Consider the following 144179-nt stretch of genomic DNA (forward strand, 5'->3'; position numbering starts at 1 on the left):
TTGAAGTAAAATGTATTTCATTCCGAAAAAAATACTATTATTATCACATTTTATTTTCAATTACTTTTATTGATTTATATTCATTAATGGGAATGTATAAATAACTGATAGGTTATTAAATAGAGTACAGTATGAATACAGTATAGCTCATCTGCAAACAGAGTTATAATGTATCCTGATCTACATTTCAACTAAAATACTCCAAACCTATCTGAAAATGAATATTGTCCAGTTGCTGAAGAGCGTCGGGTTTGGATTTATTTCTCCGATAAACAATAATAATAATCTATTAATATCAGAATGATTCCAGGATTCAAGAAGATTCCAGTATGAAAATAATTTCATTTTCCTACAGGTACCTTGGAAAGTGACCATTTCTGCACTGATTATAGTTCGCAAATAATCACTTTTCCGCTCTAGTGCGCAAAGTAAGTACTTTGCGTACTCCAGATTTGCAGCATGACAACGAAAAATGGTTAGAGAGAAAAAAATCAAATCACGAATTAAAATTTTCAATATTTCAATTTGAAAATTCAAAAATGTGAAGATTCAAAAATTTTATTTGGTTGGATTATTATTGATAAATAATAAATACTTAATTTAAAATATTATTCATAAAAATATTCAATTATACATTATAAATATTATTCATTTTTTTAAAATAGTATCTTTTCAATCAATCAATTGATGAATTATTTATAAATTGAAAATGATTTAAAATTCATTAAATTTTCAAATCGATTGAATTTATTCAATTATTAGTTAATTCTTTATTAATTACATCAAACAGACAAACATTTGATGGATTTCAGGACATTCTACCCATAATTACTCACTTTTCATATTTAATAGTAACTGTAGGAAAAATTTAATGTGAAATACGTGTGCAAAGTTCCTTTGTTGAACTCAAGAAACCATTCCGCACTCGCCTACGGCTCATGCGTAAACGTTTCTTTTGGTGCAGCAAAGTGTCACTTTGCGCACTAGTTGCACAAATATCTATTTCTATGGTCTCATCGGTTCAGTTTCCAAAATCTGTGATTTTAAATTTTGAATGAAAACTACCAAAATTATTCATCAAATTCTGCAAAATTATGTTTCTAAGGGAATACAACTCCTCGATGAGAACACTCCTATTAGATCCGGTATCCTCATAGACTAAACCAGGGGTCTCCAACCTTTTTTGTCCAAGGGCCACATTGTTAATTCTTGGGAGGCTTAGAGGGCCAGTAGCAAGGATGTACGTGGAATTTGAATTGTGGGGACACACACGACGGGGGATTTGTTTGGGTGTAAAATTATTATATCTCTATTAAAATAATATGAGGAGTTCCAAGTAGGAAGAAACAAACCAACGCATTCCATTTTAATACCAAGTCCAATTTATTGAGTATATAAATGGTATATAAAGGTCATAAGGAAACTTGGAAATGCATGAATTCAGCAAGTTAAACAAAATAATAATAATTTTTTAATAGTAATAAGACAATTTGACAATACATGAATTCACAAAAAGTTACCACGCTGAAAGAGAAGAATACTTATTTTCAGTGAGAAGATCGCATATTTTGTTTTCTACTTAGAATGTCCGCCCATTTAGGATCAAACTTTGTGGCTCCGATCATTAAAATTGATTTCAAATGTTCATTTGACAAGGAAGTATTTGGATTTAACAAACTTCATTTTTGAAAATGTCTGCTCGCACTTGTAGGTAGATCCAAAAAGAGAAAACATAGCTCGAGCATAGTTTTTTATGTTTTTAAAGTCTTTTTCTGGGAGAGAACAGTAAAATGGAAGTAGGTTACCTTTTTTGTAGCGTTGAAACAGGGACATGTATAGTCCGTGCAGACCATATGCTAATATCTCGCAATGGTTGATCGCTGCTTGTTTACAGCTAATTTTACACTTATTAAGAAATGGAGTGACTAGTAAGAGAAGAGCACTGAACTCACAGTTGTTGTCGGAAATGTGTATAAATATATATTTTGAAAAAAATGTTGCAATAACTCTCGGCGGGCCGGACAAAATCCATCCGCGGGCCGGATGTGGCCCGCGGGCCATAGGTTGGAGAGCCCTGGACTAAACTCTACATCGAATAAACTCAACATATTTCTAACAACCTGCCACTCAATTGGAATTCAATTCCGGAAACTTCTGTGAAATTCATTCACAAATGCAATTCCCCAATGAGCTCTATCCATCTAACATCCCCAAGAGACACGTAAACCTTCCCTAACCCTCAATCAATCATCCCAACTTGACCCGGATTTCAGCCTGTTAAAATAGTATACAATAATACCTAACGAAGTGTTTGTTTGCAAACTGGCTGAGATGGCTGTTACAAGTATATAGTATATATATATATATACTATATATTTTCTATATACTATTCTTGAGGCTGTTAGCCTGGGGATGAGATTGCATTTTCCCCCCCAAGTCAAATTTACTGTCAGCAATCCTTGAAAATTCAATCACTGCTTACAATTCAAACAATGCTGACAATTAAAAGTGATTTCCCTTGTAAGAAATTCACTAGATACTGTCAGTTATTCTCTAAGATTATATCAATACTTTTCATTTAACCAACGCTGACAGTGTAATGTGATCTCCCTTTTAAATGATTCACTTTTACCTGTCAGCATCCCTCATGGACAACATCAATAGCTCCCCATTTAACCAATGCTGACAGTTTAATGTGATCTCCCTTTTAAACGATTCACTTTGAACTGTCAGCATACCTCATGAACAACATCAATAACTCCCCATTTAACCAATGCTGACAGTTGAATATGATCTCCCTTTTAAACGAATCACTATGAACTGTCAGCATACCTTATGAACTACATCAATAACTCCTCATTTAACCAATGCTGACAGTTTAATATGATCTCCCTTTTAAACGATTCACTTTATACTGTCAGTATTTACTGGTAATAAAATCAAATACTTGCAATTTAACCAATGCTGACAATCTAAAGTAATTTCCCTAGTAAGATTGAATGAAAAAGACTAAGAAATTGTCAAAAAACCACTGATTTATTGATAATTAGAAAGACCGGTTTCGGTTATTACACCATTGTCAATCTCTGATAAACTATAAACTCAAATACAAAATCTCAACTACACAAAAAGTGTCCCTAGAAAGAGTTTGACTTGGAACTGTCAGATATATTCAAGATTAAAATCAGTTCTTCCCATTTGAAAAATGCTGAAAGTTTGGAGTGAATTCGTCTATAAGAAACAATAGTCAATGTGTGTGGGGAGGTAGTGGCTGAGGGAAGGACTCTTCAGATTTTTCTCCCACTTGTGGAGGATAGGAGAAATAGCTCCTGAGGTGCAAGCAGGGTAAACAAAGAGGTGGTCGACTACGTGTGGGGACTGAGCTTACTATATCCTAACGTTCCCAACTACATCCTGGAGCTTACTACAACCTAACGTTCCCACTACATACTAGAGTTTACTATATCCCAAGTTCTTGAATTTGTGTTGAGGAAGGATCCTGATTCTGCTGACCTCAAATTTGTGCTCGGAAAGGATGGATGCTGATTGGGCTCCACCCCATCTACCCTTCTCAATTCTTCTTCTCCAACCTTTTTTCTTGAAATCTGTCAAGTAGGATGGACCTGTTATCCCACTGTCACATCAAGATAAACTTGAACGTTTTTACCCTCCTTCAATAGTCTCTGAGAAATACTGAAAAAGGGTCATTGTGTCTGAAAAGGCTGTCATACGACACGATGAATGTAGATTCCAGATGAGATGTTATCGAGATAGTAGACATCTGAGATATTAGAAACGTTCTGAGAAAGATTTGGTTTGAAATTCTAATTCGTATTAAATGAAAAATTGTCAATTGTCAATCAGAATAGAAGAATAAAGAATAATGAATTTATTGCCAAATACAAGAAATATTTTTACAAACAAAATAATCATTAAATTACAATAGTTTTTGGCGTGACTGGAAAAAGAAGCCTTGAGCTTCTTAAAATAAGAAATACATTTTCTAATCTAATAACAGCAGTACAAATGATATAATTCTGTTGATATATGGTGAATAATCTATGGATGTTGAATTTTATCAATAGTCAAGTACTTGATAAACAAAATATAGATACACAGAAAAATGTTTTTCATTTAATATGAATAATTACCACGATATCAACTTCTCAACTACACAAAAAGTGAAAATGATTAACAATTACTATCAAACAAAAATTCAAATTCAATGCTGTAAATCACCCCGAAGACTTCTGCTACTGCAAATATTGACAACAGGGTAAACAGCTCGATGGTATTTCGACGAGCACTACTATTCAGAAGTGATATGTTAGCCCGGGAACTGACAATCACTTTTCAACAGTAGCACTCAACGAATTTCCATCTAGCTGTTCACCCTGTTGTCAATACGAGTTTTACTATTCTTATTCTTTTTCATTTAATCCTCAATGAAATAAAATGAAATGAAAATAAAAAATGAAAATTCTCAATGAAATTTAAATACTTGTATTTTAATCTTAAGAACATTTGAACTCAATTTGAACCATTTTTCAGATTCAGAGATTCAAAGGACATAAGTGTCAGGAAACAGTTGTCGCTGAGTAACTAGTAAACGGATATTCTCCATAACTGTTGAGCGTATCATTTGAAATGACGATTCTGGGAGATCCGACAATCATAGTTATGAAAACGATGGAAAACGTCAGTTTCATGATGAATGCGGTCAGCTTATTTTCATTCCGAGTATAATTTGCGATTGTCTCAGATTTACTCCGACAGCATTGAATGGATGAGAAGCATCCATGTCGTTTATGGTGATTACTGACTGTTTGAAGTGAATTTGACTTGCACCGTTACCTGTAATCGGCAGGCAAAGTCTGTGTCGGATCGGTGTCTGATTGCATCGTTCCCATTCAGAAAAAATTGCAGGCCCACACGATGAGCTTCCTAATATCGAAGTATCGGGTGTCCATTCTTTTTCCTATTATTCCACCGATACACGTCCGTTTTACGGTTATTTTGTTATTGTTTTCGAGCACTCCTCGAATAATGGATTCGAACCAATCCTCCTGGGATTACTTGAGTATTTTGCGCCAATTTCAGGATCGAATACTGAAGAGTTCTACCGCAAAATGGATGATCTCTTCAATCTTGGCTCCCAAAAATATTGAACGGAATTATTTTATCGATGATCAATTTTCGAACTCTACCACGGGATAATTGATTTCTCATCTTGATCCTCAATAAATGTAGGACAAATCTTCATTGAGAATATTTCTGGTTGCAGTATATTACGATGTACTGTGTCTATGGTATCCTTGAATTGGTTATTGTGAATTGAATAACTGTTTCTTGAAAAATAATCAATTGCGAGTTTACTTATAACTATAACTGGAACTCTAATGAGTTCTCTCGTAGATCTAACCTTACAATCTAGAGTAAGTGTATGATCTAACTGTTTACTTAGTCTATGCTATCAAGTTTTCAATAACAAAAATCTTGTTATTGATACTAGGAATATGTCTCATGAGATAACAGTCTCTCCCATTTTCAAAAATGATTTTATTTATTTATTTTTAAGGGCAACTCTTCACGAGTATTTTAACCTCAGGTGATAATGAAGAGAGGATGAATGACAATCCCACACAATTTGTGATCTCTCATCCCAACTTGAAGGAGTTTTTGAAGTCATTTAAACTCTGTGCCTGTTATTTTCCGGGACAGTGATGGAAAATAAAGACCTTGTTCACTTTTTCTCCCAAGAAAATAATGTCTGATTTTGGAATTGATCGTGTATCAAAATGCACACTGATAGTCTGTGATTGTCAAGTTGAACTAAGAATTCCAATTATTCCTCCAGTCCAATTATGTAGTTTGAATATATTTTTTCCATTACGAAGTTCAATATTTTTGATAGTTTATACTCCATTCAATTACATCCGGTTGCACAAACGTCTGTTAACTTCCAATCCCGATTGAAAGCCAAGAGAACCAGAAAATCTAAATCTCCAGAAATACCTTCTCTGATTGAGTCTCTTGGAAATTAATCACAATTTGACAGTCTACAGTTACAATTAGATTGTCTTCAATTAGACAATTTACAGTCTTTTGTAAGACTTGTCTGTAAAGGTTAGAGTGTAGAAGTCAGCCTATTGCAAAGAATTAGTGTTTGATTTTTTCTTCAATATTATATTATATCATTATAAGGCTAGTTTCACATTCATTCGGTTCGTTTCTTTTTCGATTCGTTTTCGGCAAATTCCGATAAGTGTGAAACGGTAATTCGGTTTGAATTCGGTACCGAATAGCAACCGCATAGCACCGAACGCCCCCTCGACACGAATAGGTTTCATCATATTCGAATTCGTTGCTAGGGAAACGGGAAAAAAACAAAGTCTTTTACACAGGCTTGCCTTTTTTGTTTTTATTTTAAACTGATATCGTGATTATCTATTTCAAAATTTTCCAAGTCAAAATTATATGGTCAATTCATTTCTGTTAGTTCACAGGAACATTTCTTTCTCAATGAATAGTTTGCTAAAAAAATATGAAAGATATAAATTAAAACTCAGGGAGAATTTTTATTCTTTTATTATTTTTTTTTATTTTTCCACGAATATTACATGATTTCATCAATGGAGAGAAGAGATGAAGTTTATAAGGTTGAAGGATGAAGTTTGAATGTGTCAAAACAAGAACAAATTTTCAATTCAAAAAAATCATCTCTCTGAACATCAAAAATTAACAAAATTAAAAAGAAACTATTAAAATAATTCACAATTTTTAATTAATTTTAGAATTTTGTTGTTCAAGAATTAACATATCACAATTTAACACAAGCTGTTATATTTAAATATACAAGCATGAACTGTGAAAAATCTAGACACAGCTGTGTTTGAGAAGAAAATACCTAATTGGAACCGTACGAATTAAAACCTGTCATGTATGAAAGCCTCATTCGTTTTCGGTAACGAACCGAACCGAAAACGAACCGAACCGAATGAAACCGAAAGCGTGTGAAGCTAGCCTAACTCATGATTTGGTGACTCAAGATTGCTGAAATTCATGGAATAATGTTGCTCAAAATCTATTTAATGATACTGAGATGTTAACTCTAATGATATTGACAATCCATCCTCAGTATTTAAACAATCTTTACTACGTTGTCAATACCACTACATTCATCATCAATGTCTCTCTTTTTCAATTATGATGAAATACCACAAAATCTCTTCTCATGCAAACAAAATAAATATAATATCTTTGGCAAGTTCTTCAGCGTTGTGTGAGTATGAACGTACTATCTGAGAAGATCATCATAACGGATACAATTCTCACGAGCAATCACAAATAATTGTATCCTGTGGAGTTCAAGTCCTAATCTAAACGCAGATTGCAAACCTCCTCAATTCTCTCTTAACAGGCTAGAAGTAATAACCCAAACGTTCAGTACTTGAGAAACAGGCACGACTATATTGAAATTATAAATTTCAAGCTCAATTACTAGCAGTTAGAGTTGAACACAAAAGGATTCCACTGTTGAGATTGAATCTGTCGATTAGAATGATAAACATTTTGAGTGCCATCAGAAGAGAACATCTGGGAGCGTCTTTACGATTCGTGAGCTTCTTGAAGGGCTTAATGATCTTCGTTGGACTTCACTTTCCATCAATTTATAATAACAGAGAGCTTCTCTTGTTAATTCTCTGCAGCCGAGTAAACTGGAGGAGCGTTTATTGTAATAAAGCTCGGTGTCTCCTCTCCAGACTGCAGACGCTCTGTTTTGACTGACAGTGAAATCTTCTTTATGGGCGCGCTTTTCAGAATCCTATCTCATTTTGATGCTATGTGAAGAAACGTCCGGAAAAGATTAACAACTAAGCTAATGGGATGTTTCATCCGATTCTGAAACAAGTCAACGTTAGCGTCTCACACTATCACTCTCACTCACTCACACTCTTTCTCTCTTCAAGCATCAAAGTATCAACGGCGTCTTCAGTCTTCTAAATTATGAATGAAAGCAAATACCTTCTCTCAAATACTAACAAAGGGGTTTGTTTCAAAGCAGTATCGTTGAGCCTACAAATATGGTTATACAGGGTGTTTCAGAAGTAGTGTCGAGAATTTTAGGGTATTGTACCTGGATGCTAGGAGACTACAAATGTCATATTTGAAGTGTCCAAAACTCAGCGGTTATCCTTATAGGTGCCATTTTGTTTTTTTCACTTAAAAATTTTTATCTCAAGAACGAAATGTTGTATTGATCTGAAATTTGGCATGAATATTTATGCTATAAAGACTCAACTATAAAAAATAAAAAAAAAAATTTTTCGTTGAAATTTTTCAAAAATGGCGGCCATTTTAAATTTTTGATGGCGAATATCTCGAAAACCGTCCATTTTAAAGAAAATTTACAAGAGACAAAAAAGTTAGCAAATTTTTTCACGATTCCAATGATAAAGTGGTAATGCATGCAGTACGAAAAAAATTTCTCTGTTATTCTTCGACCAATCTTAATAAATTAGGTATCATTGGAATTGTGAAAAAATTTGCTAACTGTTTTGTCTCTTGTAAATTTTCTGTAAAATGGACGGTTTTCGAGATATTCGCCATCAAAAATTTAAAATGGCCGCCATTTTGAAAAATTTCAACGAAAAATTTTTTTTTTATTTTTTATAGTTGAGTCTTTATAGCATAAATATTCATGCCAAATTTCAGATCAATACAACATTTCGTTCTTGAGATAAAAATTTTTAAGTGAAAAAAACAAAATGGCAGCTATAAGGATAACCGCTGAGTTTTGGACACTTCAAATATGACATTTGTAGTCTCCTAGCATCCAGGTACAATACCCTAAAATTCTCGACACTACTTCTGAAACACCCTGTATAAGATTATTCAGTTCAAGTTTTGTTGGTAAGAGTTCGGGTCACGCATTGATTTTGAAATCAACACTACCGCTCCATCCAATCAGTAGTTATTGATGAATTATTTTAGTCACAGTATTTGCACTAGCCTACTTGTTATTTGCGTGAATAGTATTCTCATTCGGCTAATTGAGTTTTAACAAAATTAACACTTTGCACAGAGATGATGTGGAATTTCTCCATATTAAGGTAAAATAAAAAGATGTTGTCAATTCCACAAACTTTGTGGAATTGACAACATCTTTTTATTTCACCTCAATTGAGTTTTACAAGATATGGAGTAGGATCATGATTTTATCATTGATATACAGTAATCGAATGATCTGACAAAGTCTTTCCATTTTGTTCTTATATTTCTTGGTGAATTTATTCTTTTACGTGGTAAATTACAGTCATATAGAGACAGACTGAGATCTAAAAATAATAGTATTATAGAGACCGAATATCAGTTGTAATTCATCAAGGAAATTTATAAGTACACAGGATCTCGGAAGAATCTAAAGCCGTGTCCACACTGAACAAATGTTCGACATACATGTTCGGCAAACATGTTTGTTGAGGAGCTCAGGAACAAACATTTTGAGAAGTTTGTCAAACAAAAAAATACTGATTTTCCAAACATTTTTATTGTTGACAGATGTAAAACATAAAACCTGTTCTTCCCACTTACAAATATTTTGTTTGGTGACGCGTCCACACTGGCCACGGGCAAACATTGTTTGTCAAACATATTAGAATTTGCACAAACTGTTTCAACAAACATGTTTGTCGAACATTTGTTCAGTGTGGACACGCTCAATTGGTTTCTTAAACGATTATAATTTCACTCTCCAAGTAGTTATGAAGGAGTTACTGTGGTAGAAATCCTTACTGAATAGACAGACTTTATAGAATTACCATATCTCTTCAAAACTGTATGAATTCACTGTTAGTTTTCATGGCTTAAGAGCTTTCAAACTGACTTTATTCAAATTTTTACCAGTAGTTCTGTGAACAGTAGACCTCACGCAATTTTCTCATCTACAAGTATCTGATGTCACCTGTTCTAGTTGATTCAGTTGAATCACAATTCACAGTTGAATACTAATTTACTCTTAAAAACTGTTATTTGTTTTCTCCAAGATCAAAAACTCACATATGTTAATAAACTCAGTTCACGTTTGAATTAGTATTCCATAAATGATAATTTATCCAGTTCCGTGATAATCCATCTGATAAAAATATTTCTCAACAATTTTAAAATTATTTTTTTTCAATCAAGAATATTATAAATTCTTCATCATTATTTAGTTCATTCAATCATTTTTTATCACATTTTCAATCACCTATTGAATTATTTTGTTTTTCGAATGTATGAATATTGACACTGATGGGCACGCAGCATAAAAATATTGAAACCTACCTTATAGAAATAGACACGGCCAGACATCTGTCTAATGCATATAAATGAATAATCCACTTGTCAGCTGATTGATTATGAATAATTTTATAGTCTGATTGATCCTATCTTCAAAGTAGATGATATATATAGTGATTTCGGAGTATGGAAGAATTCCTTTCCTTTCCATATTATCCTTAAAATGCAAAATTTCAAAAAAACCTTGTGTATACATCGACGCGCAGTTGAAAAAGAAATATTCCTGCCAAATCTCATCTAATTCTATCAAAGCATTTGGCCGTAATCGCGTTACATACAGACAGACAAAAGAAAATCCGAGTTTAAACCTTCAGAAATTATAATTTCTTCAGCATTATTTAGTTAATTTAATCATTTTTTATTCAAATTTTAATCACCTATTTGGTTATTTTGTTTTTCAAATGTATGAATATTGACACTGATGGGGCACGCTAATTAATTTATATTAATTATTATGATTAGATGGTCGAACAAAAAAGCTCACTACGTTCGGTCAATTGAACTTTCTTCAGAGAAAGCATTTTTGATCGTTTGATTTAACATGTACTACAATGAAAGATCTACTTGAATTCTAAATTTTATTAGAATAATAATCATTGTCTAGGCGTTCGTTCGAACAGGGAGTTCTCAGAAACTCAAGTTCAAGCACCCCCAAAATTTCACCTCACTAAAAATCGAACATCATTTGATGATTTGTCAGTAATGTGGCTTCACCTCTATTCTGCACAACGTTTATCAAAGCCCCCATCCAAGAAGGAAGCTCGAAACGGTGCACGGTAGCGACAGACCGCTCACTGCTGTGGGAGGGTAATAGCCTACTTATATTGTTTGCAGCTGCTTGCCTGGTTCCTTCATGGGAAACCCTGTTGAAACAGTCGTGTTCCCAGCATTTTCCAGCCTTTCTTCATGAAGCATAATCAAATTTTCAGGCATTCTCTCGTCTTCTTTTCCTCCCTGACACCGGGTTTCCTCCGACTTTTCCTCTTACTTGGAAACTGTCTAAACCATTTTCCCTTTCATCTCTCAAAACGCCCGTTTCCCTTGTTGCTCTATGCGGCAACTTCTTCACGCTCTAATTATTTCCCCTTCATAAAGTTATTTTGCAGCTTCAGACGATAATTTCCATTACAGCCGAAAAATACAACCGACAACTGCTTAGAGAAGATTCTCCAGGTTTTGGACTAGTGCTAGATAAAAACAGGAGGTTTAGGGAAGAAAATCTGGAAAATTGGGATTTTTCGCTCCTTCTAGTCATTAGCTACTATCTAGAATCTAGTCAGTGAATCCTGAACTTACTAGATTCTATTAGTATTCAACATATTAAGTGTAAAATTATTTCTTTTCAACTTTGGCCTATGAATGCATATGCATATATATATATATATATATATATATATAAACTAGTGACTATCAAACCATAAATTACCATCCATCATTCACTATAAATTACCAAGGAATCTCTTAAGGAAATAAACTGGAAGTTGTATTTGTTAAAATGCCAATTAATTAATTCCCCGGGCTGACAAATAATTTTTGTGTTGTAGCGCTCATCGAATTTCCATCTAGCTGTTTCCCCTGTTGTCAATATTTACAGTAGCAGAATCTTCGGGGTGATTTACAGCATTGTTTGGGATTTCATTATTTATTTACAATACACGAATCAAATACATGTTTGATAATAATTATGAAATGTAGTTACTATGTTGGTGATTATGGTGATATATGATGGAACTCATGGTTGAAAATCACCGTCTCAATCCAAATTCTGAAAATCTCCAAACGTCCACTATAGAAATAACTGAATGTTTGAGTATATTTGCTGATGAAAAGATTTTTGATAGAGTTGTTATGGAATAGAATATTGGATAGTCAGAAATACATTAAGGGCCGTGTTCCGAGCTCGGGATTCAGCTAAGTCCTAGACTTTAAACAGCTGGAGTCAGAAAGTTGGCTTTCCAAAACGGGGCGTAGTCGCAGTCATTGTCATAGTCACGTTTGAATTAAATTTCGAAAAACTAGAAAATTAAACACAAAATAGAAATTGAAATTGAAATTATAGAAATGAGAAAATAAAAACTACGACAACTGTTATAAAAGCTGCGACTACGCCCCGTTTTGGAAAGCCAATTTTCTGACTCCAGCTGTTTAAAGTCTAGGACTTAGCTAATCTCGAGCTCGGAAACCGGCTCTATGTATTATCAATAACGTAAATCTTTCACATGAATTAGATATCATAGATTCTCTAGTCATATCTATCCATAATGAAAATTCTTTTATTAGAAATATCACTAACTTATTGCATGATTAATACACTGAAGATGACACCATTGGTGTTGAAACATGTAATTTTGCAATAGATTAGTAATATTTCTGACAAAATCCAAGTGCTTACATTTGAATTTGGATTTAGATATACTCCTGACAAAGTTCATCCTTTATTTATTTATTAGGTTAGCACAAACAATACAAAGATTGGAAAAGAAAAAAACAGGCTATTGCCACAACTTCTTCAATTTCCTAATTTAGTTTCAAATTATCCAATTATTATACCTAGGTTATGTCCATTTCAATTTCTACACCAAATCACAATCTGAAAATATAAATTAGAATAAAACAAACAATTTTTAATTTGGATGGATTGATTTAGCAAGCAGTATTGTATTCATTGACTGTACACTACCCATTTTTGTTGAATTAAATATTTGATTATTGTTTTTCTGTAATGTACTAGTCATTGAATATAGTTATTTGTGCAACTAGTGCGCAAAGTGACAGTTTGCTGCACCGAAAGAAACGTTTACGCCCGAGCCGTTGGCGAGGGCGGAATGATTTCTTGAGTGCAGCAGAGGAACTTTGCGCACGTATTTCACATTAAGTTTTTCCTACAGTTACCATTGAATATGAAAAGTGGGTAATTATGGGTAAAATTGCCTGAAATGCATCAAATGTTTTTCTGTGTAATTTTATTATTGATAAAAACCTTAATTTATTGTCAAATTGAATAAAAATGTTGTCCTTGGTTATAATAATATAGGCTATACTTAATAATTTGCTCGTTGTGCTTGGTTGCACCTCTGCTCACTATAGCAGCCCAGTCACTGTTACCAACTTCATTTTGATTTTGCTGCACTGTTGCTCCTAAATAACCTACTAAGTATTTTGCATTGCCATGTTGCAAATCTGGAGTGCAGAAAAATTTTTCCCGCACTAGAGCGGAAAAGTGATTCTTTGCGTTCTGTAATCAGTGCAGCAATGGCCACTGTTCAACGTAACTGTAGGAAAAAGATTTATTTATTCAATTTGTTGCAGTGAATTCATAAATTTTTCCTCCAAGTACCTGGTATTGATCATGTTACTTCTTCCTTCAAAGAATTTGTATGACATAAACTTATACACGTAGCATAGTCTGGAATTGAGAGCAACTTGACGAAGTCAATAGAGGGATAGATATAAGAGATCGAGTGAGAGAGGTTGAGATAATCTAGAGGAGAAAGTGAGACAGTAGTGGTGTCAGAGGGATGAATCAAGTAATGGCAGACGAAGAGGGTAAAGGGGTTGAGCCTTTCAATCGGAAACGTGCTTAATCGAGTGATGCTCAAGTACTCCTTATTCTTCTTTTTCTTGCCATTTGCCTCTTGGCTGAGTCTTCTTCTATTTCTGTCTCGCTCCAACCAATTGAGAAGGCACGGGTTCATCTTCTTCTGTCTCGCTCCAACCAATGGAGAAGGCACTGACTGATGAATTGCATTCGGTCCACGTTCAACTTTTAGAGGAAGAATGAAGCAAGGATCAAGAGTCACTCATTTATTCCCCGCAACAGAAAATTACTTTCCTCAACTGGAGTGCGATAGTGTGAGAGAAATTGCATGCCATATGCGAGCGACAAGGATGGAGAGATATGGCATGCCCTGAGAGCGACAAGGATGGAGAGAACTCTCGTATGAGGAGCAGAATTGCAGAAGTCACGGAGCATCCTCGAATATTTGAGTCGCCTTGTGGGGATGCTTTAATAAGTAACATGACTACTGCACAACTGGATCAAAACCATCTGCACTCCTGTGAATTTATGATGGGGGAATCGATGAATGCATGGAGACATGGAATAATGAATTGGAAGATGAAATGATGAATGAAAATGCAAGGAAAGATAGGAGAATGAATTGGTGAATGAAAATGGGAGGAGGAATTAAAAAATGGATTGATGAATGAAAATGGAAGAAAAATGAATTGATGAATGGAAGAAGAGTTGAAAGAGTTGGTGATTGGAAGGAGAAACGAAATGAATTATTGATGAATGAAAATGGAAGGAAAGATAGAAAAATGAATTGATGAATGGAAGATAAGATAGGATGATGAATTTGTGATTGGAAGGAAAAATGGAATGAATTGATGAATGAAAATTAAATGAACGATGAAAGATTGAAAAAATGAATTGATGAATGGAAATGGAAGGAATGATAGAAAAATAAATTTATGAATGAAAGAGGAGATAGAATAATTGATGATTGAAAGGAGAGATGGAATGAAATGATAAATGGAAGAGAAGATAGAATAATGAATTGGTGATTTGGAGGAGAGATGGAATAGAATGATGAATAAAAATGGGAGGGAAGACAGAAAAATGAATAGATCAATGGAAGGGAAGATAGAAAAATGAATTGGTGAATTAAAGGAGAGATGGAATGAATTGATGAATGAAAATGGGAGGAATGGTAGAAAAATGAATTGATGAATGAAAGAGAAGATAGAATAATTAATTGGTATAGTAAGGAAAGATGGAATGAATATTGATGGATGAAAGTGGAAGGAAATGTAGAAAAATGAATTGATGAATGGAAGAGAAGATAGAATAATGAATTGGTGATTAGAAGGAGAGATGGAATAGAATGATGAATGAAAATGGAAGGAAAGATAGAAAAATGAATTCATGAATGAAAGAGAAGATATAATAATGAATTAGTGAATGTAAGGAGATATGGAATAATGAACAATTGAATGGATAAATAGAAGAAAAAAATGAATCATTGAAAAAATTAATGGTGGAATATGGAATTTTTGTATGATAGAAAATATGGAATAATATAATATGAAAATAAGGAAAATGGATTGATTATAGGACACTCATATAATTTATGGCTTGGTAAAAAATTGAACATTTGCAAGTTTCAACATTCCTTAGATTATTCAATGGATTTTCAAGATGTAGAAAATAATATTGATATCAGATCGATGATTTATTGTAGAATGATGTCTAGTATTTATACTCAATTTTTTTCCAATTAATTGTATGATCGAATAACCATTCAAATTCGATTTATTGAGCCAGAACACTTTACTATTAGAGGCAACAAAGTAACAAGACAAGTGATCAAACACAAAATAACAATTGAAGTTGCTTTCCATGACGAAACACTATATAATAACTTTGTTGAAGTTCTGACACTGTGTTACTAGTAAATATTTGAAAAAAAACACTTACTTTTTTGGAGTGTAGAGGAATGCATTTCACTCCTGAAGAGGAGCTTCATCAGCCTGACACCAGGGGCGCTTGCTCTTATGCAAGCGAGGTGTTAAACACCTCCACTATGACAAATCCAACTTATTAAATGATCAACCTAACTTCAAATGAAATGTAATATTTTCCCACATTTTGGCCACACAGTCCAACCCATAAGAGCAAGCGCCACTGGTGTCAGGCTGATGAAGCTCCTCTTCAGGAGTGAAATGCATTCCTCAACATTCCAAAAAAAGTAAGTGTTTTTTTTCAAATATTTACTAGTAACACAGTGTCAGAACTTTAACAAAGTTACAAAATAACAGAAGCTTACAAGAAATATTATAGATATCGCCAATCACAATGGACCGTATGCATAAAAAAGGATATGCTTAATTGCTTATGCTTGTGAACTCTGAAGGAAATCCTTCTAGATTTATTCATAATATATATCCTATATTATTCATAGGATATCCTTCACTTTTATGAATACGTCCCAATATTGTAATGCTTTTTTTGAGCATTGTATGTATGATAATTTTCAAAGAAGACTAACTTCTTCTAATAATAATAATTCTTATTCTTATTCTTCTAAATCACCTGAGATCAGTCTATTTTACATCAATTTCAATGTTCTCAGAATAACCGAAGGAGTAGACGTTAAACATTATTAAGAACTCTTTACTCTATCATTATATCATTATATCTCCCCAACTTACTACCTTATTCAACATTAGATCCAATAGTCATAGAAAATTGAATTATTGATGATGCAGATCACCTTCATCGTATTGAAATAATGACAAATGGATACTATAACGTATTTGAGATAAAAACCGCAACTGAAAAAGAACTAGTTTATAGCTTCTTAGCTTGTTTATTGGAATCACAAATTTTTTCGATGTATTCAAATGATCAAAGTATTCTGATTTTTCCTGCTCTTTCTTCTCCCTTCTCATGCCCCTATCACCATAAAACATACCAAAAGTTGAAGGACCCCATCATTCAATGATAATATAATCTAGTGAAACACAAGCCTCAACTTTAAATCAGCATTTGGTTTCGTATGTCATGCGACATTATTTTCGACTTTCGGGAAGATGAACGTCCAACATCGAATATAAAGCACGATAAGGTCGATAGCCTGTTCCAGTCTCCAAAATCTATCATTTCTAACAAATCTGAGGAATTTAGTCGTAGTTTAGTAGAAGATCTACTACTAAACTTGTATAGAATGCCGGTTGACATCTTCAAAGTTCCTCGCCGACTAAAAGTTACAGATGTTGTGAAAAGTCCATCGAGCAGAATTCTTCGGATACCAGACAATATTCGACAAAATTATCATCATTGAATGATGGAGAACTGCTATTGGACACGGTATTTGAATTTCAGGTCGTTTCGTCTTGTAAAAGAATTATTTTGAACTGTTTTTCACTACATTCCCGTGTTTTTCTGAAACTCTCAGCATAAATTTTGTGAGTTTCATTTGGAATGTATCTTTCCAACTCTCAACTCTCTCGTAATTAGGAACCAGGGATATGTTTTTTGATTGCAAGTGAAAAAAAAACTCTCTTGTTTACTATTCAACAGTTAATATCGGGGACGAAGCTTCGCTCTGGAGTACTTACTTACTTACTCCTCAGCTCTACAGGTCTTTGCAACCCTTGGCCTCCCTCACATAGCCTCTCCATCTGTCACGATCCTCGGCCTGCCCCCTCCAGTTACGAACTCCAAGCGTTCTCAGATCTCGTTCCACATCATCCGTCCATCTATTTCTCGGTCGACCTTTTCTTCTTCTTTTATATATCCTGTCCTTCCATATACATTTCACTACTCTTTCATCTCCCATTCTCACCATATGTCCCATCCATCTTATTCTGCCAGCTTTAATAAACCGCACAATGTCTTCATTGTTTAAGAACTGCTCTATTTCCAAATTTTTTCTTCCTCTCCAAAGACCATTCTCAAAAACAGGACCCATGATTCTTCTCACTACCTTCCTTTCAAAAACTCTCAATCTTTGCACATCTCCAGCTGTAAGCACCCATGTTTCCGAACCGTAACTCACCACAGGCCTCACCAATGCTTTGTATAATTGTAATTTCGTAGCTCCAGATATCAATCGAGATTTGAACAACTTGATATTGTTAATCTCTGCTGAGACTTTCCCACTACTTGTCACAAGTGTTCCCAGATAGACAAATTCTTCTACCTGTTGAAATGTGTAGGGTCCAATTTTCATGTCTCTAGCAACTCTCCTACCTAGACCTACTGCTGGTGACACTCGCAGATACTTCGCTCTGGAGTACAAAGGCATAAAAAATTATTACGAAAGAAGAAATCATAATAACATTCATACAGAAATGTTATATCTAATCACAATAAAATTGAGAATAATTTCCAGAGGAATGCATAAATTCCCTCACAAAGGCCAAGTTGCATAGAAGCTGGTTAAATATTAATACTGATTAACTTCACGTGAACCAAATCAGAGACCATTTCAAAAAGATGGATCTACTGGAATTAATCAGGATTGAGAATAACCCGGCTTTTTTGCAACCGGCACTAGGTACCTGATTGAATGATTACAAAAGTTCAGCAGCTAAGTCATAATTTTGACACAGTCCCACACACGTGAAATCGCTCACTCACTTCCATCACCAACAGACGACGAAATAAGAGAGTAACTTGCTCAGCTGTGCTAATGGTGAAGTTGTGTTTCTTTTTTGGCTCAAAATTTGGTAAAATTACTCAAAAATTTCCAATTTGAAGAGATTTGAGAGAAATATTTCTGTTGTTGATTAGTTTTAAAATATTAAAATTAAAAATTTTTAGTTTAGTCATTAGTTTTGGAGTGTAAATTGGACTTTTTGAAGTGAAAAGTGAAATCTAACCTCATTCTTTTTTGAAACTTTTATTTGTAAAAATTTGGGAGAAGACAGTTTTTGGCTATGCCTGTTGACTTCTACCAATCATATTTTAATTTATGATTTGTGATTGTGAATAAAATAAATAAATAAATATTATCATCTGTTTTCCCAAGGATGAATAATAATTATCCTTTTTATGTCCTTCAGCGAGTTTTCCCAGGGATGTGACCTAGTGCAATCGAATCTTTATATTATAAACCTACCATGTTCTGAATTTCGTGAGAATCGTTAGAGCCGTTTTCGAGATCCGGTGAAATACAAACATATACACATCTAAACATATAAACAGAAGTTGCTCGTTTAATAGTATAGGATTCCAGTGAATACCTTAATGTAGAACCTACCTTCTTGTTTGAATATATCTTCTTCCATTCGCTGTTTAACATAACTGATAATTATTATGGTTTTTGATCCATCCCACACTGCGATGACTGTATTAATGTCGGTGTTTGAAACAACAATAAAATAGTGTGCTAACTGATGATGTTGGTTCATATTGAAGAAACCTATAATAGTGTTTGTTTATTCATTCTTCAAAATTGGTAGAGTTTAAACAATTGGATATTCTATTTTACGCATTATCACTGAAATTAATTATTAATCTGAAATTAATTATTAAGACGCTCTTCGTTTTATGATCAATTCAAATGTTCATTATAATCCATATTAGAACAAGATTAATTCATTGTCTTAGACACTATGACCTGATTGCACAAGAAAGTGTTGAATTTCAACCGTAATTAAACTACTACTACTTCAGAAAGTATCATAGTGGAGGAAAGATTTGACTCCTATGATGATTGATATTGATTCAGTTTTATCTTTAAAGAGGGATAATGTCCTATAAATGAGCAAACAAACTAATACTACCCCGGATACTAATACTATCTGGATTGAAATATACCTATATCAATGGTCAGGATTATACCTGCTGCTTCGAGGATTGTTCCATTTTGATAATAGTTTGATACCGGAAAATACTTTAATAATCTCCTTTGAAATTCACCAAAAATTTAGTTTCTTTAATCTCGGGTGAAATAGTTATTTGTGCAACTAGTGCGCAAAGTGACAGTTTGCTGCACCGAAAGAAACGTTTACGCACGAGCCGTAGGCGAGGGCGGAATGGTTTCTTGAGTGCAGCAGAGGAACTTTGCGCACGTATTTCACATTAAGTTTTTCCTACAGTTACCATTGAATATGAAAAGTGGGTAATTATGGGTAAAATTGCCTGAAATCCATCAAATGTTTTTCTGTGTAATTTTATTATTGATAAAAACCTTAATTTATTGTCAAATTGAATAAAAATGTTGTCCTTGGTTATAATATATAATGAATAATAATTTGCGCGTTGTGCTTGGTTGCACCTCTGCTCACTATAGCAGCCACAGCAGTCACTGTTACCAACTTCATTTTGATTTTGCTGCACTGTTGCTCCATATAACCTACTAAGTATTTTGCGTTGCCATGTTGCAAATCTGGAGTGTAGAAAAATTTTTCCCGCACTAGAGCGGAAAAGTGATTCTTTGCGTTCTGCAATCAGTGCAGCAATGGCCACTTTTCAACGTAACTGTAGGAAAAAATTATTGATAAACCCATCACTAGCACACGACTTCATCACATCTAGCAAACGACAATACATCCACAAGAACTCAGAAAAACTCTCATTTTCCACGGCTAGAAATTAAGTTGCAAGTTCTGTGACAAAACAATTTTCGACGTCCATTTTTGCCGCGAATTTCCGTAACACGATTCGTAATTCGAGCATACGTGATACCAGCAGCTGGTCGGGAGGTAAATTGCAACAACACCACTGCCGCAAGCTGCCATTCCAATTGATTATCGAAATACAACGAGCTCTGGTGAAATCCACTTCAAACTGTCACCATTTCTCACAAATAACACCTATGCCTCCCATTCAAACAATACTGACAATAGGTGGGATCCAGTATGTACTGTCAGTATCTCTTATAAATAGCTTCAACACTTTTAATTCAATCGACTCTGACAGATTGAAGAGAATTTAACGGTAGTGACTATGGAAGAATTCCAATTACGGGTTTCAATTATAGGGAAATTTCGGAACAATACGTGCAATTATCCCATCTGCATCGACTCGTGAGTGAATATTGTCGACAATGCTGAACGCAAAAATTGATATTTTCCACGATTTTTGAAGTAATAGAGATTTCGGTCGAGTTTTGAATTTTTTTTGAGCTATGTCGCAGGTATTGTTCCAGCTCAATAGGAAGTAATAGCAGACAAAATGAAAATTTTCTGTTTGAATTTGTGTGGTCGATAAATGAATCTCGATCACGATATCGATATGATCTCGATATCTGGAACTGGGACAGATATGACTCGTGATGTGTTCCGCGCTAATCCCCGGTGAGAATTTAATTAAATAGTCATGATTATACAGCAGCTCCTACCCTATAATCTGCGACACGTTGTCATACTCGGTTATTTTCTACGATGCTTAATCCCCTATAATATCCGTGGCTCAAGTTCAAACATATGAGAAGCACGTACAGTTAATCTAGGCTGAGTGTTCTGTGGTAGAAAAACTAGGCGCGTGTATTATTGGTACAAGTTTCATTTGAATTTGAGCGCTTTTGAACTGTTTATTTTTCATTTTTTCTGGTCTAGATCTGTCTTTTGTAATGAAATTCATCTCTTTAATTTGTGTGCTTTTGATGTTATCTAGCTTTTGATGATTGATGATATCGAAACAACTACAATTAACTAGTTCATCGATTTTTCTCTTCTGACTCTTTCAATGTTAAAGATCAAATCAATAGCACATGAATATTATATCTGGTTTGCAATTTCCAAGGAGTAATATGTGCCGATTTGAAGGAAAATATGTAGTTGAATAAGGATTCAGAATCACATTCAATTGCTTAGGTTAGATAAGTGTCTCGTCCTAGGCACACTTGTTTAAATTAACTATTGAATCCAGCTCCATACCCAGTCAGTTCTGAGCTCTAAAATCACTTTCTCAGGGTTCGGATCCCTCCTAAAATCATGAAGAAAGCTTGACAACTCAGAGAAACAAGAGAAAGAGACAACAACTGCTATAACTTAACAAGCGTAAGCTCAGACAATGTATGCAAATCCTTCAAAAATCATTGGATCCTCAAATGTATAATAAACCTACTTTATTATGTATGTATGTATAAACTGTATGTATAAACCTACTTATACCTCAATGAATATTCTCTAATGTATCATTCAATGCATGTTTCCCAGTGTATCCTGGTCTTACAAATATTTCCCTTGTTACTACATCTTATAACTCATCATTTCTCACTTTTCTCTCGTCATCAAGATACCATGAGCTCATGATTAAACTTACAAAAAATTTTTATCTTTATCTTAACTATTAACTTAGTAGGAATTTCACCATAAATACATTAAACTCCTACTAGAGACCTTTCAGTATCAATTGCAATGGATTACCTATTTGAATTTCTTTAATGACATATAAATGCTTGTGTATATGCCAGTGCATTTTCTTTAATGCATACTGCTACTAAAATTGTTCGTGCTACTACATTCATATAAATCATCATCTCCCACTCTTCTCTCATCATCAAGAGTCATAACCTCCTGATGAGAGCATATACCTCAGTGAAAAAAAACTGGTTTACGAGAACATAGTTCATTCTTCAAGAGAACAACCCCATATTTATGGACAGGGAGTTATGAAAAGGGGCCTCTCGTGTAATAGAACATTATCGACACACGTGTGCATGTGTGTACACTATTTCCCGGGTGAAAATATGGAAAAGCCTATTTTCCGGACGTACGTCTGAGCGTGACCAAGGGTGACGCCGTATCTGGAAACGCCTCAAGGGCCAAAGACACGGGGTAAGTGGAAAAGCGACTTTGATATCACCTGTCATCCTTTCTATCCTATCAGAAACGGGATGAATATGGCTTTTTTATAGGTAATAGACTGCGGTCGACGCAGATATTACACCCGGTATCAAGGAGAGCGGCTCAAAATACATACAGGATTCACCCTCTCTCGACATCTTTGAATCGACGCTATCTGCCCTCTCGCTCTAAACTCGTTGCGGGCCTTTGTGATGCCTCCAAACCTGTCTGAGCGCGATTGAAAACCTAGGAAATACGTGATTTCCATCCTCGCATATAAAGGCAAGAGTTACGCGCTTGAGAGGGAAAAGCATTATTCATGTTATCTTCTTGCCGTAGCGGGACTCGGCGCTGCAAAGAGACCCAGCTGCCTCTCAGGCCTAACTACGGCCCGTTTGCAAAATTTATAAAGAGAATCTAAACGTGGGAATCAACACCCACCACTCCAGATATAATATAGTCGGCGCTTTGAATGTTCAAGAGCAGATGTGTGGCAGAAAATAGGTAGCTGTAAGAGAAGGAAAGTGGGTGGGCATATTAGAGGGATAGAGAGGGAATAAATCAGGAGGAAAGTGTGATGAGACAGGAGAGGCGAGAAGGAGAGTGGGTGGGCTTATTAGAGGGATAGAGAGGGAATAAATTAGGAGGAAAGTGTGATGAGACAGGAGAGGTAGTCTGTAACAGAAGGAAAGTAGGTGAAGGAATAAAGAGAGAAGTATTGAGAGGGAAAGTTGTGTGGATTCAGGAGAGGTAGATAGACATAGAGGTAGCATTTAAGAGGAGAGAGAATAGGTATCCGAGGTATTGAGAGAGAAAATTGAAGAAGAGGAAGTTTTGAAAAGACAGGGAGGAGAACTATTGAAGATGGAGGGATAAACAGAGAAGTATTGAAAGGGAAAGCTGTGTGGATTCAGGAGAGGTAGATAGACAGAGAGGTAGCCTTTTTAAGAGAAGAGAGAATAGGTATCCGAGGTATTGAGAGAGGAAATTGAAGAAGAGGAAAGTTTTGAGAAGACAGGAAGGAGAACTATTAAAAAATGAAAAAATGGTTGGTAAAAGCAGAAGTGGACAGGAAAATATTTACTAGAGGATTGGAATACATGTAAAAATAAGCTAACTTGTTCATGTAGTACCTCCCTCAATTTCAGATTTTGAAATGAATTTTTATCAATGGTCTTTCTTTTAATATAAGAAAATATAGAAAAATACTTCAATATTGGACTTTTTAAAGGGGGAAAATTTTGTTCCCACACTGAGCGAAAAACAACATTTTTGTTGAAAACAAGAATTTCCACAAGTTTACGACAAAATGTTGAGAAATTGAGAGAGATTACCACAGTTTGTGGAAAACTCAGTTGACAAAACTGGTGAAAACGCGACTTTAGAAATCAAATATGAGGATAAATAAGGTATTTGAAGCAACACATCATAAGTTTCTTTAGTTCTGGTCATCTTTTAAAGCAACATCAATTTCGTTTCAATTAAATCTTGAATTCCTTTCAATATGTATGTTGATTTCGTTGTTTACAAAGAACAACGAAAAATGTACTATTACTTGTGTAAAACAATTTTTCCCTTTTCCTTATTATTTCATTCCTTTCCAATAAATGTTCATTTTTCCCTTTTTCTTATCAATTCTGTATTAAAAGCTGATGTATATTTCTTATTTTATTTTTGCATTAGGCTATGTATTAGATTTCTTTCATTTTTCACTTAAAATCTTTGAAGTATATTATTTATTTTGTCTAGTTTATTTATCTTTTGTAACTCATTTTTTTCCTGTAACTGGGCACCCGCCGAAAAACCTTTGGGTTTGGCAGGACCCTCAACTGTTTGTATTGTGAATAAAAAACATTTGAATTTGAATTTGAATTTGAATAATTATTGATAAAGCATGTCACACTAGCGATAAAATAGATCCTGAAAACCAAACACCTAAACTTCAACAACATAACACAACAAAACAACCCTGAAACATGACTTCCATCACAATTCCAGCTAGACTACAACTACAACAATTTTCACTCATTCATCATCCTAATTCATCAAGAGAAGTTTATGAATTAAAATTCAGCATGGCAAGCTAACTCAGTATTCTTGCACTAATAAACGCCACCATTCATTTTCATGCCTATTGTGATGTGAGGCAGCTATGGCATGTTGAAGATTATTGTGAAGTGTCAGTGTTGCTTGAATGGGGAGCATTGCTGTTATATATGGAGATTGCTGACAGTGAATCTCACTAGAGCTCTACACAATAAAGTCTAGGTAGACTCAGACACTTGTTCATCATTTTATCCTCTCTTTCTATCCCTCACTCACAAATATATCTCTCTCTTCCATCCTCTAATATCTCTCTCTTCCTCCCTTACTCACTCTCTTTATATCTCTATCACTATATCTATCACTCTCTCTCTCTCACATTCTTTGTCTTTGTCTCTCTGTCACACACTTGCTCATCATTCTATCCTCTCACTCCTTCTTCTTCTTCTTCTCTATGTCTCACTAGTTTTACAATATTTTTACTAGTTTTACAATATTTCCATTAATCCTTAGTTAAAATTAATAATGAAATAAACGTTTTGGTAGAGAGTTAGTGGGGAGGATATTTTTAATATTCTTTCCGAAGAATGGACATTGATATGTCCAAAGCTCCGCCAATTTATGTAGATGCGTAACTATATAATTATCTATAGTTATTATATTATAAATTACTTTTTCATATCATATACAGTTCAATAATTATTTTCTTAGTCTATATTATGTAAATTCATCTTTAATTATGATGTATTGTGAGCTATTGTATATAAGTGTATAAGCCAGTATATATTGTAATCTACATAAATAAAGTACTCAATCAATCAATCAATCTCTTTCTATCTGTATTTCTTTCTCTCTCTTTCAATGTTTGTCTCTGTCACTCTAACGCTCTCCATCACTGATTCTCTTCTATCTCTCTTTCGCCCTCACTTACACTCCATCAATCTCTCTCTATCTCTCTCTCTTTCTGTGCAGTCATTGACAATGGAGCACACTTATGCACATTTCAGTCGAGTCACTGTCCAACTATTCAGCTAAGTATAAGCTGGCACCAAACATTCTCCAGTGAGTGTCATTCAGCTCTACTATCAATTATGCTCTTTCCCACTCTAGACACTCTATATCTTTGTATTTAGAGCTAGAGCACACTCTGTAGATACTCTATATCTATGTATTTTGAGCACACTTAGTTAGAGCACACTCTATAGAAACTCTATATCTATGTATTTATGGCTAGAGCACACTCTATAGACACTCCATATCTATGTATGTAGAGCTAGAGCACTCTCTATTGACACTCTATATCTATGTGTTAAAAGTTGAGCACACTCTATAGAAACTCTAGATCTACGCATATAGAGCTAGGGCATGTATAGAGCTCTCGTTGCATTTGTAACTACTGTGCACAATTTCTGCAGTATATTCCACAGTTGTTGTTTATTTATGTTACTTGTTGCCTTCAGTTTTGAAAATGCCTCTGAAATCGCACTGAAGAAGTATTTATTGGTCGATACTGATTGGATGTAAAAGGTGCAAAGTAATTTGGATTAATTTGGTAGACTTAAGGCTAAAAATAAACTTTCTACTCGTGATATCTTCCAAAATTTTTCGATTTGTATATCATCAAGCTATCAAAATGAAAAAGTTTTCTCGGGAAAATTTTTTTTCTGATCATTACTTTTTGAGATATGGGCGCCTAAAGATTAAATTTTTGTGACAGGACATTTAAAATTCGGTAAGAGATAAATCCATGAGATTTAGAGTATGGATTCTTCATTGTATTGTTGATCTATTAAAACAAAAATTTTCTAAAAATATCAATTTTTGAGATAGTTATTCAATTAAATAAAAATAACCAAAAATTATTTTTGAGTTTTTTTTGGTAAATTGAATAACTTTTTCAAAAATTGATATTTTCAGAATATTTTTGTTTCCAACAATCGTATGAATCCATCCTCTGAATGTCATGGATTTATATCTTACCAAATTTGAAATGTTCTGTTCAAAAAATTCAAACTTCAGGCGCTCATATCTCAAAAAGTAATGATCGAAAAAAAGGTTTATGTGGGAAAACTTTTTCATTTTGATAGCTTGATGATATACAAATCGAAAAACTTTGAAAAATATCACGAGTAGTGAGTTTATTCTTAGCGTTTGCACAGCCTCAAGATTGCTTTTCGGTGATTCTTCAGAATTTTATTCTCAATATGTGAATACTTCCTATTTTAGTTATAATAAACTAAAATATTTCTTCTATGTTTAGTTTTGAAGCATCTTAATTCCAAAATCTACTTTGTAAGATACTTGAGGACTGAAAAGTTTGTGAATTGAAGAACTACAAAACTTAACCTATTCCGGACTATGTGTTATCTATGTGTAATTTGGGAGAGGAATTATAGCACAAGGTTACCTTATTTCTCCTCTCTCTATTATTTCGATAATGTACTTATTGTATAAATGGATGAATGAATAAAGAATTCAGTAGAAATTGTTGAATACACAAATCATTACCTCATTCTTTTTTTGAAACTTTTATTTATCAAAATTTGGGAGAAAGAAAGTTTTGGGCTATGCCTGTTGTCTTCTAGGTTGGTTCTCCGATACAATCAGCCGTATTGGCTGAGAATTTTTCTCAATTTTTTGTCTTTTGCGGCTTTAATATAATAAGATTGTAATGGAGATTTGTGATTGTCAATAGAATGAATAAATGAATACTGGATGAAATTAGGAATTTGTTATGCTGGGGATTCTTGTATTATCATGCCTCAGTATTTGTAATCGACCAAGAAAGCATTTCCTGACAGTAAATAGAGAAGAGGACAGAACTATAGAAGAGTTCAGAGTTCTTGGAAATTCAGCTATTTCCTCTTTGAATTTTTTAGGAATTCTCCGCTACAAAATTCTCCTCTGAGTTTGGAAATTTGCACTTTTGCTGGAACGAAGCTCCATTCCAGGTATACGTTTCATAATTCTGTGTATTTTTTACCAGTATAGTAGAATAATATTTATATATTTCAATCAATATATAAATAGCTAGCAGTCGGGCTCGCTTCGCTCGCGATATACGTTTAGCCACGTTTGGACCCCCGACTGGATCGTCCAAAAATGAGATCAGCGGGCTAGCTTCACTCGCCTGCATTTTTCATTCGAGCATGCTTCATCCTATCAGAAAGTCAAAGTACTGAGAAAACGCAGAAAAGCTGAGAAAAACACTGATTTTGGGAGTATCATTGATGAAATATTAAAGACACCTCATCACAAAATCTTTAGACCCTAGCTCAACCTCTATACCAAATTTGAACATTTTCTGTCTATTACTTGATGAAAGAACTGAGAAAACGTAAAAAACCGCTAATTTTGGGCGTATCTTTGGCGTTATTCAAAATTCCTTCTAACACAACATTATTACACCCCAGCTGAGCTTCTGTACTGAATTTGAACATTTTCTGTTCATTTGTTCTCGATAAAGCTGAGAAAACGCTAAAAAACGCTGGAAAAACGCAGATTCTAGGCGTATCTTTGGAGTTACTTCAAATTCCTTCTAACACAACATTATTACACCCCAGCTGAGCCTCTGTAGTGAATTTGAACATTTTCTGTTCATTTGTTCTCGATAAAGCTGAGAAAACGCAAAAAACGCTGGAAAACACAGATTTTAGGCGTATCTTTGGAGTTACTTCAAATTCCTTCTAACACAACATTATTACACCCCAGCTGAGCTTCGGTACTGAATTTGAACATTTTCTGTTCATTTGTTCTCGATAAAGCTGAGAAAACGCAGATTTTGGGCGTATCTTCGGAAATTTTTACAAATCCGTGCGCCTCTAAAGGGCCAACTGAACATACCTACCAAACTTGAACGTTTTTGGTCCGGTAGATTTTTAGCCATTCGGTGATCCGGTGAGCGAGTGCCATTTCGCTTTTAAATATTGTCACGTTATTTTTTATATTTAAATAACGATTAGCCTCCTGCTTGGCATCAGTCGGTAGAGCATGAAATATTTCAATAATTATAAAAATTAGGTCGTGGTTTTTTTATAGGATACAGTCTCACAAAAATCTTTATAGGCCAGATATGAGCTTCCACAATAATTCTGATAATTCATTAAAAATAATAAATATATATATATTATATATATATATATATATATATATATATATGGTACTTATCCTATAGTATTGAGGAATTAAAATAAATTGCACACCATAAAGAATTTGATACATATATTAACAAATATTGCAAAAAATAGATCAGGGCAAAAAATATAAAGAGCGATAAATATATATTATAAAATATATAATATAAAAATAGAACAATAATCGAAATCAATAAAATATCACAGGCTAAATACCATTCTCTAAATTTATAGCACGAAACGTTACCATGTGCTTTTATTTTATAATCATATGCATCCTTTTGCATGTAGCTGCGATATTAGCTTGCTAATACTTGTCGACTTGGACAATTCCATTAAAAATAGATTCCTTAAAATCAGCTTGATAAATTGACAACCAATAATCCAAATATATATATTAAATTCTATAGTGTCTAATAGATTTCTTTGTAAAGAATATATATTTTATATCAGGGTGCAAGATTCGGCACCTGACGGAATAAATAGAGCAATTTATCTAGTGAATCAGAGCTACAACAAACTATCGCAAATTATATTGCAGAAATTGAAGATCATATGAATATGTATTACTAGCCTAGATTTTTTACTTCTTTGATTTATAGAACTTCTGATATGTATTGATTCTTCTAATAAAATACCTTTAATACTATATTTACTTGCGCAAGTATTTTTTACTAAATTCTTAATTTATTAGAAAACCCTTTCGACGAGCTAGCTTTGATTCTCATGTAATTTCGAAGCACTGAGGGCGCACTATCACTCTTTCAATATTTCTCACTCACGTGTCAAAATTTTCTTATGAGCTGCTGATGTCGATCCAACTCCTGGTGGTCCTGGACTATGGTAGCCGGAGTCGTCTCTTCCAAGGGGTTACAAAATTATTTAAAAAAATGAAAATGACTTTTGCTTTATAAGAGCATCACAAAGTCTTATAAGAAATTTAGTGATTCAATCTAACTTTAAATTTTTATAAGTTATAGCAAGGTATTACGCTCTATAATATTTAGGGACCTCTCATGGTGGCATTTGGCAGGCGAGTGTTGGTTCTCCTTTCTCAATTTTACAATTCTTATTTCCTATTTCTAAATTCACATAAAATTTGAATATCCTAGTCCTCCGCCATTCAAGGTTCAAATAGACCGTACTAAAATATCAAATTATTACTTATGTTGTATGTTTAATAATTTCTTTGCCTTCGGGCCATATCCAAAATATAGACTATACAACAATTTTATACAAATTCTATTTATTTGTAGAAATATATACAAATATTTTTGAATCGGCATACTATTGCCGCCTATCAATTGCCATTATGTGATTGGTGCATGCAAATTATTTTAGTATTCATGCGCCTGGTAACCTCCTATTTCCTGGATACATTTAATTATTTTTATTAGGTTTTTTTAAATATGCTCTCTACATGCTAGTTAATTTTTTATATGTTATTATTTGTTTCATGCATCATAATAATTAGCCACGTGAGGCCTTTTCTTCCTCAAATTGCATACCGTTTTGCCACAATAAACTTCTGCCAAGGTGTTTGGTCAGATTCTACGTTGCATGGCTCGGTCGATCGTTATGTCGCCGATCACTAAATGTTTATGCCTAACCTCAACCTTCAATATTTTATAATATATTATATATTAGCAAAAAAAATTATTTCAATTCCTCTTAGGCTGCTGTACAGTTTAGCCAGGACAATCTGATATTATCTAATCTTTATGTTATCACTAAATGTTTATGCCTAACCTCAACCTTCAATATTTTATAATATATTATATATTAGCAAAAAAAATTATTTCAATTCCTCTTAGGCTGTTGTACAGTTTAGCCAAAACAATCTGATATTATCTAATCTTTATGTTATCACTAAATGTTTATGCCTAACCTCAACCTTCACTATTTTATAATATATTATATATTAGCAAAAAAAATTATTTCAATTCCTCTTAGGCTGTTGTACAGTTTAGCCAGGACAATCTGATATTATCTAATCTTTATGTTATCTCTTTGGCGATATTAGCCAGTTACTTTACTTAGACCTATTAATATTTCAGCTAGGGATTTTTATTTATCTATACAAATTTCAATATGTTACAATATATAGATAGATTATATATTATAATATATTTTTATAATTATATAAATGAAACATATTATGTTCTATAGTGCTACTGTATAATTCTGGATCAGACTTTCAACTTGAGCTTGGAGCAAATCCTAGTTATCACTGTTGAAACCGAGATAGCATTCGCTCATCAATGCCAGTCAAGCATTTACCGTATTGAAGAGCTGCGCATCATTTCCGACTGAATGGTTCAAAGCTAATGTCGTTTATACTTTAATCAGTGCCGCACCATTTTCTTTTCAGTGCCTTCTTTATCATTCGACGGTCAGTGATGGTCCAGCATCAGCTTCGTCATTTGTCATTAATCTTCTCACATCTCTCTCCCTATTTCTCTTTATCTATCCATCTCTATCCTTCCACACATCTCATTCCCTCTCCTTATTTCTCTTCATCAATCCATCTCTCTTTTTCTCTATCCTTCCGCACATCTCTTTCCTCCTCCGTCATCCGGTGGTAATTATTTACGCTCAAAGAGATGAATTCTCGTCTTCTAGTTACCAATACAAAGAGACTCAAAGATAATGATTGATGCTACTGGTAACGCTGGGCATGAGAGATGTAATTATTTCAGAGTCTGCTCGGACTGTGAGCAAGCTTTAATAAGTTAAATGCTTTGAAGTTATCATTATAAGTGCCCGAGTTGGAGGATGCTGGAACATTTGATGACGTTCTCCTCATGTAACTGAAAAACAAAAATATGAAAACAATAAATATAGTGAAAAATGAGGGAGATTGATAGTTCTCATCCATGAGAGGAACAAATGAAACTGAAAAATAGAAATATTAAAACAATAAATACAGAGAAGAATGAGGGAGATTGATAGCTCTTATTCATGTGAAGAACAAATGAAACTGAAAAAGAGAACTACTGATAGTAGTTCTCATCGAATTTCCATCTAGCTGTTAACCCTGTTGTCAATGTCTGCAGTAGCAGAAGTCTTCGGGGAGATTTGCAGCATTTATTTACGATTTTCGTTAAATAATAATTATATATTAATTAGCATTCGAATGAATGAATTCTCTATTTAATCCCATCTGTAACTGGTTGGCCGCTATGGCTTCGTATAAAAGGAGCGGTGCTATCCAGAGATTGTCAGTTTGGTGTAAGGGTAAGCATTCCTGACTAGCAATCAATCAATAAAGAATAAATAATTGGGAGGTACCGGGTTCGATTCCCGGGCTGGCAACTAATTATTGGATAGTAGTTCTCATCGAATTTCCATCTAGCTGTTAACCCTGTTGTCAATGTCTGCAGTAGCAGGAGTCTTCGGGGTGATTTGCAGCATTTATTTAGGATTTTCGTTAAATAATAATTAGCATTTGAATAAATGCATTCTCCATTTAATTCCATCTGAAACTGAAAAACAAAAATTTGAAAACAATAATACAGAGAGGAATGAAAGAGATTGATAGTTCTCATTCCTGTGAAGAACAAATGAAACTGAAAAATAGAAATATGAAAACAATAAATACAGTGAAGAATGAAGGAGATTAATAGTTCTCATTCCTGTGAATGACAAAATAAAACTGGGAAACAAAAAAATTAAAATAGTTAAATACAGTGAGGATAGATGGAGATTTATAGTACTCACTCATTCAAGGGGAAAAATTGGATGAGAATTGAACAGAGGCTTTTGAATAGTGTATTTGAAAACAATAATTAGATGTAATGGAAGTGAATGTACAAGAGTAATTAAACAGAAGGTATATTGAATGGTATTTCTTGAAACAATATTTATTAGTAGTAATAAAAGTGGAAGGAAGTGGAAGGCACTCCCACATTAAGAAGAAAAGAAGAAGAAGAGAAGAAGAAGAAGAAGAAGAAGAGAAGAAGAAGAAGAAGAAGAAGAAGAAGAAGAAGAAGAAGAAGAAGAAGAAGAAGAAGAAGAAGAAGAAGAAGAAGAAGAAGAAGGAGGAGGAGGAGAAGAAGGAGAAGAAGAAGAAGAAGAAGAAGAAGAAGAAGAAGAAGAAGATTCATACCAACATTATTCCATGTAACAAATAATATAAAAACAAAGTCATAGAAGAAATCTTCTTTCTATAGTGCTAGAATATGATAATTGAAAGTAAGGTATAGATTTTATTGGTAAGCTGGAATATTTCTCTACTTCCTCTGTAAGTGATAGAGAATGTATTTATGATGATCATCGTGTAAAATGGGGACCTTCAAGTCCGTATGCATCCTCTCAGTTCAAACGAAGATAGACCAGATGATAGTTTTTTTAAATTCGGTATGTAACAAATTTTCAAAAATTTGACATAATGTCACATAATGTATCTGATCAACCCAGTTACAAAATTCTTAGTATAATTTAAATTTTTGTGATATTTATAAAAGTGTTATCATAACCTTGTTGGGTCTATTTTAATCAAAATTAGGGAGAGAAAAAGTTTTGGGTTTATCCAGTTGATTCTCTCCCAATCATTAACTTAATATTGTGCTGATAGTCCTAGATTTTCGTGAAGTTATGTGACGCTGGTAGTCTCTTGTACTGTGCCGTTTTTACACTCTCACCCCAACAAAACTGTAATAATAAACAGTAGTCAACAGAAATTGGCTTGAGTGAACAGGAAATCGGCTTTTAGTCTCTGTTAGTTTCTTTCAATCGCTGTTAGTCTCTCGTACTGTGCTTTTTTTTCACTCTCACCCCAACAAAACTGTAATAATAAACAGTAGTCAACAGTAATTGGCTTGAGAGGAAATGGAATCGGCTTTTAGTCTCTGTTAGTCTCTTCTAATCGCTGTTGATCTCTCGTACTGTGCCGTTCTTACACTCTCACCCCAACAAAACTGTAATAATAAACAGTAGTCAACAGTAATTGGCTTGAGAGAACAGAAAATCGGCTTTTAGTCTCTGTTAGTCTCTTCTAATCGCTGTTGATCTCTCGTACTGTGCCGTTCTTACACTCTCATCCCAGCAAAACTGTAATAATAAACAGTAGTCAACAGTAATTGGCTTGAGTTAACAAGAAATCGGTTTGGAATTTGGAACATAAACGCCCTATACCATGGGTTATCTTCTTATACTATCTTTTCTTTGTGATAAAACAAAACAAATAAATATATAAATCTCAGTATCCTTTTAAATTATTTTGTTGCAACATTTATCGGACATTAATGTCATTTTCAAGTCATTAAAAATTATTTGAAAATGTCATTAATGTCCGAAAGAATTATACTAATTATTAATGTCCAAAAAGGTACTGAGATTCATATTTCTACTAGCCGTCAGGCTCGCTTCGCTCGCCATATCCGTCTTGCCAGGGGGCTCCGCCTCCTGGACCCCCGACTGGATCGTCCACAAATGAGATCAGCGGGCTCGCTCGCAAAAAACGCTGGTAAAAACACCTGTTACTATATCGGCTTATCTTTGGCGAACAAAATTCTTCACCTCAGCTAAACCTGTGTACTCAACGTTTTTAAATATATTTCCATTAATTATTGAAAAAGGTGAGAAAACGCAGAAAATATGAGAAAAACGCTGATTTTGGGCGTATCTTTGGCGTTATTTCAAATTCTTCTGACACAACATTATTACACCCTAGCTTAGCTTCTGTACTAAATTTGAACATTTTCTGTTCATTTGTTCTCGATAAAGCTGAGAAAACGCTGGAAAAACGCAGATTTTGGGCGTATCTTTGACGTTATTGCAAATTCCTCCTAAAACAACATTATTACACCCTAGCTGAGCTTCTGTACTAAATTTGAACAATTTCTGTTCATTTTTTCTCCATAAATCTGAGAAAGAGCAAAAAAGCGCTAATTTTGGGCGTATCTTTGACGTTATTGCAAATTTCTCCTAAAACAACATTATTACACTCTAGATGAGCTCTGTACTAAATTTGAACATTTTCTGTTCATTATTTGTTCTCGATAAAGCTGAGAAAACGCTGGAAATATGCAGATTTTGAACGTATCTTTGGAAATTTTTCCAAATTCGTTCTTAGTGCGCCTCTAAAGGGCCAACTGAACATACCTACCAAATTTGAACGTTTTTGGTCCGGTAGATTTTTAGTTCTGCGAGTGAGTGAGTCAGTCAGTGAGTGAGTGACATTTCGCTTTTATATAGATTTATATTAAAAGTAGCCCTGGAAAAAAAAGACAACATAAAACATCTTTGAACATCTCCATATAACTGACTTGAAAACCTTCAAAGACATCTAATATAAACTAAACTAAGCCTTAATTTCTCAATAACAACATCAAATCATCCACGATTATTATCCGTTCCGCTACATTTGGCCTACTCCATTTAGGCAGAACATCTGCGCAATTACAGGCATTGTTCAACCGTCCAGAAAAATGGTATTAAGCAAAAACAAATGGATGATGAATTCACTTACATCACTTGACATTTCACAGTTCAACTACTTTCACTTTCGAGCATGAAACGCCGCAAATCGTGATTGTTATTAAAAAGGCTCATTGTGCGGCTTATTGCTTGCTCCAGTCATGCCTCGCAGATTGTTAAATATCAACGGGCAAAACAACTCTTTACTCTCAAGATTCACTCTTCACTGTACTGTAAGCTCTTTACTGTTAACACTCTTATTTTTAACTCTTTTAACGGCGCTTGCTTGGTGTGAAGTCATACTCCTTCTCATTTTATAGTAGAGTATTTCACTTTCATCTGTCAGTATTCCTCCTAATTACTCTTTATTCATATCTTAGTCTCCACTGATAACTCTTTAAGCAGCGTTTGGTGTGAAGTCATACTCTTCTCATTCTATAGTGGAATATCGTATTATATCAAGCGAACAATTTCTGTATTTATATATCTGGCTATTTTTATATCTGGTTATTTATGTTTAACGGATCTCGAAATCGCTCCAACGATTTTCAAGAAATTTGGAACATAGAAGGTTTATGATATAAAGATTCGATTGCACTAGATCTCATCCCTGGGAAAACTCGCTGAAGGACATTGAAAGGATGATTCATCCTTGGGTGAAACAGCTGTGGATGGTAAAAAAGTGAGCGAGTGAGTATGTGAAAAATCAAAATATCGCATCCTCGAAATTCATAAGATGACATAATATAAACACGATCATTTTAGAGAATTGTGTTCTGTTAAATAACTCTTTAAGCAGCGTTTGGTGTGAAGTCATACTCTTCTCATTTTATAGTGGATATCGTATTATATTGAGCGAATAATTTCTGTATTTATATATCTGGCTATTTTTATATCTGGTTATTTATGTTTTACGGATCTCAAAAACAGCTCTAACGATTTTCACGAAATTTGGAACATTGTAGGTTTATCATATAAAAATTCGATTGCACTAGGTCTCATCCTTGGGAAAACTCGCTGAAGGACATTGAAAGGATGATTCATCCTTGGCTGAAACAGCTGTGGATAGTAAAAAAGTGAGTGAGCGAGTAAGTATGTGAAAAATCAAAATATCGCATCCTCGAAATCCATAAGATGACATAATATAAACACGATCATTTTAGAGAATTGTGTTCTGTTAAATGAATAAAAATAACGAGGGAAGCTCGGTGCCCAGATATTTATTATAGTGTCTCTACAAATATTCATTCATCAGTCACAAATCTAATATAAATTATGATCGAAAGTTGATAATAATGAACTCTAATCAGAATGAAGACTTCCAACCCATCATGCAAAAATAATCACAATTCTAATGTACAATATGATCGAAAATCTATAATAACGGAATCTAATTGGATGGAATTAAGACTTCCAATGAGGATTAAATCAATACCAAGGGCGAGACCATATTAGGCGTTTTTATGCGTTTCTAGATGAGTCGGCAGGGCGGAAAGCTCACAGAATGGCTGATTGGGTTGACGATCGGGAATCAGCTGATATTCAGCCAATCGGAGAATCCCGCCCTGCTCACTCGTCTGAAAATTCCTAAAGGTGCGTACAGATATACGCGCCGCGAACATGAGCATTTCACTTTTAATCAGCTGATTATATCTGTATTTTTACAGAAACGGTAAGATACAGATATAAGAAGCTTGGAATCAGCTGATTAAAAGTGAATTGCTCATGATCATGTTCAGCTGATTATGTGAATTGATTAACTTATATCTGTATTTTTACAGAAACGGTAAGATACAGATATTGAAAGCTTGGCATCAGCTGATTAAAAGTGAATTGCTCATGTTCGCGGCGCGTAAATCTGTACGCACCTTTAGAAAGGCATAATGTGGTCCGCTCCAAGGAGATATAATAGATTTACAGCTGCTCTTATGTACTCAATTGTGATATCATTCCTATCATTTCCACTCTAACTTCCCCTCCGCTACTAATAATATCCTTGATAGAAATTGTTAGGTAGATATAACACATAGATAGATAGATTGAACCTACTCTAGAACATGATACGCCATAGGTCAATTTCCACACAAAAAATCTGGTGTGGTACACTCACACAACTTTCCTTGCTCATTGATCTATAAGCCTCATCCTTAGAAGAGGATAATTTCGGGGAATAACATTATGCCGATTGGCGGCTAAATAATTAAAACTATGATTATACTATTGTTATTGTTTTCAGAGTACATTTTCCTTTGTTTGAATCATGAAATTTGAGGATTTTTTAAAATTTGTCAAAACAGCTGATCTACAAATAAAATATCGACATGTGTTTTTTTTAATAAACTGCTCTACCTACCTACCTCACGCACGAGAAGGAGGTTACAACGTAAATTGCTCAGGGATGGCGTGGACCCCCTGTTAGTTTCCCAGAGAGAGACTCTTGCCAGTTAATAGAGCTGATAAATTCTTACGGGGTATGAATTTGAAAAAAATCGATCAAGTCATTCTTGAGAAAATCGTGATGGGAATTTAACAAAATTCATTCTTCTCAGGAATATTACGGAGCTCCTGTAATTTTCCCAGAAATGACACTCATGTCAGTTGATAGGGCTTATAAATAGCTATCCATGGTATAAATTTGAAGAAAATTGTTAGAGCCGTTTTCGAGAAAACCGTGAAAAATATGGTTTTTTAGCCATTATCCGCCATTTTGAATTGAATTTTATTAAATTTCTTATTGTTGGATCCTCATGGTTGGACTCAGGGGACCTTGAAACGTATAGAAAACATGAAATTGGGGTACCTTCAATTTTTTTGGAAAGCAATACTTTCCTTACCTATGGTAATAGGGCAAGGAAAGTAATGAAACGTATAGAAAACATGAAATTAGGGTACCTTAAATTTTTTTGGAAAGCAATACTTTCCTTACCTATGGTAATAGGGCAAGGAAAGTAAAAAACTAAACATGTAGAGGACACATTAAATAAGAAATTTTTTGTAACTAACTATTGTAAGTAATTGTAATTTATCTGATTGTTTCCTGTAATTGATGTAGTAGTTTTTAGTTTTTAGTGTAGTACTCTTTTTCTGGTTCATTTACATAGAGGATATACTTTTACTTCAACCACAACTTCACAATATGAGGACAATACGATGACTTCCACTTATAAAAGTGAATTACTTATTGGTAAGAATAAAATCATGGTATACGTTTACTTTCACTTAGTAAGAACAAATCCATGGAATAATTATTTCTTCACTGAATTATTCAAGAGAAACAAAAGATACTAAACATGTAATTCTTTCAAGAATATGATAAATCAGAGCAGTCATTGTGAGTGGGTGGGACTCCCGCATTGTTATTCACAGTTTTCAAATAATCCATGAAATGATAATTTCTTCACTGTTTCTAGTGATGATTATTCCAGAAAAACAAAAGCTACTCAACTTCTCATCCTTTCAAGAATATATTAATTATATTTCAAGAATATAATGAGCACATATTGTCAGTGAGTGGTATTCTCACATATTTTTAAATAATAGTAAATTGTTTTAAATTGAAGTACTGAAAGTGAGAGCTCTGCACACTCTCACACCAGTGAACAATATGTATTGTCTTTTCTTCATCTTTGTCTTTTTCTATACATTGTCTTTTCTCGTGTGTAAAGCTTGTTGCTAACAGGAGATTATAGCAAAGAATTGCATGCTAACATTTGTCGGCTCTTACTTTCTGTTGGGTACCATATTTTATTCATATTTATATTTATTTACAATGCAAATAACACTAATGTAATAACATTGGCAGATAAAATAATAAGGTAGTCCTTGTGCTATTTTTCTTCCAAAATTTATAGGTGACAAAGTCCAAGATAAGGTTAGAATTTCACGTGTACAATTTTTATAAAATTTTGGTCCAAAATAAACATTGAAACTATAAATGTTGGGAGATGAAGAGAGAGGATTGGGAGTTTCTGTTGTAAGATGGAGAGAGAGAATTAGAAGTTTCTAGTGAGAGATAAAGAATAGAATAGAATATAATAACTTTCTTTATTTTCCACCTAGGAGGGCAGAGTTAAGGCACAGTCGGCCTTCTCTTGCACTTAACCCAAATGAAAAGGGACAATTGAAAGTTTCTGTTGAAAGATAAAGAGGAATTATTGGGAGATTCTGTTAAAATATGAAGAGAAGGATTGAGGAGTTGCTGTTGAAAGATAGAGGGGGAAAATTGAAAGTTTCTATTGCAATATAAAGAGAGAGAATCTGTAGTTTCTAGAGATAGATAAAGATAGGCGATTGGGAGTTTATGTTGAAGATAAAGAGGAGGAATAAGGAGTAAATGTTGAATGATAAAGAGGGAGAATTAGAAGTTTCTATTGGAAATAGAGAGGGAAAATCAGAATTTTCTGTTGAAAGATGAAAAGAGAGAATTATGAGTTTCTAGTAATAGATAAAGAAAGTCTATTGAGAGTCTATGATGAGAGATGAAGAGGAGGAATTAGGAGTATATGTTGAATGTTAAAGAGGGAGAATTGGAAGTTTCTATTGTGAGATAGAGAGGAGGAAAGAGGAGTTTCTGTTGAAAGATTAAGAGAGAGAATTAGGAGTTTCTAGTGATAGATGAAGAGGAGTAATCAGGAGTCTCTGTTGAAAGATAAAGAAATAGAATTATAAGTTTCTGTTGAAGGATGAAGAGGAAGAATCGGTAATTAATGTTGATAGATAAAGAAGAGGAATTGAGGATATCATCGTGTGAAAGTGAAATTCATTGGAGGGAGTCCACTTAAATCCTGGGCAGTATTTGTATCGTTAACAAATTTATTTCCGTTGGATTGCTATCATGAGTTCTGAAAGCAAGAGTTGAACAGTTGGCTACAAGTGTGGTCAAACGCAATTGAAATAAGTGTGCTTTACACGCAAGTGGGTATTTTAAACGATAGTAGAAGGAGTGAAGGATAGTAAATGATAATGAGGATAGAGAAGGAATTAGAGGATAATAAGTTTAGTAGCGGAAGTGGAGAATAGTGAGGATAAGATAGGCTAAAGGATGGAGGATAGTGCGGTCCTATCAACAGAAAGAGAAAGAGGAAGAGAGAAATATTGAGAGAGATGTATTTGTTTGAATGGGAGACAAGAATAGAGGAACTAGATGAGGGAGAGAGTGAGAAAGTGGAGGGAGCTTGAATGAAGATTGGACAAGATCAATCGACATAACACATGAATGGCGAAGAAAAGAGCGTAATCAGACTGAGAAAGTGAACATAAAAATGAAGCAATGGAATATAGAAATTGGGGAAGATTGATTGATTGATTGTGTACTCTTATGTAGATTACAATATATACTGGCTTATACACTTATATACAATAGCTTACAATACAGCAAAATTATAGATGAATTTACATAATATAGACTAAGAAAATAATTATTGAACTGTATATGATATGAAAAAGCAATTTGTAATATAATAATAACTATAGATAATAATATTGTTATGCATCTACATAAATTGGCTACATAAAGAGAGAGAGAGAAGAGAAGGAGAAGAGAAGTAGAAAATGAGACAGAGGATTCATTGAATTACTTAATTTATGCAGTTAACAAAAGAAGGAGAAGAAATAGTGAGAAAAAGAAAAAGTATTAAACAGCAGAAAAAAAGAAGGAAAAGATTTATAAAATGTGAGAAGTGATAGAAAAAAGAGAGAAAAGTAGAGGAAAAAGAGTGATAAAGTTGGAAGGAAGGTCAAAATACTGATGATAGAAGACGAGAAACAAGTGAGAAGATAGAACGGAGAACAAAATAATCTCCAAAATGATAAACAATAGCAAACGTGGCCGAAAGTAGAACAAAACAAAACGGGAAACATAAACCGAAAAACAAATGAAATGAATAAGAAAATCGAATGAAAACGAAAACGAATGAAACAGAAAACCGATTCGGAAGTAGGTGAAAGTGAGAGAGAAGTCGGCAGAAGTCGGCGGAGGTGTGGGTGTTGAGTCTGAATTAAAACAGCCGTAGGATTTAATTATTTTTAATTAGGTTCAAAAAGGAAGGAAGATGGGCCAACGGAGGTGGACTCACGTCAGCCATATATAAATATATAAAATAAAATATATAATATATACAGTCTACAACCTTGATACCTTAGCACCACAAGGGGTTCGGCTACACGCACGCACGCACGCTTTCCCAAACAAGATTAAACGATATTTATGCCCGGAGCGACTATCGGATCAAATAGTAGATCCTCCCTCTCTTTCCCACCGGAGTTGCACTGCGCCACTATAATGTGAAGATCACGCGAGCTGCCTACTGCACATATCGTCTGCAGACAATCTGCGGTATTCCCTGAAATCTATACACTATTATTGTATTGTACGTTACGGTACTGTTACGTTTCGTCTGCAGACTGTCTGCGATATCCACTGAAGTGTTAGCTATTGTATCGTATGTTACAGTACTGTTACGTATCGTCTGCAGACTGCCTGCAGTATAAATTGAAGCCTTCACACTTTTGTATGGTATGTTTCGGTACTGGTGCGTATCGTCTGCAGACTGTCTGCGGTATCCACTGAAGTAGGCTACATCATTTTTCTTATGTACTTATTGTATGAAAGTCAACACTACACGTATTGAGTGGTTACAATACTGTTACGTAGTATAAGTTCATTTTGTAACCACTTGATAGCTTGCAATATGAATACCGAAAAGGTGAAATAATCGAAAAACTATTGTCGACTTTCTAAAACCATACATGAAGGATATAAGAAGATATCTCATGGTATATGTTCCAAATTTCAATGTTAACTCAAGCCGAATACTGTCGATTACTGTCTACCATTATTACTGTTTTGGCCAGGTAAGAGTGAAAGAACGACACAGTATCAGAGACTACCAGCATCACATAGCTTCACGAAAAATAACTACTGGGACTCTGAGCTTGAGAAATTTGGAACATAAACACCCTATACCAAGAATATTTTCTGAAGGTGCGTACAGATTTACGCGCCGCGAACATGAGCATTCCACTTTTAATCAGCTGATGCGAAGCTTTTTATATCTGTATCTTACCGTTTCTGTAAAAATAGTCAGATGATTAAAAGTGAATTGCTCATGTGCGCGGCGCGTATATCCGTACGCACCTTTATGTGCCATCTTTATCTATAGTAAAACGTGGTCTGCAGCCTCTCTTAATAACCTGCAATATCATGCAAATTGTTCAGCCGATTATCTCAGATGAAAGTAAAGCGTGATGTTGTACTGAACTTGTGGTGTACGGTTTGTACGTGCTTTTGTCTCAGGGTGCACACTGATTAGACGTATCTGAAATATCTTCTGTAAAATTTAACAAGTGATAGTAGCTTCTATCTCAAGTGTTGGGATTTCGTGAGCTTAATATTGTGCAGAATCCCTGTTGGATAACTTTTTTGTGTTATTTCTTATCAACAGGTAACAGAGGAAAGTGTGTACTGCTTCAATCCACGGAAGAATATAAAAGTGCGTACAGATTTACGCGCCGCGAACATGAGCAATTCACTTTTAATCAGCTGACTAAATCTGTATTTTTACAGAAACGGTAAGATACAGATATAAAAAGCTTGGCATCAGTTGACAATATCTGTATTTTTACAGAAACGGTAAGATAAAGATATAAAAAGCTTGGCATCAGCTGATGAATGTGAATTGCTCATGTTCGCGGCGCGTAAATCTGTACGCACCTTTAGAGATGAGGATATTCAGAATTAGAGATTATGTTTTCTTGATCCAATTCATGAAAATTGAGATGAAGTAAATAATGTGAAATAGCTCGCATGTCGATATAGAAGTGAAAATATCGTGTTATTTAGTATATTGTATTCGAGCTATAAACAAAGAACATTTTGTTAACTTCAAAAAATTCTTTGTTGTACTTTATATGCTTATAAACTAGTAGTTCTGCGAACAGTAGACCTCGCTCATGAATAGCCTACAACTTTCAAACTAATAATTAAAAAAGTACAATATATGTGAAGATTTATCCATGTCATCTATTATTCTCTCCATTGAAATTGTCAGAGACAGAGAGAAGAGAAGGAGAAGAGAAGTAGAAAATGAGACAGAGGATTCATTGAATTACTTAATTTATGCAGTTAACAAAAGAAGGAGAAGAAATAGTGAGAAAAAGAAAAAGTATTAAACAGCAGAAAAAAAGAAGGAAAAGATTTATAAAATGTGAGAAGTGATAGAAAAAAGAGAGAAAGTAGAGGAAAAAGAGTGATAAAGTTGGAAGGAAGGTCAAAATACTGATGATAGAAGACGAGAAACAAGTGAGAAGATAGAACGGAGAACAAAATAATCTCCAAAATGATAAACAATAGCAAACGTGGCCGAAAGTAGAACAAAACAAAACGGGAAACATAAACCGAAAAACAAATGAAATGAATAAGAAAATCGAATGAAAACGAAAACGAATGAAACAGAAAACCGATTCGGAAGTAGGTGAAAGTGAGAGAGAAGTCGGCAGAAGTCGGCGGAGGTGTGGGTGTTGAGTCTGAATTAAAACAGCCGTAGGATTTAATTATTTTTAATTAGGTTCAAAAAGGAAGGAAGATGGGCCAACGGAGGTGGACTCACGTCAGCCATATATAAATATATAAAATAAAATATATAAATATATACAGTCTACAACCTTGATACCTTAGCACCACAAGGGGTTCGGCTACACGCACGCACGCACGCTTTCCCAAACAAGATTAAACGATATTTATGCCCGGAGCGACTATCGGATCAAATAGTAGATCCTCCCTCTCTTTCCCACCGGAGTTGCACTGCGCCACTATAATGTGAAGATCACGCGAGCTGCCTACTGCACATATCGTCTGCAGACAATCTGCGGTATTCCCTGAAATCTATACACTATTATTGTATTGTACGTTACGGTACTGTTACGTTTCGTCTGCAGACTGTCTGCGATATCCACTGAAGTGTTAGCTATTGTATCGTATGTTACAGTACTGTTACGTATCGTCTGCAGACTGCCTGCAGTATAAATTGAAGCCTTCACACTTTTGTATGGTATGTTTCGGTACTGGTGCGTATCGTCTGCAGACTGTCTGCGGTATCCACTGAAGTAGGCTACATCATTTTTCTTATGTACTTATTGTATGAAAGTCAACACTACACGTATTGAGTGGTTACAATACTGTTACGTAGTATAAGTTCATTTTGTAACCACTTGATAGCTTGCAATATGAATACCGAAAAGGTGAAATAATCGAAAAACTATTGTCGACTTTCTAAAACCATACATGAAGGATATAAGAAGATATCTCATGGTATATGTTCCAAATTTCAATGTTAACTCAAGCCGAATACTGTCGATTACTGTCTACCATTATTACTGTTTTGGCCAGGTAAGAGTGAAAGAACGACACAGTATCAGAGACTACCAGCATCACATAGCTTCACGAAAAATAACTACTGGACTCTGAGCTTGAGAAATTTGGAACATAAACACCCTATACCAAGAATATTTTCTGAAGGTGCGTACAGATTTACGCGCCGCGAACATGAGCATTCCACTTTTAATCAGCTGATGCGAAGCTTTTTATATCTGTATCTTACCGTTTCTGTAAAAATAGTCAGATGATTAAAAGTGAATTGCTCATGTGCGCGGCGCGTATATCCGTACGCACCTTTATGTGCCATCTTTATCTATAGTAAAACGTGGTCTGCAGCCTCTCTTAATAACCTGCAATATCATGCAAATTGTTCAGCCGATTATCTCAGATGAAAGTAAAGCGTGATGTTGTACTGAACTTGTGGTGTACGGTTTGTACGTGCTTTTGTCTCAGGGTGCACACTGATTAGACGTATCTGAAATATCTTCTGTAAAATTTAACAAGTGATAGTAGCTTCTATCTCAAGTGTTGGGATTTCGTGAGCTTAATATTGTGCAGAATCCCTGTTGGATAACTTTTTTGTGTTATTTCTTATCAACAGGTAACAGAGGAAAGTGTGTACTGCTTCAATCCACGGAAGAATATAAAAGTGCGTACAGATTTACGCGCCGCGAACATGAGCAATTCACTTTTAATCAGCTGACTAAATCTGTATTTTTACAGAAACGGTAAGATACAGATATAAAAAGCTTGGCATCAGTTGACAATATCTGTATTTTTACAGAAACGGTAAGATAAAGATATAAAAAGCTTGGCATCAGCTGATGAATGTGAATTGCTCATGTTCGCGGCGCGTAAATCTGTACGCACCTTTAGAGATGAGGATATTCAGAATTAGAGATTATGTTTTCTTGATCCAATTCATGAAAATTGAGATGAAGTAAATAATGTGAAATAGCTCGCATGTCGATATAGAAGTGAAAATATCGTGTTATTTAGTATATTGTATTCGAGCTATAAACAAAGAACATTTTGTTAACTTCAAAAAATTCTTTGTTGTACTTTATATGCTTATAAACTAGTAGTTCTGCGAACAGTAGACCTCGCTCATGAATAGCCTACAACTTTCAAACTAATAATTAAAAAAGTACAATATATTGTGAAGATTTATCCATGTCATCTATTATTCTCTCCATTGAAATTGTCAGAGACATTGTTTCCAGGGACACCGGACTTACAAAATAATGTCTCTCATCTGCAAAAAAAATCTGGTCGGAAGGAGAATTGAACCACAGAGTGAGATACAACGCTCCAGCTCTCTCGGTCACTATGGGGTAGTTACACTGGAGGCCAAAAAGTAGGAACATGAATTAATGTATCATAATTATTTTCAGGTTGGAGGTTGAATGCGGTTTTTTTAATTACAAAAAAAATCTTTACACATACGTTTCTGCGCCTTGTTTCAAAGAACTTGCATAACAAATTTCATCCAAATCGGACAATAACTGCAGCTGTAACAGCGGTACAAAGAAACAAACAAACAAAAGCCCATCGAGTCGATACTAGGACCTCAGCTTCGCTTCGGTCAATTATATATTAGGTATTCTTTCTCAACTACATCACTGGCGGTTCAAATTCGAAAACTCTAATATTGGAATTAATCTTCATTACGATTAATTGTGAAGAAATAATTCAAAATTATCGAATTACGGGAAAATTGTGAGATTTGAAAAATTTCGTTAATTATTAACCTCGTGAGGCCAATTGAAGACTGGAATATATCCGACAAGATGGAAATTCCCTGTGCACTTACATTCAACAAATCACAGAAACGGAAAAGTACTCAACAGTTCCAAGTGGTTCTATGAGAACAGGTCATACCAATAGTTTATTATATTGAAATAATTCTCGACATTTCAACTTCAAATATTACAAATAGGCTACAGAAATAAACAGAATTTCAAATTCAAATTCAAAATTCAAATTAAATTCTTTATTCTGCCTGACATTTTTTACAATGTATAAGCTCATCAAAAAAAATACAGTGTACATAATAAAATACATAACAAAATATCAAGAATAACAATAGCTCAGAATATGTATATACAAGTAGGCTAACAGTGAGATTGACAAGAATAGTAACTGCATTCACATGATGATACACCTTACAGTACACAACTTAGTCCAAAATGAGGTGCAGCCCTTTTATTGAACATTCAAAGTATTCAGTCAATGAATAATATGCTCTCTCCATCAATTTATTCTTCACAAATTTCTTGAATTTCATTTTTGGCAGCTTTTTAACAGCTGAGGAAAGACTGTTGTAAATTTTTATCTGCTGAAATAGGTGGCTGTCCCTTGTTTTAGAAAGCCTCAAGTGTGGGATTGGAATATAATTTCTATGCCGAGTTGTGTATTCATGTTTGTTTCCCTGACATAAGTAAGATTCTAAATTAGTTTTGACATGCAGCAAGCTACTCATTATGAAAATTGAAGGGAATGTCAATATCTTCAATCTTCGAAAGCTTTCTCTGCATGACTCTCTGTTTCTCAAGTTGTCTAACACTCTCATTGCCTTTTTTTGCCATATGAAAACTTTTGAAGCATGGCAAGAATTACCCCATAGGCGAATACCATAGGATATGAGGGAATGAAAAAGTCCATAGTAAGCAAGTACCAAAGAATCAGAGTTCAATGATAACTTAAGTCTTCTAAGTAGAAAGACAACACAAGAGTCTCTTACACAATTCTATGATGTGAGGCTCCCCACCTCATTTAAATTGAGCTTGTCACCAAACTTATAATTTCTCTGTGTTGAAATTTGAAAGTTACTTGTGATACTGGGTTGTTATTGGTCTGAATTGGTTCCTCTCACGTAATGACGTCAGTGTGATATAGTCAGCCAATAGAATGGCGTGAGGAGTAGGAAGGTATATTCTGAGTGGGAGGGATTCATTGCTGGCTTGTGATTGGTTCAATTTGAGTAACGGAATACTGACATCCACCAATAGATGTTAAGATGGGCGTTCTTTCACGAGCCTGGTCTATAGCTTTGATTGTGTACATTTGAATTTATGATATGAAACCCCACAATGAGACTCTGTGTGAGGATATTATTTGATTGGTTGGTTCCAGTATGAGAAATTTATTTCGTAGTAAAAAAAGATTTTTCAAAAAAGGTCAAATCTTTGAGAACAGATCCAGGTACTGGAATGAGAAGTAATAGCCCTGGACAGAGTCATCAAAATACTTGAACTACTTTCAACTCCCGCGATATTTGAATTCACCTCCAGTTTTGGATGTGTTCTTTTTCCTGCTGTTGTTTTCGCGGTTTATCCTGTTTATTATTAAGTCGATAGCGATAATTTTTGTCCGGTAGACAACAAAAAGAAGACATAAACAACGCGTCGTGTGGTGAACAGTGAATACGAAAAAAGAGGGAACAATTTCTTCGAAATTTCTTTCCGACTGGAACAGCTTGGAACCGTTTAGCGTTTTAAGAGACATAAATTCGGACCTTTTAACAGTGCGGAATAACGGTTCGGTAATCGTTATTGTAGATAACGTTCGGTTATTATTCTTTTTGCAGTCCAACGCAATGGATGTTTCACGTTCTCGCATGTTTTAATTCGAATCACAACATGGCGGTCTCTCAGAAAGCAATTTAGCGCCTAATATATTTTTGCCATTTTTATTGTCAACGGTCATTTTCTAAATTGTTCTTTAACTCATCGTACCCCTCTTGACAGGCCTGTTGTTCAAGATTTTTTCGGTGAGTCATCAATTAGTCAGTAGATTAGTGTTACTGTATAATGAAAAATATTACTTGAAGATTCTAATAGCTCTTGCATTCACCAATGAAAAGGTTTGAATCGACGTTAGTAAATCCTGGAAGGTCTTAATTCATTCAATATAGTTTCTGAGAACAGGATTCATTTTGGAGGAGAATAATGTAGTATAGCTACAAATAGTTATAAATTGAAACACAATTTTTTTCGTCAACAACTAAAACTATTGCAAGGAATCTAGTTAATTGGGAAATTTGTAACCATTAACCAGTTCCTATAGATAAGAAGCAGAATTCTTCCCATGACGTTTTAAATTTCTCTATTTCAAATTTCAAATTTCAAATTATTTATTCCGCACTCATAAATACATATACGTACATGAATCAAACAAAGCTCAACATGACAATACAATACAACCAAAGTGTAATAATAGCTACTGTATAACGTCATTCTGTATGTGTCATTTCTTCATTTACTCAATGATACACAAAACACAAATCATTAAAATTATCGAAAAAGGACCAGTAGACACAGCCTAAAACTATCCCTTCCCCGTTTTATTGACCGAGCGGAGTGAGGTCTGAGATTCAAGTCGACGGTTTGGCATTTCTCTTAATGTTTAAATGTTTGAATGCTTATATATATGTTTGTATGTTGCGCATTTACGGCGAAACGCGGTAATAGATTTCCATGAAATTTGACATGTATGTTCCTTTTTTAATTGCGCGTCGACGTATATGCAAGGTTTTTTGAAAATTTTGCATTTCAAGGATGATATAAAAGGAAAGAGGAACCTCCTCTATACGTCAATATTAGAGTAAAAATCAGACTATAGAATTATTCATCATAAATCAGCTGACAAGTGATTACACAGATGTGTGGAGAAGCCAGTCTATTGCTTTATTCTCATGAGGTCTATAGTTTCAATCAGGGGCCTGTTTCATAAAAACTTAGAAGTCCTGTAATACAGGAACAGCTGACTTTATCGGCTATATTGAGCATGTAATTGGAATGGTGATTCTCCTGTATTACAGGACTTGTAACTTTCATGAAACAGGCTCCAGGTACTTCTTGATGAGAATACTGCGTGAGGTCTACTGTTCACAGAACTACTATTTCATAGAAGTCAAAAAGTAGGCTATGTTTTATACACTTTCGAATCATAGCATGTATTAAAGCTATCTTATTCTGATTGAATTGATAAGAATTGTTGGTGAAGGTATGATTCTTCAATGTGAGATGCAGATTTATTCATAGAAAAAGCTACTAAAATGATCTAAAGAGATTATTCAAGAAACCCTTGAATGTTCCTCCGCAAGAATATTATGTACCAAGTTGGCTCCTCTAAGAAAATGTTCTTTCATTTGAAATATTGTATCAAAATAAACATTGATCATAATTAGGTGAGAAACTCCTCAGAACTTGAGTCTCCTATAAAAAAGGAAACAGTGGAAATTCCGCAAAGGTTCAGCCTTTTGTAAGTATCCTTACAAAATAACGTTCTTTTTATATTCTGCAGGCATGTCCCGGTAATATAATATGAACCAGAAGTACTCTAGTACTTAATCCAACTAGTTATTTATCACTCAGGGATAGTACTCTATCGATTGAGTCAAGATCTAGATAAATCATAATCATACATTTGAAGAGGTACATACAAGTAAGAAAGGACCAAGAATGATTCACGTATCACTATATCAAACTAGGCTACTCTAACAATGAGAATAATTTTGGATTTTCAGACCTTTTTAAGCTAAATTATCCAAGATTCCTGATGATATAAAAGCACTTTTTCAGTAGTTTCCCATAGTATGTAGGCCACTCAAGTCACAAGAGCTCTCATACTCCCATTTCCAGTATCTTTGCCATGCTATCTCAAAACCAATTTTCTCCCATTTCATCCATTAATTAGACAACCAAAAACTATTCAAAGCATATCGAGATCCTATTAGTTGCACAAAATATATGAGACGTCAAGAATGGAATCACAAACAGAAAAAGTGGAGTGAAAAAATCGAAGATCTTTTAATGTCTTCTTCTTGTAGCCTTCAGTCGCGTCAAAGTAGAGAGAGATGGAGGGATGACTTGATATAGAGTAAATGAGAAAGATGGAAGAGAAGTTCTTTCAGTGTGCTTAGCTGGCTGAGAGAATGTTGAATAAGGCGCAGTAGAAAAAAACCATTAAAGGTCAAATTAATCAAGTCTGAGCTAAAGGAAGAGGCGATGCTTATTTAATAGCGACCGTCTAGCTTAAGCCAGCAATGCCACTGTTCGCCTTTGAATTGGACAAGTTTGAGAGTGACCGAGAGGATGAGGAGAAGGAGAAAGAGGAGGTGAAGGAGTAGGATGAGGATGAGGAGGAGGTTTAGGGGGAAGAGTGATGATTAGACCTGGTAGAGGGTGATCGGTTACATTTAGCCAGCTGATAACTTGACCAGAAGAGTTGATATGGCTGTCGCTCAAGATTACTGGACCAGCAAAGATAAGCTGTCAGCCGATGGACTGGATGAAATGTGGGAGAAAAAGTTTGTAATGGAAAAGTTTGTTTCTATTGCCATATTAGTCAATTGAGAAAAATCTGTTTGGGATAGTTTCAGGTGATGTGGGTATTTTACAATAATTTTACTGGCTGCAGTAAGCAGGGTCCTGAATATTTGTGATTACTGCTGTAAAAAATATTGATATTGAATAACATATACCATTTTATATTCTCAACCCATGCTAGTAACAAGAAGCTATTTCCTCATACCTCATTTTTACTTTCCTTGCCCTATTACCATAGGTAAGGAAAGTATTGCTTTCCAAAAAAAATTAAGGTACCATAATTTCAAGTTTTCTATACGTTTCAAGGTCCCCTGAGTCCAAAAACATGATTTTTGGGTGTTGTTCTGTGTGTGTGTATGTGTGTGTGTGTGTATGTCTGTGAACACGATAACTCCATTCCTGATTAACCAATCGACTTGAAATTTTAAACTTAAGGTCCTTATACCATAAGGATCCGACAGTAAGAAATTCAATAAAATTCAATTCAAGATGGCGGAAAAAATGGCGGATAATTACTAAAAAAACATGTTTTTCACGTTTTTCTCGAAAACGGCTTCAACGATTTTCTTCAAATTTATACCATGGATAGCTATTCATAAGCCCTATCAACTGACATGAGTCTCATTTCTGGGAAAATTGCAGGAGCTTCGTAATATTCTTGAGAAAAATGGCGGATAGTGACTAAAAAGCTATGTTATTCTTGGTTTTCTCGAAAACGGCTCTAACGATTTTCTTCAAATTCATACCATGGATAGCTATTTATAAGCCCTATCAAATGACACGAGTCTCATTTCTGGGAAAATTGCAGGAGCTCCGTAATATTCTTGAGAAAAATGGCGGATAGTTACTAAAAACCATGTTTTTCACGATTTTCTCAAAAATAACTTGACCAATTTTTTTTCAAATTCATACCCTGTATAGTTATTTATCAGCTCTATCAACTGGCATGTGTCTCCTTCCTGGGAAACTTATGGGGGTTCACCCCATCCTCGAGAAATGGACTTTGTAACCTCCTTCTCGTGCATGAGGTAGGTAGGTAGAGCAGTTTATAAAAAGAACACAGTCATAGTCGAGATATTTCATCTGTAGAACAGCTGTTTTGACGATTTTTGAAAAAATCATCGAATTTCACAATTTACACAAAGGAAAAAGTACTCTGAAAACAATTATATATAAACATATAAAGTAGTCTGATCGTAGTTGCAAATATTTTGCCGCCAATCGTCATTATATTATTCCCCTAAATTATTCTCATCTAAGAATGAGGCTTACAGTTCAATGAGCAAGGAAAGTTGTGTGCGTGTACCACACCAGATTTTTGATACGATGCAAGTGAATGGTTGTATAAATGGTAGTAGCACGAAGTTATAATATTCTAGATTCCAGTGTTACTCCAGTTGTTCAATTCTGTATTCTATCATTGATTGATGTATTATGTATTATACGTGATTGGTTTGATTCGATTTATTTTATCAAGATCCTGTTTCTCTATGTTGAATAAAGTTGAATAAAGTTGAATAAAGTTGAATAAAGATGGAGTGTGACTAAAGTTAGTTGACAGTCTATCTACTAAGGTTGAAGTTTGACAGTTACAGTTTTAACTGATGAAGGAACTTTTAAGTGTTCATGGTAGGATCGGATTAACATGTTTAACGTGAAATCTCGTATTCATATTAAGTTGGAGTGATAAAAGTTGATTTCAAGTGTTCTAAAACTTGATAATCCACGAATAAGTCCCTGATAAAAGTAATGCGAATGTTCAATTGTAAATATGATTTGTGAAGAGGACTTCAAATCACGAGATGTAATAGGTCAAAACTATATTTTTTTCCCAAGAGACTTTTGTTTAATATAATTCATTGGATACAAATAATATTTTTCTGGACTATATTGCTCTGATTAATTGTATCATTGTTCATTCAGTGAAACCTCGATATAGTACATCTCAAGGGACTGCAAAAAAATGGTTCCATAAAAGAGTACTATATCGAGACTCAACTGTATAATTTAAACTTATAGATCAAAATCCAGCTTGAATATCAAATAGTGAGTACGTTTTTGATTTTGTATTGAAATTTTTTAAATAAGTGCAATATTTCTAAAGTTTTTAATTTATTGTGATACATTTTGTGATTCATTTAGAGTATAAAATCAACCTTCAAAATTCAAAAATTTAAATCATCATTCCTGGACCAAAAATCAAGTAAAGGAGCAGTGTGTGATTACGTAATCTTATCTTTTGGACAACATTTACATTTTATCAAAATTTTTGGAGAGAAATAGTACAGGCTCAGCCTAGTTTTTCCTCCAATGTAATAATTGTATTTTGATTATAGTATTTATTTATTTATCTATTAGAACAGTCACAAACACGATATTTGGAAAGAGAAACAGGCAATTGCCCAAAACTTCTTCAATTCCTTGATTTTGGCCCATAAATAGTCCAAAGTGAGGTTAAGTTTATACAATTTATAAAATTGGAAAATCAAATGAAAATTAAATATTTCACCAATAATCATGGAACATTATTTCTATTCATCGACTTGGATGAATTCTTCGACCTCTTTAAAAGGCTACAAGTTGTATCTCTAAAACCTATGACGTCGGCACCGTTGAGAACAATAGTTTGAAAGTAACTGACCTTCCATTGAATGGTACTCTAATATTGTACAGTACTTAAAAAGTTATTACGGTACTAAAACTGAGGAGTACTGAACTCATCTTGAGTCCATAAATAGTGTACAATCGTTCGATCGTTGGCCTACATTCATTCCAATCAATACTCACCTACGTTAATCACACTTTTAACCGTTCTCGAATCAGCAGCTAATGAGCTGCACAAATTTATAGCCAGCAACAATTTTCCCAGAGCGTCGGAATTTGTAACGCGAGCTGATAGCAATTTACCGAGTGCCGCCGTTTTTACATCGGACTAAATGATCTCGAAAGGTCAGAAGAGTATGTGATCCGTTATATTTGTCACTGCAATGCGAGCGACTCCCCGGGATGTCAGCAGATCTTGCAGGTCTTCCAGGAGGATCTCCTTTTTTCTGTGATCTGCGACTGCTTTTTCTACCCGGGGACGACATCCGAGGAAGCAGCGTTCAGTCACACAGACCAGCTGACAGCTGAGATGAACGTACGCGGTTACATCAAACCTGTTTAGCGGTCGACAATCCGATAGATTCTGAGATTCACTTTAAATTGCCAGCATTTATCCAATGGGGAGCATTGATATCGTTTAAAAGGAGCTTTGACAGTTAATCTTACTACCCACCATAGTCAGCATTGGTAGAATGAGAGACATTGATGCTACTTGAAAGAAATGATGACAGTTTTAAAGTGAATCAATGCAGCTACAGTCAGCATTGAGATTGTAAGATTGATTTTAAATTGCCAGCATTTATCCAATGGGAGTAGTTACATTCTGGGACTTTAAGGAAGCTTTTTGCTCGAAATCCCCCTCCCTTCTTCCCCCTTCGACCATCCCACCACCCCCTCTCCACCCTCTCCCCCTCCCATCCCCCCCCCCGCACTCCTCCACCAGCACAGGGTGGGGTGTGTTCTAAAAATAGATTTTTCCCCTCCCACTCTTCTCTCACTCACTCTCTCTCTCTCTCTCTCTCTCTCTCTCTCTCTCTCTCTAATCTAATCTAATCTAATCTAATCTAATCTAATCTCCCTCTCTCTCTCCCCCTCTCCTAGTGAGGTCGAGGAAGATGAGGAAGGAGAGAGAGAATTCTCTCTCTCAAATAGATTTTCCCTTCCCTTCCCCAGTATAGATGAGGGGGTGGATATCGAGTGAGGGAAAAAATAATTTCCCTTTGAGAGAAAAATTATCTCTCTCTCTCTCTCTACATCTAATGCTATACTGTCAGATTATTTTTTCCTCACTCGATATCCACCCCCTCATCTATACTGTGGAAGGGGAAGGGAAAATCTATTTGAGAGAGAGATATCTCTCTCTCCTTCTCCATCTCCCTCGTCCTCACTGGGAGAGGGGGAGAGAGAGAGGGAGATTAGATTAGATTAGATTAGATTAGATTAGAGAGGGAGAGAGAGAGAGAGAGAGAGAGAGAGAGAGAGAGAGAGAGAGAGAGAGAGAGAGAGAGAGAGAGAGAGAGAGAGAGAGAGAGAGAGAGAGAGAGAGAGAGAGAGAGAGAGAGAGCGAGAGAGAGAGAGAGAGAGAGAGTGAGAGAGGAGTGGGAGGGGGAAAATCTATTTTTAGAACACCCCCCCACCATGTGGTGGGTGTGCGGGCCGGGGGAGGTGTGATGGGAGAGGGTAAGAGGGGGGAGGTTGTATAGGTGAGGGGTGGTGAGGGGGGAGGGGGATTTCGAGCAAAAAAGCTTCCTTAAAGTCCCAGAATGTAACTACTAATGGGGAGCATTGGTATCGTTTAAAAGGAATTCTGTCAGTTAATCTATTTACTCACTATAGTCAGCTTTGGTTGAATGGGCAGTATTGACATTATTTGAAAGAATCCTGACACTTTAAAGTGAACCAATGCAGCTACAGTCAGCATTGGTTGGATTAGAAGTATTGACGTTATCCCAAAGAATCCTGACACTTTAAAGTGAACCTCACTTTGGTCAACATCAGTTGAATGGGTAGTAGTAATGCTTTTTCAAAGGAATGCTGATGGTTTAAACTGAATCTCACTGTGGAAGCACTTAACTCACAGCTCTCTCACTCTTCAACTGTCAGTAAGTGAGTATTGAAGGTGGGTAACCTTCTCTGCTCACCGAGAGCTGTCTTCAATGTCTTTCTTCAGTTTTATTGACCCTTTCTTTGTTCTATTCTTCAAGTGCTATTGGGGATTGGAGTTTGATTGAAAAAACGTGATAAGTTTTTCATTTTATCTAGATGGTTCAATGCTCGTGATAATATGCCAGTATGAGGGTATTGAAAAATAATGAGAATAATATGAAGCTTTCAACAAATTGAAATTCCAATTGAGACACAAACATTTCTAGATATTGTTGAATATTCAATTTTTTACTTTCCTTGCCCTATACCATAGGTAAGGAGAGTATTGCTTTTCGAAACAAATTGAGGTACCCAAATTTCTAAATTTCTATACATTTCAAGGTCTCCTGAGTCCAAAATAGCTATTCATGTATTAAGAGCGTAATGCGCGACCTTATCGCTCGCGCAAAACAGTTATCACGCGACGCGAAGCGGAGCGTGATAATTTTGCAAGAGCGATAAAGAAGCATTACGCGCGAATTACATACAAAATTTTTTCCACAACTGCCCAAACCTGTTAAATTACTTATATCGGCGGAGTTACAATTACCGACTTTTTAGGTTAAGATCTGACTTTTTGGCGAGCTGCTTACAATCAGCTGATTAGGGAGTGTAAAGAAACTCTTCTGCGCATGCGCGAATGATTTGAGAGCGTAAAGTAAATCAACTGCGCATGCGCGGATGGTTAGCGAGCGAAAAAGTAGATTCTCCTCAGAAATAAGCTGTTTTACGAGGAGAATTGAGTGTGTAAATTCTTTCTTTACGCGTAGTTTGTAGAAAAAAGTGTTTTTTTTTTGTTGTGAATAGCAATATTGAGAACATTGGTAGAATTGAATGAATCAATAATAAATATGTAGCTGTATAGTAGTGGAAGCAGATCTACTCATTCATTTTTGGGATGATGCAAAAATAGAGAAAAATGCAGTTCAGGGATTCATCGTACTTTTGAAATAGTTCTCCAAGGCGCCAATACTGGTGTCAAACTGAAACTACCGGTTGTCAAAAAATTCTGGGTGCTCTCAAATTGTTCACGTAGACCCTGAATCGATGCACAATTTGACAAAAAATGTGTACTTTTTTCTCTACATGAATGAAATAATCAATTTGTACAATCAGGGAGGAAAAGCTCCTGTATTAAAGGTAAAATTTAGAAGTTTGTGTTTCACAAGCAATTTTCCCTGTAAAACAATTTACAAGACATTTGCTTGTATTACAAGTAGATGATACAGGACTTTATCATAGTTGTGTTTCATAAAAGAAAATTCCTGCATTACTAGACCTGTAAGATTTTGAATATTTTATCATTGTTTTAGACCATCCTAAAACTTTCACAAGTGTAGGTAGAATCTTGAAAAGCGACATTTTGTTGAGAAGGCAACGTGTTAAAATGGATGAAGGTAGTAGTTCTAGTTCTGGTAAAAATGACTATTATTCTTAGGCAAAGAATTTTCAAGGGCAGATTCTCTTACAATATGATGCAGGAAACATATCAATATTATGAACGGTTCAGATTAAGTTTTTCTCAATAAAGCGTTATTGGAAATATTCAGAAAATGTACGTCCATAAAGTTTTACGTTTTTTATCAAGCAAATTTAATGTCGTTAATTTAATTATTAACATTTGATAATTAACTTTTTCTGAAACATTACTACTCACATAACTGTCATAAAAAGTTATATATGAATGTAATCTGTCCATCGTCAGAAATTTGATAATGTGGATTTTCCACCAAGTTTTTGTTCAAATATTATATTAGGCTCGCTGGCCAATGAAAACATTAATTCAAAATAAAGGAACTGTAATACAGGCGAATATTACAGGTGATTCTACAAGTTTAGAATTATTTTTATGAAACATAATTTTACAGGATTGTAAATTTTAATTTATAAGTCCTGTAATACAGGCCCTGTATTACAAGGGTTCTATGAAACAGGCCCCAGGCTACTATTACATCGATGTATTATTAAAGGAATAATGTCAATTTTCGTCTTCATGGATGGAATACTGAAATCAAGTGAGTTATGGATGGAAATTACTGAGATATTGCAATTATTCAAATGCTAATGAATTAATTACTTCTCTTCTCTTGAAAACTTCTCTTGAGAAGTCTTCGGGGTGAATTACAGCATTCAATTTGGATTTTCGTTTAATAATAATCAAGTGAGTTAGTTGCACGATTATTATGGTAGATGTTCACATTTCCATGAAAGTTATGTAGAGTGAAGTATTATCTAACCCTCGAAGAATGAAGTATTATCAATAATATGAAACAATAGAAATTCCATCTTATTATTAAGCTCCACACATCCAGACATCAGTTCCAGCTTGTAAAAAACTCCCCCAAACGAGAATTCTACAGAGACAAAGTGCAGCCATGATCACATTCTCGTTCATCAAATAATTTAACAGCTGTCATCCTCCATATTCACCGAGCTCAACTTGGGTAAGGCGAAAAATTATGGCAATGTGATTACAACCGACAAGGCAAGCTGTTAGTTTCGCGACTGATAATGGGGAAAGAGAAAGATATAGTGAGGGAATGAGAGATAGAGAGAGAGAGAAAGTTTGAGAGAAGAGAGAGCGAGTGAGAGGGAATGAGTAAGAGTGACTGAGAGACTCTAGGAGAGTGCAAAGAGGTGAATATTTCAGTGTAGCGTTGCAGACATGAAAGAGTACTCTTTAATATTTTCGAAGCTGTAATGAGTGTAGTGTTACTCGAAGGCTGATGGAGGTCTACAACTTGGAAGGGTGTCTGTTACAAGAGAGTACCGAGGGAAATATAAAAAGACCGGGGAAGCATCTGGGTGGTGGAAGATAGAGAAGTTTCCCTTCTCCCAAAAGCAGCCGCCTGCCCAATGCTTACTGCTGTAGCACCCTTTGCTGCCTTGCACTCTCGTACTCTTTCCCTCTTTGACTCACACTCTCGCAGTTTTCAGAGTGTCTCTAGTGAAACAAAAGCTATATTTTATGCTGGATCCCCTATCTTTTCGTTGCTTACCCCATCGACAGCTCAGAATTTACACCCTCTGCGAGCAGAGATCCACCCTCTGGCCATCCAACCCTCACCTCATTACATCGAATAAGTCAACAAACAGTCGAAATCGGTCTCGGGAAATTCGGGTTGCTAGTGATGTTTCAATCAATCCTGATTAGAAGATGATTGCCATTATATTGCCATCTAAGATACGTTTGTGTCGACATCTGTTTTATATTGCTTCAAATTTGTAGAGTTATGAGGAATTTGTGATAAGGTGCGTACAGACTTTTGCGTCACGAACACGCTTAATTCACTCCTCATTACCTATGCTCGAAATATCTGTATCTTACAAATGTTACTGTTTCTGTACAAATACGGTTATGATGAGCATATAGAATCAGCTGATAAGAAAATAAATGCGCCTGTTCATTGAGCAGAAGTTTGTACGCTCCTTTAGACGAAGAGCTCTTTTAACGTACTAGTAGTTCTGTGAACAGTAGACCTCACACAGTATTCTCATCCATGTACCTGATTGAAACTATATACCTTATGGAAATACAGCGATAGACTGGCTTCTCCACACATCTGTGTAATCACTTGTCAGCTGATTTATTATGAATAATAATTCTATAGTCTGATTTTCACTCTAATATTGGCGTATGAGGAGGCTCATTTTTCCTTTTATATTATCCTTGAAATGCAAAATTTCCAAAAACCTTGTATATACGTCGAGGCACAATCAAAAAAGGAACATACGTGTCAAATATCATGAGAATCTATTACCGCGTTTCGCCGTAAATGCGCAACATATAAACATTCAAATATTTAAACATTAAGAGAAATGCCAATCCGTCGACTTGAATCTTAGACCTCACTTCGCTCGGTCAATTACCACTCTAATATATTAATATTCTTCCATCTAAAAACAATCCATTGCTAAGAAAAACATGGAAGGATAATTCATTTCCAGAAAGAGCTATTCTTTTATCTGTCTATTCATTTATTGAAGTAAGTAGTAGCATAGAAAAAAGATAGCACAGGGAGATAGATATATTTTATATATTTGCTCTATAGTAGTAGATTCTGAATTTCGGAATCTACTTCGTGGAAGTAATTAGGAACTCAAAGTTTTGTGAAATGAACAACTACAAGACTTAACCTATTCCGGACTATGTGTGGCCTTATCTAAATTTTGGAGAGGAATAGCACAAGGTTACCTTATTTTTTCTCCCCCTATCACTTTGATTATATACTCATTGTAAGAAAAAGTCAATAAAAATATTATACTATCTATTAAATTGGATCTGTATATATATATAATAATTATAAGCTTATGCTTTTTAGGCCAGCATGTGGAAGCGTCAGAAGTGTTATGTCATAATTTATAAAAAAAAAAACAAAAATTACATCTGTAAAAATTGGATTTGTAATGTCGGTGTAGAGAGGACTTAGAAGTTGATGATTGACTAACACTTGGTTATAAGTAGTTGAAACTTGTTGTGGTGAATCAGTACATCATTTCAAAAGGGTGCTTGGGAATTTTCATTCCATTCTAACAATATTGTAGCATCCCTTTAAGAAAATCTGAATATCCATTATTCACTTATGTTACCAAGGATCAACTCACATTTACGCGACTCAGGTCGAGAAGAGACTCGACTCTAGTCGAGAGCATGTGCTTCCAAATGGTGAAACTCAGACCAGTCGATTCTAATCTCCGTGACGTCACCATTTGAAAACACATGCTCTCGTCGAGTCGCGTAAGTATGAGTTGAGCCTTACAATTATGTACTTTTCATTCCATTCTCGATTCAAAGTTTCAATTGAGTGATTTATTCATTGGTGCTTCTATCAATAACAACATAATGAGAATCGTGTTAAATTAAGTGGAATGATAAGAACAAGATACTGTATCAACAAATCAAATGCCAAGTTTTCAAGTTGACATGAGATATGACCGCACCCAGATAGTTGCAATTATTATGGCCTTGTTATCAGATAGTTTGATCTATCATATATCACGATAAATGATAGTGACAAATGATATAACAGTATTTCACAGTACTAATAGTATGCAGGAATAGTATTCTCAAAGTATGCAGGAATACTATATCAGTGTTGAGAGAGCATTATTCCGGTGTCCCAGTAAAGATGATGTGGTGGATATCCATATTGAATGAAACAATAATAGGAATAGTATTGACACACTACTTATTTCTACCGTATCATGGAGGTATACTCCTCCAAGATGAATAAAGAAGACGACACTGATATTCAAAGAAGTTGGGCGAAGTTGGGCAAGTCACGAAAATTCAATGGAAATATACTGTACCTCCAAATCCACAGAAAATGATCAAACAAAGAATCTTATTAAATACTAGCCGTCAGGCTCGCTTCGCTCGCCGTATCCGTCTAGCCAGGGGGCTCCGCCCCCTGGACCCCCGACTGGATCGTCCAAGAAAGAGATCAGCAGGCTCGCTTCGCTCGCCTGCATTTTTCCTTTGAGCATTTTTATCATATGTTAGGACGAACCAGTCGGTGGTCCAGACTAAACGTCTGGCTAAACGGATATGGCGAGCGAAGCGAGCCTGACGGCTAGTAATATAATATTCCCAGGAATAGCTCTGATTGAAGTAGCAGTGCCCAATCAATTTTTCCGCGATAAATGCATTTCAATCTACAACTTGGTGCAAACCTAACAAAGTCAACTCAACTTAATGCCAACCTGACAAAATTATTAATTTAGTTACCAGTTAACAACTGTTTCGAAGGGATACTCTCTCTAGATTATAGTTCTATATTCACATATGGTATGGACATTTTTCAATTATGATTAAGAGAATAAGAAGAAGAATATACATGCTAAAAGACGAACGTTAAACCCTTAAAAACCACCCTAAGAGTTAAAATATCACCAAAAGATTCCTTAGTGCGCCTCTAAAGGGCCCACTGAACATACCTACCAAATTTGAACGTTTTTGGTCCGGTAGATTTTTAGTTCTGCGAGTGAATGAGTAAGTGAATCAGTCAGTCAGTGAGTGAGTGCCATTTCGCTTTTATATTTATAGATCAACATGAATTCTGGGAAAACTTTTTTTCAGCATTTTTTTTCAAGATGAATAGTGACGACAAAATTGTTCAATATTCCAAGAACACTGGATGAAAACCATGAATATTACAGTGGATACACTTCCACATTGATGGAAAATGGATTATCATAAATTATGAAATTATTTTCATAAATTACTCATTATGACTTACACTGAAAATGGATCATTATTGAGTATGAAATCTTATGAATATTATTATCATCAAACTGTGACCATTCTAGACAAAACTTGTATGCAACCAGACTTGAGTTCAGCAAGTTTATGTTGAAATTCAAATACGGGTGCCCATTAATTTACAGCCCTGATCAACCAAAGAATCTTATGAAATAACAACATGAATTCTGGGAAAACATTTTTTCAGCATTTTTTTCAAGATGAATAGTGACGACAAAATTGTTCAATATTCCAAGAACACTGGATGAAAACCATGAATATTACAGTGGATACACTTCCACATTGATAGAAAATGGATTATCATAAATTATGAAATTATTTTCATCAATTACATTACATTCCTTAATCACAACATCAAATTAATGATTGGGAGAGAATCAACAGGATAAACCCAAAACTGTTCTTCTCCCTAATTTTGATAAAAATAGTCCAAATCATAAATTACTCATTATGACTTATACTGGAAATGGATCATTATTGAGTATGAAATCTTATGAATATTATTATCATCATCAAACTGTGACCATTCTAGACAAAACTTGTATACAACCAGACTTGAGTTCAGCAAGTTCATGTTGAAATTCAAATACGGGTGCCCATTAATTTACAACCCTGATTGGCCTAGGCAGATATGCATCTTTTCTCCAGTAGGTCGATTCAGACCACCCAATGCCCATACAGCGGATTGTCCACGTAAATTACATCGAGATTTATTTAATTAGTAAGTTCTGTCAATGCGACTGTAGATCACTATCTGGATAGTAAAAAATCAGGTTCCACGTTGAGTTGCTTGTTGGTTTATTGACGTGATACTGATTTTACTACAGAATAGTAGCTGCAGTACGGCTGTTTATATGGAGACCAGCCTTCAAGAGTTTTATGTTTTCAATTAGATACTCGTAAATCCTGAGCGTTCGACACTGTCTCTGATACCAGCAATACAAGATCACGATTATTCGTCAAGTAATGTTGAATGATGTATGTTGAATGTTGAATGTTGAATGTTGAATGTCGAATGTTGAATGTTGAATGTTGAATGTTGAATGTTGAATGTTGAATGTTGAATGTTGAATGTTGAATGTTGAATGATGTATGTTGAATGTTGCATGTTGAATGTTTACCAATGTCAGTGCAATGCTTGATTGATCAACCTGTAACTTGTTCTTCTACCACATTCATGACTTTGACTTTTTCAATTTCTTGGTCCTCTTTCTGCTTCCCTGGAAGAAGCTGCAAATTTATTTATCATTCCTGGATCTCTGATGGAGAGTTCACAGTTATAAATTATGTAATCCTTGGTTGTTGAGACAGTAGTCCTCTACAACCCTGAGATATTCCAGAATTTGAATAACAATCTGAAAGTAACTGTAAACTGTAAATAATATAAATTCACAGATGGAATTGAATAGAGAATGCATTCATTCAAATGCTTATTGATTTATAATTATTAATCAACGAAAATTCTAAATAATTGCTGATGCTGTGAATCACCCCGAAGACTTCTGCTACTGCAGCCATTGACAACAGGGTTAACATTTAGATGGAAATTCGATGAGAACTATTATCCAAAAATTAGTTGCCAGCCCGGGAATCGAACCCGGTACCTCCCGATTGCCAGTCAGGAATGCTTACCCTTACACCTAACTGACAATCTCCGGATAGCAGCGCTCATTTTAAGCCATAGCGGCCAACCAGTTTACAGATGGAATTGAATAGAGAATGTATTTATTCAAATGCTAATTAATTTATAATATTAATTAACGAAAATCCTAAATATATTTGATTGATAATTAATTCATTAGTTGTCAGTTTGGTGTAAGGGTAAGCATTCCTGACTGGCAATTGGGAGGTACCGGGTTCGATTCCCGGGCTGGCAACTAATTTTTAGATAGTAGTTCTCATCGAATTTCCATCTAGCTGTTAACCCTGTTGTCAATGTCTGCAGTAGCAGAAGTCTTCGGGGTGATTCACAGCATTTATTTAGGATTTTCGTTAATTAATAATTATAATATAAATTCCACACACACACATTAATTCATAACAATAAGTATATTATTACAATCACTTGTGGAATGCATCAGCAGACTCAAAATTGTTCCTATAAAGACGGCGAAAAATCATACATCCCAGAACGATGTGTGAAAGCCAGTTACACACATCGATTATTGTTTGTACGATTTTTGCCGTAACTTACTTATGAGTTTGATTAGATAGACCGGAACTTGACAAGAATTATCTGCTTGACATCGTCTGCTTGACATCGTCTGTTTGACATCTGTTCAATCCACTGTTCAATCTAAAGGTGCGTACAGATATACACGCCGCGAACATGAGCAATTCACTTTTAATCATCTGACTATATCTGTAATTTTACAGAAATGGTATAGGATATAGATATAAAAAGTTTGACATCAGCTGATTAAAAGTGAATTGCTCATGTTCGCGGCGCGTAAATCTGTACGCACCTTAATAGAATTTATAAGGATGGCAAAAATTCGTACGAAGAAAAATCGATGTGTGTGTAAATGGCTTAAAACTGGACACACAGTCCGAATATAAAGTTCATGAAGGTCATATTCTTTAAAAGTATCATATAAGATAACAATAGGATACGAGTAATACATAATTATATTAACTATAACAATAATCATAAGAAACTAATTCAGGAGTGAAGTAGTAGGAGAAGAAAAGAATAGGAAAATAGGAGACAAAGAGGGAAGAGGGATTGATTGATTGATTGAGTACTTTATTTATGTAGATTACAATATATACTGGCTTATACACTTATATACAATAGCTTACAATACAGCAAAATTATAGATGAATTTACATAATGTAGACTAAGAAAATGATTTTTGAACTGCATATGATATGAAAAAAGCAATTGGTATTAGCTATAGTTAATATTGTTATGCATCTACATAAATTGGCGGAGCTTTGGACATATCAATGTCCATTCTTCGGAAAGAATATTCAAAATATCCTTCCTACTAACTCTCTTTTCATATAATATATAGTTCAATAATTATTTTCTTAGTCTATATTATGTAAATTCATCTGACATTTTGCTGTATTGTAAGCTATTGTATATAAGTGTATAAGCAAGTATATATTGTAATCTACATAAATAAAGTACTCAATCAATCTACCAAAAGGTAGAGAGGGAGAAGAGAAGAGGAGAGAATGAAAGTGGTTGGACGAGGAGAACGGAGGAAAATGGGAGAAATGGATTAGAGGAGAGAGGAGCAGAAAAGAAGAAGAATAGAGGAGAAGAGAAAACTAAGAACAAGTAGGAGAAGAGGAAAAGAGATAAGAGATAAATGGAGGATAGGTTGTAAAGAGGATAAGAGATGGAAGGAGTTGGGGAAAGAAAGGAGTGGGAGAGAAGAAGGAGAAGAAGGAGAAGAAGAGAGAATTAGGTGTAGTGTTGAAGAAGAGGGGTAGGATCAAAAGATTGAGCAGACGGTCGACGTCTGTTGGTTAGTGGGTTAGTGTGACGTCATAACTTATTCGAGCCGACATTCGGATCACAGCTAGAAGTTTACTACTTGGTCTTTGTGCAGTTTGCTCCAACCACCATCCCGGTCCGATCCTAGTTGTTCTCTTGTTCGGGCGAAAATTAATGGAACTTTAATGGGGAAATTGCACAGTCACAAACGACTGGTGTGGCGAGGGGAAGAGATGTCACTTTCGCTAGGACTCTGATGATGATGATGATGATGATGATGATGATGATGATGATGATGATGATGATGATGATGAGCATAAGTCTGATGATGATGATAATGATGAGAGATGAAGTATTTTGATGTAGGGCAAGAACTTGGTTGAGGTCCTTTCCGAGTCCCGGCTACGTATGTTGATGATGCAAACACCATTCTTGGCAAGTCAAAATGACAAGGGTGTTTGTTGTATGAACCCTGTTCCCACACATGCTGTGGATTTATGGCTTCGATTCTGGCAAGTATACTTGTATACGTGCTCCAAGTATACATGCATGACAATGGATAAAGTACAGATATTTAGCTTAACTGTCGAAACAGTTCAACATATATATGCTCTACTTATAGCATTATTTGATACTTCTTAAGAATTTCCAAGAACGTTTTTAGCTTAACACGTTTTGATTCTTGAGAAACTTTGATAAAAGGGGAGAAAGATCATGATTATAGTGTCAACTAAAGAACACATGTCTGAAAAAATTCTTGAAGATCATTATTATAGATGTAATCCTGGAGGTACAACCTGAATTGGATCCAGTGAGGAAAGATTGGTTATTGTCCTACAGTAAAATTGTATTGTGAATATTATTGTAAGCTATAATCAGCCTTTTTTATCAATACCATAATCTTCCAATTCAATTGCAAACAGCATCTATATATATAAAATCGAAATGGCACTCACTCACTGACTGACTCACTCACTCACTCGCAGAACTAAAAATCTACCGGACCAAAAACGTTCAAATTTGGTAGGTATGTTCAGTCGGCCCTTTAGAGGCGCACTAAGAAATCTTTTGGCGATATTTAAAACTCTAAGGGTGGTTTTTGAGGGTTTAAATTTCTTTCAGCATGTATATTCTTCTTATTCCAATATCTTAAAATGATAATTGATATGCCCATACCATATGTTAATAAAAAACTATAATCTAGAGCGAGTACCACTTCGAAACCGTTGTTCTGGTAACCAGAGGGCGGAGTCCTCTGGCGAGACGGATATGGCGAGCAAAGCGAGCCTGACGGCTAGAAAGCCAATAAAGTGTAGTTTTCTCACAGTTATTTTCGTAACAAAGATAGTGAGTATATTCACGAAAACGTTTTCAATCTAATTTGTAATTCTTTACAGAGGCTGAAGTCCTTTGAGCATGAGTAATTGGAAGATGATGATGATGACAGATTTTAGTTCTATCTTGTTTTCCGATTTGTCTTTCACCAAAGTAGTTGACATATCAAAACATCGTCAATTCTCAAATGAACCTACATCTTTAGGTAGACTCCGATCTAGGAGGGGATTATTTAAAGCTCACAACAGTGATGATGACCATGATGATGATAAATTGGAGTTCAATTTTCTTCATCACCACAGTTGATACATCGGCGCATCGTCAAATCTTCAACAGCTTTAGGTGGACTTCAAACAATGAGGAGGCGATTTAGAGCACACAACTATAGCTGGCCTGAGCAACCCCAACTAACCACCCTTACCGAGCACAGTTATCGGATTGATCAAGAGTATTCCACTGCAAATAGGATGGATGAATACTCCCCCATATTGTCAACACTCAAGGAAAACCATCCACCCTCACTTTTCTCCAGAAGAAACCAAACGGAAAATCGATGACGGGCGGAAAATGCTTCAAAAAAATGGTTTCATGGCTGACTTATCTAAGAACTGGTGGGAGGCTGCCTGAACTGGGTGTCATCTTTCATATACGCACATCAATCCATTGCAGTGCCTGCCTGATATCACGTCACTGCCACATCAATCATTGCAACGCCGCCGTAAACAAGCAAACCACAATATTGGCCTCATAAAGGGCATAGTAGTGAGTGATAAAGGGCAACGCCGCCATTTTGCCGCGGGAATGACTGATAGACCTCCAGCCGAGGGCTGATTCATTTGCAGCAGTTATCACTTTCAATCTATCAACAGGCAATTAGTCACCAATTATCGATGCGTAACCTGTGTGGAAAGCTTGTGGAAAATAGGGGAATTGTGATTGAACAAGGGGCAAGTATGATTGAAAGGGGGACTTCATTGTCTAGGATCGGGAAACTGACAAACTCTTAAATCTTCCTAATAACTAATAATTGTTAATAATTTTAACATGTTTAGAATTTTAACATGAGTATAATTTGTGGATTTTAGTGAAATTTCTAATTTCGGAAAACTGACAAACTTTTAAATCTTCCTAATAACTAATAATTGTTAATAATTTTAACATGTTTAGAATTTTAACATGAGTATAATTTGTCGATTTTAGTGAAATTTTTAATTTCGGAAAACTGACAAACTTTTAAATCCTCCTGATAACTAATAATTGTTAATAATTTTAACATGAGTATAATTTGTGGATTTAAGTGAAATTTTTAATTTCGGAAAACTGACAAACTTTTAAATGCTCTCAATAACTAATAATTGTTAATAATTTATTTTAACATGTTAAGAATTCTATCATGAGTATAATTTGTGGATTTAAGTGAGATTTTTAATATTTTTTGTGATTGTGAAGGAAGATTTTGGTTTGGATTTGTTTTTTGAAATTAATTAATCTGATAAATCCAAAATTATTGGTGATGGTTTCTTGATTCATTCTGAGCTGCTTTGTTTTAACACACTTTTTTATGTATTTGAACATGACATGCAGTCAATTATGTTCAAATACATAAAAAAGTGTGCCAAAATTATTTCAGTACAGACATTTTTTGGACTCAAAATAGTGTGTGAATTGAGTTATTATTTACATAACCTCTAGACAGTGTATTCCAAATTAAGGTTTAAAGCAGTTTTGGACGAATGCCTGTTGTTTTTACCTGCATTGTATCCATTGTCTATGAATAAATGAAATGAAATGAAATAACCTGCATGGCACATGTTCGAGAGAGATATATGTAAGTTTTAATCCCATATTTGAGAAAGTTGAATCAAATTAATGGTACAGCCACTATAAAATAAAATGAGCAACTAATAGAGGCTGATGGAGTTATATTCATTATTTCTTCATCAGAATAGTCAGTTCATTGAATAAAATTATAATCTCGATAACTTAGAAGTAAAGACACCTTTGTTTCGAAGTGAAGATTCGGAATTTGTTTTATTTGGATATTTGGAATTTTGGGACCAGTACTTGTTGGTACCAGTACCTCTCCGTATTATTTATTCTACGTTTTTATAGAAAATATTCAGGATGAAGTTCCAAGGTTTAATTGTAATTTATACTTTTTACGTTGCAATTTATAACCTGAAAACTATCAGTAATTGTTGTTTGGAACAATCCTAATTCAGAATATTTCAATACCAAATATTATCATAGAGAAACAATAGCATAAGTAGATATCCCATGGCGTAGGGCGTTTATGTCTCAACTTTTACTGTTATCTCATGCCGATAGCCCACGTAGTTCTTTCCCGTGAAGCTTTATGACGCTGGTAGTCTCTCATATTGTGCCGTTCATACACTCTTACCCGGTCAAAACAGTAAAAATCAACAATAATCGACAGTAATCGGCTTGGGATAACAGTAAAAGTTGCGACATAAACGCCCTTTACCATGGGATATCTACTTACGCTATTGTTTCTCTGTGATATTATTGAGTTGTAAAATCACGAGAAATATTTTGACATCGTCTTGTAGTTACAGTTTTTTATTTTGTGTTAAATTGAAGGATGACTTTGGATTTTGATAACAACGATAAGAAATAAGGTAGTAGAGTCTGCCAAATTGTAGTATTTTAATAACAAGAGCATTCAGAATGCATTGTCTTTCCACTCAATCTTCATCGAATTTGTACAATATTCAAGATTAATAATATGTCTTCGATTGTGCTAAAAACGTGTTTACCACGAATGTTTGCGAGTACCGTACCTTATACATTCATCAATATAGATTGATAACAGTTACTGGTTCAGTTGACAGTTCAGAGTTATATTCTCCCTTTCTTATCTAAACATTCAAAGATGAAGTTTAAAGAATTTGTAATCCATTACTCCACCTCAACGACCCATGTCTTGAACAATCAGTTTAATTCTGATTTTAAAGGTTTAAATCAAGTTCTTAAGTTCAAGAAACTTAAGAACTTGATTTGAAGGTTTTCCATTTTTGATTTACAAAATCACGTTTTTTTAAACTATTGATGTTTGTAACAATTCCAATCCAGAATATATTAATTTTGAACTGTCATTGTGGACAAAATATTTTGATTTCGAACTGTATTTTTGAACATATTATCTTAATTCAATTCATTTTAATTGAAGTAAACCATTGTTTCATACAGATTCTCTTTTACATCATACCCGAAGTTTGAATACTGTACCACATTTATCAGCCCTAAGGTATAAAAACTCATCTTGTAACCCTTCTGATACATGGTGAGCAATCACGTTCATTCGGGGAAGAACGTTCTTGAATTATTCAAAGTTTCGAATGGAAAAAAACGGAATGAGACCACATCGTGGATTTATGATCACGATAATCGGTCACCCAACAATTGCAACGATCGGAGTAATGAGCTTGACAAAATCCTCGTTGAGAGAAGGTAGGCTTGTTCTACTGCAGAAACCTTTTCCACTTTCAAACCCTCATCCTCCTCCTACAACTCCTCTTCCACCTCCTCCTCCTCCTCCTTCTCCTCCTCCTCCACATTGTACCTTTCTCTCCTCAATTCTCTCCTTCCCCCATCCCTAACCACACGCTAAAACTGAGAGTGTCGTGTGTTGTCGCCTCTCGAATGTCGTGACGCCTTTATCTGTAAAATTGGATCGCAGTCATAAAGTCTATTAAGAGGAATGTAGGATGCAATTGTCCTCCCAACCCCTCTCTTAAACCTCACCACCGCCTCTTCGTCACACCCAGACATCATTACCAGTTATCCTTGTCTTTACGGCCCCATCTTCTATATTAAATTATATACTTTTGCACCTTCTCCAACAACCAACCAATGAAAAACGGTTTCTCAACTTCAAATTGAAAGTTCTCACCAACTGAGCTCAAATGAGTATTTGTGTAGCACAGACGTGTACTGTTGTATGTTTTGGTGTTTAAAAGTAAGCTTTTCCAGAGAAAACTTATAAGTTTTAAGGATGAGATTGTTTTATTCTATGACTGTAGTCACTGATTTTTCAAAGTGATACTTTCTACATTATTTATTATTTCATTGTAATTTGCTCTTTCGCTCTACTGCATCATTATAGTATCTTACGTCATAAGACGGGAAGTGGCCTTCTGCAGGCGAGAATGATGTTTCTAGTCGAGGCGTCAGCCAAGACCAGAATTTCATTGGAGCACTGCAAAAGACATTTACGTGCAAGTAACGTACACTATTTTTTGACATGATAATCTAAAGAAGAATAATTGAGAAATAGAGATCATTACCTGCTTGTGCTGAAGTTACCACATGCATTCTATAAACATAACCTAGTTTACAAATTCCGAATCAGGAATTTTGTGGAAGTTGACAAAACTTCCACCTGGAGCGCTAAAAGGCAGCTTTTTCACCAGTTTTGCTGTTTCAAATTCGGAACTAGGAAACATACTCGACTGTAAAGAAAACATATGGTAAATCTAGGTTTGAGACTCTTCATCACCTTCCTCAAGAAATAAGAAATTTCCCGTTTTTGAAGTTTAAAGATTCACTTTACAATTTTCCAGTCAAAAATCCCTTTTACAGCTTGAAAGAGTACCATGAGAAGTGAATATTTGAATGTATTGTGACTCTTTAAAAATGTATACTTTGATTTTATTATGACTTATATTGTATAGAAATATATTAAGATGTAATTGAATATTATAACTATCTTGACAATGTCTCATGCAATCATGTAATTGTTCTTGGACAAATAAAAATATTCTATTCTATTCTATTCTTCTACTATGCTGTAATGGAAATCATATGTTCATTTCTTCTGCAAACAGCTGTTTACAGGCTTGATTCCATGCATGGAAAACAGCTGAGACTGAATGACTATGACAAAAATTATATTATGATCGAAATCTTGGAGCTCTGGCAACTTAGTAACATTCGGACAAGTAGTTTAAAAGATGCATGATGATATTGTAATTTGCACCAGTAATGGGCACCCAATGATCAAATGAACATTATATGGGAAGACATTCTACTCCTTCTAAGACTGAGAGCTGAAATCTATAACCATAGAGCATAGAGAAAAGATAGCATGAGAAAATATCCCATGGTATAGACATATTTTATTCCAAATTTCACTCTTTCCCCAAAAGTGTTTGTCAACATAGTTTTTCTTAGTGCAGCTATGTGACGCTGGTAGTCTCTTATACTGTACCATTCATTCACTCTCACACGGGCTAGACAGTGATAATCGTGATTCATTAGTCTAAGAAATCGGCTAGAGCTAACAAAAATCGGCTTCAAATTTGGAACTCAAACGCCCTATATCATGTGATATTTTTCCCTTGTTTTTTTTTTCTCTTAGCTATTAATTTGCTTCCTTCATTAGATATTAAGGTTGTGCAAAGGCTAAAAATACACTTTCTACTGGTGATATTTATCAAAGTTCTTCGATTTGTGTAACAGCAAGCTATCAAAATGAAAAAGTTTCCTTAGGAAGACATTTTTTTTCGATCATTACTTTTTGAGATATGAGCGCCTAAAGTTCAAATTTCTGGGACAGAACATTTCAAATTCGATAAGAAATAAATCCATGAGATTCAGTGGATAAATTCTTCATGGTATTCTTGATTTTTAATAAAACAAAAATTTCCTGAGAATAAACATTTTTTGAAAAAGTTATTCAATTTACCAAAAATTACCAAAAATAACTTTTTTGAGTTATTTTTGGTCATTTTTAGTAAATTGAAGAACTTTCTCAAAAATTAATATTTTCAAAACATTTCTGTTCTATTAAATAAACAATACCATGAAGAATTTATCCTCTGGATCTCATGGATTTATTTCTTACCGAATTCGAAATGTTCTGACCCAAAATTTTGAACTTTAGGCGCTCATATCTCAAAAAACAATGATCGGAAAAAAATGTTTTTCTGAGAGAACTTTTTCATTTTGATAGCGTGATGATATACAGATTGAAAAACTTTGGAAAATATCACCAGTAGAAAGTTTATTTTAAACCTTTGCACAGCCTTAAGCTGTTAGGTTTCTTCATTATGATCATGGTAAAATCATCCATGACTGCAATAACATGATTTGTTGTTGACTGATCTCTGACAGGTATAAATTACTCATCACTTTTTACTGTAAGAAAATGAAAAAAAATTGAATTTCAGACGCTGTTTCATTCAACTCTGCTATCTCAAGTATCGTGTTATTGCAGTAATCAGAAGTTTCCTTCAAGCTTCTCATTTATACTGCCTCTGTCGATGAACAGTCAATAGGGTAATCAATAGATGATCCGTCATGTTCCTTCATAGATTTCTCCATTGATCATTCATAGACCTATCAGAATTATTGCAATTATTCAGGTGATAACTAAATTTTATGATTTATCAGAAATGTTAGTGCAGCAAAAAAAAATAGTCCTCCAGTTCTCTAGCGATGCTATCAGACGAACATGATGGATATAGTTGTCTAGAGTAATGATCAAGCGATAATTATGCAGCATTCTCAAGATCTTTAGTATGTAATAATCTTCCAGGCTGTCCCCTTAATGGCCGATTTCAATTCCAATTAATCTATCGCTGCATGTGAGTCTATGCATCGTTTAAGGACAAAACAGTACTTCCTTCAGAGCCACGTTCACTCACCGATCTCATCGTTCACTCACCGATCAGTGGCATTGTGTTCTGTTTATCAATAAATAAAAATAACGAGCGAAGCTCGGTGCCCGGATATTATCTCTTATATTATTATCATCCAAAAAGCCCATGGTTTTTTATATTTGTAACATTTTATTGTGTTTCATTTGTTTCGTAATTCTTTGTAATTTTGTTTTGTTTTGTGTTTCTTTAATAGATAAATTGAAATAAATAGATAAAAAAAAATTAACTGAACATCAAGATCTCAGAAACCTCTTACATTACATGAATCTTTCAGTTTATTAATTACATGGTCACTTGATTGAAGTGGAAAAAAGGCAATCATTCATTCCAAGATATAATGCTATATCATTACAACAAAATGAATAAAATAAAACGGAAGTGAAAAGCAGTTTCATTCAGGAACGAGATTTAATAAAAAATGTGAATCTTGATTGTTAAAAATATGAAATCATGCCGAAAAGTTATTTTTTTGCAAAATATGACTGATTGATTCGAATGACACCTTTATGAAGAAGTGTTTTTTTGGAGAACCTTTAAAATTACAGGGTCAATTGCTTGAATGTAGGTGTTCCCATTATGAAATTACCAGATTTCATTAACAGCACCCGAGACAATTACGGGAGAGAGGTGCTGGAGCAAAAAGTACTAGAAAAACCTTCCCTGAATTAATTGTTTGTAATTTCATAATCTGGACACTGAGTGTCAGTTGCAAAAATTATGATTGCATTAGCGATCAAATGCAGTGCAAACAGACCGCATACCAAACCACCTTTGTAATTAGTGCCCGTCATATTCGAGCTCAAACGCGCCGAGGCTGCTACATTTTTTGAATAAATATTTTCCCGCGAAGCAACTACAGCCGAGATAAATGATACTTGTTCGAAAAGATGGGATTCCTCCAAATGGAGAGCCAGTTGAAATAACATTTGACAGTTGGATGTTGAATCATCATCACCGGAGCCGGACTAATTAATTCGTCCCGCTAAAACAACAACTTTTGACACGTCTCACCTCCTTCGAAATAAATTTGAATTCCAGCGTCGTTTCTCACAACCTTGGATCTTCCCACTTTCTTCATTCATCTTTTCCTTTCGTTCAAGTCTGTCCCTACCCAAATTCCTGTCTCTCTCAACTTTCATTGTCTTACAAAAACCAACCATCTTTATGTGAAAACCTATTTCATTCATCTCATCACATTCCAATGTTAGTTCGAATACGAGACTAATTGTGATAAAAATGGATGAATTTATTAAAGCCCCGCGCACACACATCGATTTTTGTTCGTACGATATTTTGCCGTCCTTATGAATTCTATCAGATTAGACCAAGGTACCTTGAATATAATGTACACTGGTTTTAGGTACACTGGTTTAATCTGATAGAATTTATAGAGACGGCAAAATACCGTACAAACAAAAATCGATCTGTGTGTGTATGCGGGGCTTAACGGTTATGATATTGATTTCATTCATTAGCACATGATATGCCTTGTTTATTTTTATGGTTTTCACTTTATTGTAATACATCATGTGATTCATTTAGAGTATAACATCAACCTTCAAAATTCAAAATTTTCTTCCATTCCTGGACTGAAAATCAAGTGACGAAGCAGTGTGTGATTATATAACCTTTACTTTTGGACAACATTTACATTATTTTCATCAAAATTTTTTGAGAAAAATAGTACAGGCTCAGCCTAGTTTTTCCTCCAATGTCATAATTATAGCCTATTATGATTATAGTGTTGTATACAATATATATATGAATAAACAAATAAATGAATGAGGCTCAAGAATTGTAAAATATACATAGTTTTGAGGGGTTTGAAAGGTTGTGACAACCTTCTGAAGTTTTGTGCAGGGTACCTAATAACGGAGGTCTCATCACCTCCTCAAACCTCTTCACCATTGGGGCTCTTTCTTCCCTCCCCCCTCAACATCACTGGACCTTCTAGATTATCATTCGAAAGATTCCTTCATTCTTCTCAATAATATTTATTCCTCATAGTTTCCCTCGAGAATGGAGGGTGAAGAAAAATTAATTGACATAAGCTAGTAATCAATAGGCCTACTTTTATTTGGTGCATACGTTTTATTTCTTGAGGCCTCTTTACCTTTTTATTTATTCATTTCATTCCACTTTTGAAACTATCCTTTCTCTTGGCTATTGTAAAAGATGAAAAATCTGGTGTGGCGCACTCACACAACTTTCCTTGCCGTTATGAAAATTTATCACCTGACGCTAGTGTTCTCGCGCATCTCAAATCTACTATTCAAAGATATGAGACAGCTGGTGATAGGACAATAACGCTAGAGACACACGAGGTCTGCTATCTCTTCGTAGTGAATGATTTAATAGAACTAACAGTTGCCAACAGTTTGCAATTTAATAATCACATTTTCTCGAATTTCAAGCTTAATTTCAATTTTAGGTGAAAATGTTACTGGACATTAATTGCAGAGACTTTCATGCTCAATCTTTTCCACTTGAAATTTTTGTTTAAATTGTATATATGAAGGCTGCCAATTGAGAATCTAAAATCAAACTTTGCATAGATGGGGCTCCTGGAGCTCCTGAAATTTTTACAGATATAGGACTTTGTTGATATAGCTTATCAATGAATATTCCAGGTATGAATTTGATCAAAATCGTTGGAGCCGTTTTCGAGAAATTCGTGAAAAACCCTGTTTTTGACAACATTTTTGCCATTTTAGCCGCCATCTTGGATTGCATTTGATCGAAATTGTTCGTGTCGGATCCTCATAGTGTAAGGACCATACACTCATACACACACACACACACACAAACCACTTTTTGGACTTTTTGGACTCAGGGGACCTTGAAAACGTATAGAAATTTAGAAATTGGGGTACCTTAATTTTTTTCGGAAAGCAATACTTTCCTTACCTATGGTAATAGGGCAAGGAAAGTAAAAAACAAATAATAGATATAAATATATCCTAAATACGCATCTACTTGTCTACTCACTCGAGATTCATCATCTCACTTCAATGTTGATAAACAATGATCGAATTCTTCAACTGTTCTGTTTCTTGACTAACGGATCCCAGAAGAAATCAAGCCTTTGAGAAATAATACTACTCCATAATAAGCAGAAACTATTTAAAAAATGAATATAATAATATCCAGCGAGATAATCAAAGGCAAGCGACAAGTTTTTCCCAGAACTGTCATCTCGGCGGACGAAACACAAACTTGCTTAAATCATCGCAGACTTGCTTTGCGAGTCGAGCGGCATTTCTTTCAAGGTTTAATTAGGGCGTGCATTGAACGTGCACTGTTCTCAGCAGAGAAAATATTGAATAAATCTTTTTAACGTAATTAGGAGCAATAAATTGTGAAGCCAACTGCAGACTGTCTGATTCGTATTTGTTTGCTCCAGCTTTTTGCACATCCGAAGACATTAAATGAATTATATGTGCACCGACACAAACTTCAAGAAGCGTTCTTATCATCCTTGGAGATAACTCTATAAATCCTAGTGGAAACTACGGGTAAAAGAGTTTGTTTGATAGAAGCACAGCGTTCGTAGCTGCGAGTAAATGTCTCATACCAATTTATCTCGAAAGACCCCAGGAGGAAACATCCACTTATTTCATATTTTTATGACCTCGTTGCTGCTCCAGTGTTCATTTTTCCAACAGGGCGGATTCTTGTTGAACCATGATACACTGGATAAACAGTTGAAGCTCATGAGACTTGTACAGGAAATGCAGTACTTGTTCAACCGCGGACAGATATTAATGATTGGAATTTATTGCGAAATGTTTAAAAGTTACTAGGTGCAGCTTGCACCTGACTCTACTTCCATCATGTGACCGAGTCGCGTTTGCAAGAATGCTGCATAATTATCGCTTGATTATTACTCTAGACAACTATATCCATCATGTTCGTCTGATAGCATTGCTAGAAAACTGGTAAACTATATTTTTTTGCTGCACCAACATTCCTTATACATCATAGAATTTAGTTATCTCCTGAATAATTGCAATAACTCTGATAGGTCTATGAATGATCAATGAAGAAATCTATGACGGATCATCTATTGATTACTCTATTGACTGGTCATCGACCTATAATATTATAATAACAACACTTTCTATCTATAATATTACAAAATATATATTATATAATATCTCGCGCTAAAATACCTCAATGGAACCTTTAATTTCAAGTAAGAGCTAGCATTGGGAAGGCCTAGGTATTGTGCGTTTATACCTCTTCAAGATCGTCTTTGGTCTAACTGATGAGAAAAAAAATACGTCATATCCGGTTCGTTCACTGATCAGTTAATCATACTTTTCCACCGATGGAAAAGAACGTAAATAGAGTGGCTGAACGTAAACAGACATGGCTGAATACGAGGTTGTTTACAAATAATGGACTCTATTATAATGTATTTGGGAGCAGAGAAATGCATGATTACATAAATTCAATAACATTTAAAATATTTTACAAAGCATTTAAAACTACTCCAATCACCTGATGGTTTTCCATTTTAATTGATTACAATGAAATAGGTTAAGTTCCAGTTTTGTTTACAAAATATGATCAACAGGGGAAACATCTGTCAGTCATGACTCATGAGCAACCGTTCAGTCACAGAATACACACAAAATGGAAGGTATCAATCTAACCAAGATTTGAGTGCACCAAGACCACGACACATGACTGCATCATCTTGTTAGAAATTGAAACTACTGCTGTATTACAATGCTACACTTTCTTACAAGATGGCGGATTATGGCGTCAGGATATTAGCCGACCTTCCATTCTGTGGTTCATCTGTGATCACTAATCTGTGATCAGGTTTTTTACTGAACGTAAAAAAAAACCTGATGGAATTGATCAGTGGCTTTGAACTCATTTATTCTCAAAAATGATCGTGTTTATATTTCACAGCTGGCTATACGTCAGCTTATGAATTTCGAGGATGTGATATTTCAATTTTCCACAGAATCACTCGCTCACTTTTTACTATCCACAGACGACGAAAGTCTCAGCTGTTTCAGCCAACGATAAATTATCATTAGTGCAATCGAATTTTTATATCATAAGCCTACTATGTTCCAAATTTCATGAAAATCGCTTGAGCTGTTTTCGAGATCCGTTGAACATAAATAACCAGATATAAAAATATAAACAAATATACAGAAATTGCTCGCTTAATATAATAGGATATTATTACAGCACTTCATTATTACTCTGGAATAGTCAGTCACCTATCTTACTAATTGCAACTTTATCCTTCTCCTTTTGATGAACCAAACATTTTCGACAACAAATTCATTGGTTAAAAACGTGTTAAATCTTGTCAACCACCATTATTTCGTCCTTAGTCATTCTGAAGAAATTCCTCAATACAACTTAATGAAAAACAAATACTTTATTGAAATAATAACATTCATAAATTACAAATTTTCCCCTCTTTCACACACACGAATTTGAGTCAATCAATCTATCAGTTTCATTCAAGTCAACACAATACAATATACATAAAAGAAATCAAAACACAAAAAATCACAATCTTCTATGTATATAAAAAAACGAATGTCTGTTTGTGTGTTATTTTGTTTGTTCCCTATAGACTCGAAAACTACTTGACAGAAACGGCATGAAACTTTGGGAATATGTTGTGTGAATATTGGGGAAGGTTTCTGACCAGAAATTTCAATAGGGGGCTAATAATAAATTTATAGCAATCTATTTTACAGACCTATGTTTTCGAAATTGTCGGCCGAGCGGCTAACGTAGAACGGGAAGATCATCATGATTCAAGATCAAGTTGTGATAATATGATTTGGCAACTAAACTTACCAGCTGTAATAGACACGTCACTCTGTGATAAAATTGTTTACTAGTATTAAAACGGTAGTTTTAAGCACATAGGAAGTCCGTACAGAGATGTAAATGAAAATATTGATTGTCAGATAAATTTCATGATTCACCTAATAAAGTCAAGTGTGACATGAGATACATTGACTCTTTGGAGGTACGAAGTTCGCCGGGTAAGCTGGTTGCTAATAGAATACAAAGCAGGCTTGAATTGTTTGAATGATTCGACAAACCATATTATTTCATATTTCAGTGTAATATTGATGCCTTTCTATCACAAAATAAGTGTTCTATGATGTATTACCATAGAGAAACAATAGCATAAGTAGATATCCCATGGCATAGGGCGTTTATGTCGCAACTTTTACTATTATCTCAAGCACGTAGTTCTTTCCCGTGAAGCTTTATGACGCTGGTAGTCTCTCATATTGTGTCGTTCATACACTCTTACCCGGTCAAAACAGTAAAAATCAACAATAATCGACAGGCTTGGGATAACAGTAAAAGTTGCGACATAAACGCCCTATACCATGGGATATCTACTTACGCTATTGTTTCTCTGGTATTACTCCGTCACTCGTTTACATCAAGGATAGTTTTCGATGTTTCAAGGTCAATCTTATCGGTGACGAGATCTGAAAGAATTTGGTCGCCGATCCTCCAAGATTTAGCAGGAGGCAGGCGCTAATATCTTGCCGATCTTCTCTGAGATCGATTTAAATACCTGGTCAGACGGGTGCAGTCTTTGTCTTCGGGGGAGGGGGGTAAAGGAAAAAGGGACTGGAAAGACGAGTCCTTCTCGAGTTAAGCAGGTGCCTTGGAGGACTTTGGACTTGACGCTCTCTCTCGAACTGGACTGTGGACTTGACGACGCTCTCACTCGGACTTAGGACTTGACGAAGCTCTCGGAACAATTCTGTCCGGATTCCGGTGCAATCAGACAACTGGCGGCAACCAGAAAACATCGGAAAGGTCGCCAACTTGCGAGTTATTTCACTTGTCGCAGTCACCAGCGGCTAACGCCTCCGATTGATTAAATTCCGCTCTTGACACGTCTATTTATTGTCTCTGTTCTCAACGTTCTCACAGTCTTTCCAGGTTCATTTCTTTTGTGGATAATACTATTGAGTGATAAAAGTGAAATGAAGTGGAATGAAATAGTAGAAATAGAAATCAATTGTTTTATGATTTTAATTGACCGATCGAAGTGAGGTCTAAGATTCAAGTCGACGGTTTGGCATTTCTCTTAATGTTTAAATGTTTAAAAATTTATATGTTTTTCTGTTGCGCATTTACGGCAAAACGCGGTAATAGATTTTCATGTAATTTGACAGGTATGTTCCTTTTTAAATTGCGCGTCGACGTATATACAAGGTTTTTGGAAATTTTGCATTTCAAGGATAATATAAAAGGAGAAAGGAGCCTCCTTTATACGCCAATATTAGAGTAAAAATTGAACGGGTAGTATTATAGTCTAGTTGACTATAATACTAACCGTTCAAAAACATCGAACATCTTGAAAATATTGTATCTCTCCATCAACGTTGTAGACAGTTGCAGCCAGAGCTGATAACAGCGCTCACACTCACATTCCTGGACGACACGTCACGGTACGATAGGTCAGAAAGCTCTATATTTATTTAGGATTTTCTCTAGACATTTTAAATTGATGAATTATTTATTATTTTCTGAGAAAACATAACAAGTCAATGTGACTTACTGAGCGCGAGGTCTACTGTTCACAGAACTACTAGTAATTTGTAGAATGAAATAAAAACACACATGTATCTTCTAATTCTACAGTTTTATTTGGTACAGGACCACGGTTTCGTGACCACACAGGCCACATTATTCTAATTTGTAGAAGTTTTTTTTCCACTTTCCTTGTCCCACCTTGTCCTACCTATTATAGGTGAATACTATCATATCATATGAATACTATCATAGGTAAGGGAAGTATTGCTTTTCCAAAAACTTTAAGATACACCAATTCCATGTTTTCTGTAAGTTTCAAGGTCTCCTGAGTCCAAAAAGAGGATTCTTCTACTAATTATTGAACGGTGCTCTTCTGAAAAAAGTCGTATTTTCATTTCATTTTATTTTCACTACTAATAGTGACCCTCGTTATTCAGAATGTTATCAAGTGATATAAGAATAGTTGATGTTCTGCATGACAAAACACTTGATGATAAATCTTTGACACAGTTGACAATAATTGTTATACTTAATACTTCTATGAGAATACTCCATTTTTTGTTGAGAAGTTGATATTGTTGTAATTATTCATATTAAGTATGATTTCTTAGTATTTTAATTCAATACTGCATTTTTTATAAACTATTTAGAGTTTGAATTGACATAACCGTTTGCTAAATTGAATATCATTTCCTCCCTAAGTACAAGTTTCTGTTCAAGTAGAAACATCCATAAAATCTTTCCTTAACAACATAACATTCATTCACAATGATTTGAACTTTGTGAATAGTATGATGTTTCAATTCAATTGATCCTCAACGATATTGATTCTCATCACTATCGATCCCAAAAACTAAATTTATTCACAATGTTTTTTGAACTTTGTGAATAGCATGATTTCTCAATTCAATAACCCAACGATTTAAGTTCGAGGTATGTCTATTACAATACTCCAGATGCCAAATTATTTGTCATTTCCTCTTTATTATAGCTAACTAGCCATAGCATTGTTGTTCTCCAAATAAATTTTGTATGATTCAATTATTTTTATTACTTGAAAGAAACGAGAATTAGATTTGAACTCCTATATTTTCCAAATTTAAATTATCTTCATTCTTCTTAGGAAATACTAACAATACAGAATATACATATACAAAACTTGAAGAAGGTTCCTCACAAGGGCAAAGCCTGTGTGCGAGGAACGAGAAATAGGATAACAATTAATTTTGGAGTACTTGAATCTATCAGTTGGCCTACACTACTTCGATTATCGAACTACCATCCTCTCTCAAGAGTAAGTTTATCGAACTGGTCTTGATTGAATTTATCCAGTACGTTCCCTCTGTGAACACTCAGCTCCTTCACTTGAATTTCTTCCTCTTTTTCCAACTATCATTGTGAGAAACTCACTCTGAACTGTCAGCATTATTTCAATGGGTAGCATCGATATTATCCAATGGGGGACACTGACTGATTGGAGTGAATCTAGGAATGTAGCATTCAACTCTGGAGTGTCAGTATTATTTAAATGGGAAGAATTGATATTATCAAATTAGAGACACTGACTGATTGGAGTGAATCTAGAAATGTAGCATTCAACTCAGAGTGTCAATATTATTTAAATGGGGAGAATTGATATTATCCAATGAGAGACACTGACTGATTGGAGTGAATCTAGAAATGTAGCATTCAACTCAGTAGTGTCAGTATTATTTAAATGGGGAGAATTGATATTATCCAATGAGAGACACTGACTGATTGGAGTGAATCTAGAAATGTAGCATTCAACTCAGTAGTGTCAGTATTATTTAAATGGGGAGAATTGATATTATCAAATGAGAGACACTGACTGATTGGAGTGAATCTAGAAATGTAGCATTCAACTCAGAAGTGTCAATATTATTTAAATGGGGAGAATTGATATTATCAAATGAGACACTGACTGATTGGAGTGAATCTAGAAATGTAGCATTCAACTCTGGAGTGTCAATATTATTTAAATGGGGAGAATTGATATTATCAAATGAGAGACACTGACTGATTGGAGTGAATCTAGAATGTAGCATTCAACTCTGAGTGTCAATATTATTTAATGGGGAGAATTGATATTATCAAATGAGAGACACTGACTGATTGGAGTGAATCTAGAATGTAGCATTCAACTCTGGAGTGTCAATATTATTTAATGGGGAGAATTGATATTATCAAATGAGAGACACTGACTGATTGGAGTGAATCTAGAAATGTAGCATTCAACTCTGAAGTGTCAATATTATTTAAATGGGGAGAATTGATATTATCAAATGAGAGACACTGACTGATTGGAGTGAATCTAGAAATGTAGCATTCAACTCTGGAGTGTCAATATTATTTAAATGGGGAGAATTGATATTATCAAATGAGAGACACTGACTGATTGGAGTGAATCTAGAAATGTAGCATTCAACTCTGAAGTGTCAATATTATTTAAATGGGGAGAATTGATATTATCTGGAGTGAATCTAGAAATGTAGCATTCAACTCAGAGTGTCAATATTATTTAAATGGGGAGATTGATATTATCAAATGAGAGACACTGACTGATTGGAGTGAATCTAGAAATGTAGCATTCAACTCAGAAGTGTCAATATTATTTGAATGGGGAGAATTGATATTATCAAATGAGAGACACTGACTGATTGGAGTGAATCTAGAAATGTAGCATTCAACTCAGAAGTGTCAATATTATTTAAATGGGGAGAATTGATATTATCAATGAGAGACACTGACTGATTGGAGTGAATCTAGAGATGTAGCATTCAACTCAGTAGTGTCAATATTATTTAAATGGGGAGAATTGATATTATCAAATGAGACACTGACTGATTGGAGTGAATCTAGAAATGTAGCATTCAACTCAGAAGTGTCAATATTATTTAAATGGGGAGAATTGATATTATCAATGAGAGACACTGACTGATTGGAGTGAATCTAGAATGTAGCATTCAACTCAGAAGTGTCAATATTATTTAAATGGGGAAATTGATATTATCAATGAGAGACACTGACTGATTGGAGTGAATCTAGAAATGTAGCATTCAACTCAGTAGTGTCAATATTATTTAAATGGGGAGAATTGATATTATCAAATGAGAGACACTGACTGATTGGAGTGAATCTAGAAATGTAGCATTCAACTCAGAAGTGTCAATATTATTTAAATGGGGAGAATTGATATTATCAAATGAGAGACACTGACTGATTGGAGTGAATCTAGAAATGTAGCATTCAACTCAGAAGTGTCAATATTATTTAAATGGGGAGAATTGATATTATCAATGAGAGACACTGACTGATTGGAGTGAATCTAGAAATGTAGCATTCAACTCAGAAGTGTCAATATTATTTAAATGGGGAAATTGATATTATCAAATGAGAGACACTGACTGATTGGAGTGAATCTAGAAATGTAGCATTCAACTCAGAAGTGTCAATATTATTTAAATGGGGAGAATTGATATTATCAAATGAGAGACACTGACTGATTGGAGTGAATCTAGAAATGTAGCATTCACTCAGAAGTGTCAATATTATTTAAATGGGGAGAATTGATATTATCAATGAGAGACACTGACTGATTGGAGTGAATCTAGAAATGTAGCATTCACTCAGAAGTGTCAATATTATTAAATGGGGAGAATTGATATTATCAAATGAGAGACACTGACTGATTGAGTGAATCTAGAAATGTAGCATTCAACTCAGAGTGTCAATATTATTAAATGGGGAGAATTGATATTATCAATGAGAGACACTGACTGATTGGAGTGAATCTAGAAATGTAGCATTCAACTCAGAAGTGTCAATATTATTTAAATGGGGAGAATTGATATTATCAAATGAGAGACACTGACTGATTGGAGTGAATCTAGAAATGTAGCATTCAACTCTGAAGTGTCAATATTATTTAAATGGGGAGAATTGATATTATCAAATGAGTTAAATGGGGAGAATTGATATATCAAATGAGAGACACTGACTGATTGGAGTGAATCTAGAAATGTAGCATTCAACTCAGAAGTGTCAATATTATTAAATGGGGAGAATTGATATTATCAATGAGAGACACTGACTGATGGAGTGAATCTAGAAATGTAGCATTCAACTCAGTAGTGTCAATATTATTTAAATGGGGAGAATTGATATTATCAAATGAGGACACTGACTGATTGGAGTGAATCTAGAAATGTAGCATTCAACTCAGAGTGTCAATATTATTTAAATGGGGAGAATTGATATTATCAAATGAGGACACTGACTGATTGGAGTGAATCTAGAAATGTAGCATTCAACTCTGGAGTGTCAATATTATTTAAATGGGGAGAATTGATATTATCCAATGAGAGACACTGACTGATTGGAGTGAATCTAGAAATGTAGCATTCAACTCAGAAGTGTCAATATTATTTAAATGGGGAGAATGATATTATCAAATGAGAGACACTGACTGATTGGAGTGAATCTAGAATGTAGCATTCAACTCAGAAGTGTCATATTATTTAAATGGGGAGAATGATATTATCAAATGAGGACACTGACTGATTGGAGTGAATCTAGAAATGTAGCATTCACTCAGAAGTGTCAATATTATTTAAATGGGGAGAATTGATATTATCAATGAGAGACACTGACTGATGGAGTGAATCTAGAATGTAGCATTCAACTCTGAGTGTCAATATTATTTAAATGGGGAGAATTGATATTATCAATGAGAGACACTGACTGATTGAGTGAATCTAGAAATGTAGCATTCACTCAGAAGTGTCAATATATTTAAATGGGGAGATTGATATTATCAAATGAGGACACTGACTGATTGAGTGAATCTAGAAATGTAGCATTCAACTCAGAGTGTCAATATTATTTAAATGGGGAGAATTGATATTATCCAATGAGAGACACTGACTGATTGGAGTGAATTTGAAGCATGTAGCACCAGAAGTCTGTCACCGGATCAAATAGAAGACGAGTGTTGACATGCCGAATGTCCTGAAGGTATCTCACTCACTGTCCGAGCTAGAACGGCGATTCCTTCCCAATCTCCAGTCAGGAACAATCAAGCATCGTCCTGTCCTAGGCAGTGTAGGCTACTAGTGGCCAGAAATCGGTTTGGTCTCCTCTCTGTTTGCCTCAAGTTACCTCCCTAACTTCCATCTCTGTTTGCTACAGGCTACCTCCCTTACTTCCCTCTTTGTTTGCTACAAGACTGTCTACTGCTATGCGTATTTGTATTTGCTCAGTCGCCAACAAGGTGGCAAGCCGAATTGCACAGTTGCCGATTTGCACAGTTGTGACTCTCAAAGTGATTTGCACTGCTGGTCTCAGTGTTTCACTTGGTTTTGTGGCAGACATGCTTCCTCTTGTAAAGGGGATTGGATCTTTGCTGCTTCATGGAGATGTGGTCAACGTATATGAAGGTAACTGTTGGATGGGTTTGGAATCTTGAATAGAAATGAAACCGATTTATTGCTTCGATTCATTCATTATTTAAATTCCTTCTCCCTTGTTAAAAACTTGACCTACTGAAATGTTTTCTTGAAGAATTCAAAATGGGCATAAAACCATTATCGGTAAATTGAGGATCAATATGCAAAATTTCAAGTTGATGAGTCCTGTAGTTCAGACGTAATGATGCGTACTCGTAAATTTCCAACCCATCTATATAATAAGAGAGAGTAGGGTTGTGTTTGTTCGTGTGTTCGTTTGATCGTTTCTTCGCATCAAAGCATGTCAACTTGTGGATTGCGTACCGGAAAAACGGGAATGATTTAGATCTCCTAATTTTGAACATAGATTCTAAAAATATCAATCTCGTGCACCTGGAAGCCCAAATTTCAATTTTCCTTCTAGATTTTTCAGAATTAATGTTCAAACTTCATTAATAGTACATACGATTTCATAAAAAAATCACCAAATCATATGGTCGGAATTAAAAAATTTTATCATATTAAAGAACTGGATTATACACGTATACAGGTGTAAAGTACTATAGGAAAATTATGTTTGATGACGCATCATCAGTTCTGAACTACTGGACTGATTTACTTGAAATGCTGTTTATAAATTCTTAATCAACCGAGGATTCTTATAGGCCTATTTTAAATTCTTCTGGATTTCATTACGTCAAGTTTAAAAATAGACCCTTGCGAAGCACGGGTTACCTGCTAGTACGTTCATAAGCCAATTCTTCCATTTATTATACCTAGATGATGAAAGCTTAGAAGTTTCAATAGAAATTTTAATTTTCAAATCGATGTATGATGACAAAGAGAAAACGATGTAACGGATTTGTTGCTCCGATTCCTTCATCATCATAGTTCTAGCTTTATATACTTATTTCCATTCCGACATCGACGTATGATGAAAGGAAAAACTAAGAGAGGGATAGGTTCAAGAGATGCTGTTTCTCTCTCAAATCTATTCCAGTATTGACAATTTATTACAAAGAGGCCAATTGGCTTGAAACCGTTCCTCTATCTCTTCATGGAATTTGATCTTCTTAAGAATGAAATTTCAGAGTTTCATTTTGACATCGACGTATGATGAAAGGAAAAACTGAGAGAGGGATAGGTTCAAGAGATGTTGTTTCTCTCTCAAATCTATTCCAGTATTGACAATTTATTACAAAGAGACCAATTGGCTTGAAACCGTTCCTCTATCTCTTCATGGAGTTGGATCTTCTTAAGAATGAAATTTCAGAGTTTCATTTTGACATCGACGTATGATGAAAGGAAAAACTAAGAGAGGGATAGGTTCAAGAGATGCTGTTTCTCTCTCAAATCTATTCCAGTATTGACAATTTATTACAGAGACCAATTGGCTTGAAACCGTTCCTCTATATCTTCATGGAATTAGATCTTCTTAAGAATGAAATTTCAGAGTTGTGTTTTTTTCAGTTACTGTACACTTATCGACGAGAGTATTTTTTATGCTATAATATACATATTCAAGAGTAGCAGGTAACCCGTGTTTCGTAAGGGTCTAATGAAATAGGCTACTTCAACTGGACCTACTGAAATCTTATCTTGAAGAATTTCAAAATAGATCTATAACCATCCTCGGTAAATTGAGAATGGATTTGAGAATTTAAAGTTAATGAGTCCAGTAGTTCAGACTTAATGATGCGTCATTCATAAATTTCCAACACTTACGTTCATAAGCCATTCTTTCTTCTTCTTCTTCTTCTTCTTCTTCTCTTCTTCTTCTTCTTCTTCTTCTTCTTCTTCTTCTTCTTCTTCGTCTTCTTCTTCTTCTCTTCTTCTTCTTCTTCTTCTCTTCTTCTTCTTCTTCTTCTTCTTCTTCTTCTTTCTTCTTCTTCTTCGTCTTCTTCTTCTTCTTCTTCTTCTTCTTCTTCTTCTTCTTCTTCTTCTTCTTCTTTCTTCTTCTTCTTCTCTTCTTCTTCTCTTCTTCTTCTTCTTCTTCTTCTTCTTCTCTTCTTCTTCTCTTCTTCTTCTCTTCTTCTTCTTCTTCTTCTATATGCCGGCTCCGCGACGGAGATTGGCGATCATCGATGCAATGTGGATTGTATTGACTGCAGCTCGAAACAGAGATGTTGAATCACTCTCTTTTTCAGCCAATTTTAATTATTTATACATTGATACATACAATACCACTTTCAACTATGAATGTTTGGGAAAGGAACGACAGGCTTAAAGCCCATACCGTTCCTTTCCCAAATTTAGATGAAGATTGTTCAAAAATAGGTTATGTTTGTACTTCATTTATGTAAGTTTGAATACAACCAACATAAGTTGAATATCATTGTTATAAAGCAATCATATGCCACAGTCCACAGGAAAATCTTTTTTTTGTCTAGAGATGAAAACTTAAATAAATTATTGAGATAATCGTATTATGTAGGACTTTATCAACTGCATTCGGCATTTACAATATTCTGCAGTATTCGATCGTCATAAATAGAGCCCTAGTCTCTTCCATGCAGAATAATAGTTTTTCATAAGTTAAATTTTACGCGACTCGTTTATTTTTCCAATTTGCGAAGCAAGTTCAGTTTCAGAGTTCATCGTATTACATAGGACTTTTTCAACTGCATTCGGCATTTGACAAGATTCTGCAGTATTCTATCGTCATAAATAGAGCCCTAGTCTCTTCCATGCAGAATAATAGTTTTTCATAAGTTAAACTCTACGCGACTCGTTTATTTTTCCAATTTGGAAAGCAAGTTCACTTTCAGAGTTCAATGGAGTTCAACTACTTGGCCAAGTATCCATTCAATTAAAGATAACTGAGCCAGAACATTCGAAAGCCGAGGATATTGAAATGTGTGCTCAAGCTTCAATCTCACAGGCGAGATCTCCGAGAAGTTTAAGAAAAACGGTTCCCGGAAGAGAAGTGGAAGGTGAAATTGGTCGGAAAATCTGACTGAAAAATAAGGAAGAGTTGGGGAGAAACTTTATCTCTTATCAAACGCGAAAAGTTATTTGATTTAGGGATTGAAGATTTCTGGCCTCATCATCAGCAGGCCCAAAAAAGTGGGCGAACAAAAACGGGCAGAATTTTGAAAAAAGTTGCTGTCATCGCAATCGGATTGAGAGATGATATCTGCTCTCCATTTCTTTCTAATGCGACCGGGAGGAATGGAGGATAAAGCAGACGCCGAAATAGGAACCGGGGAAAAGATCGACGGAAGCTTATAAGAACACTCCTTCTTCGACTCCTTCACTTGAAAATTTAATATGATCTTTCGATTTTAATAATTCTGTCGCTCTTGATAACGGATGGAGTGGAAATTGAACGTAGGGCCGCAGCCATTTTGCAGTTGATTCTGATCAATTTGATGAAACTTTGACTTTTTATTCCATCTGCTCCGCCAACATCTTTTCCTCTTTTCAATAATTAATGTAACCCTAGTTGTGCCAGAGGAGATCCAACAATAGAAGGTTAATTTCGTCCTCTTCAAAAGCCAGTTTGATTAAAAATGATCAGACTCGTTCCAAAAAGGAGGCAATAACCAGATGAGCAATCATTGTCGACTATTTTACTGGAGGATTAGAAAAATGTACTTCACAATTGAGGCGATTCTCCGAGGAATGATTGCCAATAATTCCTATCAAGGAAAAAATTCCTCAATTTAAATGCTCCATTACTATGTTCAGAAACTCAAAGAGTTAGGAAATATGAATTGGTTCATCCTATCTAAAGCTGCGTTTACACCAAAGCTATTAACAAAATGTTAAGAACTTGATCTTTAAAGATTCCATTGACAAACTTGACAAACACATCATGTTTATGTTTATGTTCAAGTTCATAATGTTTATGATAAGTTATGTTTAATACGTACATGAACATACATATATGTATGTAAATAACATGTCAGTTTGTATAAGTTATTGACATTTTGTTAATACCTTTGGTGTAAACGAAGCTTTATTCTTCTATAAAAACAACATCTCACGTACTTGAACAGTTTATTCACTCTCTTGGTAGAGTTGAGAATACAAAAATGCCCCATTTACAATTTCAGATTCCATTTTTGGTTCATCTTTATTCATCCAATGAATAGAAAAATCAACTCTGAAATGACATTATAAGTTGAAGCATGTTATTAATATTAAACAAAAATCCAAATCAAATGCTGTAATTCACCCCGAAGACTTCTGCTACTGCAAATATTGACAACAGGGTAAACAGCTAGATGGAAATTCGATGAGTGCTACTATTCAAAAATTATCTCTCAGCCCGGGAATTGATCCCAGTACCTCCTAATTGCCGGTCAGGAATGCTTAGTTGCTTACCCTTACTGACAATCTCTTGGTGTAAGGGTGAGCATTCCTGACCGGCAATTAGGAGATACTGGGTTTGATTCCCGGGCTGACAAATAATTTTTGAATAGTAGCGCTCATCGAATTTCCATCTAGCTGTTTACCCTGTTGTCAATATTTGCAGTAGCAGAAGTCTTCAGTGAATTACAGCATTTGATTTAGATTTTCGTTTAATAATGATAATTAATTCATTAGCATTTGAATAGCCTAATTGCAATATCTCAGTAATTTCCATCACTGTCGAAGCATGTTGTTAGAAATAGAACAACGTTGAAAAACTTTGATTCTATAATTTTTACAGTGAACAGTCTATTTTAGAAATGAAACTGAATGAAATAACAAGATGAAGAAAGTTTATGATCAACCAATCAACTGGTTGATTGAAGAACTCCAACAATACCTTCGAATTAGAAAAGAATATCACATCTCAATAATTGGACATTGACAAACTCAAAAATAGGAGTTCTAATAGAAAGGACATTAATACTATTTACTGCAATATTGAAGAAGTTTTGGGCAATAGCCTGTTTTTTCTTTTCCGACTACTGTATTATTTATTCTATCCATTAAATAAATATTTTTGACCAAACGAAGTGAGATCTAAGATTCAAGTCGACGGTTTGGCATTTCTCTAAATGTTTAAATGGTTGAATGTTTAAATGTTTAAATGTTTATATGTTGCGCATTTACGGCGAAATAGATTTTCATGAAATTTGACAGGTATGTTCGTTTTTAAATTGCGCGTCGACGTATATACAAGGTTTTTGGAAATTTTGCATTTCGAGGATAATATAAAAGGAAAAAGGAGCCTCCTTCATACGCCAATATTACCGTAAAAATCAGACTATAGAATTATCCATCATAAATAAGCTGTTCAGTGGACTATAATACTACCCGTTCAAAAACATCGAACATCTTGAAAATGTATCTTTCCATCAACGTTGTAGACAGTTGCAGCCAGACATGATAACAGCGCTCACACTCACATTCCGGGACGACACATCACGGTATGATAGGACAGAAAGCTCTATGTTTATTTGGGATTCTTTCTAGACATTTTAAATTGATAAACTATTTATTATTCTTTGAGAAAACATAACAACAAGAGAACGTAGCTTACTGAGCGCGAGGTCTACTGTTCACAGAACTACTAGTGATAGAAAGATCAAATATTATGAAAGATATCAATCAAGGAAACTGTATTAGTGATTTTTCCTTGGATAGGAGCATAGAGAAACAATAGCTTGAGTAGATATCCCATGGTATAGGGAATTTATGTCGCTACTTTTACTGTTATCTCAAGCCGATTACTTTCGATTATTGTCAATTTTTACTGTTTTGTTGGGGTGAGAGTGTAGGAACGGCACAATTTGAGAGACTACCAGCTACACACAGCTGCATAGGGAAGAATTACGTGAACTATCGGCTTGAGATAACAGTAAAAGTTGTGACATAAACGCCCTATACCATGGGATATCTACTTACGCTATCGTTTCTCTATGATAGGAGTCAGAAAGTGGATGTTTCTTCAATGAAAAGGAACATTGATAGCCTATTATAAAGTGTTAAACTTAGTACATTATCGATGAGCATCTCTCATAGTTGAGTATAAAACAAATTAATTTTGATCAACACAAACTACATGAATAGAGCTATAAGGAAAAGTGTGGTAGAATTTAGCCTGGATTAGAATCAGGCCGAGCCGTGGAACACTCTCGCCTGGATAAGAAAACAATTGGCAAGTGCCTTCCGTTGCGAAGCTGTTAAATTCGAGCCATTAAACCGACACTTGTGCCTTGTGCCGCCTCAACACTTGTTTTTAGGCACCACACCCTCTATACAAACCGATTGCACTGCTCAGCTGTTGAATGCTTCTGCTAGATTGGATATCATGATAATATCTATATATATAAAAGCGAAATGGCACTCACTCACTGATTGACTGACTGACTGACTGACTGACTCACTCACTCACTCACTCGCAGAACTAAAAATCTACCGGACCAGAAACGTTCAAAATTGGAAGGTATGTTCAGTTGGCCCTTTAGAGGCGCACTAAGAAATCTTTTGGCAATATTTTAACTCTGAGTGCCGGTTGCATAACAGCCGGTTAAATTTTAACCGTGATTAATTCCACGAGAACCAATCAGAGATGCTGTCTTTTCAAAAACGCCTTCTCTGATTGGTTCTCGTGAAATTAATCACGGTTAAAATTTAACCGGCTGTTGTGCAACCGGGCCTAAGGGTGGTTTTCAAGGTTTCAAAGTTCATCTTTTAGCATGTATATTCTTCTTATTCTCTTAATTATAATTGAAATAAGGCCATACCATATGTTAATATAGAACTATAATCTAGAGAGAGTACCTCTTCGAAACAGTTGTTAACTGGTAACTAAATTAATAATTTTGTCAGGTTGGCATTAAGTTGAGTTGACTTTGTTAGGTTGGCACCAAGTTGAAGATTGAAATGCATTTATCGCGGAAAAATTGATTGGGCACTGCTACATCAATCAGAGCTATTCCTGGGAATATTATATTACTAGCCGTCAGATAATATAGAACTATAATCTAGAGAGAGTACCTCTTCGAAACAGTTGTTGACTGGTAACTAAATTAATAATTATTTTGTCAGGTTGGCATTAAGTTGAGTTGACTTTGTTAGGTTGGCACCAAGTTGAAGATTGAAATGCATTTATCGCGGGAAAATTGATTGGGCACTGCTACATCAATCAGAGCTATTCCTGGGAATATTATATTACTAGCCGTCAGGCTCGCTTCGCTCGCCATATCCGTTTAGCCAGACGTTTAGTCTGGACCCCCGACTGGATCGTCCTAACATATGATAAAAATGCTCAAATGAAAAATGCAGGCGAGCGAAGCGAGCCTGCTGATCTCATTCCTGTACGATCCAATGGGGGGTCCAGGGGGCGGAGCCCCCTGGCCAGATGGATATGGCGAGCGAAGCGAGCCTGACGGCTAGTAGATATATAATTTCTTATCTTCAGCTTATGGCCGGCCTTTTTCTAACAGTAAATGACGTGCGTTCATTGATCCTTCATCAAACAGAGCTGTAATGTCACTTCTTATTAGCTTTCATTCACTCTTTTACACCACCTTAATCGTCCAATTTTTACAATGGAAATCGATGGTAAATGGTCATCCTCAATGCCTTTCACATCTCCATTTACAACAAAAATCTATTGTGAATGGTTATCCATGAAGATGTTGACATCACCTTTTACAACAAGATCCGATGACAAATGGTAGAGGGTATATACAGTTCTTGACAGTAACAGTAATTCGCAAATATTTTGTTCCTGGCGTAGAATGCATAGATGTTGAGAGAAATTATCTCAATTTGAAATTAGACTAGAATTGTTCAAATGCATAGATTCGGGGCTTTTTTCTTGTATTAAAATAGAATTATCGTAACCTTCAAAATTAATAGAATAATAGAAATTGATCATTATTTTATAATTAACTTTGAAGGGTACTATAATTCTATTTTATAGATAAGAATTTTTTAAATGATGGTTGTAGAGAGGAATTTTCTCAATTTGAAATCAGAAATTGCTCAAATGATAGATGTTGAGAGTAATTTCCCCAATTTAAGATTATAAATTATTTGAATGGAAGATGTTGAGAGGAATCCTCTCAATTTTAAATTGGAAACTATTTGAATGATATAAGCTTTTTTTCACCTCTATATTGCAATAATTTGGGAAAGGAACAGTTTTGGGCTTTAAGCCTGTGGTTCCTTCCCCAATCATTCACAGTTGAGAATTTTATATTGCAGCCTATGTATCAATGTATAAATGAGTAATTGAGAAATGAATGAAAAACGTAGTTGAATGTTGTCAACCACTACAACTTTCTTCTTGTTCTTCATTCATTATGGAGTAATGAAGAAATACTACAACAGTGAAACTTTAAATGTATGATTGATGATCAAATCTCTTGTAAAATTTGATTTGGAGTCCAATGCAACCGTTTCCTTGTTCATATATTATCTTATCTTATTATCAGATATTATCTTGTCAAACCGTCTTTAATGGTTATTGAGAGATAAAGAATGTACACAATCCATGAGGTTGTTTGAAGATTCGAGTTTCTTCGTTTTACATGTATAATTTGATTTGGAGTTCAATTCAACAGGCTATGGCTGTGCAAAGGCTGTAAATAAACTTTTTACTCCTGATATTTTTCAAAGTTTTTTGATTTGTATATCATCAAGCTATCAAAATGAAAAAGTTTTCTCAGGGAAACAATTTTTTATCGATCATTACTTTTTGAGATATGAGCGCCTGAAGTTTAAATTATTGGGGCAGAACATTTCAAATTCGGTAAGAGATAAATCCATGAGATTTAGAAGATAGATTCTTCATGGTATTGTTGATCTATTGAGAAAAAAATTTACTAAAAATATCAATTTTTAAGATAGTTATTCAATTTACTAAAAATAACAAAAAATAACTTTTAGTTGAGTAATTTTTGATAAATTGAATAACTTTTTCGAAAATTGGTATTTTCAGAAAATTTTTGTCTTACTAGATCAACAATACCATGAAGAATCCATCCTCTAAATCTCATGGATTTATATCTTACCGAATTTGGAATGTTCTGTCCCAAAATTTCAAACTTCAGGCGCTCATATCTCAAAAAGTAATGATCGGAGAAAAAATGTTTTCCTGAGAAAACTTTTTCATTTTGATAGCTTGATGATATACAAATCGAAAAATATCACGAGTACAAAGTTTATTTTTAGCCTTTGCACAGCCTCAATATCCTCAATGATCATTGAGAAATTCCAAAGAATGTGGTCAATTCAGTACATTTCATGGCGTATCTAAAGGTGCGTACAGACTTTCGCTCTGTTCCGCAACCGAACGTCACTCCAGCAGAGCGATTGATGATCGACCGGGGAGCAACAGTGGTTCGACCGGGGAACGCGAGAAGATCTAACATCTTCCGTAACGTTCATGATGGGTGCGTGGGCGGAGCGACTGTGGTTCGATGGTGGTACGAGGGCGGTACGAGGGCTGTACGAGGGAGGAGCGTGCTCGGTGCGGGTTGGAAGCGCGAATATGTGTACGCAGCTTAAGAAACGTTTGTTATATCTTAATAACCATTCGCTAAATAAGGTTTTGGTAGTATCAATGTGTTAATACCTAAATACCTGATTCCTTCTACCTGTGTTATAAAATTGATTGGAGAGCATGGTTTTACTTCATGTGCATTTGAACAAATTTGAAAAAGAAAACGGAATTTTCATCTTGGAAATGTATTTCACCAATCTGTACTGGAGTGAGACAAGGAGATCGGAAACATCATACTTCGTGTTCCGATCGATGAAGGAAAGAACAATGATGGAATAGGATATAAAGATGGACTGAAAAAAGGGTTACAACAGAAGAATCGAATATGAAGGATCGCGTGCCTGATAAAAAGGTTTTATAGCCCCATCGGAAAGAGAGAGAAAGACGAAATGGGATGATACAGATGGAGATTGCCTGAGACATGATAGCTCTGGTTGAAGGATATACAATAATAACTGGATTGCTGAGACTCGATATTATATGACACTAGTCGATCTGGCAGAGATACATTTGTGTCTTTCAATTTTGCTTCTTTTCTTTGCAATTTTGCTTCTTAGCTAGACCAGCCGCTATAAATATGAAAGAACGCCACCGATATACGATTTCAATGAAAGTTTTGTGTAGTTCAAAGATGATATTGTTGACCGAGCGAAGTGAGGTCTAAGATTCGAGTCGACGGTTTGGCATTTCTCTCAATGTTTAAATGTTTGAATGTCTAAATGTTTATATGTTGCGCATTCTCGGCGAAACGCGGTAATAGATTTTCATGAAATTCGACAGGTATGTTCCTTTTTCAATTGTGCGTCGACATATATACAAGGTTTTTTGGAAATTTTGCATTTCAAGGATAATATAAAATGAGAAAGGAGCCTCCTTCATACGCCAATATTAGAGTAAAAATCAGGCTATAGAATTATTCCTCATAAATCAGCTGACAAGTGATTACACAAATGTGTGGAGAAGCCTGTCTATTGCTGTATTCCCATAAGGTCTAGAGTTTCAATCAGGTACTTGTGGATGAAAATACTGCGTGAGGTCTACTGTTCACAGAACTACTAGTAGTAATATTATTCATATTAAATGAAAATACTAAGAAATTGTCAAAAACCACAGATTTCATTGAAAGTAGAAAAATTGGTTTCGGTTGTTACACAATAATTGTCAATCTCTGATAAACTAAATATTTTAAACTAGAATATTTGCAATTATGCTATACTTTAAACATTTGTTTAGCGTAGAGTTCATCATCATCACCCCCTGATTCAATTTAGCAGTTATTTTACTACAAAGTAACTCAATTAATCTGAAAATTAAATCAATAATTTTAGTTTATCTAAATAATCAAATGCAACTCACAACTTCATTGAAATCTTGAATGAAAATACTAGAAATTGATAAAAAACCACAGAATTTAATAGAAGTAGAAAGCCCGGTTTCGGTTGTTACACCATTGTCAATCTCTGATGAACTTAAACTAAATACAAGAGCAGCAAAATTCATACTATAGTGAAGTCCACGTTATAATGACAGTGGATGAAGATGGAAGAATAGCGATGCCGATTCTCTGCATTAATTAATCATATTTCTACACTGTCAAAAACATAATTGGCACCGTTGTGGACCTAGAAAAGGATAGTACCACCGGCTTTGTCGAATGATAGACAAGGATAGCAAAACCAAAGTTGATCAAATACTGTCATTATAACGTGGACCTTACTATAGTAGGCGAGTACCGCCATTGGTCAAGGACATGCACGTCTGCCATTGGTCTATCTAGACACTCTCCTCCCACTAGCTGTGTGAGTGTCTAGCTAGGCCAATGGCAGGCGTGCATGCCCTTGACCAATAGCGGTACTCGCCTACTAGTATAAATTCTGCTGCTCTTGTATTTAGTTTTAGTTTATCAGAGATTGACAATGGTGTAACAACCGAAACCGGGCTTTCTACTTGAATAAATTCTGTGGTATTTATCAATTTCAGTATTTTCATTAAAGATTTCAATGAAGTTGTGATTTGCATTTGATTATTTAGATCAACTAAATTTAATAATTCAATTTTCAGATTAATTGAGTTACTTTGTTGTAAATTTAACTGCTAAATTGAATCAGGGAGTGATGATGAACACTACGCTAAACAAATGTTTAAAGAATAGCATAATTGCAAATCTCCTATGAATACCTGCAAAAATAAGATATACAATTTCGGGGCACCGAGCTTCGCTCGTTATTTTTATTTATTGATAAACAGAACACAATTCTCTAAGATGATCATGTTTATATTTCACAGCTGGCTATACGTCATCTTATGAATTTCGGGGATGCCATATTTTGATTTTTCACAAACTCACTTTTTTACTATCCACAGCTGTTTCAGCCAAGGATTAATTATCATTTCAATGACGTTCAGCGAGTTTTTCCAAGGATGAGACCGAATGCAATCGAATCTTTATATCATAAACCTACTATGTTCCAGATTTCGTGAAACCCGTTAGAGCCGTTTTCGAGATCTGTTAAACATAAATGAACAGATATGAAAATAGCCAGATATAAAAATAACCAGATATATAAATACAGAAATTGCTTGCTCAATATAATGGGATTAAGTTTTTGAATCAATGTTTCAAGCTCCTTGCAAATTAAAAACAGTAGCTGAGTTGACATTCTAAGACGTTGGGATTATGCTGTCTCCATTTTGACATTTGTTTTTCCTACAAAACCTGAATCATCCGCTGATAATAACTCTAGTTATTATCTCATCAGCCCTCCTAGAAGAAGAAGAACGTATATTATCCTGAACTTTCGTATTTCTGTTCTATCAAAACTTAGTCCCTAGGTACGTCATGTTATTGGAGATAATAGTTTCCTATGCAGTCTGCAAGAGCTATTGCATTTTCCCAGGTTCAGGTTGAAGAACTCAAAGTTCCAGATACCTCACTCTTTTCAAAGATCACAGTTCTCACAAATAGTTCTCCCTGGATGAACTCAAGTTCTATTCCATTCGAATAATGCAGCTTGTCACAAGTTTCAGCTGTCACAACTGTTCTTAGTTTCTAGCACGCTAAAATCGGGTAAACTTTCTATTTGCTATAATTGGTTTGCTACATTTCAGTGGATTGTGTCAAGTCTCCAGCTTATCTCCATTCTTCGTTCGCTAATTTGAAAAGTTGAGACAGTGGTCTTCTAACGGGTGATAGAATTATTATTTCAAGAGAGAAAATTCTCAATCCTTTTCCACCGTTATGAATGTCGTGATATCCGACTTATTTTTTCTCTCATTTTATTCTGAGAGGTGTCCTTGTTCTACCGTAGGTATCAACATTTCCAAACTCACAGGTCACTGGATTTTTATAGCGATGTCACGCGAGCGTCTAGCTTATTTATGTGAAGCTTGAAAGAAAAATACCAAGTAGAAATATTTATCAAGTAGAAAAACTCGGCGAATAACTGAAAAACGATATACGTTTCACATGTTTCATGGCAGTTTGTAGCCAATATATGACGGACAACACGCGAAAAGCTCAAGTCTCCGAATATTGCATCACAGCTTGTCGCGAAATAGTTTCTTGTACATTTTTCTAGTCCGGGTTGTAACTCCAATGTAGTTACTCGATAAAAAGGCACACTTGAACTCTTCCAGTTTTATTTCTGGTAACGGGCGATCCTGACATTCCGAATCAACTGTCGCTTCAACTGAGTTTTTCTAAATAGTCGGTTGAGTAGAGTTAGCAAAACTATGTTTTCCTGACGGATAAAATACATTTCAGAAAGAATATATTCTATAAGAACGCCGGGTCGGATTTCAACATTTTTCCGCTCAAGCATGACCTTGATGAACATTCTCTCTGAAAAGTATTAGTAAAAGGTTGGAAGTCTAGCTGGAGTAGCCTACGAAAAAAGTAAGATAATGATCAAATACAGAGTAGAATTTTAGGATTTCAACATGATAGGAGTAAAAGAAGGAACAGCTTTCAGACTTTCAAATTTTGTCGAGTCTCTGTTCATCACCTATTTCTCTAACAATACGTCCACTTTATTAATTCTTTATCACAAATAACAATGTATTGCCTGGTGTTGCAAGACCCATTGCATACTAACACTACATTTCAACTACACTAAACATACTTTATTCTTTATTCTTCATTGATTCATGCAATAAGTACATCATCAAAATGATAGGGAGAGAAAAAATAAGGTAACCTTGTGCTATTCCTCTCCCAAATTTAGATGAGGTTTCACATAGTCCGAAATAGGTTAAGTCTTGTAGTTGCTCACTTAAGAAAATTCTCAGTCTCTAATCATATTTACAAAGTAGATTTTCAAATTCAGATCCTTCAAAACCAAACATAGAAGAAATATATATTATTATCACAAAAGTGAGAAATATTCATATATTGAAGAAATAATTTTTTAGAACAAAAAAGAAAACTAACTTAATATTCTAAAAGCATACGATTGAATAAATATGATGCTTCAATTTATGTTACTCATTGTTTATTGGTGAACAAAATCCTAGTTTCTATTATCATTTGGTTGGAAGTGTGAATATTGTATTCAATATGTGTCTTCTACGATATAAATCCACTCAATATGGAGGAAAAATCTTCATTTAGAGGGCCTAGTTGATCTAGTAATACATTTTTCTGTCTACTAGCACTGTCTTATCGTGTGTTCAAATCCCGATTGTAGGCATGGTCGTTTGATTATCTCATACATTATCCACGCACACAATGCAATATTCTTTTTTTTATATATTTTTGTTTTAAATTTTATATATTTTTTCAATTTTTCATATTTCCCGTTATTCAAATTTTGGTAGATTTGGTGTAGTAATGGATGGATTGATTAGTAATGGAAGAATACAGGTAATTGTCATTTTTCCGTTAGGGCTACCCTTAAAAATAAATAAAAATATAAATCTGAGAACCCTTTTTAAAATTTTTCCGCCACACTGCACAGAAAGCAGCTGTTTTCCAGTCCCTACGTAGATATGAAAGACATTGTTAGCAGACGACTCTCGTCTGACGTCAGAACAGGTTTCTTTCCGGTCTAGGCCGGAAAGAGTACCCTTTCCAGCCGCTAAGATGGAACTAAGAAAGGTGATCAAAAAACAGCTGATCAAAAAACAGCTGATCAAAAAACTTTTTATTATTATTTGTGTTCATTATTCAATAGTTGGAGCATTCATAATAATATCATATTATTGTCATTTGAAAGAATAAGAAAGTATAAACTCAACCTCCCACATAATTGAACATAATCTTTCAGGTTATTTAGACAAATCAGAATGAAAAATAAAAATACTTGGACAATTTCCTGATATTCAGATTACCTCACATTTGCTAGAGCTATTATAATAGCTCTATAGAGCATTTATAACACTATATAGAGCATTTATAATAATATCATTTTATTGTCATTTGAAAGAATAAGAAAGTATAAACTCAACCTCCCACATAATTGAACATAATCTTTCAGGTTATTTAGACAAATCAGAATGAAAAATAAAAATACTTGGACAATTTCCTGATATTCAGATTACCTCACATTTGCTAGAGCTATGACCTTCAACTTCTGCTCTTGGAAGTGCTTAGTAAACAATTATTATTTTATGTATATTGTTTATTTTTGTGTGTGGCGAAAAATAGTGTTCGCACCACGGGCAAAAATGTTTTTCCGGCTCTCAATCTTTTCTAGTCCCCGGCCTACGGCCTCGGAATTGAAAACCGATTTCGAGCCGGAAAAATCTCATTTTCTGCTCTTGGTGCGAAATATACTATTACTCACAGAATGTTTCGGCTATATAATTGTTCAAAGTGATTATATAATGGTATCATATAGCTAAAACATGTTGTTATTTATCAATTTAGAAGAGGGTAATTAGATATCTATTTTTATTTAAATACACGTAATTATATGTGATGAAAATGTAGCAAATTGGAAACTGAATAGTTCCGTTTCTCAGTCCTCAGTCCTCAATATTCCAAATTAGCTCTACTGTTTGATCTTTGCCAACCCAGATAGGAAGCGACCATTTAATTGGTTTGTTTGATGGCGGTATTGTCTAGCATGGAGCGTAGTGTGAGAAGATTAGGCAACAGCTTGAGGCTGGATCATGTATTGTCCCATTTACCGAATATGGGACATCGCTTATTCAGCGCCCGAATATGGGACATCAGAAGTCATCATCCGCACTGTTAACTGCTTGTACCAGATAGGGGACACAATAGCAGATACAAATCAAACATTTCTCCAATAAAATACGTATATTACAGGTAGGAATCATCAATGAAACTCTTATTGACCGAGCGAAGTGAGGTCTAAGATTCAAGTCAACGGTTTGGCATTTCTCTTCAATCAGGTACTTGTGGATGAGAATACTGCGTGAGGCCTACTGATCACAGAACTACTAGTTATATTTTTTTCGCAGATGATGCCCACACAGTTATACTCCGTACAAAATTACTTTTGACTTGGGAGGGGACATGAGCATGCGGGGAAGGCATACAACGGAAGGGTTGCAGCGGCGGCGATGTTGCCGTTCTGACCGGCTAGCGTTCTCTAATTTCCAGTGAGTATTCAAGTGCTCATGTCAAACTTACAAAGTCTCCTCTCTGAAAGCATTGAGTCGACTGAGTCTAATCGACAAATTGGCAACTGCGCTTCCACCTATGACTCTATCCATCACTGTAATTGGTTGATCTCCCTCCATTTCTCTTCGCCGAATATTCTTCCAAAAGTCAAAAGTAATTTTGTACTGAGTATAATATTCTATTTGAACGAATATACATAAATTTGAACCTTCATTTAGGAAGTTGAGAATAACCAGGATCATCTGCATTCTTTTATCAATAACAACTCCAAACCATGAAAAAGTTAATATTTTTTAATTTATCGAGCATGCATATTTCTCTGCACCAAATATTCCTCCAAGTCAAAAGTGATTTTGTACGGAGTATATTCTCTTAGAACAAATTTTAAGACAAAAATTTCAACCTTCATTTAGAAAGTTGAGAATATCCAGGATTCTCTACCTTCTTCCATCAATTACAACTCCACACATGAAAAATTGAATATTTTTTTAATTTATCAAGCACAAATCAAAGCAATGTCCCTGAGTATCGAGAGGCTTCCCACGATGTATTCTATTTGAATGTCACTGTTGTCGCAAATAGAGGAAGGCTTACAGACAGGACAGTCCTGTTAGCAAATGAGGTTTCTTACAGGGGTACTGGACTTCTTACAGGGCTTCTTACAGGGTTTCTTACAGGATTTGAGAGTGCAGGACGTCTCAAGTCAAAGCGGCATGATGGATATCCCGATAACGTTGCCGTATATAAATCCATTAAGATGAATTGGACGGTTATGGTGCAGCTTTGAAACTACCGATAACCGCAATAGATAGGTACTCGTCAATGTTTCTCTATCTTTCTCTCTCTCTTCAACTCTGTCAATGTTTCTCTCTCATTTTCTTCCTTTAAATCTGTCAATGTTTATATACCATTCTCTCTCTTAACTCTTTCAATGTTTCTCTCTCTCCAACTCTCTCAATATCAATGTTTCTCTCTCATTCTTTCTCTCCAATTCTCTCAATATCAATGTTTCTCTCTCATTCTCTCTCTTCAACTCTGTCAATATCGATGTTTCTCTCTCATTCTCTGCCTTTGAATCCATCATTGATTCTCTATCATTCTCTCTCTTCAGCTCTGTTAATAAGTCTCTCTTATTCTCTCTCTTCCAATCTGTCAATGATTCTCTATCATTCTCTCCCTTGAAATCTTTTAATGATTCTCTATCATTCTCTCTCTTCAGTTCTGTTAATAAGTCTCTCACATTCTCTCTCTCCAACTCTCTCAATGTCAATGTCTCTCTCTCATTCTCTTCCTTCAACTCAGTCAATGTATCTCTATCATTCTCTCTCTTCAACTCTCTCAATTTTTTCCTATTATTCTCTCTCCAACACTCTCAAAGTTTCTCTATCATTCTCTCTCTTCAACTCTGTCAATGATTCTCTCTCTTTCTAGATGTCATTGGAAGATACACTCTATTCTCCCACTGCTTGTCATCTCATTCATTTCCTTCGTTTCATCTCATTCATTCATCTCATTTTTCTCTTCTTCTTCAACTATTTTTCCTTCTCATCCAAACTTTTATTTTCCTTTCTACACATACTTATTTCTCTTATTTCTTTCCATCTTTCTACTCTTGTTTACTTTTTGCACATCATATTCCATTCTTTCTCCTAGTTTTCCTTATCTACATCATTCATTTCTCCCTCTTCTAATCTCTAAACCACTTGTCATACCTTTCTATATTAGTTCGTATGATTTTTTCCACTTTCTTATATTTCTCAAATTCATAATCTCATTCACATCTTGCTTCTCTCCTCTTACTTCTTCTTCTCTTATTGCTTATAGTTATCGTTGTTATAGTTAACCTGTTATTGTTGTCCTTCCACGTTTCTTCATTTTATTATTCTATGTTTTTCTTTTCCTTCTTCTACGTTCCTCCTTCTTTTTTTTCTACGTTTCTAATTCTTTTCTTCTTCTCTTCTTCTTCCACTCCTTCCACTCCTCGTCCTTCTGTTCCTCCTCTTACTCCACTACTTCTAATCCTCATCCTTTCTCCCTTTTTGTATAGCTCTTTCTCATGCTTCCCCTTCTTCTTCCAGTTCTCCTTTTCCTGTTTCTCATGCTTCCTCTTCTTCTTCCAATCCTCCTTCCTCCCTCATTTTACTCTTCCATATTCTCCTTCTCCATCGATTCTTCTCTTTTTTCTCATTCATTTCCTTTTTCTACTTCTTTCTACTCTTGTTCTTCTCCTTCTTCTTCCCATTTGTATCTTTCTTCTCCTTCTTCCACTCTTCTGTTTCTTCTACCACTCCTTCTTCTTCTTCTTCCAATCCTTCTTCCCTTGTGCCCCTTCTCTCAATTCTTCTATTTCTCTTCCCTCTTTATCCTTTCCATTCATCATAAAGAAGGAATAAAAACACAAGGTATCAACTCAATCTGATCTCCTCCACAACATCTCCCTCCCTCTCTCTTCTCATTATTCTTCTTCTCATCCTCCACTTCCTCCTTCTCATAATCATCCACCACCACATCTCCTCTCTACTATTCCTCTTTCATCGATTCCCCCTTCTCCTATTCCTCCTCTATCCACTTCTCCTTCTTATCATCTGTTCCATTTTCGCTTGGCAGCCAGTGAAGCAGTCTCCAGTATATCTCCCTCTTTCTCCTACCTCCGTTTCTCCAGTATCATCCTTTCATCGAACAAAAGCCTTGGCAACAAAGTCAACAGTTACTCCCGGAAATCGCCCTTTTATCGATTATATGCCAGCAATCATCTTCCATGTCTTAATAACATTGAGTTATGATCATATCTATACTGGTTTCATCCAGTGTATCCAGTCCAAGGCTCTACCTGAAATATAAGCTACATTGAACATTAAGATCTCGCTTCTTGATTGACCATTAAAATTGTCTTTACTGTATCAATCTATTGTATCAATTAATAAAATCCCTTATTATTCATTGTATCTATTGCTCCTAGATAATGTATTCTGTTTGTTATAGTCTTTATTGTGTTGATGTTACAAATTGTGTGTCTGTGATTATCAATTTTTCCTTCTAGTCTACTCTATTTATGTATTTATTATTGATGTTCGTGGGCAAAACTCTTTGTATAGGGCATGGCCCTAATGACAAAAAATAAAGATTTCTATCCTATCATTCAATGAAGGGATCCAGAGTTACATCCAACTGGTGGATATGATGTTAATCTTAAGTGGCTTTTGTCGTTTGAAAAATTTGATTTTTTATCATCGCCAGTAGTACTTGGCGATGGAAATTTTCGAAAATGTTAGAATAAGATTAACAACAATCTGCATTTGGAGTATTGCTCTCTATGGCTCAGAAACTTGGACTAAAGCTCTTTCTCTAAGGCAGAAGAAAGAACACTAAATGCCTTTGAAGTGTGGTGTTGAGACGGATGCTCAAGTTGAAATTGACTGATAGAATTACTAATGAGGAAGTATTTCAAAGGGTTCAGGAGAAGCGATCTCTAAGGGATAGACGGCATTCTTGGCTTGGCCATGTAATTAGACACAACGAATCCATGTTAATAAAGCTGGAAGGTATAATAATTGGACAAATATGACTCGTGAAGGCTACAATATATGAAGCATGTTACAAAAGATCTAGGAATCCAGAGCTACATTCAACTGAAAAGTACAGCTCTGGACAGAAAACGATGGAAAGCTGCCTATCAATCGAATGATTGAAGCTAAAGAAGATGGCTCATTCATCTTCAGTGGCTTTTGTCATTTGAAAAGTTTAATTTTTTATCATTGCCAGTTGTACTTGGGGCTCAAATTACCAAAAACGGAAACTAGGTTTGAGCGGCAGTTAGTTGGTTCTAAGTCAGATGATTTTGAATTGTTTTTGTTCTATGATTTTTTGTTTATTTAGAATCAACTCAAACCAAGTTTTCGTTTTGTTGAATTCAGTCCTTAAGGAGTGAATAGCAGTACGAGGAGAGTAAGGACCGAATTCACCAAAACGAGAAATTGGTATGAGCGCCATTTGATTCTAAATAAACAACAAATCATAACACAAATCAATATCATTTGACTTGGAACCAACTGCCACTGAAACCTAAAGTGCGAGATAAATTACTTTTAACACGGCTCTTTCTCGAAGACGGAAAGGTCCGATGCTCTATCCTACACTAATCACTCCCACTACCTTGCAGCATTCTCCTTCTTTTGTGTCTGAGTGAGAGAGCTTTGTAACGCGACGCGGCAACACTCCCCTCCATCTATTGCTGGCAATGATCCAAGTAGTATACCTACTGGTCAGCAGGTATATTGGTTTGTGTATGTTACGGAGATGTGTTCATCACAAGAACATGAAGCAAAATGACACGGCGCATCCAATTGTGAGCAGGATGTCCGTCTGTGTCTATGCTACAAACTGTGGAGGGAGAAATGGGTTTCTCCTCTTCATGTTAAAAGTAATTTATCTCGCACTTTAGTTTTCGGTTTTGGTGAATTTGGGCCAAAGTTTTCAGCTTGTCAAGCTCTCAATAAGATACTCGCGGAGCACTAGTTAGAACCTGCTATTCAATAACTCAAATTCACTGTAAGAATTTAAATCTATTTCAATTGATTTGCAGAAAAAATGAAGTTAGACAGGATGAGCATTACGATCGTGAACTTGGTCTGAAGTTAGAAATTTGACTGGAAAGTCTCACCGATCTCGCAGGACTTTCATATGCAAATAAAAAATTTCCCTCACCAAATCAGAGTTCAAAAACCCGGTTCGCTGAATTAAACCACATTGTGGTCGCACACTTTTTGTGGTAACGAGACAAAAGTATCAATGTGACAGAGTGACATATCTTGGAGACTTCAGCTATGTTCAAATCACGAAACCCATAACTCAGCCAGTTGAAAGATAGCCTGGCCTCTTCATTTGCCCCATCTCTCGATTGCGAGGTCCACGTTATAATGGCAGTGGAGAAAAATAGTACAACAGTGTTGCCGATTCTCTGCCTCCTGTAGAGAATGGCTGATACCGGATAACTGATATTAACTGGTCATTATTGTTTGGATCAATCGATTATATTCCATTTGTCGTGAAAATATAAATATTGTCAATAAATTGCCATAATTGACCGTGCGAAGTGAGGTCTAAGATTCAAGTCGATGGTTTGGCATTTCTCTTAATGTTTAAATGTTGCGCATTTACGGTGAAACGTGGTAATGTATTTTCATGAAATTTGACAGGTATGTTCTTTTTTTAATTGCGTGTCGACGTATATACAAGGTTTTTGGAAATTTTACACTTCAAAGATAATATTAAAGGAAAAAGGAACCTCCTTCATACGCCAATATTAGAGTGAAAATCAGACTATAGAATTATTCATCATAAATCAGCTGACAAGTGATCACACAGATGTGTATAGAAGCCAGTCTATTGCTGTATTTCCATAAGGTCTATAGTTTCAATGAGGTACTTGTGGATGAGAATACTGCGTGAGGTCAACTGTTCACAGAACTACTAGTATAATTGACCGAAGGAAGTGAGGTCTAAGATTCAAGTCGACGGTTTTGCATTCCTTTTTATGTTTTTATGTTCCGCATTCACAGGGAAACGCAGCAATCGATTTTCATGGAATTTGACATGTATGTTCCTTTTTGAATTTCGCGTTGCCGTTGAAAAAACATATCTTGTTAATTATATAGACCTATCTACATTCAAACAATCTGGCAACGTCGCGTAGCTAGGAAAAGATAGCGCTATCTGCTCAGTTAAATGATGGACAAGGATAGCAACACCACTCTTGAATCAAACACTGCCTTTATAACATAGACCTCTCCAGGCATCACTTACCAATGTGCATAACAATAACTTGTTCCAGATGAGTGTTTCACGATTTTTTTGTCGTTCTTTCACATTCAAATATGTCGTCCCGGGTCCCAAACGACGTTTGTACAAAAAAAAAATTAATGTATTCCGAGTCGCATGCCTTAGATAGATGTCGCGTCTCAGCGTGATATGCCAAATCTCCTGCCATCATTTCGATATCCAACGCGTTTGATTAATTGATTCGCTCGTCAAGCTCAATACATCACATCATAATGTAATCTCTTTGTTGGATCTTCTGTAATTCATCATCAATCAGTACTGGTCGTACCTGTTGTGGTATAAATCGAACTGCATATCAATTCTTTCCGGATTTTTTAGAGGTTTTTCAACTCAAGAGTACCGTATTGAGATATGGAAATGACTTCTGAATGAATAGGAGGGTGCAGTCGAGATTTAACGGAATGCAGCTCAATTTGTAATGCATCTTCCACTATACAATAAAAAAGAGAATTGGCTTATACACGTACAGGATAGGAAATTCATGAATGACGCATCATCACGTCTGAACTACTGAACTGATTAACTTGAATGAAAAAGACTAAGAAATTGTCAAAAAACCACTGATTTATTGATAATTAGAAAGACTGGTTTCGGTTATTACATCATTGTTTTTCAGAGATTGACAATGGTGTAATAACCGAAACCGGTCTTTCTAATTATCAATAAATCAGTGGTTTTTTGACAATTTCTTAGTCTTTTTCATTCAATATGAATAATTACCACAATATCAACTTCTCAACTACACAAAAAGTGATTAACTTGAAATTTTGCATGCAGATTCCTAATTTACAGAGGATGGTTATAGGCCTATTACAAATTTTATTTATTTATTTATACGTGGATACAATAACAAATCATATAAATATGATTGGGAAGGAACCACAGGCTTGGCCCAAAACTATTCCATTCCCAAATTTTGATTACATGTCCAAAAAATAGGTTATGTTTCTTCTGTAAGAAGTTCAAGCTCAACTTTCGTCCAAAAATAAATATGAGATGCAAATTTTAAATTTAGAAAAATTAAAACACCAAATTATAGTTAAATATTACACTTAATTATCACTGCACATTGTATTAATTAAGTTATTTTATGAATTTTGAAGCCAAAAATACACACAAATTCTCACTCTATTCTTCAAGATCCTATTAGGTTAAGTTTTCAGTTAGACAAGTTTTTTATGGGACCCTTGCGGAGCTCGGGTTATCTGCAAGTTTTCCATAAAAGTATTATCATGCGTCTATTTCTTATCATTTGCAACGAGAAAATTACATGCCAATTCATTCCACTTGTCAAGTTCTGTATTTCAATACAGAACGATATCAATACAGCTTCGATATCTAATATAAATCATCAAATGTCCTCCTATGAAAGTGTTATGAGGGTTATTCGTATTTTATATTCAATATTCATTTGTCCGATTTGAAGGTTTCAGGGTACAAACAGACCGGTTATATTAGGTCGATATGGAGATTTCAGCTCGCTAGCATTCTTCTATATTTATTCCTTTTATAAGTATATCAATGATTCCAAGGCCTGGTTGCACAAAAGCTTATAGAGTTATAATCATGATTAAGTGTCACGAGAACCAATCAGAGAAGGCTTCTTTGAAAATAAGGCTTTTCCAATTGGTTCTCGTGGAGTTTAACCAAGATTAAAATTCAACAGTCTTTTTTGCAACCGGCACACAATGTTTTTATCATTACACAACTGTTTAGTGGCATCGATATCGACCGCGACTTGACCTCGTTCAGTTCGCACCCTCAGTGTGAATGTTGCAGTTTCATTGTAGAGTACACGATTTCAAAATAATGGAAAAGTCAAAAATACAAATTCCGACTCAATACCACCTCGTCCCTCAGTTTACACTTATTAAATGAATGATTATTGATTGATTGATTGATTGATTGATTGATTGATTGATTGGATGATTGGATGATTGATTGATTCTTCAACACAAATTACACATGTATTGCCAGGTCTTACAAGACAGACCTATTTCTGAGGGACATTTGGTAAGAGTAAACTGAGATCCTTATATTAGATTGTGGAAAGGCATTTTGGCAGTAAAATAAAATACAGTAAAACATCACTGAGTGCCGGATGCAAAAAAGCAGGTTAATTTAAACCGTGATTAATTCCACGGGAACCAATCAGAGAAGCCGTCTTTTCAAAAACACCTTCACTGATTGGTTCTCGTGAAGTTAATTACGGTTAAAATTTAAACGGTTTTTGTGCAACCTGGCCTAACACCTATTAACTTCACCTATATTCATGTAGAAATATGTAATTAATTGTCTCACAGAAAAAAACGAGATGAGTCTTTTGGCCCAAATATATCTTTGAAGAAGATATATCATATTAATATCATCTCATATTTATTTTTCGACGAAAGTTGAGCTTGAACTTCTTACAGAAGAAACATAACCTATTTTTTGGACATGCAATCGAAATTTGGGAATGGAATAGTTTTGGGCCAAGCCTGTTGTTCCTTCCCAATAATATTTATATGATTTGTTATTGTATCCACGTATAAATAAATAAATAATAAATAATCACCAAATCTTCAATTCCCAACTGCACATCTAAGGACAAATTCTCGTATTTGGGAAGAATAAACAACAGTTTTGGGCCTCGCAAATCGCTGGTTATATCACTTTACCAAGCACTGATGAACTTCATCGCTCCAGCATGACACTTTCTTCCAATGGAATTGTAACAGAATAACATTTTTGAGATGTCTGAAAGTGGTAGCTTGCTCGAAAGACGGTCCGAATATCCATTGACATATCACTGTTGTCTTGCTCTACATCAGACCTGTCCCAGACAGGAGGTGTCCCGAGTTTTCAGGAGCATCGGCGAGGAAATAATCTGCTGCTTTTCTTCTCTCTTTCACTCTCATCCAGAATATAATCTTTAGCTTCTCTTTCCTCTCTCTCAGTTTCATCCAGAATGTAATCCGTTGTTTCTCTCATTTCTCTCACTCTCATCCACAGAATAATCTCTTGTTTCCCTTTTCTCTCTTACACCCATTCATCTCTCCTTTCTAACACTGTTGGTCGAAGATAAAAAAATCTTAGCAATCCAGTTCGACTCGCTCTCTTGTACACTTCTCCCCGACGTTATTTTATCCGTTCTTTTTTTCATCCGGAGAGAAAAATCGAAAAAGAAGCCGATGAGACGAGTGTGAGGATTCCGAGTTGACGCGAAATAGAGTGAGGGAGAGAAGTCTCCCCCAAAAAAAGATAGACAAAGATACACTTGGAGAAGAAGTTTGAAATGATAAGTCCATGATTCGCACGTCTCATGTTAGCACATAATGTTGAATCAGTTAATTATTGTTCATGATGTCAAAAAGAATGACGCAAGCTTGGCGAAAAATTCAAACTCCGCCGCTGCATTATACATGCCGTTCCTTTTTTATAACATCACTCCTCTCCTATTCATAAAATAACAGCGCTGGTACTCCCGAATTCCACGCATATGTTGTGGTCACTTTTTTTTTTTTAGATTTCGAACAGTCTGCAGCAAACTTCATTACAATTGTGGCAAAACTTTTTAGCTGAAACAATTCCCTTTTGTTTATTAATGCATGCAGCCTGCATGGAGTTTTATTCAAACTGCTAACATGAATTCTAAAATAATTATGCAATGAATGAGATGGTTTTTTACTGAATCTTGTTTATTTAAAACAATGGCGCTGTTTTAATGGCCGGTTGTATCGTAAGTTTGATGGCATTGAAATGAGAATCATGAAGCAGGTACTGTGGTATTATTATGGGGTCAAATATACTGAGGAATGGTAACATTAATGTGATATTAATTGTTTTTTCCTCCACCTACTGTCTAAAGTACTTACTTTACTCCCTGAAACATAATACTAAAGTGTCACTTTTTCGCTCTCGGTAGTAAAAACAGAAAACTCCCTAGGGAGGAAAAGTGACTCCATTTAAATAACATGGGAAGCATCTCTATTTCAAAAACTCACATTGTGATAGGTTAGAAGGTCTAAGCTCAGATGAGAAAGCGTAATAGAGGTGTATGTCATTGAGTCAACTGAATTCAATACCACAACAAGAAATTTGATCAACTCATGAAATATATGTTTGTATGATATTATATTCTTAATACTAGTAGACGATAAAATGTTATACAATTTTAAAAATATTTTATTCTATTCAAAATACCAGCCAACAAATATTTTTGAACTGCAATTCAAATTTGAAACGTGTTATCTGGGAGTCAGCCATTTTTGGTAGCCGCTCAGCTGATATCATTGTTACAACTTTAGCCGATTAATAGCGCAATCGGCAGTACCAATCAGCCGACCGGTTTTTAGGTTTTAAATTTTAGGTTATGTTGTTAGGAAACATTTTCACCAATACGTAAGTTATTAAAATGCTTTTATTTGCAGCTTCTATAAAAAAATGTAGATGGAGGAAAAATGTTGTGTTTATCACGAGCGAAAAATACTTTTTCTCCCTCAGGAAAATCTTCAAACTTTTTCCCACAGGGAGAAAAAGTCGTACTTTTCACTCTAGATATACAAATAACTATTTTCTTGCAATCTCATGAAGAAAGAATCGCCGTGCTCTATGAGCCATGGGCTGATTGTACTTTATTCATACTTTCCAAAGCAAAATTTGCTTCAAACTCTTTCCTGTATAGGGCTACTTGTAATATAAATAGAAAGAAAAATTAGAACCTCAGTACCCTTTTTGAACACAAAAATTTATTTTATCACAACATGTTTCAACATTGATGCCATTTTATTTTTTTATTTCATATCATTTGGAAATAGCATCAATGTTGAAACATGTTGTGATAAAATAATTCAAAAAGGGTACTGAGATTTTTCTTTTTCCTTCTATTGCTTTAAACATTTGCTTCAATAATTTCACTATATTATCTATTATAATATTAATCAATATTTCAATTAATATTGATAATATTCCATTTAATATCTCAATTTGAAGATTGGTGAGATGCGTTCAAATCCCTTGCTCTATGTCGAGTTCATCCACTCGTCTTCTAACCGTCACCTATCAAATATTCAATATGATCGTCTATTTTGTCACCTAGAGAAATAGGTAAACACCAGAGTTAAGACTACTAATTATTGATTTATCGTTCTGCAGTATTAATGTCCTCTTATCTCAAAAACACGAAAAACATTTAGCTGATCGGCATTATAATTATGCTCACCATAATTTGAGTGTGTTTGTGAATCATATAGATATCAAATATATTCAATAAACTAGCATGATTAGTTAGGTTTAGGCTGCGACCAATATAATATATTATTAAAACCATACTCGATTTCCATAGCCTTAAACTTCAGACGTGTTTCAAGTTTATTTTAGGGGAATATAATAATGGAAAAGCTGTAATATTTATTATAAGGGAAATTAGAAATGGACTGGCAAACTGTCAATCGAACATAGCGATATTTCAGTCATCCTTTCGATTCAGGATTGAATTAATTACAAAATAATACATTAATGAACTGGAGTCATACATAACGGTGACAGTGAACAGTTAAAATATAATCCCAATGATGTCTGATGGGATTATTCAAACTCACTTGGCCGGGCTGAATGAGAATAGTCCATTTATAACTTATAGGAATTGTATTTTCACTGTTCACTGTTATTGTTGTGTGAAAATCCAGCTAATGGATACTTCCAAATAATTAATAATATTTGAATTACAATTTAGTCGCACCGAAAACCTATCTTATTCTTGCTATTTTATTTAAAATCTTTGATATGTATGATTCTATGATGGAGGGTTAAGTGTAAGAGAGGGCCGACTGCGCCCTAACTTCGCCCACCTAGGTATAAAATAAAGATATAGTTTCTATTCTATTCACAGAAACAAATTATGGATGATTGTAATGCTGAATACTTCTGAATATTCTCTGATGAATCTTTTGGTAGAGAGTTAGTGGGGAGGATATTTTTAATATTCTTTCCGAAGAATGGACATTGATATGTCCAAAGCTCCGCCAATTTATGTGGATGCATAACAATATAATTATCATATTACAAATTGCTTTTTCATATCATATACAATTCAATAATTATTTTCTTAGTCTATATTATGTAAATTCATCTATAATTTCGCTGTATTGTAAGATTTGTATAAAAGTGTATAAGCCAGTATATATTGCAATCTACATAAATAAAGTACTCAATCAATCAATCAATCAATCAATTAAATATACTCTTCTGAATTATATTTCTGATATTTCTTGATACATCTCGATTGTATCAGGATCTAAAAATATTCCAGCAATAAACGCAAAGAACAATAGTACCGGTAAATTCGAGCATTAGTGGGAAGAACAACCCATTGCTCACGATTCAAATATACACAAAAAGCTAATCGGCCATGTAATAGGTGGTAACCGACCAGGTTACGACCTAGCTTCAACCATTTCCTCGGAAATTCCAATAACCATTTGGCAGACATTGCAGTACTAAGGAGGGCGATCGATATCAAATCAAACATAATGAATCAACCACCTGCCGTTGGGACAGCTAAGTCCGGTCATCTAGCTTAACCTATATCTGTATTTCCATCTACATTTGAACTCAATCTGTGACACTATATATCTATGAAGTGATCCACTTGAGTAATCTCTATCTATATTTCTAGCTAGATTCAAACTTAACCTGTAATACTAAATATCTATGGCGTGTTCCACTTGGTCAATCTTTATCTATACTTCCAGTTATAATCGAACTTTACCTGTAATACTGAATATATCTATAGTGTGAGTCACTTGGTTAATCTCTATCTATATTTCCAGCTAGATTTGAACTTAAGCTGTAATACTTTATATCTATGGCGTGAAACAATTGATTAATCTCTATCTATATTCTCAGTTATAATGGAACTTTACCTGTAATACTGTATATCTAGCTTAGTTAGCTTAGTTAGTATATCTGTAGTGTGACCTACCACCTCAATCCATATCCATATTTACTGTTGTATTTGAACTATACTACTGTATATCTCTGTAGTGTATATAGCTCGCAAAATCTATATCTATTCACAGTTGTATTAATTGAACTCCACCTGTAGTACTGTATATATTTAGCTTGAAATACTAACCCAAACTATAACTATACTATCTTCATCTATCTATATAAAAGCGAAATGGCACTCACTCACTGACTGACTCACTCACTCACTCGCAGAACTAAAAATCTACCGGACCAAAAACGTTCAAATTTGGTAGGTATGTTCAGTTGGCCCTTTAGAGGCGCACTAAGAACGGATTTGGGAAAATTTCTAAAGATACGCCCAAAATCTGCGTTTTTTCAGCGTTTTTTAGCGTTTTCTCAGCTTTATCGAGAACAAATGAACAGAAAATGTTCAAATTCAGTACAGAAGCTCAGCTGGAGTGTAATGTTGTTGTGTGAGAAGGAATTTTCAATAACGCCAAGGATACGCCCAAAATCTGCGTTTTTCCAGCGTTTTTTTAGCGCTTTCTCAGTTTTATCGAGAAAAATGAACAGAAATGTTCAAATTTACTACAGAAGCTCAGCTGGGGTGTAATAATGTTGTGTTAGAAGGAATTTGAAATAACGCCAAAGATACGCCCAAAATTAGGGTAGACTGGAGTACATTAATTCTCATAATATCCTAACGAAGTTTTTCACCCTGCACCAAATAATTGAAATTAATCGGTGATTGGATCGAGCGAGTAAGTACTTTGACTTTCTGATGGAATGAAGCATGCTCAAAAGAAAAATGCAGGCAAGCGAATCGAGCCCGCTGATCTCATTTTTGGACGATCCAGTCGGTGGTCCAGGGGGTGGAGCCCCCATGCTAGACGGATATGGCGAGCGAAGCGAGCCCGACGACTAGTACAATCTATACTTTATTTCTACCTACATTCGAACTCCCCCTGTAATACCGTATTTTTGTACTATGTACTCAAATTCAAATTCAATTCATACTACCACAGAGTTACAAGAGGAATTATAGGAGTTTTTAGAGTCCCAATTATAGGAGTTTTCTCTGATACTACATGCACGATCTTATTCTTGTTGAGGGTGATGCAGTCTACATGATAATAAGAGATGAAGGGACCTACAGTCTTAGATGGGTTCCAAACCACCGGGATGCGATTTTTACACTCATATTCAGAGGAGTGTGCTCCAGCGGTCACCCTTCCAACGGGAGTACCAGTAGCATGATTCTTAACTATATCTATATTGTTTCTTGTATTTGAACTCAACCTGTAATACTGTTCATCTGCACAGTGTATAACTCGAACAATCTATATCTATATTTCTAGCTATATTTAAACTTAACCCTTACTACTGTATATCTATAGTGTGGATCACTAGCATCACTGACTCTTGGGCACGAGTCGACACACTTAGACGTTATCTTCTACACGCCTTATCCTCTATTGAACTTAGACAATAAAAGCGCGATCACTGTTTACAGTACAGAAATAAATTTGGACGTAATATCTGTCGAACCGCCGTAGATAAATATTGGCCCCGTTCTCAGTTTTAACGACTCATAGGTTTGCCTCTTCCGTTTACCTTCCAATATTCACCTTGTTTTGAGTGTCGGAGTCAGGTATTACTCACACAATATAACAATGGAATGGTAGTTGGTTTACTGGATAGATATCCGGTTTTCTACTAATGTGCGCTGCATTGATTTGAAATCGATTGTTATTCTAAGTACTCGATTGTTATTGTTGTTAGTACTGCAGGTAGGTACTTTGAAACAACTTTTACTCATGTTAGGTATGAATCATCTTGTATCTACATTTGGAGCACTTTAATTTTTATGATGCTATGTTAGTGTGATTAAGAAATGCCCTTGACATTATTGTAGGTGTGTTTTACATGAGCTGCAAAGTCTATGAGTCTTGACTAGACTGGAATACTAAGAATACTTAAAACTGTAATACTGACTAATATTTGATACTGTCTAGTACTGAAATTAATTAATCTGATAAATTCAAAATTATTGTAGTAGGTACATACATTTTTTGGACTCAAAATAGTGTGTGAATCAAGTTATCATTTACATAGCCTCTAGACTGTGTATTCCAAATTAAGGTTTAAAGCAGTTTTGGGCGAATGCCTATTGTTTTTACCTGCATTGTATCTATTGTCTATGGATAAATAAATGAATACTTAAAATAATCAGAAAACGGTATTTTGTAGTGTGCCGTAATTGATTTGTACTGTATTAATAATTCATTCAGTGTTTCATGGTCATTGAATGATGTTGAAGTTTTAATTTTCACTTAAATTGAAATATTGTGCAAGTCTGCATTTGAACCAAATTTTATTACACATAAGTAGGTTTTGAGTCCGAAAACCTCGGTAGCACACTATCCTTTTGAAGAAACAGAACTTGACTTCAAAATTTCAAATAGGAATACAAAATCAAAAATCAAATCACTTTTATTTTGACATCATCATAAATGACACTCTACATTCTATATAAAATTTTATGGATAATAAACTCATCCAACTAGGATTCAACAAAACAAAAAAATTCTGTTACCATCATACAACATCATGAATCACTATAATTTGTCAAAACAAAAACAAATCTGGTGTGGCGCACTCACACAACTTTCCTTGCCGTTATGAGTATTGATCACCTGACGCTAGTGTTCCCGCGCATCTCAAGTGTACTTTTCAAAGATTTGAGCCAGCTGGTGACAGGGCAATAACGCTGAAGACACACGAGGTGTGCTATCTCTTCATATTGAATTATCAGTTTGCAATTGGATAATCACATTTTCTCGAATTTCGAGCTTATTTTTAATTCTAGGTGGAAATGTTACTGAACATTAGTTGTAGAGATTCTCCTGATTTCAATTTTTCACTAGAAATTTTTTGTTTAAATTGTATATGAAGCCTGATAATTGAGAATCTAGAATCAAACTTTGCATAGATGGGGCGGAGCTCCTGAATTTTTACAGATATGGGACTTGTGGCAGTTGATAGAGCTTATCGATGACTATTTCATGTATAACTTTAATCAAAATCGTTAGAGATATTTTCGAGAAAATCGCGAAAAACCCTGTTTTTGACAACATTTTCGCCATTTTAGCCGCCTTCTTGAATCGCATTTGATCGAAATTGTTCATGTCGGATCCTTATATTGTAAGAGCCTTACGTTCCAAATTTCAAGTCATTCCGTTAATTGGGAGATGAGATATCGTGTACACAGACGCACATACACTCATATACACACACACACACACACACACACACACACACCACACACACACACACACACACACACACACACACACACACACACAGCAATTTTTTTTGGTAAGCAATACTTTCCTTACCTATGGTAATAGGGCAAGGAAAGTAATACTACTTGCTAAATTATAAAAAAATTGTTTGCGGGTAGGAGTCTCTTGTGAAAAATTCTCTACATTGACTCGCAGATTCACTCATCATTCATGCAATAGAAGAATGGAAATTACATGTGTACCAGTACTATTGTTTCACAAAGAAATTAATCAATTACAATCAATAAACTCTCAATACAGCCACCATTATCATTATATACATAGTATGAAATATAATAAATTTTATCCAGTATTAAGTTTTGAGGTAATAGGTGTCCACTGCTCTCATGACACTATCACAGGCAAACTGTTAATAACTTAACAGAATGTTAATAACTTATACCTTACAGATTCTATTAGATTGAACATAACTTATCATACACATGATGAACATATGTGTTTGTCAAGTTCCGTTCAATCTAATAGAATCTATTGGTGTAAACCCAGCTTAAGTCTATTTATAAAATAGCTTCAACTTCCAAAAATCATCATTCCTTGTATGTAAGGTACCTACCTATATATTGTTATTTTCATTTTCATTGTGATACTAGCTTACCGGCGAACTTCGTACCGCCAAAGAGTCAATGTATCTCACACTTGACTTTATTTGGTGAACCATGAAATTTATCTGACAATCAATATTTTCATTTACATCTCAATACGGACTTCTTATATGCTTATAACTACTGTTTTAATGCCAGTAAACAATTTTATCACAGAGTGACGTGTTTATTACAGCTGGTAAGTTTGGATGCTGAATCATATTATCACAACATGATCTTGAATCATGATGATCTTCCCGTTCTACGTTAGCCTCTCGGCCGACAATTTCGAAAACATAGGTCTGTAAAATTGATCAATATATAATTATCATTAGCCCCCAAATTTCTGGTCAGAAACCATCCCCAATATTCACACAACATATTCCCAAAGTTTTATGTTGTTTTGACAAGTAGTTTTCGAGTCTATAGGGAACAAACAAACTAACACACAAACAGACATTCATTTTTATATAATATATTGAGATTTCTATAATTCGTGTTATCTTGCTGATCAGCCCCTTCCACTCTCACTCCGTGTTTTATTCCGAGTAAGGGTTAACCCACATAAGGTGCTTTCCAGACGGGTCGACAGGGTAGGAAGCTCTCCGATTGGCTGATTGAGTTCCGGAATCAGCTGATAATCAGCCAACTGGAGAGCTCGCAAAATTCGGCAACTCGTCTGAAAAATGCCTCATGTGGCTTGACCATAAGATTCAATCCAAATACAATATGCTAAACTATTGGAAAGCGATAATATGAATTATGGGTTGGTGTTCGGGAATCAGCTGATAATCAGCCAATTGAAGAGTTTCCCGAATTGCCGACTCGTCTGAAGAATGCCACATGTGGCTTGGCCATAAGAGTGAATCCAAATACAGTATGCTAAGCTATTGGATAGCATTAATATGGATTATGGGTTGATGTTTGGGAATCAGCTGATAATCAGCCAATAGAAGAGCTTCCTGACTTGCCGACTCGCCTGAAGAATGCCTCATGTGGCTTGGCCATAAGAGTGAATCCAAATAGAGTAGTATGCTAAGCTATTGGAAAGCATTAATATGGATTATGGGTTGATGTTCGGGAATCAGCTGATAATCAGCCAATAGAAGAGCTTCCCGAATTGCCGACTCGTCTGAAAAATGCCTCATGTGGCTTGACTATATGATTGAATCCAGATACAGTTTACTAAACTATGCAATAATAACTAGTAGTTCTGTGAACAGTAGACCTCACGCAGTACTCTCATCCACAAGTACCTGATTGGAACTATTGACCTTATGGAAATACAGCAATAGACTGGCTTCTCCACACATCTGTATAATCACTTGTCAGCTGATTTATGATGAATAATTCTATAGTCTGATTTTTACTCTAATATTGACGTATTAAGGAGGCCTCCTTTCTCCTTCTATATTATCCTTGAAATGCAAATTTCCAATAACCTTGTATATACGTCGACGCGCAATTAAAAAAGGAACATACCTGTCAAATTTCATGAAAATCTATTACCGCGTTTCGCCGTAAATGCGCAACATATAAACATTTAAACATTTAAACATTCAAACATTAAACATTCAAACATTTAAACATTCAAACATTTAAACATTTAAACATTCAAACATTTAAACATTCAAACATTTAAACATTTAAACATTAAGAGAAATGCCAAACCGTCGACTTGAATCTTAGACCTCACTTCGCTCGGTCAATTATGATGATTTTATTGTAAAAACCTGCTTCAACGTGTTAAATTCATGTTACACATATTACTAAAACCGCAAGTCTATGAGCGGTGAAATATTTTCTGTTATTCCCACTTTCAAATGCAACCTAAATATTCATCTTCTTATAGTTGTTTCATAACATACTGTACCTGACCACTAGATGTGTTAAGCTGCATTGTGTCATACATAGTTTAATTGCTGCGGTGGCTTACGCTTCCAAGGTAAATCCTGAAACTGTGCTGTATATATATATATATAATATCATATACATATAGAGCTAATATATCTATATAGAGCTAATATATATAATACATCCTTCAGAACTGAAAGTAAGAAATAAAAACACCTTCCGTGAACTGCAATGATTCCTTTGATTTTTTAGTGTAGTGATTTTTTAGTGTGAACTGTAATGATTTTTTAGTGTAGCAAAACACTCGATTATACCGACCTGACTATTATGATAGCATCTAGGCGTTTTGCTCTTATTTTTTTCACCACGATCTCCAGCTTTTTCTCGGGATATAGTGGATCGTGAATGGCCATTTAAGGTGTTCTCGAATTAAGGAATCGTGCTGTGTTTTGGGAGACTCCGATTTCGGTGCAACCTCATTTTTATGGAGCCAATTTTTCACGCTGCTTTTCTGCATTCATGTTTGTACCCGTTTCTCGCACAAATCGTGTCGTGTGGGAATGAAAATTATGAGGCCGCTACGTAACAATGGAAATGATTCATTTATTCTACCTCGGCACAATTACTTGAGATTAGAGGATGGAGATGTGAAAAGCACTTTGGAGAAACTACTGAAAAGAGAAACTACAAGCAATTGAAATAATTTCTTTCTATTAGAAAAAACGACTAGCAGTCAGATATTTTACAATAAAATGTATTATTACTAATAATAATGCCATATTAGTTTGTAAGGTAAAATAATGGAAACAGTTAAAGAGATTATACTTGTAAAGAAGAAATTCAATGTGTTTTTCAATAAAAATATAAACCATCTTCTTGGTTGGCAACCATGTTTCAACTTGATGGCGGACCTGCCGAAAGATCTCGTTATCACAGTGAGTGATTAATTCATTTTATTGTAAAATATCTGACGGCTAGTCGTTTCTCATAATAAACTCATGCCAGTTGATAGGGCTTATGAATAGCTATCTATGGTATAAATTTGAAGAAAATCGTTGGAGCCGTTTTCGAGAAAACCGTGAAAACATGGTTTTTTAGTCATTATCCGCCATTTTTCTCAAGAATATTACGGAGCTCCTGAAATTTTCCCTGAGATGAGACTCATTTCAGTTGATAGGGCTTATAAATAGCTATCCATGGTATAAATTTGAAGAAAATCGTTAGAGCCATTTTCGAGAAAAACGTGAAAAACATGGTTTTTTAGTAATTATCCGCCATTTTTTCCGCCATCTTGAATTGAATTTATTGAATTTCTTATTGTCGGGTCCTCATGGTATATGGACCTTAAGTTTAAAATTTCAAGTCATCGTTAATTAGGATGGAGTTATCGTGTTCACAGACATACACACACACACACATACACACACACACACACATACACACACACACACATACACACACACAGACCAATACCCAAAAATCATGTTTTGGACTCAGGGGACCTTGAAACGTATAGAAAACTTGAAATTGGGGTACCTTAATTTTTTTGGAAAGCAATACTTTCCTTACCTATGGTAGTAGGGCAAGAAAGTAAAAAACACAGAAACCACCATATAACTGACCAGAGCTTCGGTTGGTTTTATCTTCTGTCAGTATTATTTGAATGTGGAACATTGACGTTCTTCATAAGGAATGCTGACAGTAGATGGTGAATGAGTGTGGTAACTGCACACCTGAAGCTTAAAGAAAGGTCCACGTTATAATGACAGTGGAGAAATATAGGTGAACAGCGTTGCCGATTCTCGGCCTTGCCACTGGCCTCTATGGATAATAGCTGATACCATTTATAAAAACACTTCATTCACATGGGCTACTTTTGATAAAATTAAAAGTGAATGAATAAGATTTGAAATTTTTAAAAATAAAAATTTAAAACTAAAATTTAATAACTTTGAGCAGAAATAAATTAATCATTGTTCATTTTGTATCAATTAGTAAACATTTATTGAATTTTATTTTATTTTACTAGCCGTCAGGCTCGCTTCGCTCGCCATATCCGTCTAGCAAGGGGGCTCCGCCCCCTGGACCCCCAATAAGGAGATCAGCAGGCTCGCTTCGCTCGCCTGCATTTTTCATTTGAGAATTTTTATCATATGTTAGGACAATCCAGTCGGGGGTCCAGACTAAACGTCTGGCTAAACGCATATGGCGAGCGAAGCGAGCCTGACGGCTACTAATATAGGCCTAATATTCCAAGGATTGAAGTAGCAGTGCCCAATCAATTTTTCCGCGATAAATGCATTTAATCTTCAACTTGATGCCAACCTAACAAAGTTAACTCAACTTAATGCCAACCAGACAAAATTATTAATTTAGTTGCCAGTTAACAACTGTTTCGAAGAGGTACTCCTCTATCTAAATTATAGTTCTATAGTAACATATGATATGGAAATTTCAATTATAATTTGAGAGATTGGGAGAAGAAGATATACATGCTAAAAGACAAACTTTAAACCCTTAAAAACAACCCTTAGAGTTAAAATATTGCCAAAAGATTCTTAGTGCGCCTCTAAGGGCCACTGAACATACCTACCAAATTGAACGTTTTTGCTCCGGTAGATTTTTAGTTCTGCGAGTGATGAGTGAGTGAGTCAGTCAGTGAGTGAGTGAGTGCCATTTCGCTTTTATATATATAGATAACCTGACAATGGTGTTATCACCGAAACTAGTTGTTAAACTATTTTAAAGTTTTTTTTAAAATGAAGGGTGCTTTAAGATTTTATATTGTTTTAGTAGCTGATACCATTATATCTGATGTAATATTTATTTATTTATACATTGATAGATAGAATATCATTCTCAACTATGAATGATTAAGAAAGGAATAACAGCCCAATACTGTTCCTTTCCCAAATTAGCTGTTCATTCTTGTTTAAAATGATCAATTATATTTTATTCGTCAAGAGAGTATATTTTCAAAGATTTAATAATAAATTTACATAATTGAGACTAAATATTTTGTTAATTAATTATAATTATACATTGTTGATACCTTTATATGTGATATCAATCGTCAATGCTGATATCATTGTATTTTATTCTTCAAGGAAGTATATAGCCCCAATGATTCAATATAATACATTTTCATAATTTTGTTGAAACATTTTGTTGAATAATTATTTCTCTACCTTGTTTAAAAAGCCATCTTGCAACGTTGCAGAGCTGGAAAAAGATTGCTCTATCTGATTTGTCGAATGATAAACAAGGATAGCAACACCAATGTTCATCAAATACTGCAATTTATAACGTGAACCTTACTAGGCCTATAGTTGAGAAATGAAAGTAAGAAATAAAAACACCTTCCGTGAACTGTAATGATTCCTTTGGATTTTCTAGTGTAGCAAAACACTCGATTATACCGGCCTGACTATTATGATAGCATCTAGGCGTTTTGCTCTTATTTTTTTCACCACGATCTCCAGCTTTTTCTCGGGATATAGTAGATCGTGAATGGCCATTTAAGGTGTTCTCGAATTAAGGAATCGTGCTGTATTCGGGAGACTCCGATTTCGGTGCAACCTCATTTTTATGGAAACAATTTTTCACGCTGCTTTTCTGCATTCACGGTTGTTCCGTTTTCTCGCACAAATCGTGTCGTGTGGGAATGAAAATTATGAGGCCGCTACGTAACAATGGAAATGATTCATTATTCTACCTCGGCACAATTACTTGGCATTAGAGGATGGAGATGTGAAAAGCACTTTGAAGAAACTACTGAAAAGAGAAACTACAAGAACTTGAAATACTCTCGATAATCATAAACTGACTGATCAATTATTAAGAAGAGAAGACATAGATTTTATTCTTTCATTTATTCTTTTTTAAAATGAAGCACAGATCAATAAATTAGTCTGATTCTCTTGAATGAAGGAAGAGAATACATCTATCAACAAATCAATCTTGTTATCAAGTTATTTTGATGCACGAATGCCTACTTAAAATGATTGACTTCTTCCACTTTTTTGTGTAGTTGAGAAGTTGATATTGTGGTAATTATTCATATTGAATGAAATATTAGGTATTGAATCATACCTAATATTAGGTATCATATTATGTATTGAATCATACCTAATATGATTGACTTCTGCATTATTTGGTAATGAAGCTTGTATTGCTGTGGATGAATGTGGATATCCATATAAATACAGAAAACCTCAATTGTCACAATCACTGTGTGCAAAATTTAGAGAGAGAAGAGGATTATTCAGTATAATTATTACTGAATAATCACTTGGATTATTCAGTACATCAGAGGTTGTTTTTATTTGAAGCCTTTCTTCATCCAAGTTTGTTTGAGCTGCACATTTTAATCACATGACAGGAATATGTTTCCAACGCAAATAAACAGGGAACCAAGTTTTCATTGAAATTTTTCAAATACTGTCTAGATAATTTGGAGAGGAACGAGGAATATCTTAAATTATTCCAGTATATCAGAGGTTGTTATTTTAAGCCTTTCTCTATCAAAGTTTGTTTGAGCTACACATTTTGATCACATGACAGGAATATGTTTTCAACGCAAATAAACAGGGAACCAAGTTTTCATTGTTTGAATTTCATTGCTAATCAAATATTTCCTAGGTTTTCCTAGTACATGAATATCCATAGTTGGAAAAACCCCATCCTTTTTTTGCACCACTTTCTTTTTATTTTGTTTCAATGTGTATTATTGTTGTTGTTGTTTGCATGTATTTTTTTGTTATTCTCTCTAGAAATAAATTGAATATTGGATTGAATATAAGATAAAATCATAGAGAAACGATAGCATAAGTGGATATCCCATGGTATAGGGCGTTTATGTTGCAACTTTTACTGTTATCCCAAGCCGATAGTTCATGTAGTTCTTTCCCATGCAGCTGTGTGACTCTGGTAGTCTCTCAAATTGTGCCGTTCATAAACTCTCACCCCAACAAAACAGTAAAAATTGGCAATAATCGACAGTAATCGGCTTGAGATAACAGTAAAAGTTGCGACATAAATTCTCTATACCATGGGATATCTACTTAGGCTATTGTTTCTCTATGATAAAATTTAGACGAGAAAATGTCTTGTTAAGTCATGATGAATAAAATTGAACTTATCTAGAATAAGAAGAATAGCTCCATGGAAAGAGAATAATATTCAGAGAATCTGAAGTGGTATCTATATAAATTCAAAGAATAAAGTTTGATATAGTTGAGTGATGTACGAGTATTGATTAAGTTGATATTGATTGCACAAGGCATGATAAGTTAATGAATGGACCAATACTTGGGTCAAGATGAGCAGGCAAGATCAAGTTCAAACAAATAAACGTAGCTTCTTGATGAAACTGACCTTTTCAATCAATCTATCACTTGATGCAACCTAACTCATTCAAAAGTTTGTCAACAATCCAATTAATAAATCAAGTTCACTAGCTCAGTAGAGCAATTGTATTGATGGAATTTGCATTGACACTCTACTAGAAATGCATCATAATCAATTGATTTCACCACATAACAATTGATTGAAGCTGATTCGAGTTCAAGCACAAGTTGAAGTTGTATTGAAGAATATTGAATGCCTTGGATGATGAAAATTATTGATTCCAAAGCTCAAATGAAGTGACAAAGATCGGTTTTTGACATTGGCCTTCTGTTAACCAAATTGTTCAGTGTGACAGCTGAATGGAATTGAGAATTGTATTCAATGAAGGATATTGACAGAGACAATTGAGAAATTCCGCCTACTTCTTCCAGGCTTAGAATGAATTAGAGACCTTGTATTCATTTATCCACCAACACCACGATATTTCAGATTATGCCTCGACAAGTTTCAAGCAATAGAAAATAGAATAGAATAGATTTTTTTTGAATTTTATAAAAATTGTACACGTGAAATTCTAACCTTATCTTGGACTTTGCCACCTATAGATTTGGAAGAAAAATAGCACAAGGACTACCTTATTATTTCATCTTCTATAATGTTATTGCATCAGAGTCATTTGCATTGTAAATCAATAAATGGATAAATGAATCAATCAACAAATATATAACATATACATGGATCTCGTCACGTCAATCAGGTAGAAAGGAAAGTGATAGGCATTTCAATAGATGAAGTAACCCAGATACAATATAAAACAATATCAGATAATATAATTATTCCAGGAGTTGAGAGAAGATAATATCACATTCCCTCCCACAAATTCAGTTGTTCAATTACAGAATAATTCAAATATTCTATTGTAGGTGATGGTTTGATGGTTTCTTGATTCATTCCGAGCTGCTTTGTATTAACACACTTTTTATGTATTTAAACACGACATGCAGTAAATTAATTGATTAATTAATTTTTAATACATAAAAAAGTGTATTCTATTGTACTTATCATACAGTTCATGTGAAATAATATGCAGAGATCACAAAATTGGAATGTATTTGGAAGGTGAAGTTCAATTAATTTCATAATTTAGATTCCATCTAGAAACACAAAAAAATATTTTACATTTTATATTTTTAATCTATCATTCCATTTATTTCAAATGAGGGTACTAAAATTCTATTTTATAAATTTTATATGAGGTTTGGTCCATCCTCTCTTCTGACCTCTTGCTCCGACTTAGAATAATTCAAAGGAACGTATAAATTTGATAAAATTGTAGTAGAATCTTCCAGATTATACAAGATGAATCTATATTCCAGGCCTTAAAGACTACAAAGATCAAACCATCCTATACTATTAAACGAGCAACTTCTGTTTATATGTTTAGATGATTTGATGTTTGGATGTTCGGATGTTTAGATGTTTATATGTTCATATGTTTGTTGTATTTCACCGGATCTCGAAAACGGCTCTAATGATTCTCTCGAAATTCAGAACATAGTAGGTTTATAATATAAAGATTCGATTGCACTAGGTCTCATCCCTCGGAAAACTCGCTGAAGGACATTAAAAGGATAATTATTATTCATCCTTGGAAAAGCAGCTGATAATAATATTATTTCGTCGTCTGTTGGTGATGGAAGTGAGTGAGCGAGTTCATGTGTGTGGGTGGGACTGTGTCAAAATTATTATGACTCAACTGTTGAACTTTTGTAATCATTCAATCAGATACTTAGTGCCAGTTGCAAAAAAGCTGAGTTATTTTCAATTCCAGTAGATCCACCTTTTTGAAATGGTCTTCTCTGATTTGGTTCACGTGAAGTTAATCAGGATTGAAATTCAACCGGCTTTTGTGCAACTGAGCCTTTGTGAGGGAAATTTTTACATTCCTTTGGAAATCAATCTCAATTTACTGTGATTAGATAGAACATTTCTGTATGAATGTTATTATAATTTTTTCTTTCGTAATAATTTTTTCATGCTTTTGTACTCCAGAGCGAAGCTCGGTCCCCGATATTATTCTATTACAAGAACAAGGAAGACTAAAACAGGCATTAAGCCCAAATCTGTCTTCACTACTATTTATCATCAAATTGATCATGTAACTAAGATGAAAGATACACTAGTCATATCAGACTATTACTGATTTCATCATAATATGAACTTCCAGTCCTTGAAACACACTGAACTCCAGTACTTTGAAAACAAATATAAAATATCATCCTTTGTATAGATTTTTTTACATATCATATATTTTAACATCCGTTTGGGCGATTTCGACAGTATATTTTACCATCCGAAAAGGTCAAACGCGACTCTAGAGGTCAACCCACTACTGACTGAACGCTTTTCAACTTTATAGGCAAACAAACTGTCTTCAAATAGTCATAAATTGACAACAGAACTACTCATCATTGGTACCCCATTGTGCTATTCTGGCTTCCCTGTACCATCAGATGTATAATGAACCGACCATCAAATTTATGATATATATTACGGTTGTCGCAGTGAATGTGTGGGCACAAATGATACAGTTTCAAAAATGATCGCCTCGTTATGGGACATTGCACTATCACTTCTGAAAGAAAAAGAATGGACTATTTTGTATGCACTAATAGGACAGTTCTCCTTTTTTGTCTAGTGGAACTATTTGGGTCCATTAGCGTGAGTATGGGTGTGTCAGAGATGGTCGGTTAGTTGATTCTTCAATCTCCTCAGAGGAGCAGTTCTGAGATAGTGGAATCATTTTTATGAGGGGATAAAATGGTTAGGAGTTTAGGAGAAGATGGGGTGAGTAGGAATTAGGGAAATGGAAACTGGATACTAATTTGATATTGTTTGTACTGATGTCTTGGATGATGAGATGTCGGGAATGCATTTATGTAAAACAATTGAAATAGTGTTAATGTTGATGTTGTGGAACTTTTCCATAATTGAATAGACTTAGAACGTTGTCAAAAATCTACTTTAATTAAATAAAATTAAAAATTAATATTTTCAGGAGCATGCTTCGTGTGTGCTCACACATCATCAGCTGTAAGTTACAGTAAAGTTACAGGAAGTAGAAAGATTCCAACTTAACAAAAACAAAAGCAAGAGCTACTTGATCATTCTGACTAATTATCATTCCTATTTTTAATTTATGATTTTAATTTAATTCTAATTTATCAATTAATAATTTATTACTAATTATTTAATTTATTCTAAATTAAAATTAATATTAAAAAACAAAAACAAAAGCAAGAGCTACTTGATCATTCTGACTAATTATCATTCCTATTTTTAATTCATGATTTTAATTTAATTCTAATTTATTAATTGATAATTTATTTAATTAATTCTAAATTAGAATTAAAATTGAAATCATAAATTGAAAATAGAATGATAATTAGTCAGAATGATCAAGTAGCTCTTGCTTTTGTTTTGTTAAGTTGGAATCTTTGTACTTCCTGTAACTTTACTCTAACTTACAGCTGATGATGTGTGAGCACACACAAAAGCATGCTCCTGTAAAATATTAATTTTTAATTTTTATTTAATTAAAGTGGATTTTTGACAACGTTCTAAGTCTATACAATTGAAATAGTTAGCTAATTTTATAATGTTCCAATATAGTTTTCCATTCATTGTGAGTAGGAGCTCCTACTGTTCATTATTATCACAATTATTTGAAACGTTTTTTGTACTGTGCTCTTTGTACATTCAATTGCTAACATTATATACGATAAATCCTTTTATAATAAGGTGCGTACAGATTTACGCGCCGCGAACATGAGCAATTCACTTTTAATCAGCTGATGCCAAGCTTTTTGTATCTGTATCTTACAGGTTCTGTAAAAATACGTAAATAGTCGGCTGATTAAAAGTGAATTATCCATGTCACGGCGCGTATATATGTACGCACGTTTAAGCGAGCAATTTCTGTATTTTTATATCTGGTTATTTATGTTCAACGGATCTCGGAAACGGCTCTAACGATTTTCACGAAATTTGGAACATAGTAGATTTATGATATAAAAAATTCTTTGCACTAGGTCTCATCATTGGGAAAACTCACTGAACGACATTAAAAGGATAATTCATCTTGGCTGAAACAGCTGTGGATAGTAAAAAAGTGAGTGAGCGAGTATGTGAAAAATCAAAATATCGCATCCCCGAAATTCATAAGATCACATATAGCCAGCAGTGAAATCGATCATTTTAGATAATTGTGTTTTGTTTATCAATAAATAAAAATAACGAGCGAAGCTCGATGCCCTGATGTTGGGATATGACATGAGATAAGTTTGAAAGAATATTTATTTATTTGATTATCTTTGGATACAATATTACAAATCATATGAATATGATTGGAAGGAACAACAGGCTTGGTCCAAAACTATTAATTCTCAAATTTTGATAATGATTAACATGTCCAAAAAAGTTAGAGGATGAAAAGGACTAATTTTGTTAGGATCATTAGTTTCTTGAAACAATTTGAAAAACTGGTTTCAGCTGTTAGACCGTCGTGTATTGACGTTATCTTTTGTTCTATGAATGTGATGGCAATAACATTATGTTCTTTATTTATTTATCTATCAATTTGTAGTGAACTGAATGTTCAAAAATTGAGCAGCGGAGTTTATATAGTGTGAGAATCAAGATAGTAGTTAGACTAGATATCTAATATCAAGATAATATCTAGCACAAGTTGATGTTGTGCTGGTTTTCCATATTGAATGAAAACGACTTAATATTGTTAAAACAATTAGTTTCTTAAAAAACAATTTGAGAAACTAATGTCGGCTGTTACACCATTATCAATTTCTGATAAACTGAAAGATAGACCCTCTGAGCAGCAGAACATACAATGCGGATGGAAGCTTGAACATAAACAGCTTAAACAACAGAATATTTTAATATGGTGTGAGTGAAGCCCTGCAATTGGTCATTAGCTGTCGACCAATAAGACTGAGCTCTACTGCTATTGGCCGAGACGAGACACTGACAAGTACTCGACCAATGGCAGTAGAGCTCAGCCTCTATGGTCGTCAGCTAATGGCCAATCATAGGGCTTCACTCACACCATATTAAAATATTCTGTTGTTTAAGCTGTTTATGTTCAAGCTTCCAGCCCACTAGAGATTTATGATGGTCTAACAACCGAAACTGGAATCTCAAACTTTTTAAATAAATCAATAGCTTTGACAATATTGAGACATTCTCGTTCTATATGGATAACCACCACAACAATCACCTTCACATCCACACAGAAACTGAGATGAAACCAATTCTCAATTATAAACAGAAACTCTAATGAACAACATAATCATTCTCGCATATTGTTTGGAGTATGAATAATTAATTATTTTTGTCGGTATACAAGTATAGTGCTTGAAGAAACAGAGAATAATGTGAGATATTTATCCAAACTAAACCAAAATAAATGGAGAGGAATTAATTTACCATTTGAAATTTTTCAAATAGTAAAGTGGCTAAGACTGATTTTTCATGAAATGTTTGAGTACTTCAATACAAATATCGGGCACCGAGCTTCGCTCGTTATTTACTTATTGATAAACAGAACTCAATTCTTTAAAATGATTGGGGAGGACTAACAGGCACAGCCCAAAACTGTTTCTTCCCCGAATTTTGATTTATAAACTATGAATATTCCAAAAAATAGGTTATGTTCCATACACTTGAATTCAGGTCAAATTTTCAGTCCAAATATTTGAAAACATAAAAGTTCTAATTTAGATTGTTAACAAACCAAATTGAATAACAGAATACACTCACTAATCATTAGAACTGTAAAATAATGATTAACTTCGAATATTATGATATACATCTCATGTCCAACAAATCAAAATCTACAATTAAAATTTCTAGATTTCTCTCGAGATACAGTAAGCTAATTGCTTACACAGCTGATCTCCTACACAGGAACACGCATCTTCTGTTATCTACAGACGACGAAATTATCATCTGGATGAATTATCCTTTTCATGTCCTTCAGCGAGTTTTCCTAGGGATGAGACCTAGTGCAATCGAACTTTTATATCATAAACCTACTATGTTCAAAATTTCGTGAAAATCGTTGGAGCCGTTTTCGAGATTCGTTGAACATTATATTATAAAAATATATTATAATAATATATTATAAAAATATAAACGGACATACAGAAATTGCTCGCCTAAGATAATACGATATATAACATACATATGGAATTGAATAGAGAATACATTTATTCAAATGCTAATTAATATATTTAACGAAATCCTGAATAAATGCTGTAAATCACATTTTGAATAAATGCATTCTCTATTTAATTCCATCTGTAACGGTTGGCCACTTTGGCTTCGTATAAAAAGAGCGCCGCTATCCAGAGATTTTAGTTTGGTGTAAGGGTAAGCATTCCTGACTAGCAATTGGGAGGTACCGGGTTCGATTCCTGGGCTGGCAACTAATTTTGGATAGCAGTTCTCATCGAATTTTTATCTAGCTGTTAACCCTGTTGTCAATGTCTGCAGTAGCAGAAGTCTTCGGGTGATTTACAGCATTTATTCAGGATTTTCGTTAAATAATAATTATATATAACATACATTACAGTATATTATATGAAAATAGGTTGTCCCAGTTTCAACTCAGGATGTTCCTCCAAATCTTCTCACCATCATCAGGAATTCTTCAGATAGTATTCTTGTCTTCTTAAATAAAAACCTTACAGTATTTATACCATGATGCGTTCACAAAGCTTGGTAGCAAGCTTCACCTCTACATGATACTCCATATAACCATGATCTACTGCCCCTATAAAATTACATTACGGAGCTCCCTGCGGTTTTATTGATGTCTTATTGTTTAGTTACTACAACAAAACTATGAAAAATGTTGAGGATGATAAGCCTGGGCTTGTAGCACAGTTTGAGGGAGTCCTTGACCCAAGACGTTCCAAGTAACTAAGGAAGATAACAGTAGTTAGAATAATCGAATATGAACCATCATGATCATAATTTTTGTTTATCGTACGTCATATGAATTCTCAATTGTCTAATATATCTTCTTAATAGAGACGAACCACTGAGTTTCTGGAATCGGGTCGGAAGGCGGAAGGGAAAGACTAGGAGGAAGGAAGAAGTGGCCCATATGCACCATCTAGGTTTGAAGGGAAATATATCAGCTGCTTGTTTAAACCCGGATTGAAATGAATGTTAATAAATGCATCGTTACCAACAAGTGTGATTGTACATTAGATTTTGACGTAAATTAAATTGTGCATATTATGGCCCTTAAAGAGTGGCGTAGCATATTATGAGAAGTTAATCATAATATGAAAACTAGCCGTCAGGCTCGCTTCGCTTGCCATATCCGTCTAGCCAGGGGGCTCCGCCCCTGGACCCCCGACTGGATCGTCCAAGAATAAGATAAGCAGGCTCGCTTCGCTCGCCTGCATTTTTCATTTGAGCATTTTTATCATATTATGTTAGGACAATCCAGTCGGGGGTCCAGACTAAACTTCTGGCTGAACGGATATGGCCAGCGAAGCGAGCCCGACGGCTAGTAATATAATATTCCCAGGATTGAAGTAGCAGTGCCCAATCAATTTTTATGCGATAAATGCATTTAAATCTTCAACTTGATGCCAACCTAACAAAGTCAACTCAACTTAATGCCAACCTGACAAAATTATTAATTTAGTTGCCAGTTAACAACTGTTTCGAAGAGGTACTCTATCTAGATTATAGTTCTATAGTAACATATGATATGGAAATTTCAATTATAATTAAGAGATTGGAGAAGAAGAATACACATGCTAAAAGACAAACTTTAAACCCTTGAAAACAACCCTTAGAGTTAAAATATTGCCAAAAGATTTCTCAGTGCGCCTCTAAAGGGCCAACTGAACATACTCACCAAATTTGAACGTTTTTGGTCCGGTAGATTTTTAGTTCTGCGAGTGAGTGAGTGAGTGAGTGAGTCAGTCAGTCAGTCAGTGAGTGAGTGCCATTTCGCTTTTATATATATATAGATATATACATCTCCCATCTCAATCTCACGGTGGAATGAATATTCTTTAGTCATGTCTGCAGATGATATCTTAAGATGTGAAGATTTTCACATTTCACTTTGAAGAACATTAAGAAAAGTGTGAACTCTACCTGACAACAACGAGTAATAAAAATTCAACTAAGTGGATAATTTATTCAATGGAAAACTAATAAAACTTCAGTACCATAATTTGCTCCTTCATATAAGGATTTTGCATTGTCAAAAGCCTAATGCATAAAATGTTCAGGACATCCTGAGTCACTCTCACATTCATATAATTGGAACAAATAGATGAACCAATAGTTAGAGAAATAATTTCAATGAGTAAAGCAGTTTTATGATAAGGTGTGAGTTGAATACTAGAAAGTGAGGTAAAATATGATAAGAACTTCGTTCAAAAAGTTTTGAGTACGAACTGAACGGTTAGGTCGATGTATAGATTTCAGCCCGCTATCGACCTTAATATCTCTAATAGGCTAATATCGCCAAAGGTGATAATGTTTAAAGATTAGATAATATCAGGCATCATGGCTAAATTTACAACAGCCGAATAGAAATGAAAATAATTTTTGCTACCTATATAATATTATATAAAGTATTGAAAATTTGAGGTTAGGCGTAAAACATCTACTGATCGGCGACCTAATGATCGACCGAGTCGCATAACGTAGAATCTGACCAAACACCTTGGCAGAAACTTATATACATCGGTCGTCAATGCAACTTACCCGTTCTTTCCGCAACTCTATTCATTCACTCAATTAGTTAGGAAAATATATAGGATCGCTGAAAAAGCTGAAGCTTTTCTGATCGCGTTTACGACGCTTTTAAGTTGAATCCAGCTTTTTTCAACACTTACAATCATCATTCTCCTTGAATACTGATACACAAGTCTCATACCCATGTAGGCAAATACATACTCTGAATAACACGATTCTCCTCATCCATTCAAATTGACTCGTTGTTAGACTAAATTCCAGAATAATTTTTACTTTCCTTGCCCTATTACCATAGGTAAGGAAAGTATTGCTTTCCGAAAAAAATTAAGGTACCCCAATTTGTAAATTTGTATACGTTTCAAGTTCCCCTGAGTTCAAAAAAGTGGTTTTTGGGTATTGGTCTGTATGTGTGTGTGTATGAGTGTATGTGCGTCTGTGTACACGATATCTCATCTCTCAATTAACGGAATGACTTGAAATTTGGAACTTGAGGTCCTTCCGAACAGTTTCGACACGAACAATTTCGATCAAATCCAATTAAAGATGGCGGCTAAAATGGCGAAAATGTTGTCAAAAACAGGGTTTTTCGCTATTTTATCGAAAACGGCTTCAACGATTTTGATCAAATTCATACCTGAATAAGTCATTAATAAGCTCTTTCAACTGCCATAAGTCCCATATCTGTAAAAATTTCAGGAGCTCCGCCCCATCTATGCAAAGTTTGATTTTAGATTCCCAATTATCAGCCTTCAGATACAATTTAAACAAAAAATTTCAAGTGGAAAAGATTGAGCATGAAAATCTCTGCAATTAATGTCCAGTAACATTACCACCTAAAATTGAAAATGAGCTTGAAATCCTAGAAAATGTGATTATTAAATTGCAAACTGTTGGCAACTGTTGGTTCTATTAAATTATTCACTACGAAGAGATAGCAGACCTCGTGAGTTTCCAGTGTTATTGACCTATCACCAGCTGTCTCATATCTTTGAATAGTATACTTGAGATGCGCGAGTACACTAGCGTCAGGTGATCAATTTTCATAACGGCAAGGAAAGTTGTGTGAGTGCGCCACACCAGATTTTCTGAATAGAAACTGAGATACTGATTCCATTCATCATTTTCACTGATTATTTCCACGGTGAATTTGTAGCTTTCAGCTTATTGACATTCATCGGCGTTTGATTTACGACGATTTTTTCGAGGGTGAACTAATAAACGAACAACAACCAGTCAGCTGGAACATCTCCGCTGCTTCCAAACTCAAAGAAGATTAACTGACTAAATACCGGACCCAGACGCAGGCCTCTGTTATGTAATGCAGTCAGAATATATATTATGAATTTAGCTTGTGAGTAATCCGATTGTTGTACGGCATAAAATATGTCTATGTTTGTGTTGTGTATGTATATCCGTGATGGTCTTGAAATATGAATTAGCTTTCGAGAAGCAATGATAAATGAGGATGATCCGGGCCCAGCCCAGAGAAGTTACAAGTTGGAGAAGAAGAAGAAGCTGAGATGAAGAACTGGATGAAGAGGAGGAGGGGACGGGAGGAGAAAAGGAGAAGAAGATGAGAAAATGGGGAGTAGTGAAGAGGAGAAGAGAAGAAGATGATAAAATGAGTAGTGGGGAGAAAAAAGAAGAAGAAGAGAAGAAGAAAAAGAAGAAGAAGAGAAGAAGAAGAGAAGAAGAAGTGAAGAAGAAGAGAAGGAGAAGAGAAGAAGGAGAGAAGAAGAAGAAGAGAAGAAGAGAAGAAGAACTGAGGAGATTGGGAGGAGTGGGAGGGTGGAAGGTAGAGAGGGAGTGTGTGAGAGAGAGACATATACACAAGAGGACTGGAGATAATTAAGACGAGAAATAAATTGAGGAGAAGACGTAAGGAATGAAAGGAAAAAGAGAATCAGAGCTATGATGAGAGAAACAGAAATACAGAAGAGAGGATGAAGAAAATATTATTGAGATATATAAGTAGAAGTTACAATATAGTTAAATTATAATCTATTTAATCTACTATAAATAGTGAAAATAATTAAGGACTGAAAATAATGTGAAGTGAACAACTACAAGACTTGACCTATTTCGGATTATGTGTAACCTTATCTAAATTTGGGAGAGGAGTAGTACAAGGTTCCCTTATTTTTTCTTCTCCTATTAATAATAATAATACATTTCATTTCCATCAATATAGAAATAAGCAATCTAATCAATAAAATGTACACAATATTCAGAAATACAATATATGAAATTTACTACAAATATAAATGAATTGCATTTTTTCATAAATTAACCTTCTCAACTTTGGAAAACCCATGTTCTAGAGCAGGTATTATGTACTTATTGTATGAATCAATAAAGAATAAATAAAATAGGTAGTTATGAGTTACAAGAAATTGTAAGTAGAAGTAGAATTTTTTCCAGTGGAAAACAACAGAGGAAACAGAAAAAAGCTGACAGAAAAAATAGAAAATGAGAAGGGGGATATACGATTTTGGGACATTAAGGACATTTTGAGGATTTTGAGGAATAAGGACAAATAAAGATTTTGGGAAAAATGAAAGAAATAGGATATTATCAAGAGGGGGAAGTAGAATACATGGAAGGAAACAGAAAGAAGCTAACAGGAAAAAAGAAAATAAGAAAAGGGAAATAAGATTTTGGGAGAGTAAAGACAATGTGCGGAATAAGGACAATCAAAGATTTTGGAGAAATGGAAGAAATTGGATATTATTGAGAGGGTGGAGTAGAATACATGGGAGAAAACAGAGAGAATCCAACAGTAAAAGATAAAGAGTTGGATGATACAGAGGATAGAGGAAAAGGAATTGGGAAGAAGCCAGTAAAAGAGGAAAAATCCAGAGTCTAGAAGGTGGGAGAGACGTTCAAAAGCAAAATGAGTCCGTCGACAAGAATGAGCTGGAAAAGAGTTCAAAAAGAATCTGTTCGCAAAGAATAGTTGGATAAAAGGAGTAGATGAAATGCGGATATGGGAGTAAATGGAATTCGAGAAAAGATATTACATGAAATTTATGGAAACTTGGAACAGAAGTAGCAGTGCTCAGGTAAGAAAAAGGAATGAGAGTGAGAAGAACGATGAATATAAGATAATGAAACTAATACACGAAAATTCTGAGTGGGATCAAAACATGAAACAGAAGATGGAAATCGATACAACATGGAGTAGATGGAAATCGATAAACGATATTACATGAAATTTATGAAAACTTGGAACAGAAGTAGCAGTGCTCAGGTAAGAAAAAGGAATGAGAGTGAAGAAAAACGAGGAATACAAGAAGATGACGAAACTAATACACGAAAATTCTGAGTGGGATCAAAACATGAAACAGAAGATGGAAATCGATACAACATGGAGTAGATGGAAATCGATAAACGATATTTCATGAAATTTATGGAAACTTGGAACAGAAGTAGCAGTGCTCAGGTAAGAAAAAGGAATGAGAGTGAAGAAAAACGAGGAATACAAGAAGATGACGAAACTAATACACGAAAATTCTGAGTGGGATCAAAACATGAAAACAGAAGGAGCAGTGTTCAAGAAAGAAGAAGGTAGAAAAGTGGAGAAAAGCTAGGAATAGAAGAAGATGATAAAATGCAGGAGACGAAGAGGACATCTAATATGTTGGACAGAATGAATTTACAAAGAAACAGGTTTGCTTGTGCCTTGGCGGGATAGATAGACCCACATTTACAGACTCAAGAGCTCAGAGTTAGTCCACATTCTCCATTAGACTTCTGCCCTGTGGCGGTTTGTCTTCCATCTTCCAACATTCTAACTGGTTCGATCTCCGATTGTTAACCTAGCGAGCCATGATTAACTACATCATCGACAATAGAGCAGCTACGACTATAGTGACGGCCACGGAGAAAGATAGGAGAACAGTGTTGCCGATTCACGACCTTGCCACTGCCTTCTCAGGGATAGTATATAGTTGATACTGCTGAGGATAGCTGATACATCTGATGTGCTAACTGTTCATTCTTGTTTGAAATATTCAATTATATTCCATTCGTCAATGAAATTTAATGATGAATTTTCATATTTTTTGAGATTTGAATATTTTGTTAATAAATTAATCAAATTTATAAATTGTTGAAAACCGATCTGGCAAACCTGCGGTGCTAGAGAAGGATAGCGATATCTGCTTTGTTAAATGATAGACAAGGATAACAATACCAATGTTCATCAAATACTCCAATTATAACGTGAACAAGAGAGAGAGATTCAAGATAAACCATCTTTTCATGAAGAATGAAACGAGATTCAAGGTAAATGACGTGATTCTCAATTATTATTACAATATTTCGATGTTTATAACAACGACATCCAGTCATAGTAAATAAACAATTTTGTTCACTTAGTGGCTGATACAACAATCATGTCAATTATTATTGTTGACCTACTCCTTGTAGTTCTAGGATAGAAAATTGAACTTGCTCATACTTCTACTTAGAACTAGTTTTCAATTAGAATTCTGATAGACCATTTCATGACTCTCCTAGTTTAGCATTAATATTCTTTTCCTACAGTTACCTTGAAAAGTGACCATTCCTGCACTGATTACAGAACGCAAAGAATCACTTTTCCGCTCTAGTGCGCAAAGTATTACTTTGCGTACTCTTAATACTTTGCGTATTATTTTGCAGCCATCCCAATCAGCTGTTGACATTGTTGGCGAGTATTTTGAACGCAAATTTGTTCCATCTATATTTTTTTGATTTTCAAATAAATAAAAATGAGAATTCATTGAATTATACATTTTGAATATTATTCATTATTTCAAATAATATTTTCTTCATTCAAAAATTGATTGGTTGAAAAATTATTTAGGAATTAAGTTTTATTTGAAATTATTCAAATTTTCAAATTAATTAGATCAATTTGATTTTCAATTTGAATAAATGATCGGTTATTGATTTTCAATTTGATTATCAAGTTTAAAATAAATTAAAGTTGTTATTAATAACAAAATTATACACACAAACATTTGATGGATCTCAGCCATCATTTCACCATAATCAACCACTTCTCATATTCAATGGTAACTGTAGGAAAAATTTAATGTGAAATACGTGCGCAAGCAGTGGAACTGCTGCACTCAAGAAACCATTCCGCCCTCGCCTACGGCTCGTGCGTAACATTTCTTTCGGTGCAGCAAACTGTCACTTTGCGCACTAGTTGCACAAATAACTATTTTATCTTGATACCTTAACTATGCCATCATTTACCTTCAATAAGCTCCACTCTTCTATTTCTATTATCTCATTATTTTCCCCAATTTAAGTATCCCTATATTGATTCAATTTTATACTAATATTTCCCCAAAATCAAGCAGGATAATAAAGGCAAATTTCAATTAGCAAAAGGCTATTATAATGACCGGAGCAGGTGATCATGCCTCTACTGTGGAAGTCAGAAGAAGAAGAAGATTTTCCCTATTATACAATAAATAAAATCTATTATATTCAATAGACCTGATGTTATCGAAAAATAAAATTCCTAGTAGAGCAACTCATGAGAAGAAATGATTATATCATTGCAATAAACCTCTCATATCTCAAACAATACTAGTATTTGTCAACAGACAGTGAACTCCTCCAATATTCCTTTTTAAATGATGAGCCTCCAACCATAAATATTGTTGTCTTGTCCGAAGATCTTTCTTGGGAATATCTAGGTAGGATACACGGGAAATAAATAAAAACGATTCTTTAGAATATCTAGATAGGGTATGTGAAAAATAAATAAATAAAAAAGAGAAGAACTGGCTCGATTAAGCCAATGCAATGTCATTGAAGGTTTATGAGACAGCATCCCCTTGAAATATCATCTGTGTCCCTCCCAACATATCGTTGATACAATAAGAATGTTACGAATTGGGAAGGCTGAGACTCGTACTGTGTTACTTTGTTGGAGTGTTTATAAAATAATATTAATGATCGGTTGTTCCTACTACATTAGGGGGCCGGAATATAGTTTCACTTTGGAAATGAAAAAGAGAAGAAATACCGTAGTAGCAGGCCATAAAAGAACAGACAAAATCTTTATATGGAGGTTGTTATCGGCGTTCTCTTTTCTTAAATTCTCATTCATACATGTTCTGATGATATGTACTTATTCGAGCAGCGATTGTAAATCATAATTTTGATATGTTGCTGCAGGAGTACATGCTTAGACCTTGGATAATCATTCTATGTTATCCGAAGCTTTTGAACCTGTTTCTTTTCAACGGGTTTTTCTGTGCCTACTGTATGAACTGCCGTTGATCATTGATACTCCTCACGGATGTTTAAATATAGCTTCATAAGTTTCATGAAATCTTGAAATCTTAATCTGAAAAGTAATTGTGGTAAGGATCTGAAAGTTCTAGAGATATTAAAGATGTGAGTATATTAATGTTTAAAATTCTGCTCTCTTCAAATAAAATGTAAAACACAAAATATCTAGGAATCAAATATCGTCAACATCAATTCTAGAGGTGTACAATTAGGGCACAAACTGAACAGTCAGGTCGAGTTCGATATGTAGATTTCAGCTCGCTATTGACCTTTTATAATTGTATCAATGACTCCTACTGTTTTTATCATTGCACATCTGTTTAGTGGCATCAATTTTCACCACGACTAGTTCTTTTCGCAACTTCTTGTAGAACAAAATAACAAGTGATTTACCTACTTTTCAACTCTCATTTTCATCTTCTATTCTTGTAATTGTGTTGGCTTTTCTCTCAAAATTCTTATTCCACATTGTCCTAATTGATGTTCCAATTGTAAGAAATAGATGTCTCAATTCTTCCGAGAGAAGGACTGCCTGTTGAAATTGTCCGAGTAATTAAGAGAAGAAATCAAGATAATAATAATAATATCGTGTGACCTGGCTGGCTCAGGTCTGGTGTCAGAGTTTTCAGGTCGCAACTGATCAATTTCAGGGCCTCTGAAATGACCTAACGACTGCTTTTTAGGCAGCCGGGACCGACGACTTATCGTGTCCATCCAAAACACGGGAGTGGCCCAAGAAAAATATCTTGCCCGGGCTGGGATTCGAACCCGGGCCTTTGGATTTCAAAGCCAGCATCTAATCCACTCGACTACGGCCACTCCACATCAAGAATAAACTGTAAGCAAGAATCGAATAGATTGTGCTTGTATTGGGAGGCGGAAAAATGTTGTGGATGAAGTGGAAGGTATGTTTTTACTTACAATCATGCAATATGCTCAGAAATCTGATAAATAATAATAATAATAATAATATCGAGTGACCTGGCTGGCTCAGGTCTGGTGTAAGAGTTTTCAGGTCGCAGCTGATTAATTTCAGGGCCTCTGACATGACCTAACGACTGCTTTTTAGGCAGCCGGGACCGACGGCTTAACGTGTCCATCCGAAACACGGAAATCTGATAAAGAGAAGGCAACAAAAGCCTTGTTATCTGCATGTGGAGAGTGGAAGTGTGTTTTCTACAAAGGAAAAATTACAAATGCTTTGAAATCTTCCGAAAAAATTGGTGTACATGGTTGATTTTTTTCTAGCTACATTCGAATTTTTTCAAAACATCGTAATTTCTTATAACATCAAAGAGAGTGGAAGTGTATGTTTTACAAATGAAGGGAAAATTACCTTATGCTTTGAAATCTTCCGAAAAACTTGGTGTACATGGTTGGTTTTTTTTAAGCTAAATTCGATTATTTTTCCAAAACATTGTATTTTCTAAAAACATTGAATTTGTATTTTCTAATCCATCGCTACTCAACTAGGCACGTCTTGGCGTTTGTGTTATTAGAAAATGGATGCCTAAGCTTGTTATTTCCACAATGAATGATTAATGACTTGTTGGAAACCGACTTAATGCCTTGATGAAGAATTAAAAGGGTTACCCGTCCACATTCTACCAAGCCTGGGCCAGCACTGATAAAGTGCAGGAATTTCGAGAATGAGTAAATTGGTGAAGTTGGTGGTGGGGGAAGAAAATCCGAGGGGAGGGGGGAAGGATTGGGTGATCAGTTTGTAGCCCGAGGGGGTTCGTTTTATTAAGAGCTGGAGGGTGAACTGAGAGAGAAAAAAAGGATAGAACAAGGAGATGTTGATGAAGAAGTGAAGGGAAGAGAGAAGAGGGATTTGGACCGAAATTAGGCTCGCATTTGCATTTTGTGGGAGACCGGGAATGTCGGGAAAAAGAAGAACAAAGATGATCGGAAAGGAAGTCTTGTAATGAGAAGAGAGTGGAGGAGACACGAGAAAAAAATTAAAATACAAGCGTTTCAACCTAGAACGACTAATGAGTTAGCTTTGACTCTGATAATAATGAATTATTTAACATGTCAGCCGATGCATAACGAGAAGAATTTTCGATAAATAGTTTCTCACTATGAAAAAGTTATTACAGAAATGTCAGAGTGGGGCATGATATACGTTGTGTTGGCTTGAAAATCAATTTTCACCCACTCATATAGCTGCTAGTCCCGAAGAATTTTTTTCATAGTTCCTCATCATTTTAAAAGAGTATATTCAGAATAAGATATCCTAGACACCTGTTAACTCACAATGATTCGACTTATGGTTCCGACTATTTTAAATTCAGTTCTCAAATAGTTCCTAGTGTTTTTTGCAGTGAAGGATCAACTCGCTTCAAAAGCTTCTAATTCTCATCACCTTTTTTTGAAACTCATATTTCCTTTGTAATGATGTTTCCGATTATTTTAAATTCAGTTCTCAAATAGTTCCTAGTGTTTTTTGCAGTGAAGAATCAATCAGCTCGCTTCAAAAGTTTCTAATTCTCAAAACTTTTCTTGAAACTCATATTTCCTTTGTGATGATGTTTCAGGATTTTTTGTGTCGGGAATTATGTTTTACCCTCTTCTAAAATCTATCATGTTAGAGAGAAGGCTCTATTATTATAATTCAAATAGAGTATCTATATTTCTTTCAATTGTTCCTAGGTT

Source organism: Nilaparvata lugens, chromosome 7 (genome assembly GCF_014356525.2).
Source record: "Nilaparvata lugens isolate BPH chromosome 7, ASM1435652v1, whole genome shotgun sequence".
NCBI lineage: Eukaryota > Metazoa > Arthropoda > Insecta > Hemiptera > Delphacidae > Nilaparvata > Nilaparvata lugens.